We start from the raw sequence: 144,179 nt of genomic DNA on the forward strand, positions 1-144,179 counted from the left end.
TTTTCGTATAACTCCCAAAACATTTATATCAATTCTATTAAATTTTTAAAGACTGCAAATGAGATATCAACACAATGTCAAAACTGGAGTCTTCGGACAATCCCTCCCACCACGGCTGTATAGAAACCAAGAGATAAAAAAAATCACATTTCTGTGAAATGTATCTGGAAAGTGTTGATATATCGATGCCCAGTTGACAGAGAAGCAGTGCAACCTGCGCTCACTCGCTCCCATGAACACAGCAATGGAAACATCCACTCACCCAGCCCTTGGCACAGGACACTTGCCGAAGGGAGGTCTGTTACTTCCAAAGACAGGATGAGGCCTCAGAACACCTGGAAGCAGGAGAAGGAAAAGCAGGGAATGGATACCAGTGCATGGTCTGAGCCCTGTTGATGGAGCAGTAAAGGTGAAACTCTCTTTAACTTGGACGCACACTCTCAAGCGGACAGGAGACATGGGATTGAAGGTGATGCGCTGAGTGTTAGAAGAGTGCACAGCAGATGCTTGGCTGACAGAACTCAAAGAATCCAGTGCAAAATATCCCCACAGTTGATTCTGAGACCAAGCTCCGAGCTGCCAAATTTGAGGTAGCAGAGGCAGCGTTCAGGGAGGGATAGGGCTACGGATGGTGGCACACGCTGAGTCTCAGGGATCTGGAGTGCGTTGTGGGATGTGGTGGGTCCTATCAAGAGAGCAAACCGACCTGGGACCACAATGAGCAAGCAACCACCCTGGCGCGCGCAGTTGAAATTATCGATATTTCCCATGGCCACACCCAGTGCATCTGCAGGACCAGAGACCAATTTGGCATTTTGCCAATAGAGCATGTGTGGGGCTGAATCAGAGATATTGTGCATCGGGTCTGAGTGATCCAGGGGGCCTTGGGTTTGAATTCAGAATGAAAAGCCTTAGGATCTGCTACATTCATAACCTGGGCTGTGATTATGGTTTGGTTTGAGGCACAGGATGTGCAACAGCTCTGTGGTTGCCTTCGAGCACCCGTGCCACAAGGATGAGAGGACAAGGAAGTGTGGTCCAAGACCACAGCGTGAGAAGAGGAAGGATTTCCTTCAGTTTATCTCTCAAAAGCGGATGCTACATTTTGGATGGCACCGGCACGGTTCGGCAGCGAGGACACCAAGTTCGGGCTGCGGGATCATTCCAGCAGGCCCTGATGTGTGACATCCATAGATATGCTTCCACTGGTGTTTCTGTAGACAGAGAAGCTCTTGGAAGAACTGGTTTCAGTGGGACATTCCTGTGGCACTACAAAGCACAAGCGCACTCACACTCTGCTCTTCTGGAAACACTCCAAAATAACAGAGAGTAGAATGCAGAGCTGAGAACCTTTAGAAGCTCCATTTCCACCAGAGGAAGTGTCCTGTGCTCTTTCAGATTTGTGAGAGAAGCGTAATCAAAGTGAGATTATCTAAATCGAAATAGTATGGGGTGTTCATCACAACAAAGGCAACACCAGCAATTGGAGATAGACCAGACAGCACACACAGGAACAGGACATGGCATCCATGTCTAGTAAAATTTGTCCTCACAGAAATCCCATGCAATTGTGTAGAGCCAAGAGTCTAAAGTTTTCACTTAACCAAGTCCTAGAAGTCTACATTAGATACCTGAAATTACCTGACCAGTAGAGATGAAGAAATACAGTAAAAGGAAAAGGAAGTACCATTTTTAGTTCCAAAGAGATTGAAGGCCCTAAAGATAAGCTTTCAGACAACTAGACTGCAAAACGCTCTCCAGAGCAAGTATTGAAAATGGAGGTGAGGGAAACACTGAAGAACAACAGTGTCTCAGAATCACAAAAGGCAGAATACCAGAAAAGGGGAAGAGAAAGCCTAAAGACGAGCCAAATAATCTCAGAAAACTCAGTGGATGAGAAAATATCAGGGCTAACATTCCGTCCTAAGCAGACGAGATATTGCAGAGGGACGCGTGAATGACTTTGAAGACAGGGGAACAGAAATCCCTCGGTCAGAAGCACACATAGGAAAGCAAGTGCAAACCAATGAAAACATTGCTGTTGAATCCTCGTTGAAGACAAGGCATGAAAGACTAAAATTCGAAAGAGTCCCAGATGGAAAAGCAAGAGATAAAGAAACAAACAATGTTTGAAAAGTTATGTGTAGAAAAATCAGACTGAAACTTGCTGAAAGCCAAGATAGAATCATCTAGGCGAATTCAGGAAGTACACAGCGTCCAAAAGAGGTGGAATCCCAATAGACTTAGCAGCAGCTGTATGATCCAAATCAACAAAGTTCATGAGCATCCCAGTGATTTAAAATGCGCCTGGAGGAAAGCAACATAGTCACAAGAGAACCTCCAGAGGGGTTTCAGCTGCTATCTCAGCAGCAATATTGCAGGACAGGGAGGAGTGCCAGGACATAGACCATAGCTTGAATGGCAAAATGCTGCCATCTAGGGTAGCCTATGCCACATGACCACCATTTCTAATAACAGCAGAGCTAGAGAATGCCACAGACCTGCAAATCTTCAAAGAATTCAGCAGTTCGAAACTTATCCTAAAAGAAAGGTTGAGAATTCTCCCCTGAAGGGATAAGCAGCAAGATGAAATGGAAAGAAGAAAACCCTTATTGGAAATGCAAGAAGAGCATGAGTGGAAAAGAAGAAACAAGAAGAAAGCAAGGAGGACATCAAAACCCTAAAGATGGGAGAGGGAAGCAGGAAATCATAGGGGATTGGAAGCACTATCTTAAGGGAGTCAGCTTATATGACTCTCTGTTGGAAGCAAACGGAGAGATGCATGGCCTGACGTGTTTGCAAAGCAAACGAGAAGCAGACCAAGAAAGAATCAAACAAACAAACAACACAAAAACGGTAGGGTAACATGAATATTCAAAAGAAATTACTCAAGGTGATGTCAAGGATCATTCAGTACGCATCGACCCAGTATCGCGGCTTGAATGTACTCAGCACACCTGTATTCGGAAATCAGAGGCGTGCATTTATATTCGTAAATATTGATTCATATGAGCATATCGGGACCTAACCCAAATGCCGATTTGGAATCCAATGGATTCCTAGTCCGTGATATAGACTTGCAAGTCTTCCAACAGGATGAATGAATGCCATATTCTACACTACGTCGAGAAGAAATGACACAAGCCTATAACAAGTAAAAGTAGCTCTGCAAAATTGTACTAAGATCAAAAGAGACAGGCAGTAAAGTGCACATTGGGGATTGTATCATTCCTAGGAATTTCAGCCCCCTTGAAACAAATGGATAGATATCCCGTGAATGCGGGTGTTTCAGCAGAAATCAACCGACGGCTATGTATTGCGGGTGTGCCCATATTACAGGAACAATAGTTTCCCTTAGTGGGTCTCTGTGTACTGTGAACTGTTAGAAAGTTTAAAGACGTGTGAAACATTCAACTGAAAATGGACACACTTCCCTCCGTTGCTACAGTGCATACAGATCTGAACAAAAGGAAAGAGGGAAGAACAAAGGCCCATGGGACGCTAGTGGGTAGAATCACTTTTACCTTAGGAACCTCTCGTCGGATGCAGCCCCTCCCCCAACACTGACAAGATGCAGCAGCCATTGGGGATGGCAGTTAGCGGTTGGATTCCAGGTGGAATGTTGGTGTGTACCGCGAGGCTTGTTGTGGCTGGTGGATCCTAGGTAACCGGGCAGAGTTCTGTGGGTGGATCAGTGCGATGGAGGGCTGCCGCCCTCTGTGGAGCTTGGCTTAGGTCTTTGGTCCGGGAAGCTGTGTCAGTTCGAGATACTGCTGCTGCCCAAAGACCTGAGTTCACGGGTCAGTTTCCAGAACCTGAAAGGGCAGACAGTGGAAGATCTGCCTGTCTTCAGCTTACTGGAGAGGCTCCGAGGTCCTTTCAGACTTGCCCAGTCCTGTTGAAGTCGACTTTATGGGAGACACGAAGAGAAGCTGGCCGAAAATATGGCTGCACGGATTGAGGAGAGATGCGAACACATTGATGAGAGATGTTCTGCTACAATAGAGAATACTGGCCTGGAGACAGCTGTAGAGGATAGCAGGCTCGAAAGGCATTCATGAGACATATTGAACCTCGCTGATACTAGCAGAAACATACGGAGGGCCACCGTGGACTGGAGGAAGTTCCTCAATTCTCTGCTCCAAGAACGGGTCCAAGATCCCTGACGTCTAAAGAGAAGAGATGGCAGAGATGATAAAAACGCTCATGTTCTTGAAAGAGGTCAGATAATCCACACGACCCAAGGGGCAATTCCAAGCCATTCAGATCAAAGTGCACCAAGCCCAGGTAAGCCTTTTCCCAGGTTTGGGCCTAGCTATCAAGCACTTGCTCTTCCCTCCCCTCCACTCAGGCATCCATTTGGAGGGATCAGTACCTGAGCTGCAATGAAGCCAGTAAGAGAAGAGCAAGCCCCTCCTAGAATCAGAGTTCCTCTAGCTTCATCCTCTGTGAACAACAGGGAACCCCATAAAGGTCAAATACTCTCGTATGAAATAGATAGGAATTGAATACTTAGCTCCCACAAAGAAACGATGGCCTTCCGCTAGATTCAGCAAATGCTGGGTTGATGTCTTCTCTGGGGTGAAGGGAGTGTGGTAAGTGAGGGGAATCTTTGACTGAACTTGTATCTGTATTAGGCCTCCGTTTTTCAAGACAGTCTAGGTAAATATTAGAAGTCAGATAGTGAACGGAACTGTAAAAGTCGCCAATGACATGAAAGACACAGCTTATGTGGACCGTCTTTCAATTGAGTCAAGCCCCCGGGGGCAATCTATCATGGGGGTGCAGACTTGGTTGCATTCAAGTGCTTTAGCCAACATGATCGGATGATTAAGCGTTCTCATCACTGATAGAAGAACACCTGGTTCTCAGTAGCCTAGCATAGCTGCAGCAGGGTTCTCATAGCTATAATGCCTCTAGGTTCTTTGGATTCAAAGCTAAATGTATATATTTAGTTCGTTTCCTCTTGTATTTTCCTTGAGAGGGATGTTACACCTTGAAATGCCAACATTGACCAGTAGGTGTCATCGGGAGTAAAGGGCACCCCATGCACAAGTGAATCCAAGCTTGGGGGTTATTTCATGTTTCCATTAGTTATTTCATGGTTCCTGTTGGTTTCGGAGGCTTCAACAGTAAAGAGTTGACATGACCCCTTTAACAGTTCGGACTGCTAGTTTGCATTCTATCTGTCTATGTTTTCCTTAGAGCTGACAAAATGTTACCGAAATTGACAAGTCTGGCTTCTAGGTCGATTTAGTATGTTTCAGAAACTAACTTCATTTTCGTATAACTCCCAAAACATTTATATCAATTCTATTAAATTTTTAAAGACTGCAAATGAGATATCAACACAATGTCAAAACAGGAGTCTTCGGACAATCCCTCCCACCACGGCTCTATAGAAACCAAGAGATAAAAAAAAATCACATTTCTGTGAAATGTATCTGGAAAGTGTTGATTCATCGATGCCCAGTTGACAGAGAAGCAGTGCAACCTGCGCTCACTCGCTCCCATGAACACAGCAATGGAAACATCCACTCACCCAGCCCTTGGCACAGGACACTTGCCGAAGAGAGGTCTGTTACTTCCAAAGACACGATGAGGCCTCAGAACACATGGAAGCAGGAGAAGGAAAAGCAGGGAATGGATACCAGTGCATGGTCTGAGCCCTGTTGATGGAGCAGTAAAGGTGAAACTCTCTTTAACTTGGACGCACACTCTCAAGCGGACAGGAGACATGGGATTGAAGGTGATGCGCTGAGTGTTAGAAGAGTGCACAGCAGATGCTTGGCTGACAGAACTCAAAGAATCCAGTGCAAAATATCCCCACAGTTGATTCTGAGACCAAGCTCCGAGCTGCCAAATTTGAGGTAGCAGAGGCAGCGTTCAGGGAGGGATAGGGCTACGGATGGTGGCACACGCTGAGTCTCAGGGATCTGGAGTGCGTTGTGGGATGTGGTGGGTCCTATCAAGAGAGCAAACCGACCTGGGACCCCAATGAGCAAGCAACCACCCTGGAGCGCGCAGTTGAAATTATCGATATGTCCCATGGCCACACCCAGTGCATCTGCAGGACCAGAGACCAATTTGGCATTTTGCCAATAGAGCATGTGTGGGGCTGAATCAGAGATATTGTGCATCGGGTCTGAGGGATCCAGGGGGCCTTGGGTTTGAATTCAGAATGTAAAGCCTTAGGATCTGCTACATTCATAACCTGGGCTGTGATTATGGTTTGGTTTGAGGCACAGGATGTGCAACAGCTCTGTGGTTGCCTTCGTGCACCCGTGCCACAACGATGAGAAGACAAGGAAGTGTGGTCCAAGACCACAGCGTGAGAAGAGGAAGGATTTCCTTCAGTTTATCTCTCAAAAGCGGATGCTACATTTTGGATGGCACCGGCACGGTTCGGCAGCGAGGACACCAGGTTTGGGCAGCGGGATCATTCCAGCAGGCCCTGATGTGTGACATCCATAGATATGCTTCCACTGGTGTTTCTGTAGACAGAGAAGCTCTTGGAAGAACTGGTTTCAGTGGGACATTCCCGTGGCACTACAAAGCACAAGCGCACTCACACTCTGCTCTTCTGGAAACACTCCAAAATAACAGAGAGTAGAATGCAGAGCTGAGAATCTTTAGAAGCTCCATTTCCACCAGAGGAAGTGTCCTGTGCTCTTTCAGATTTGTGAGAGAAGCGTAATCATAATGAGATTATCTAAATCGAAATAGTATGGGGTGTTCATCACAACAAAGGCAACACCAGCAATTGGAGATAGACCAGACAGCACACACATGAACAGGACATGGCATCAATGTCTAGGAAAATTTGTCCTCACAGAAATCCCATGCAATTGTGTAGAGCCAAGAGTCTAAAGTTTTCACTTAACCAAGCCCTAGAAGTCTACATTAGATACCTGAAATTACCTGACCAGTAGAGATGAAGAAATACAGTAAAAGGAAAAGGAAGTACCATTTTCAGTTCCAAAGAGATTGAAGGCCCTAAAGATAAGCTTTCAGACAACTAGACTGCAAAACGCTCTCCAGAGCAAGGATTGAAAATGGAGGTGAGGGAAACACTGAAGAACAACAGTGTCTCAGAATCACAAAAGGCAGAATACCAGAAAAGGGGAAGAGAAAGCCTAAAGACGAGCCAAATAATCTCAGAAAACTCAGTGGATGAGAAAATATCAGGGCTAACATTCCGTCCTAAGCAGACGAGATATTGCAGAGGGACGCGTGAATGACTTTGAAGACAGGGGAACAGAAATCCCTCGGTCAGAAGCACACATAGGAAAGCAAGTGCAAACCAATGAAAACATTGCTGTTGAATCCTCGTTGAAGACAAGGCATGAAAGACTAAAATTCGAAAGAGTCCCAGATGGAAAAGCAAGAGATAAAGAAACAAACAATGTTTGAAAAGTTATGTGTAGAAAAATCAGACTGAAACTTGCTGAAAGCCAAGATAGAATCATCTAGGCGAATTCAGGAAGTACACAGCGTCCGAAAGAGGTGGAATCCCAATAGACTTAGCAGCAGCTGTATGATCCAAATCAACAAAGTTCATGAGCATCCCAGTGATTTAAAATGCGCCTGGAGGAAAGCAACATAGTCACAAGAGAACCTCCAGAGGGGTTTCAGCTGCTATCTCAGCAGCAATATTGCAGGACAGGGAGGAGTGCCAGGACATAGACCATAGCTTGAATGGCAAAATGCTGCCATCTAGGGTAGCCTATGCCACATGACTAACATTTCTAATAACAGCAGAGCTAGAGAATGCCACAGACCTGCAAATCTTCAAAGAATTCAGCAGTTCGAAACTTATCCTAAAAGAAAGGTTGAGAATTCTCCCCTGAAGGGATAAGCAGCAAGATGAAATGGAAAGAAGTAAACCCTTATTGGAAATGCAAGAAGAGCATGAGTGGAAAAGAAGAAACAAAAAGAAAGCAAGGAGGACATCAAAACCCTAAAGATGGGAGAGGGAAGCAGGAAATCATAGGGGATTGGAAGCACTATCTTAAGGGAGTCAGCTTATATGACTATCTGTTGGAAGCAAACAGAGAGATGCATGGCCTGACGTGTTTGCTAAGAAAACGAGAAGCAGACAAAGAAAGAATCAAACAAACAAACAACACAAAAAGTGTAGGGTAACATGAATATTCAAAAGAAATTACTCAAGGTGATGTCAATTATCATTCAGTACGCATCGACCCAGTATCGCGGCTTGAATGTACTCAGCACACCTGTATTCGGAAATCAGAGGCGTGCATTTATATTCGTAAATATTGATTCATATGAGCATATCGTGACCTAACCCAAATGCCGATTTGGAATCCAATGGATTCCTAGTCCGTGATATAGACTTGCATGTCTTCCAACAGGATGAATGAATGCCATATTCTACTCTACGTCGAGAAGAAATGGCACAAGCCTATAACAAGGTAAAGTAGCTCCGCAAAAGTGTACTAAGATCAAAAGAGACAGGCAGTAAAGTGCACATTGGGGATTGTATCAGTCCTAGGAATTTCAGCCCCCTTGAAACAAATGGATAGATGTCCCGTGAATGCGGGTGTTTCAGCAGAAATCAACCGACGGCTATGTATTGCGGGTGTGCCCATATTACAGGAACAATAGTTTCCCTTAGTGGGTCTCTGTGTACTGTGAACTGTTAGAAAGTTTAAAGACCTATGAAACATTCAACTGAAAATGGACACACTTCCCTCCGTTGCTACAGTGCATACAGATCTGAACAAAAGGAAAGAGGGAAGAACAAAGGCCCATGGGACGCTAGTGGGTAGAATCACTTTTACCTTAGGAACCTCTCGTCGGATGCAGCCCCTCCCCCAACACTGACAAGATGCAGCAGCCATTGGGGATGGCAGTTAGCGGTTGGATTCCAGGTGGAATGTTGGTGTGTACCGCGAGGCTTGTTGTGGCTGGTGGATCCTAGGTAACCGGGCAGAGTTCTGTGGGTGGATCCGTGCGATGGAGGGCTGCCGCCCTCTGTGGAGCTTGGCTTAGGTCTTTGGTCCGGGAAGCTGTGTCAGTTCGAGATACTGCTGCTGCCCAAAGACCTGAGTTCACGGGTCAGTTTCCAGAACCTGAAAGGGCAGACAGTGGAAGATCTGCCTGTCTTCAGCTTACTGGAGAGGCTCCGAGGTCCTTTCAGACTTGCCCAGTCCTGTTGAAGTCGACTTTATGGGAGACACGAAGAGAAGCTGGCCGAAAATATGGCTGCACGGATTGAGGAGAGATGCGAACACATTGATGAGAGATGTTCTGCTACAATAGAGAATACTGGCCTGGAGACAGCTGTAGAGGATAGCAGGCTCGAAAGGCATTCATGAGACATATTGAACCTCGCTGATACTAGCAGAAACATACGGAGGGCCACCGTGGACTGGAGGAAGTTCCTCAATTCTCTGCTCCAAGAACGGGTCCAAGATCCCTGACGTCTAAAGAGAAGAGATGGCAGAGATGATAAAAACGCTCATGTTCTTGAAAGAGGTCAGATAATCCACACGACCCAAGGGGCAATTCCAAGCCATTCAGATCAAAGTGCACCAAGCCCAGGTAAGCCTTTTCCCAGGTTTGGGCCTAGCTATCAAGCACTTGCTCTTCCCTCCCCTCCACTCAGGCATCCATTTGGAGGGATCAGTACCTGAGCTGCAATGAAGCCAGTAAGAGAAGAGCAAGCCCCTCCTAGAATCAGAGTTCCTCTAGCTTCATCCTCTGTGAACAACAGGGAACCCCATAAAGGTCAAATACTCTCGTATGAAATAGATAGGAATTGAATACTTAGCTCCCACAAAGAAACGATGGCCTTCCGCTAGATTCAGCAAATGCTGGGTTGATGTCTTCTCTGGGGTGAAGGGAGTGTGGTAAGTGAGGGGAATCTTTGACTGAACTTGTATCTGTATTAGGCCTCCGTTTTTCAAGACAGTCTAGGTAAATATTAGAAGTCAGATAGTGAACGGAACTGTAAAAGTCGCCAATGACATGAAAGACACAGCTTATGTGGACCGTCTTTCAATTGAGTCAAGCCCCCGGGGGCAATCTATCATGGGGGTGCAGACTTGGTTGCATTCAAGTGCTTTAGCCAACATGATCGGATGATTAAGCGTTCTCATCACTGATAGAAGAACACCTGGTTCTCAGTAGCCTAGCATAGCTGCAGCAGGGTTCTCATAGCTATAATGCCTCTAGGTTCTTTGGATTCAAAGCTAAATGTATATATTTAGTTCGTTTCCTCTTGTATTTTCCTTGAGAGGGATGTTACACCTTGAAATGCCAACATTGACCAGTAGGTGTCATCGGGAGTAAAGGGCACCCCATGCACAAGTGAATCCAAGCTTGGGGGTTATTTCATGTTTCCATTAGTTATTTCATGGTTCCTGTTGGTTTCGGAGGCTTCAACAGTAAAGAGTTGACATGACCCCTTTAACAGTTCGGACTGCTAGTTTGCATTCTATCTGTCTATGTTTTCCTTAGAGCTGACAAAATGTTACCGAAATTGACAAGTCTGGCTTCTAGGTCGATTTAGTATGTTTCAGAAACTAACTTCATTTTCGTATAACTCCCAAAACATTTATATCAATTCTATTAAATTTTTAAAGACTGCAAATGAGATATCAACACAATGTCAAAACAGGAGTCTTCGGACAATCCCTCCCACCACGGCTCTATAGAAACCAAGAGATAAAAAAAAATCACATTTCTGTGAAATGTATCTGGAAAGTGTTGATTCATCGATGCCCAGTTGACAGAGAAGCAGTGCAACCTGCGCTCACTCGCTCCCATGAACACAGCAATGGAAACATCCACTCACCCAGCCCTTGGCACAGGACACTTGCCGAAGAGAGGTCTGTTACTTCCAAAGACACGATGAGGCCTCAGAACACATGGAAGCAGGAGAAGGAAAAGCAGGGAATGGATACCAGTGCATGGTCTGAGCCCTGTTGATGGAGCAGTAAAGGTGAAACTCTCTTTAACTTGGACGCACACTCTCAAGCGGACAGGAGACATGGGATTGAAGGTGATGCGCTGAGTGTTAGAAGAGTGCACAGCAGATGCTTGGCTGACAGAACTCAAAGAATCCAGTGCAAAATATCCCCACAGTTGATTCTGAGACCAAGCTCCGAGCTGCCAAATTTGAGGTAGCAGAGGCAGCGTTCAGGGAGGGATAGGGCTACGGATGGTGGCACACGCTGAGTCTCAGGGATCTGGAGTGCGTTGTGGGATGTGGTGGGTCCTATCAAGAGAGCAAACCGACCTGGGACCCCAATGAGCAAGCAACCACCCTGGAGCGCGCAGTTGAAATTATCGATATGTCCCATGGCCACACCCAGTGCATCTGCAGGACCAGAGACCAATTTGGCATTTTGCCAATAGAGCATGTGTGGGGCTGAATCAGAGATATTGTGCATCGGGTCTGAGGGATCCAGGGGGCCTTGGGTTTGAATTCAGAATGTAAAGCCTTAGGATCTGCTACATTCATAACCTGGGCTGTGATTATGGTTTGGTTTGAGGCACAGGATGTGCAACAGCTCTGTGGTTGCCTTCGTGCACCCGTGCCACAACGATGAGAAGACAAGGAAGTGTGGTCCAAGACCACAGCGTGAGAAGAGGAAGGATTTCCTTCAGTTTATCTCTCAAAAGCGGATGCTACATTTTGGATGGCACCGGCACGGTTCGGCAGCGAGGACACCAGGTTTGGGCAGCGGGATCATTCCAGCAGGCCCTGATGTGTGACATCCATAGATATGCTTCCACTGGTGTTTCTGTAGACAGAGAAGCTCTTGGAAGAACTGGTTTCAGTGGGACATTCCCGTGGCACTACAAAGCACAAGCGCACTCACACTCTGCTCTTCTGGAAACACTCCAAAATAACAGAGAGTAGAATGCAGAGCTGAGAATCTTTAGAAGCTCCATTTCCACCAGAGGAAGTGTCCTGTGCTCTTTCAGATTTGTGAGAGAAGCGTAATCATAATGAGATTATCTAAATCGAAATAGTATGGGGTGTTCATCACAACAAAGGCAACACCAGCAATTGGAGATAGACCAGACAGCACACACATGAACAGGACATGGCATCAATGTCTAGGAAAATTTGTCCTCACAGAAATCCCATGCAATTGTGTAGAGCCAAGAGTCTAAAGTTTTCACTTAACCAAGCCCTAGAAGTCTACATTAGATACCTGAAATTACCTGACCAGTAGAGATGAAGAAATACAGTAAAAGGAAAAGGAAGTACCATTTTCAGTTCCAAAGAGATTGAAGGCCCTAAAGATAAGCTTTCAGACAACTAGACTGCAAAACGCTCTCCAGAGCAAGGATTGAAAATGGAGGTGAGGGAAACACTGAAGAACAACAGTGTCTCAGAATCACAAAAGGCAGAATACCAGAAAAGGGGAAGAGAAAGCCTAAAGACGAGCCAAATAATCTCAGAAAACTCAGTGGATGAGAAAATATCAGGGCTAACATTCCGTCCTAAGCAGACGAGATATTGCAGAGGGACGCGTGAATGACTTTGAAGACAGGGGAACAGAAATCCCTCGGTCAGAAGCACACATAGGAAAGCAAGTGCAAACCAATGAAAACATTGCTGTTGAATCCTCGTTGAAGACAAGGCATGAAAGACTAAAATTCGAAAGAGTCCCAGATGGAAAAGCAAGAGATAAAGAAACAAACAATGTTTGAAAAGTTATGTGTAGAAAAATCAGACTGAAACTTGCTGAAAGCCAAGATAGAATCATCTAGGCGAATTCAGGAAGTACACAGCGTCCGAAAGAGGTGGAATCCCAATAGACTTAGCAGCAGCTGTATGATCCAAATCAACAAAGTTCATGAGCATCCCAGTGATTTAAAATGCGCCTGGAGGAAAGCAACATAGTCACAAGAGAACCTCCAGAGGGGTTTCAGCTGCTATCTCAGCAGCAATATTGCAGGACAGGGAGGAGTGCCAGGACATAGACCATAGCTTGAATGGCAAAATGCTGCCATCTAGGGTAGCCTATGCCACATGACTAACATTTCTAATAACAGCAGAGCTAGAGAATGCCACAGACCTGCAAATCTTCAAAGAATTCAGCAGTTCGAAACTTATCCTAAAAGAAAGGTTGAGAATTCTCCCCTGAAGGGATAAGCAGCAAGATGAAATGGAAAGAAGTAAACCCTTATTGGAAATGCAAGAAGAGCATGAGTGGAAAAGAAGAAACAAAAAGAAAGCAAGGAGGACATCAAAACCCTAAAGATGGGAGAGGGAAGCAGGAAATCATAGGGGATTGGAAGCACTATCTTAAGGGAGTCAGCTTATATGACTATCTGTTGGAAGCAAACAGAGAGATGCATGGCCTGACGTGTTTGCTAAGAAAACGAGAAGCAGACAAAGAAAGAATCAAACAAACAAACAACACAAAAAGTGTAGGGTAACATGAATATTCAAAAGAAATTACTCAAGGTGATGTCAATTATCATTCAGTACGCATCGACCCAGTATCGCGGCTTGAATGTACTCAGCACACCTGTATTCGGAAATCAGAGGCGTGCATTTATATTCGTAAATATTGATTCATATGAGCATATCGTGACCTAACCCAAATGCCGATTTGGAATCCAATGGATTCCTAGTCCGTGATATAGACTTGCATGTCTTCCAACAGGATGAATGAATGCCATATTCTACTCTACGTCGAGAAGAAATGGCACAAGCCTATAACAAGGTAAAGTAGCTCCGCAAAAGTGTACTAAGATCAAAAGAGACAGGCAGTAAAGTGCACATTGGGGATTGTATCAGTCCTAGGAATTTCAGCCCCCTTGAAACAAATGGATAGATGTCCCGTGAATGCGGGTGTTTCAGCAGAAATCAACCGACGGCTATGTATTGCGGGTGTGCCCATATTACAGGAACAATAGTTTCCCTTAGTGGGTCTCTGTGTACTGTGAACTGTTAGAAAGTTTAAAGACCTATGAAACATTCAACTGAAAATGGACACACTTCCCTCCGTTGCTACAGTGCATACAGATCTGAACAAAAGGAAAGAGGGAAGAACAAAGGCCCATGGGACGCTAGTGGGTAGAATCACTTTTACCTTAGGAACCTCTCGTCGGATGCAGCCCCTCCCCCAACACTGACAAGATGCAGCAGCCATTGGGGATGGCAGTTAGCGGTTGGATTCCAGGTGGAATGTTGGTGTGTACCGCGAGGCTTGTTGTGGCTGGTGGATCCTAGGTAACCGGGCAGAGTTCTGTGGGTGGATCCGTGCGATGGAGGGCTGCCGCCCTCTGTGGAGCTTGGCTTAGGTCTTTGGTCCGGGAAGCTGTGTCAGTTCGAGATACTGCTGCTGCCCAAAGACCTGAGTTCACGGGTCAGTTTCCAGAACCTGAAAGGGCAGACAGTGGAAGATCTGCCTGTCTTCAGCTTACTGGAGAGGCTCCGAGGTCCTTTCAGACTTGCCCAGTCCTGTTGAAGTCGACTTTATGGGAGACACGAAGAGAAGCTGGCCGAAAATATGGCTGCACGGATTGAGGAGAGATGCGAACACATTGATGAGAGATGTTCTGCTACAATAGAGAATACTGGCCTGGAGACAGCTGTAGAGGATAGCAGGCTCGAAAGGCATTCATGAGACATATTGAACCTCGCTGATACTAGCAGAAACATACGGAGGGCCACCGTGGACTGGAGGAAGTTCCTCAATTCTCTGCTCCAAGAACGGGTCCAAGATCCCTGACGTCTAAAGAGAAGAGATGGCAGAGATGATAAAAACGCTCATGTTCTTGAAAGAGGTCAGATAATCCACACGACCCAAGGGGCAATTCCAAGCCATTCAGATCAAAGTGCACCAAGCCCAGGTAAGCCTTTTCCCAGGTTTGGGCCTAGCTATCAAGCACTTGCTCTTCCCTCCCCTCCACTCAGGCATCCATTTGGAGGGATCAGTACCTGAGCTGCAATGAAGCCAGTAAGAGAAGAGCAAGCCCCTCCTAGAATCAGAGTTCCTCTAGCTTCATCCTCTGTGAACAACAGGGAACCCCATAAAGGTCAAATACTCTCGTATGAAATAGATAGGAATTGAATACTTAGCTCCCACAAAGAAACGATGGCCTTCCGCTAGATTCAGCAAATGCTGGGTTGATGTCTTCTCTGGGGTGAAGGGAGTGTGGTAAGTGAGGGGAATCTTTGACTGAACTTGTATCTGTATTAGGCCTCCGTTTTTCAAGACAGTCTAGGTAAATATTAGAAGTCAGATAGTGAACGGAACTGTAAAATTCGCCAATGACATGAAAGACACAGCTTATGTGGACCGTCTTTCAATTGAGTCAAGCCCCCGGGGGCAATCTATCATGGGGTTGCAGACTTGGTTGCATTCAAGTGCTTTACCCCACATGATCGGATGATTAAGCGTTCTCATCACTGATAGAAGAACACCTGGTTCTCAGTAGCCTAGCATAGCTGCAGCAGGGTTCTCATAGCTATAATGCCTCTAGGTTCTTTGGATTCAAAGCTAAATGTATATATTTAGTTCGTTTCCTCTTGTATTTTCCTTGAGAGGGATGTTACACCTTGAAATGCCAACATTGACCAGTAGGTGTCATCGGGAGTAAAGGGCACCCCATGCACAAGTGAATCCAAGCTTGGGGGTTATTTCATGTTTCCGTTAGTTATTTCATGGTTCCTGTTGGTTTCGGAGGCTTCAACAGTAAAGAGTTGACATGACCCCTTTAACAGTTCGGACTGCTAGTTTGCATTCTATCTGCCTATGTTTTCCTTAGAGCTGACAAAATGTTACCGAAATTGACAAGTCTGGCTTCTAGGTCGATTTAGTATGTTTCAGAAACTAACTTCATTTTCGTATAACTCCCAAAACATTTATATCAATTCTATTAAATTTTTAAAGACTGCAAATGAGATATCAACACAATGTCAAAACTGGAGTCTTCGGACAATCCCTCCCACCACGGCTGTATAGAAACCAAGAGATAAAAAAAAATCACATTTCTGTGAAATGTATCTGGAAAGTGTTGATTCATCGATGCCCAGTTGACAGAGAAGCAGTGCAACCTGCGCTCACTCGCTCCCATGAACACAGCAATGGAAACATCCACTCACCCAGCCCTTGGCACAGGACACTTGCCGAAGAGAGGTCTGTTACTTCCAAAGACAGGATGAGGCCTCAGAACACATGGAAGCAGGAGAAGGAAAAGCAGGGAATGGATACCAGTGCATGGTCTGAGCCCTGTTGATGGAGCAGTAAAGGTGAAACTCTCTTTAACTTGGACGCACACTCTCAAGCGGACAGGAGACATGGGATTGAAGGTGATGCGCTGAGTGTTAGAAGAGTGCACAGCAGATGCTTGGCTGACAGAACTCAAAGAATCCAGTGCAAAATATCCCCACAGTTGATTCTGAGACCAAGCTCCGAGCTGCCAAATTTGAGGTAGCAGAGGCAGCGTTCAGGGAGGTATAGGGCTACGGATGGTGGCACACGCTGAGTCTCAGGGATCTGGAGTGCGTTGTGGGATGTGGTGGGTCCTATCAAGAGAGCAAACCGACCTGGGACCCCAATGAGCAAGCAACCACCCTGGAGCGCGCAGTTGAAATTATCGATATGTCCCATGGCCACACCCAGTGCATCTGCAGGACCAGAGACCAATTTGGCATTTTGCCAATAGAGCATGTGTGGGGCTGAATCAGAGATATTGTGCATCGGGTCTGAGGGATCCAGGGGGCCTTGGGTTTGAATTCAGAATGAAAAGCCTTAGGATCTACTACATTCAGAACCTGGGCTGTGATTATGGTTTGGTTTGAGGCACAGGATGTGCAACAGCTCTGTGGTTGCCTTCGTGCACCCGTGCCACAAGGATGAGAGGACAAGGAACTGTGGTCCAAGACCACAGCGTGAGAAGAGGAAGGATTTCCTTCAGTTTATCTCTCAAAAGCGGATGCTACATTTTGGATGGCACCGGCACGGTTCGGCAGCGAGGACACCAAGTTTGGGCAGCGGGATCATTCCAGCAGGCCCTGATGTGTGACATCCATAGATATGCTTCCACTGGTGTTTCTGTAGACAGAGAAGCTCTTGGAAGAACTGGTTTCAGTGGGACATTCCCGTGGCACTACAAAGCACAAGCGCACTCACACTCTGCTCTTCTGGAAACACTCCAAAATAACAGAGAGTAGAATGCAGAGCTGAGAATCTTTAGAAGCTCCATTTCCACCAGAGGAAGTGTCCTGTGCTCTTTCAGATTTGTGAGAGAAGCGTAATCATAATGAGATTATCTAAATCGAAATAGTATGGGGTGTTCATCACAACAAAGGCAACACCAGCAATTGGAGATAGACCAGACAGCACACACATGAACAGGACATGGCATCAATGTCTAGGAAAATTTGTCCTCACAGAAATCCCATGCAATTGTGTAGAGCCAAGTGTCTAAAGTTTTCACTTAACCAAGCCCTAGAAGTCTACATTAGATACCTGAAATTACCTGACCAGTAGAGATGAAGAAATACAGTAAAAGGAAAAGGAAGTACCATTTTCAGTTCCAAAGAGATTGAAGGCCCTAAAGATAAGCTTTCAGACAACTAGACTGCAAAACGCTCTCCAGAGCAAGGATTGAAAATGGAGGTGAGGGAAACACTGAAGAACAACAGTGTCTCAGAATCACAAAAGGCAGAATACCAGAAAAGGGGAAGAGAAAGCCTAAAGACGAGCCAAATAATCTCAGAAAACTCAGTGGATGAGAAAATATCAGGGCTAACATTCCGTCCTAAGCAGACGAGATATTGCAGAGGGACGCGTGAATGACTTTGAAGACAGGGGAACAGAAATCCCTCGGTCAGAAGCACACATAGGAAAGCAAGTGCAAACCAATGAAAACATTGCTGTTGAATCCTCGTTGAAGACAAGGCATGAAAGACTAAAATTCGAAAGAGTCCCAGATGGAAAAGCAAGAGATAAAGAAACAAACAATGTTTGAAAAGTTATGTGTAGAAAAATCAGACTGAAACTTGCTGAAAGCCAAGATAGAATCATCTAGGCGAATTCAGGAAGTACACAGCGTCCAAAAGAGGTGGAATCCCAATAGACTTAGCAGCAGCTGTATGATCCAAATCAACAAAGTTCATGAGCATCCCAGTGATTTAAAATGCGCCTGGAGGAAAGCAACATAGTCACAAGAGAACCTCCAGAGGGGTTTCAGCTGCTATCTCAGCAGCAATATTGCAGGACAGGGAGGAGTGCCAGGACATAGACCATAGCTTGAATGGCAAAATGCTGCCATCTAGGGTAGCCTATGCCACATGACCACCATTTCTAATAACAGCAGAGCTAGAGAATGCCACAGACCTGCAAATCTTCAAAGAATTCAGCAGTTCGAAACTTATCCTAAAAGAAAGGTTGAGAATTCTCCCCTGAAGGGATAAGCAGCAAGATGAAATGGAAAGAAGAAAACCCTTATTGGAAATGCAAGAAGAGCATGAGTGGAAAAGAAGAAACAAAAAGAAAGCAAGGAGGACATCAAAACCCTAAAGATGGGAGAGGGAAGCAGGAAATCATAGGGGATTGGAAGCACTATCTTAAGGGAGTCAGCTTATATGACTATCTGTTGGAAGCAAACAGAGAGATGCATGGCCTGACGTGTTTGCTAAGAAAACGAGAAGCAGACAAAGAAAGAATCAAACAAACAAACAACACAAAAAGTGTAGGGTAACATGAATATTCAAAAGAAATTACTCAAGGTGATGTCAATTATCATTCAGTACGCATCGACCCAGTATCGCGGCTTGAATGTACTCAGCACACCTGTATTCGGAAATCAGAGGCGTGCATTTATATTCGTAAATATTGATTCATATGAGCATATCGTGACCTAACCCAAATGCCGATTTGGAATCCAATGGATTCCTAGTCCGTGATATAGACTTGCAAGTCTTCCAACAGGATGAATGAATGCCATATTCTACTCTACGTCGAGAAGAAATGGCACAAGCCTATAACAAGGAAAAGTAGCTCCGCAAAAGTGTACTAAGATCAAAAGCGACAGGCAGTAAAGTGCACTTTGGGGATTGTATCAGTCCTAGGAATTTCAGCCCCCTTGAAACAAATGGATAGATGTCCCGTGAATGCGGGTGTTTCAGCAGAAATCAACCGACGGCTATGTATTGCGGTTGTGCCCATATTACAGGAACAATAGTTTCCCTTAGTGGTTCTCTGTGTACTGTGAACTGTTAGAAAGTTTAAAGACGTGTGAAACATTCAACTGAAAATGGACACACTTCCCTCCGTTGCTACAGTGCATACAGATCTGAACAAAAGGAAAGAGGGAAGAACAAAGGCCCATGGGACGCTAGTGGGTAGAATCACTTTTACCTTAGGAACCTCTCGTCGGATGCAGCCCCTCCCCCAACACTGACAAGATGCAGCAGCCATTGGGGATGGCAGTTAGCGGTTGGATTCCAGGTGGAATGTTGGTGTGTACCGCGAGGCTTGTTGTGGCTGGTGGATCCTAGGTAACCGGGCAGAGTTCTGTGGGTGGATCCGTGCGATGGAGGGCTGCCGCCCTCTGTGGAGCTTGGCTTAGGTCTTTGGTCCGGGAAGCTGTGTCAGTTCGAGATACTGCTGCTGCCCAAAGACCTGAGTTCACGGGTCAGTTTCCAGAACCTGAAAGGGCAGACAGTGGAAGATCTGCCTGTCTTCAGCTTACTGGAGAGGCTCCGAGGTCCTTTCAGACTTGCCCAGTCCTGTTGAAGTCGACTTTATGGGAGACACGAAGAGAAGCTGGCCGAAAATATGGCTGCACGGATTGAGGAGAGATGCGAACACATTGATGAGAGATGTTCTGCTACAATAGAGAATACTGGCCTGGAGACAGCTGTAGAGGATAGCAGGCTCGAAAGGCATTCATGAGACATATTGAACCTCGCTGATACTAGCAGAAACATACGGAGGGCCACCGTGGACTGGAGGAAGTTCCTCAATTCTCTGCTCCAAGAACGGGTCCAAGATCCCTGACGTCTAAAGAGAAGAGATGGCAGAGATGATAAAAACGCTCATGTTCTTGAAAGAGGTCAGATAATCCACACGACCCAAGGGGCAATTCCAAGCCATTCAGATCAAAGTGCACCAAGCCCAGGTAAGCCTTTTCCCAGGTTTGGGCCTAGCTATCAAGCACTTGCTCTTCCCTCCCCTCCACTCAGGCATCCATTTGGAGGGATCAGTACCTGAGCTGCAATGAAGCCAGTAAGAGAAGAGCAAGCACCTCCTAGAATCAGAGTTCCTCTAGCTTCATCCTCTGTGAACAACAGGGAACCCCATAAAGGTCAAATACTCTCGTATGAAATAGATAGGAATTGAATACTTAGCTCCCACAAAGAAACGATGGCCTTCCGCTAGATTCAGCAAATGCTGGGTTGATGTCTTCTCTGGGGTGAAGGGAGTGTGGTAAGTGAGGGGAATCTTTGACTGAACTTGTATCTGTATTAGGCCTCCGTTTTTCAAGACAGTCTAGGTAAATATTAGAAGTCAGATAGTGAACGGAACTGTAAAAGTCGCCAATGACATGAAAGACACAGCTTATGTGGACCGTCTTTCAATTGAGTCAAGCCCCCGGGGGCAATCTATCATGGGGGTGCAGACTTGGTTGCATTCAAGTGCTTTACCCCACATGATCGGATGATTAAGCGTTCTCATCACTGATAGAAGAACACCTGGTTCTCAGTAGCCTAGCATAGCTGCAGCAGGGTTCTCATAGCTATAATGCCTCTAGGTTCTTTGGATTCAAAGCTAAATGTATATATTTAGTTCGTTTCCTCTTGTATTTTCCTTGAGAGGGATGTTACACCTTGAAATGCCAACATTGACCAGTAGGTGTCATCGGGAGTAAAGGGCACCCCATGCACAAGTGAATCCAAGCTTGGGGGTTATTTCATGTTTCCGTTAGTTATTTCATGGTTCCTGTTGGTTTCGGAGGCTTCAACAGTAAAGAGTTGACATGACCCCTTTAACAGTTCGGACTGCTAGTTTGCATTCTATCTGTCTATGTTTTCCTTAGAGCTGACAAAATGTTACCGAAATTGACAAGTCTGGCTTCTAGGTCGATTTAGTATGTTTCAGAAACTAACTTCATTTTCGTATAACTCCCAAAACATTTATATCAATTCTATTAAATTTTTAAAGACTGCAAATGAGATATCAACACAATGTCAAAACTGGAGTCTTCGGACAATCCCTCCCACCACGGCTGTATAGAAACCAAGAGATAAAAAAAAATCACATTTCTGTGAAATGTATCTGGAAAGTGTTGATTCATCGATGCCCAGTTGACAGAGAAGCAGTGCAAACTGCGCTCACTCGCTCCCATGAACACAGCAATGGAAACATCCACTCACCCAGCCCTTGGCACAGGACACTTGCCGAAGAGAGGTCTGTTACTTCCAAAGACAGGATGAGGCCTCAGAACACATGGAAGCAGGAGAAGGAAAAGCAGGGAATGGATACCAGTGCATGGTCTGAGCCCTGTTGATGGAGCAGTAAAGGTGAAACTCTCTTTAACTTGGACGCACACTCTCAAGCGGACAGGAGACATGGGATTGAAGGTGATGCGCTGAGTGTTAGAAGAGTGCACAGCAGATGCTTGGCTGACAGAACTCAAAGAATCCAGTGCAAAATATCCCCACAGTTGATTCTGAGACCAAGCTCCGAGCTGCCAAATTTGAGGTAGCAGAGGCAGCGTTCAGGGAGGGATAGGGCTACGGATGATGGCACACGCTGAGTCTCAGGGATCTGGAGTGCGTTGTGGGATGTGGTGGGTCCTATCAAGAGAGCAAACCGACCTGGGACCCCAATGAGCAAGCAACAACCCTGGAGCGCGCAGTTGAAATTATCGATATGTCCCATGGCCACACCCAGTGCATCTGCAGGACCAGAGACCAATTTGGCATTTTGCCAATAGAGCATGTGTGGGGCTGAATCAGAGATATTGTGCATCGGGTCTGAGGGATCCAGGGGGCCTTGGGTTTGAATTCAGAATGAAAAGCCTTAGGATCTGCTACATTCAGAACCTGGGCTGTGATTATGGTTTGGTTTGAGGCACAGGATGTGCAACAGCTCTGTGGTTGCCTTCGTGCACCCGTGCCACAAGGATGAGAGGACAAGGAAGTGTGGTCCAAGACCACAGCGTGAGAAGAGGAAGGATTTCCTTCAGTTTATCTCTCAAAAGCGGATGCTACATTTTGGATGGCACCGGCACGGTTCGGCAGCGAGGACACCAAGTTTGGGCAGCGGGATCATTCCAGCAGGCCCTGATGTGTGACATCCATAGATATGCTTCCACTGGTGTTTCTGTAGACAGAGAAGCTCTTGGAAGAACTGGTTTCAGTGGGACATTCCCGTGGCACTACAAAGCACAAGCGCACTCACACTCTGCTCTTCTGGAAACACTCCAAAATAACAGAGAGTAGAATGCAGAGCTGAGAATCTTTAGAAGCTCCATTTCCACCAGAGGAAGTGTCCTGTGCTCTTTCAGATTTGTGAGAGAAGCGTAATCAAAATGAGATTATCTAAATCGAAATAGTATGGGGTGTTCATCACAACAAAGGCAACACCAGCAATTGGAGATAGACCAGACAGCACACACATGAACAGGACATGGCATCAATGTCTAGGAAAATTTGTCCTCACAGAAATCCCATGCAATTGTGTAGAGCCAAGTGTCTAAAGTTTTCACTTAACCAAGCCCTAGAAGTCTACATTAGATACCTGAAATTACCTGACCAGTAGAGATGAAGAAATACAGTAAAAGGAAAAGGAAGTACCATTTTCAGTTCCAAAGAGATTGAAGGCCCTAAAGATAAGCTTTCAGACAACTAGACTGCAAAACGCTCTCCAGAGCAAGGATTGAAAATGGAGGTGAGGGAAACACTGAAGAACAACAGTGTCTCAGAATCACAAAAGGCAGAATACCAGAAAAGGGGAAGAGAAAGCCTAAAGACGAGCCAAATAATCTCAGAAAACTCAGTGGATGAGAAAATATCAGGGCTAACATTCCGTCCTAAGCAGACGAGATATTGCAGAGGGACGCGTGAATGACTTTGAAGACAGGGGAACAGAAATCCCTCGGTCAGAAGCACACATAGGAAAGCAAGTGCAAACCAATGAAAACATTGCTGTTGAATCCTCGTTGAAGACAAGGCATGAAAGACTAAAATTCGAAAGAGTCCCAGATGGAAAAGCAAGAGATAAAGAAACAAACAATGTTTGAAAAGTTATGTGTAGAAAAATCAGACTGAAACTTGCTGAAAGCCAAGATAGAATCATCTAGGCGAATTCAGGAAGTACACAGCGTCCAAAAGAGGTGGAATCCCAATAGACTTAGCAGCAGCTGTATGATCCAAATCAACAAAGTTCATGAGCATCCCAGTGATTTAAAATGCGCCTGGAGGAAAGCAACATAGTCACAAGAGAACCTCCAGAGGGGTTTCAGCTGCTATCTCAGCAGCAATATTGCAGGACAGGGAGGAGTGCCAGGACATAGACCATAGCTTGAATGGCAAAATGCTGCCATCTAGGGTAGCCTATGCCACATGACCACCATTTCTAATAACAGCAGAGCTAGAGAATGCCACAGACCTGCAAATCTTCAAAGAATTCAGCAGTTCGAAACTTATCCTAAAAGAAAGGTTGAGAATTCTCCCCTGAAGGGATAAGCAGCAAGATGAAATGGAAAGAAGAAAACCCTTATTGGAAATGCAAGAAGAGCATGAGTGGAAAAGAAGAAACAAAAAGAAAGCAAGGAGGACATCAAAACCCTAAAGATGGGAGAGGGAAGCAGGAAATCATAGGGGATTGGAAGCACTATCTTAAGGGAGTCAGCTTATATGACTATCTGTTGGAAGCAAACAGAGAGATGCATGGCCTGACGTGTTTGCTAAGAAAACGAGAAGCAGACAAAGAAAGAATCAAACAAACAAACAACACAAAAAGTGTAGGGTAACATGAATATTCAAAAGAAATTACTCAAGGTGATGTCAATTATCATTCAGTACGCATCGACCCAGTATCGCGGCTTGAATGTACTCAGCACACCTGTATTCGGAAATCAGAGGCGTGCATTTATATTCGTAAATATTGATTCATATGAGCATATCGTGACCTAACCCAAATGCCGATTTGGAATCCAATGGATTCCTAGTCCGTGATATAGACTTGCAAGTCTTCCAACAGGATGAATGAATGCCATATTCTACTCTACGTCGAGAAGAAATGGCACAAGCCTATAACAAGGAAAAGTAGCTCCGCAAAAGTGTACTAAGATCAAAAGCGACAGGCAGTAAAGTGCACTTTGGGGATTGTATCAGTCCTAGGAATTTCAGCCCCCTTGAAACAAATGGATAGATGTCCCGTGAATGCGGGTGTTTCAGCAGAAATCAACCGACGGCTATGTATTGCGGTTGTGCCCATATTACAGGAACAATAGTTTCCCTTAGTGGTTCTCTGTGTACTGTGAACTGTTAGAAAGTTTAAAGACGTGTGAAACATTCAACTGAAAATGGACACACTTCCCTCCGTTGCTACAGTGCATACAGATCTGAACAAAAGGAAAGAGGGAAGAACAAAGGCCCATGGGACGCTAGTGGGTAGAATCACTTTTACCTTAGGAACCTCTCGTCGGATGCAGCCCCTCCCCCAACACTGACAAGATGCAGCAGCCATTGGGGATGGCAGTTAGCGGTTGGATTCCAGGTGGAATGTTGGTGTGTACCGCGAGGCTTGTTGTGGCTGGTGGATCCTAGGTAACCGGGCAGAGTTCTGTGGGTGGATCCGTGCGATGGAGGGCTGCCGCCCTCTGTGGAGCTTGGCTTAGGTCTTTGGTCCGGGAAGCTGTGTCAGTTCGAGATACTGCTGCTGCCCAAAGACCTGAGTTCACGGGTCAGTTTCCAGAACCTGAAAGGGCAGACAGTGGAAGATCTGCCTGTCTTCAGCTTACTGGAGAGGCTCCGAGGTCCTTTCAGACTTGCCCAGTCCTGTTGAAGTCGACTTTATGGGAGACACGAAGAGAAGCTGGCCGAAAATATGGCTGCACGGATTGAGGAGAGATGCGAACACATTGATGAGAGATGTTCTGCTACAATAGAGAATACTGGCCTGGAGACAGCTGTAGAGGATAGCAGGCTCGAAAGGCATTCATGAGACATATTGAACCTCGCTGATACTAGCAGAAACATACGGAGGGCCACCGTGGACTGGAGGAAGTTCCTCAATTCTCTGCTCCAAGAACGGGTCCAAGATCCCTGACGTCTAAAGAGAAGAGATGGCAGAGATGATAAAAACGCTCATGTTCTTGAAAGAGGTCAGATAATCCACACGACCCAAGGGGCAATTCCAAGCCATTCAGATCAAAGTGCACCAAGCCCAGGTAAGCCTTTTCCCAGGTTTGGGCCTAGCTATCAAGCACTTGCTCTTCCCTCCCCTCCACTCAGGCATCCATTTGGAGGGATCAGTACCTGAGCTGCAATGAAGCCAGTAAGAGAAGAGCAAGCACCTCCTAGAATCAGAGTTCCTCTAGCTTCATCCTCTGTGAACAACAGGGAACCCCATAAAGGTCAAATACTCTCGTATGAAATAGATAGGAATTGAATACTTAGCTCCCACAAAGAAACGATGGCCTTCCGCTAGATTCAGCAAATGCTGGGTTGATGTCTTCTCTGGGGTGAAGGGAGTGTGGTAAGTGAGGGGAATCTTTGACTGAACTTGTATCTGTATTAGGCCTCCGTTTTTCAAGACAGTCTAGGTAAATATTAGAAGTCAGATAGTGAACGGAACTGTAAAAGTCGCCAATGACATGAAAGACACAGCTTATGTGGACCGTCTTTCAATTGAGTCAAGCCCCCGGGGGCAATCTATCATGGGGGTGCAGACTTGGTTGCATTCAAGTGCTTTACCCCACATGATCGGATGATTAAGCGTTCTCATCACTGATAGAAGAACACCTGGTTCTCAGTAGCCTAGCATAGCTGCAGCAGGGTTCTCATAGCTATAATGCCTCTAGGTTCTTTGGATTCAAAGCTAAATGTATATATTTAGTTCGTTTCCTCTTGTATTTTCCTTGAGAGGGATGTTACACCTTGAAATGCCAACATTGACCAGTAGGTGTCATCGGGAGTAAAGGGCACCCCATGCACAAGTGAATCCAAGCTTGGGGGTTATTTCATGTTTCCGTTAGTTATTTCATGGTTCCTGTTGGTTTCGGAGGCTTCAACAGTAAAGAGTTGACATGACCCCTTTAACAGTTCGGACTGCTAGTTTGCATTCTATCTGTCTATGTTTTCCTTAGAGCTGACAAAATGTTACCGAAATTGACAAGTCTGGCTTCTAGGTCGATTTAGTATGTTTCAGAAACTAACTTCATTTTCGTATAACTCCCAAAACATTTATATCAATTCTATTAAATTTTTAAAGACTGCAAATGAGATATCAACACAATGTCAAAACTGGAGTCTTCGGACAATCCCTCCCACCACGGCTGTATAGAAACCAAGAGATAAAAAAAAATCACATTTCTGTGAAATGTATCTGGAAAGTGTTGATTCATCGATGCCCAGTTGACAGAGAAGCAGTGCAAACTGCGCTCACTCGCTCCCATGAACACAGCAATGGAAACATCCACTCACCCAGCCCTTGGCACAGGACACTTGCCGAAGAGAGGTCTGTTACTTCCAAAGACAGGATGAGGCCTCAGAACACATGGAAGCAGGAGAAGGAAAAGCAGGGAATGGATACCAGTGCATGGTCTGAGCCCTGTTGATGGAGCAGTAAAGGTGAAACTCTCTTTAACTTGGACGCACACTCTCAAGCGGACAGGAGACATGGGATTGAAGGTGATGCGCTGAGTGTTAGAAGAGTGCACAGCAGATGCTTGGCTGACAGAACTCAAAGAATCCAGTGCAAAATATCCCCACAGTTGATTCTGAGACCAAGCTCCGAGCTGCCAAATTTGAGGTAGCAGAGGCAGCGTTCAGGGAGGGATAGGGCTACGGATGATGGCACACGCTGAGTCTCAGGGATCTGGAGTGCGTTGTGGGATGTGGTGGGTCCTATCAAGAGAGCAAACCGACCTGGGACCCCAATGAGCAAGCAACAACCCTGGAGCGCGCAGTTGAAATTATCGATATGTCCCATGGCCACACCCAGTGCATCTGCAGGACCAGAGACCAATTTGGCATTTTGCCAATAGAGCATGTGTGGGGCTGAATCAGAGATATTGTGCATCGGGTCTGAGGGATCCAGGGGGCCTTGGGTTTGAATTCAGAATGAAAAGCCTTAGGATCTGCTACATTCAGAACCTGGGCTGTGATTATGGTTTGGTTTGAGGCACAGGATGTGCAACAGCTCTGTGGTTGCCTTCGTGCACCCGTGCCACAAGGATGAGAGGACAAGGAACTGTGGTCCAAGACCACAGCGTGAGAAGAGGAAGGATTTCCTTCAGTTTATCTCTCAAAAGCGGATGCTACATTTTGGATGGCACCGGCACGGTTCGGCAGCGAGGACACCAAGTTTGGGCAGCGGGATCATTCCAGCAGGCCCTGATGTGTGACATCCATAGATATGCTTCCACTGGTGTTTCTGTAGACAGAGAAGCTCTTGGAAGAACTGGTTTCAGTGGGACATTCCCGTGGCACTACAAAGCACAAGCGCACTCACACTCTGCTCTTCTGGAAACACTCCAAAATAACAGAGAGTAGAATGCAGAGCTGAGAATCTTTAGAAGCTCCATTTCCACCAGAGGAAGTGTCCTGTGCTCTTTCAGATTTGTGAGAGAAGCGTAATCAAAATGAGATTATCTAAATCGAAATAGTATGGGGTGTTCATCACAACAAAGGCAACACCAGCAATTGGAGATAGACCAGACAGCACACACATGAACAGGACATGGCATCAATGTCTAGGAAAATTTGTCCTCACAGAAATCCCATGCAATTGTGTAGAGCCAAGAGTCTAAAGTTTTCACTTAACCAAGCCCTAGAAGTCTACATTAGATACCTGAAATTACCTGACCAGTAGAGATGAAGAAATACAGTAAAAGGAAAAGGAAGTACCATTTTCAGTTCCAAAGAGATTGAAGGCCCTAAAGATAAGCTTTCAGACAACTAGACTGCAAAACGCTCTCCAGAGCAAGGATTGAAAATGGAGGTGAGGGAAACACTGAAGAACAACAGTGTCTCAGAATCACATAAGGCAGAATACCAGAATAGGGGAAGAGAAAGCCTAAAGACGAGCCAAATAATCTCAGAAAACTCAGTGGATGAGAAAATATCAGGGCTAACATTCCGTCCTAAGCAGACGAGATATTGCAGAGGGACGCGTGAATGACTTTGAAGACAGGGGAACAGAAATCCCTCGGTCAGAAGCACACATAGGAAAGCAAGTGCAAACCAATGAAAACATTGCTGTTGAATCCTGGTTGAAGACAAGGCATGAAAGACTAAAATTCGAAAGAGTCCCAGATGGAAAAGCAAGAGATAAAGAAACAAACAATGTTTGAAAAGTTATGTGTAGAAAAATCAGACTGAAACTTGCTGAAAGCCAAGATAGAATCATCTAGGCGAATTCAGGAAGTACACAGCGTCCAAAAGAGGTGGAATCCCAATAGACTTAGCAGCAGCTGTATGATCCAAATCAACAAAGTTCATGAGCATCCCAGTGATTTAAAATGCGCCTGGAGGAAAGCAACATAGTCACAAGAGAACCTCCAGAGGGGTTTCAGCTGCTATCTCAGCAGCAATATTGCAGGACAGGGAGGAGTGCCAGGACATAGACCATAGCTTGAATGGCAAAATGCTGCCATCTTGGGTAGCCTATGCCACATGACTAACATTTCTAATAACAGCAGAGCTAGAGAATGCCACAGACCTGCAAATCTTCAAAGAATTCAGCAGTTCGAAACTTATCCTAAAAGAAAGGTTGAGAATTCTCCCCTGAAGGGATAAGCAGCAAGATGAAATGGAAAGAAGAAAACCCTTATTGGAAATGCAAGAAGAGCATGAGTGGAAAAGAAGAAACAAAAAGAAAGCAAGGAGGACATCAAAACCCTAAAGATGGGAGAGGGAAGCAGGAAATCATAGGGGATTGGAAGCACTATCTTAAGGGAGTCAGCTTATATGACTATCTGTTGGAAGCAAACAGAGAGATGCATGGCCTGACGTGTTTGCTAAGAAAACGAGAAGCAGACAAAGAAAGAATCAAACAAACAAACAACACAAAAAGTGTAGGGTAACATGAATATTCAAAAGAAATTACTCAAGGTGATGTCAATTATCATTCAGTACGCATCGACCCAGTATCGCGGCTTGAATGTACTCAGCACACCTGTATTCGGAAATCAGAGGCGTGCATTTATATTCGTAAATATTGATTCATATGAGCATATCGTGACCTAACCCAAATGCCGATTTGGAATCCAATGGATTCCTAGTCCGTGATATAGACTTGCAAGTCTTCCAACAGGATGAATGAATGCCATATTCTACTCTACGTCGAGAAGAAATGGCACAAGCCTATAACAAGGAAAAGTAGCTCCGCAAAAGTGTACTAAGATCAAAAGAGACAGGCAGTAAAGTGCACATTGGGGATTGTATCAGTCCTAGGAATTTCAGCCCCCTTGAAACAAATGGATAGATGTCCCGTGAATGCGGGTGTTTCAGCAGAAATCAACCGACGGCTATGTATTGCGGGTGTGCCCATATTACAGGAACAATAGTTTCCCTTAGTGGGTCTCTGTGTACTGTGAACTGTTAGAAAGTTTAAAGACGTGTGAAACATTCAACTGAAAATGGACACACTTCCCTCCGTTGCTACAGTGCATACAGATCTGAACAAAAGGAAAGAGGGAAGAACAAAGGCCCATGGGACGCTAGTGGGTAGAATCACTTTTACCTTAGGAACCTCTCGTCGGATGCAGCCCCTCCCCCAACACTGACAAGATGCAGCAGCCATTGGGGATGGCAGTTAGCGGTTGGATTCCAGGTGGAATGTTGGTGTGTACCGCGAGGCTTGTTGTGGCTGGTGGATCCTAGGTAACCGGGCAGAGTTCTGTGGGTGGATCCGTGCGATGGAGGGCTGCCGCCCTCTGTGGAGCTTGGCTTAGGTCTTTGGTCCGGGAAGCTGTGTCAGTTCGAGATACTGCTGCTGCCCAAAGACCTGAGTTCACGGGTCAGTTTCCAGAACCTGAAAGGGCAGACAGTGGAAGATCTGCCTGTCTTCAGCTTACTGGAGAGGCTCCGAGGTCCTTTCAGACTTGCCCAGTCCTGTTGAAGTCGACTTTATGGGAGACACGAAGAGAAGCTGGCCGAAAATATGGCTGCACGGATTGAGGAGAGATGCGAACACATTGATGAGAGATGTTCTGCTACAATAGAGAATACTGGCCTGGAGACAGCTGTAGAGGATAGCAGGCTCGAAAGGCATTCATGAGACATATTGAACCTCGCTGATACTAGCAGAAACATACGGAGGGCCACCGTGGACTGGAGGAAGTTCCTCAATTCTCTGTTCCAAGAACGGGTCCAAGATCCCTGACGTCTAAAGAGAAGAGATGGCAGAGATGATAAAAACGCTCATGTTCTTGAAAGAGGTCAGATAATCCACACGACCCAAGGGGCAATTCCAAGCCATTCAGATCAAAGTGCACCAAGCCCAGGTAAGCCTTTTCCCAGGTTTGGGCCTAGCTATCAAGCACTTGCTCTTCCCTCCCCTCCACTCAGGCATCCATTTGGAGGGATCAGTACCTGAGCTGCAATGAAGCCAGTAAGAGAAGAGCAAGCCCCTCCTAGAATCAGAGTTCCTCTAGCTTCATCCTCTGTGAACAACAGGGAACCCCATAAAGGTCAAATACTCTCGTATGAAATAGATAGGAATTGAATACTTAGCTCCCACAAAGAAACGATGGCCTTCCGCTAGATTCAGCAAATGCTGGGTTGATGTCTTCTCTGGGGTGAAGGGAGTGTGGTAAGTGAGGGGAATCTTTGACTGAACTTGAATCTGTATTAGGCCTCCGTTTTTCAAGACAGTCTAGGTAAATATTAGAAGTCAGATAGTGAACGGAACTGTAAAAGTCGCCAATGACATGAAAGACACAGCTTATGTGGACCGTCTTTCAATTGAGTCAAGCCCCCGGGGGCAATCTATCATGGGGGTGCAGACTTGGTTGCATTCAAGTGCTTTAGCCAACATGATCGGATGATTAAGCATTCTCATCACTGATAGAAGAACACCTGGTTCTCAGTAGCCTAGCATAGCTGCAGCAGGGTTCTCATAGCTATAATGCCTCTAGGTTCTTTGGATTCAAAGCTAAATGTATATATTTAGTTCGTTTCCTCTTGTATTTTCCTTGAGAGGGATGTTACACCTTGAAATGCCAACATTGACCAGTAGGTGTCATCGGGAGTAAAGGGCACCCCATGCACAAGTGAATCCAAGCTTGGGGGTTATTTCATGTTTCCGTTAGTTATTTCATGGTTCCTGTTGGTTTCGGAGGCTTCAACAGTAAAGAGTTGACATGACCCCTTTAACAGTTCGGACTGCTACTTTGCATTCTATCTGTCTATGTTTTCCTTAGAGCTGACAAAATGTTACCGAAATTGACAAGTCTGGCTTCTAGGTCGATTTAGTATGTTTCAGAAACTAACTTCATTTTCGTATAACTCCCAAAACATTTATATCAATTCTATTAAATTTTTAAAGACTGCAAATGAGATATCAACACAATGTCAAAACTGGAGTCTTCGGACAATCCCTCCCACCACGGCTGTATAGAAACCAAGAGATAAAAAAAAATCACATTTCTGTGAAATGTATCTGGAAAGTGTTGATTCATCGATGCCCAGTTGACAGAGAAGCAGTGCAACCTGCGCTCACTCGCTCCCATGAACACAGCAATGGAAACATCCACTCACCCAGCCCTTGGCACAGGACACTTGCCGAAGGGAGGTCTGTTACTTCCAAAGACAGGATGAGGCCTCAGAACACCTGGAAGCAGGAGAAGGAAAAGCAGGGAATGGATACCAGTGCATGGTCTGAGCCCTGTTGATGGAGCAGTAAAGGTGAAACTCTCTTTAACTTGGACGCACACTCTCAAGCGGACAGGAGACATGGGATTGAAGGTGATGCGCTGAGTGTTAGAAGAGTGCACAGCAGATGCTTGGCTGACAGAACTCAAAGAATCCAGTGCAAAATATCCCCACAGTTGATTCTGAGACCAAGCTCCGAGCTGCCAAATTTGAGGTAGCAGAGGCAGCGTTCAGGGAGGGATAGGGCTACGGATGGTGGCACACGCTGAGTCTCAGGGATCTGGAGTGCGTTGTGGGATGTGGTGGGTCCTATCAAGAGAGCAAACCGACCTGGGACCCCAATGAGCAAGCAACCACCCTGGAGCGCGCAGTTGAAATTATCGATATGTCCCATGGCCACACCCAGTGCATCTGCAGGACCAGAGACCAATTTGGCATTTTGCCAATAGAGCATGTGTGGGGCTGAATCAGAGATATTGTGCATCGGGTCTGAGGGATCCAGGGGGCCTTGGGTTTGAATTCAGAATGAAAAGCCTTAGGATCTGCTACATTCATAACCTGGGCTGTGATTATGGTTTGGTTTGAGGCACAGGATGTGCAACAGCTCTGTGGTTGACTTCGTGCACCCGTGCCACAAGGATGAGAGGACAAGGAAGTGTGGTTCAAGACCACAGCGTGAGAAGAGGAAGGATATCCTTCAGTTTATCTCTCAAAAGCGGATGCTACATTTTGGATGGCACCGGCACGGTTCGGCAGCGAGGACACCAAGTTCGGGCTGCGGGATCATTCCAGCAGGCCCTGATGTGTGACATCCATAGATATGCTTCCACTGGTGTTTCTGTAGACAGAGAAGCACTTGGAAGAACTGGTTTCAGTGGGACATTCCCGTGGCACTACAAAGCACAAGCGCACTCACACTCTGCTCTTCTGGAAACACTCCAAAATAACAGAGAGTAGAATGCAGAGCTGAGAACCTTTAGAAGCTCCATTTCCACCAGAGGAAGTGTCCTGTGCTCTTTCATATTTGTGAGATAAACGTAATCAAAGTGAGGTTATCTAAATCGAAATAGTATGGGGTGTTCATCACAACAAAGGCAACACCAGCAATTGGAGATAGACCAGACAGCACACACAGGAAAAGGACATGGCATCAATGTCTAGGAAAATTTGTCCTCACAGAAATCCCATGCAATTGTGTAGAGCCAAGAGTCTAAAGTTTTCACTTAACCAAGCCCTAGAAGTCTACATTAGATACCTGAAATTACCTGACCAGTAGAGATGAAGAAATACAGTAAAAGGAAAAGGAAGTACCATTTTCAGTTCCAAAGAGATTGAAGGCCCTAAAGATAAGCTTTCAGACAACTAGACTGCAAAACGCTCTCCAGAGCAAGTATTGAAAATGGAGGTGAGGGAAACACTGAAGAACAACAGTGTCTCAGAATCACAAAAGGCAGAATACCAGAAAAGGGGAACAGAAAGCCTAAAGACGAGCCAAATAATATCAGAAAACTCAGTGGATGAGAAAATATCAGGGCTAACATTCCGTCCTAAGCAGACGAGATATTGCAGAGGGACGCGTGAATGACTTTGAAGACAGGGGAACAGAAATCCCTCGGTCAGAAGCACACATAGAAAAGCAAGTGCAAACCAATGAAAACATTGCTGTTGAATCCTCGTTGAAGACAAGGCATGAAAGACTAAAATTCGAAAGAGTCCCAGATGGAAAAGCAAGAGATAAAGAAACAAACAATGTTTGAAAAGTTATGTGTAGAAAAATCAGACTGAAACTTGCTGAAAGCCAAGATAGAATCATCTAGGCGAATTCAGGAAGTACACAGCGTCCAAAAGAGGTGGAATCCCAATAGACTTAGCAGCAGCTGTATGATCCAAATCAACAAAGTTCATGAGCATCCCAGTGATTTAAAATGCGCCTGGAGGAAAGCAACATAGTCACAAGAGAACCTCCAGAGGGGTTTCAGCTGCTATCTCAGCAGCAATATTGCAGGACAGGGAGGAGTGCCAGGACATAGACCATAGCTTGAATGGCAAAATGCTGCCATCTAGGGTAGCCTATGCCACATGTCTAACATTTCTAATAACAGCAGAGCTAGAGAATGCCACAGACCTGCAAATCTTAAAAGAATTCAGCAGTTCGAAACTTATCCTAAAGAAAGGTTGAAAATTCTCCCCTAATAGGATAAGCAGCAAGATGAAATGGAAAGAAGAAAACCCTTATTGGAAATGCAAGAAGAGCATGAGTGGAAAAGAAGAAACAAGAAGAAAGCAAGGAGGACATCAAAACCCTAAAGATGGGAGAGGGAAGCAGGAAATCATAGGGGATTGGAAGCACTATCTTAAGGGAGTCAGCTTATATGACTCTCTGTTGGAAGCAAACGGAGAGATGCATGGCCTGACGTGTTTGCAAAGCAAACGAGAAGCAGACCAAGAAAGAATCAAACAAACAAACAACACAAAAAGGGTAGGGTAACATGAATATTCAAAAGAAATTACTCAAGGTGATGTCAAGGATCATTCAGTACGCATCGACCCAGTATCGCGGCTTGAATGTACTCAGCACACCTGTATTCGGAAATCAGAGGCGTGCATTTATATTCGTAAATATTGATTCATATGAGCATATCGGGACCTAACCCAAATGCCGATTTGGAATCCAATGGATTCCTAGTCCGTGATATAGACTTGCAAGTCTTCCAACAGGATGAATGAATGTCATATTCAACACTACGTCGAGAAAAAATGGCACAAGCCTATAACAAGGAAAAGTAGCTCCGCTAAAGTGTACCAAGATCAAAAGAGACAGGCAGTAAAGTGCACATTGGGGATTGTATCATTCCTAGGAATTTCAGCCCCCTTGAAACAAATGGATAGATATCCCGTGAATGCAGGTGTTTCAGCAGAAATCAACCGACGGCTATGTATTGCGGGTGTGCCCATATTACAGGAACAATAGTTTCCCTTAGTGGGTCTCTGTGTACTGTGAACTCTTAGAAAGTTTAAAGACGTGTGAAATATTCAACTGAAAATGGACACACTTCCCTCCGTTGCTACAGTGCATACAGATCTGAACAAAAGGAAAGAGGGAAGAACAAAGGCCCATGGGACGATTGTGGGTAGAATCACATTTACCTTAGGAACCTCTCGTCGGATGCAGCCCCTCCCCCAACACTGACAAGATGCAGCAGCCATTGGGGATGGCAGTTAGCGGTTGGATTCCAGGTGGAATGTTGGTGTGTACCGCGAGGCTTGTTGTGGCTGGTGGATCCTAGGTAACCGGGCAGAGTTCTGTGGGTGGATCAGTGCGATGGAGGGGCTGCCGCCCTCTGTGGAGCTTGGCTTAGGTCTTTGGTCCGGGAAGCTGTGTCAGTTCGAGATACTGCTGCTGCCCAAAGACCTGAGTTCACGGGTCAGTTTCCAGAACCTGAAAGGGCAGACAGTGGAAGATCTGCCTGTCTTCAGCTTACTGGAGAGGCTCCGAGGTCCTTTCAGACTTGCCCAGTCCTGTTGAAGTCGACTTTATGGGAGACATGAAGAGAAGCTGGCCGAAAACATGGCTGCACGGTTTGAGGAGAGATGCGAACACATTGATGAGAGATGTTCTGCTACAATAGAGAATACTGGCCTGGAGACAGCTGTAGAGGATAGCAGGCTCGAAAGGCATTCATGAGACATATTGAACCTCGCTGATACTAGCAGAAACATACGGAGGGCCACCGTGGACTGGAGGAAGTTCCTCAATTCTCTGCTCCAAGAACGGGTCCAAGATCCCTGACGTCTAAAGAGAAGAGATGGCAGAGATGATCAAAACGCTCATGTTCTTGAAAGAGGTCAGATAATCCACACGACCCAAGGGGCAATTCCAAGCCATTCAGATCAAAGTGCACCAAGCCCAGGTAAGCCTTTTCCCAGGTTTGGGCCTAGCTATCAAGCACTTGCTCTTCCCTCCCCTCCACTCAGGCATCCATTTGGAGGGATCAGTACCTGAGCTGCAATGAAGCCAGTAAGAGAAGAGCAAGCCCCTCCTAGAATCAGAGTTCCTCTAGCTTCATCCTCTGTGAACAACAGGGAACCCCATAAAGGTCAAATACTCTCGTATGAAATAGATAGGAATTGAATACTTAGCTCCCACAAAGAAACGATGGCCTTCCGCTAGATTCAGCAAATGCTGGGTTGATGTCTTCTCTGGGGTGAAGGGAGTGTGGTAAGTGAGGGGAATCTTTGACTGAACTTGAATCTGTATTAGGCCTCCGTTTTTCAAGACAGTCTAGGTAAATATTAGAAGTCAGATAGTGAACGGAACTGTAAAAGTCGCCAATGACATGAAAGACACAGCTTATGTGGACCGTCTTTCAATTGAGTCAAGCCCCCGGGGGCAATCTATCATGGGGGTGCAGACTTGGTTGCATTCAAGTGCTTTAGCCAACATGATCGGATGATTAAGCATTCTCATCACTGATAGAAGAACACCTGGTTCTCAGTAGCCTAGCATAGCTGCAGCAGGGTTCTCATAGCTATAATGCCTCTAGGTTCTTTGGATTCAAAGCTAAATGTATATATTTAGTTCGTTTCCTCTTGTATTTTCCTTGAGAGGGATGTTACACCTTGAAATGCCAACATTGACCAGTAGGTGTCATCGGGAGTAAAGGGCACCCCATGCACAAGTGAATCCAAGCTTGGGTGTTATTTCATGTTTCCGTTAGTTATTTCATGGTTCCTGTTGGTTTCGGAGGCTTCAACAGTAAAGAGTTGACATGACCCCTTTAACAGTTCGGACTGCTACTTTGCATTCTATCTGTCTATGTTTTCCTTAGAGCTGACAAAATGTTACCGAAATTGACAAGTCTGGCTTCTAGGTCGATTTAGTATGTTTCAGAAACTAACTTCATTTTCGTATAACTCCCAAAACATTTATATCAATTCTATTAAATTTTTAAAGACTGCAAATGAGATATCAACACAATGTCAAAACTGGAGTCTTCGGACAATCCCTCCCACCACGGCTGTATAGAAACCAAGAGATAAAAAAAAATCACATTTCTGTGAAATGTATCTGGAAAGTGTTGATTCATCGATGCCCAGTTGACAGAGAAGCAGTGCAACCTGCGCTCACTCGCTCCCATGAACACAGCAATGGAAACATCCACTCACCCAGCCCTTGGCACAGGACACTTGCCGAAGGGAGGTCTGTTACTTCCAAAGACAGGATGAGGCCTCAGAACACCTGGAAGCAGGAGAAGGAAAAGCAGGGAATGGATACCAGTGCATGGTCTGAGCCCTGTTGATGGAGCAGTAAAGGTGAAACTCTCTTTAACTTGGACGCACACTCTCAAGCGGACAGGAGACATGGGATTGAAGGTGATGCGCTGAGTGTTAGAAGAGTGCACAGCAGATGCTTGGCTGACAGAACTCAAAGAATCCAGTGCAAAATATCCCCACAGTTGATTCTGAGACCAAGCTCCGAGCTGCCAAATTTGAGGTAGCAGAGGCAGCGTTCAGGGAGGGATAGGGCTACGGATGGTGGCACACGCTGAGTCTCAGGGATCTGGAGTGCGTTGTGGGATGTGGTGGGTCCTATCAAGCGAGCAAACCGACCTGGGACCCCAATGAGCAAGCAACCACCCTGGCGCGCGCAGTTGAAATTATCGATATGTCCCATGGCCACACCCAGTGCATCTGCAGGACCAGAGACCAATTTGGCATTTTGCCAATAGAGCATGTGTGGGGCTGAATCAGAGATATTGTGCATCGGGTCTGAGGGATCCAGGGGGCCTTGGGTTTGAATTCAGAATGAAAAGCCTTAGGATCTGCTACATTCATAACCTGGGCTGTGATTATGGTTTGGTTTGAGGCACAGGATGTGCAACAGCTCTGTGGTTGCCTTCGTGCACCCGTGCCACAAGGATGAGAGGACAAGGAAGTGTGGTCCAAGACCACAGCGTGAGAAGAGGAAGGATTTCCTTCAGTTTATCTCTCAAAAGCGGATGCTACATTTTGGATGGCACCGGCACGGTTCGGCAGCGAGGACAACAAGTTCGGGCTGCGGGATCATTCCAGCAGGCCCTGATGTGTGACATCCATAGATATGCTTCCACTGGTGTTTCTGTAGACAGAGAAGCTCTTGGAAGAACTGGTTTCAGTGGGACATTCCCGTGGCACTACAAAGCACAAGCGCACTCACACTCTGCCCTTCTGGAAACACTCCAAAATAACAGAGAGTAGAATGCAGAGCTGAGAACCTTTAGAAGCTCCATTTTCACCAGAGGAAGTGTCCTGTGCTCTTTCAGATTTGTGAGATAAACGTAATCAAAATGAGGTTATCTAAATCAAAATAGTATGGGGTGTTCATCACAACAAAGGCAACACCAGCAATTGGAGATTGACCAGACAGCACACACAGGAACAGGACATGGCATCAATGTCTAGGAAAATTTGTCCTCACAGAAATCCAATCCAATTGTGTAGAGCCAAGAGTCTAAAGTTTTCACTTAACCAAGCCCTAGAAGTCTACATTAGATACCTGAAATTACCTGACCAGTAGAGATGAAGAAATACAGTAAAAGGAAAAGGAAGTACCATTTTCAGTTCCAAAGAGATTGAAGGCCCTAAAGATAAGCTTTCAGACAACTAGACTGCAAAACGCTCTCCAGAGCAAGGATTGAAAATGGAGGTGAGGGAAACACTGAAGAACAACAGTGTCTCAGAATCACAAAAGGCAGAATATCAGAAAAGGGGAAGAGAAAGCCTAAAGACGAGCCAAATATTATCAGAAAACTCAGTGGATGAGAAATTATCAGGGCTAACATTCCGTCCTAAGCAGACGAGATATTGCAGAGGGACGCGTGAATGACTTTGAAGACAGGGGAACAGAAATCCCTCGGTCAGAAGCACACATAGGAAAGCAAGTGCAAACCAATGAAAACATTGCTGTTGAATCCTGGTTGAAGACAAGGCATGAAAGACTAAAATTCGAAAGAGTCCCAGATGGAAAAGCAAGAGATAAAGAAACAAACAATGTTTGAAAAGTTATGTGTAGAAAAATCAGACTGAAACTTGCGGAAAGCCAAGATAGAATCATCTAGGCGAATTCAGGAAGTACACAGCGTCCAAAAGAGGTGGAATCCCAATAGACTTAGCAGCAGCTGTATGATCCAAATCAACAAAGTTCATGAGCATCCCAGTGATTTAAAATGCGCCTGGAGGAAAGCAACATAGTCACAAGAGAACCTCCAGAGGGGTTTCAGCTGCTATCTCAGCAGCAATATTGCAGGACAGGGAGGAGTGCCAGGACATAGACCATAGCTTGAATGGCAAAATGTTGCCATCTAGGGTAGCCTATGCCACATGACCACCATTTCTAATAACAGCAGAGCTAGAGAATGCCACAGACCTGCAAATCTTCAAAGAATTCAGCAGTTCGAAACTTATCCTAAAAGAAAGGTTGAGAATTCTCCCCTGAAGGGATAAGCAGCAAGATGAAATGGAAAGAAGAAAACCCTTATTGGAAATGCAAGAAGAGCATGAGTGGAAAAGAAGAAACAAGAAGAAAGCAAGGAGGACATCAAAACACTAAAGATGGGAGAGGGAAGCAGGAAATCATAGGGGATTGGAAGCACTATCTTAAGGGAGTCAGCTTATATGACTCTCCGTTGGAAGCAAACGGAGAGATGCATGGCCTGACGTGTTTGCAAAGCAAACGAGAAGCAGACCAAGAAAGAATCAAACAAACAAACAACACAAATAGGGTAGGGTAACATGAATATTCAAAAGAAATTACTCAAGGTGATGTCAGGGATCATTCAGTACGCATCGACCCAGTATCGCGGCTTGAATGTACTCAGCACACCTGTATTCGGAAATCAGAGGCGTGCATTTATATTCGTAAATATTGATTCATATGAGCATATCGGGACCTAACCCAAATGCCGATTTGGAATCCAATGGATTCCTAGTCCGTGATATAGACTTGCAAGTCTTCCAACAGGATGAATGAATGCCATATTCTACACTACGTCGAGAAAAAATGGCACAAGCCTATAACAAGGAAAAGTAGCTCCGCAAAAGTGTACTAAGATCAAAAGAGACAGGCAGTAAAGTGCACATTGGGGATTGTATCATTCCTAGGAATTTCAGCCCCCTTGAAACAAATGGATAGATGTCCCGTGAATGCGGGTGTTTCAGCAGAAATCAACCGACGGCTATGTATTGCGGGTGTGCCCATATTACAGGAACAATAGTTTCCCTAAGTGGGTCTCTGTGTACTGTGAACTGTTAGAAAGTTTAAAGACGTGTGAAGCATTCAACTGAAATTGGACACACTTCCCTCCGTTGCTACAGTGCACACAGATCTGAACAAAACAAAAGAGGGAAGAACAAAGGCCCATGGGACGCTAGTGGGTAGAATCACTTTTACCTTAGGAACCTCTCGTCGGATGCAGCCCCTCCCCCAACACTGACAAGATGCAGCAGCCATTGGGGATGGCAGTTAGCGGTTGGATTCCAGGTGGAATGTTGGTGTGTACCGCGAGGCTTGTTGTGGCTGGTGGATCCTAGGTCACCGGGCAGAGTTCTGTGGGTGGATCAGTGCGATGGAGGGGCTGCCGCCCTCTGTGGAGCTTGGCTTAGGTCTTTGTTCCGGGAAGCTGTGTCAGTTCGAGATACTGCTGCTGCCCAAAGACCTGAGTTCACGGGTCAGTTTCCAGAACCTGAAAGGGCAGACAGTGGAAGATCTGCCTGTCTTCAGCTTACTGGAGAGGCTCCGAGGTCCTTTCAGACTTGCCCAGTCCTGTTGAAGTCGACTTTATGGGAGACACGAAGAGAAGCTGGCCGAAAACATGGCTGCACGGATTGAGGAGAGATGCGAACACATTGATGAGAGATGTTCTGCTACAATAGAGAATACTGGCCTGGAGACAGCTGTAGAGGATAGCAGGCTCGAAAGGCATTCATGAGACATATTGAACCTCGCTGATACTAGCAGAAACATACGGAGGGCCACCGTGGACTGGAGGAAGTTCCTCAATTCTCTGCTCCAAGAACGGGTCCAAGATCCCTGACGTCTAAAGAGAAGAGATGGCAGAGATGATCAAAACGCTCATGTTCTTGAAAGAGGTCAGATAATCCACACGACCCAAGGGGCAATTCCAAGCCATTCAGATCAAAGTGCACCAAGCCCAGGTAAGCCTTTTCCCAGGTTTGGGCCTAGCTATCAAGCACTTGCTCTTCCCTCCCCTCCACTCAGGCATCCATTTTGAGGGATCAGTACCTGAGCTGCAATGAAGCCCGTAAGAGAAGAGCAAGCCCCTCCTAGAATCAGAGTTCCTCTAGCTTCATCCTCTGTGAACAACAGGGAACCCCATAAAGGTCAAATACTCTCGTATGAAATAGATAGGAATTGAATACTTAGCTCCCACAAAGAAACGATGGCCTTCCGCTAGATTCAGCAAATGCTGGGTTTATGTCTTCTCTGGGGTGAAGGGAGTGTGGTAAGTGAGGGGAATCTTTGACTGAACTTGAATCTGTATTAGGCCTCCGTTTTTCAAGACAGTCTAGGTAAATATTAGAAGTCAGATAGTGAACGGAACTGTAAAAGTCGCCAATGACATGAAAGACACAGCTTATGTGGACCGTCTTTCAATTGAGTCAAGCCCCCGGGGGCAATCTATCATGGGGGTGCAGACTTGGTTGCATTCAAGTGCTTTAGCCAACGTGATCGGATGATTAAGCGTTCTCATCACTGATAGAAGAACACCTGGTTCTCAGTAGCCTAGCATAGCTGCAGCAGGGTTCTCATAGCTATAATGCCTCTAGGTTCTTTGGATTCAAAGCTAAATGTATATATTTAGTTCGTTTCCTCTTGTATTTTCCTTGAGAGGGATGTTACACCTTGAAATGCCAACATTGACCAGTAGGTGTCATCGGGAGTAAAGGGCACCACATGCACAAGGGAATCCAAGCTTGGGGGTTATTTCATGTTTCCATTAGTTATTTCATGGTTCCTGTTGGTTTCGGAGGCTTCAAGAGTAAAGAGTTGACATGACCCCTTTAACAGTTCGGACTGCTACTTTGCATTCTATCTGTCTATGTTTTCCTTAGAGCTGACAAAATGTTACCGAAATTGACAAGTCTGGCTTCTAGGTCGATTTAGTATGTTTCAGAAACTAACTTCATTTTCGTATAACTCCCAAAACATTTATATCAATTCTATTAAATTTTTAAAGACTGCAAATGAGATATCAACACAATGTCAAAACTGGAGTCTTCGGACAATCCCTCCCACCACGGCTGTATAGAAACAAAGAGATAAAAAAAAATCACATTTCTGTGAAATGTATCTGGAAAGTGTTGATTCATCGATGCCCAGTTGACAGAGAAGCAGTGCAACCTGCGCTCACTCGCTCCCATGAACACAGCAATGGAAACATCCACTCACCCAGCCCTTGGCACAGGACACTTGCCGAAGGGAGGTCTGTTACTTCCAAAGACAGGATGAGGCCACAGAACACCTGGAAGCAGGAGAAGGAAAAGCAGGGAATGGATACCAGTGCATGGTCTGAGCCCTGTTGATGGAGCAGTAAAGGTGAAACTCTCTTTAACTTGGACGCACACTCTCAAGCAGACAGGAGACATGGGATTGAAGGTGATGCGCTGAGTGTTAGAAGAGTGCACAGCAGATGCTTGGCTGACAGAACTCAAAGAATCCAGTGCAAAATATCCCCACAGTTGATTCTGAGACCAAGCTCCGAGCTGCCAAATTTGAGGTAGCAGAGGCAGCGTTCAGGGAGGGATAGGGCTACGGATGGTGGCACACGCTGAGTCTCAGGGATCTGGAGTGCGTTGTGGGATGTGGTGGGTCCTATCAAGAGAGCAAACCGACCTGGGACCCCAATGAGCAAGCAACCACCCTGGCGCGCGCAGTTGAAATTATCGATATGTCCCATGGCCACACCCAGTGCATCTGCAGGACCAGAGACCAATTTGGCATTTTGCCAATAGAGCATGTGTGGGGCTGAATCGGAGATATTGTGCATCGGGTCTGAGGGATCCAGGGGGCCTTGGGTTTGAATTCAGAATGAAAAGCCTTAGGATCTGCTACATTCATAACCTGGGCTGTGATTATGGTTTGATTTGAGGCTCAGGATGTGCAACAGCTCTGTGGTTGCCTTCGTGCACCCGTGCCACAAGGATGAGAGGACAAGGAATTGTGGTTCAAGACCACAGCGTGAGAAGAGGAAGGATTTCCTTCAGTTTATCTCTCAAAAGCGGATGCTACATTTTGGATGGCACCGGCACAGTTCGGCAGCGAGGACACCAAGTTCGGGCTGCGGGATCATTCCAGCAGGCCCTGATGTGTGACATCCATAGATATGCTTCCACTGGTGTTTCTGTAGACAGAGAAGCTCTTGGAAGAACTGGTTTCAGTGGGACATTCCCGTGGCACTACAAAGCACAAGCGCACTCACACTCTGCTCTTCTGGAAACACTCCAAAATAACAGAGAGTAGAATGCAGAGCTGAGAACCTTTAGAAGCTCCATTTCCACCAGAGGAAGTGTCCTGTGCTCTTTCAGATTTGTGAGATAAGCGTAATCAAAGTGAGATTATCTAAATCGAAATAGTATGGGGTGTTCATCACAACAAAGGCAACACCAGCAATTGGAGATAGACCAGACAGCACACACAGGAACAGAACATGGCATCAATGTCTAGGAGAAATTGTCCTCACAGAAATCCCATGGAATTGCGTAGACACAAGTGTCTAAAATTTTCACTTAACAAAGCCCTAGAAGACTACATTAGATACCTGATATTACGTGATCAGTAGATTTGAAGTAGTACAGTAAAAGAAACAATAAGTACCATTTTCAGTTCCAAAGATATTGAAGGCCCAAAAGATAAGCTTTCAAACAACTAGACTGCAAAACGCTATCCAGACCAAGTGTTGAAAATGGAGGTCAGGAAATCACTGAAAAACATCAGAGTCTCAGAATCACATAAGGCATAATACCAGAAAATGGGGAAGATAATATCTGAAGACGAGCCAAAGTATATCAGAATACTCAATTGATGTGAATATATCAGGGCTAAAATTCAGTCCTTAGCAGACTAGATAATGCAGAGGGACGCGTGAATGACTGTGAAGACAGGGGAACAGAAATCCCTCGGTCAGAAGCAGACATAGGAAAGCAAGTGCAAACCAATGGAAATATTTGTGTTGAATCCTGGGTTAATACAGGGCATGAAAGACTAGAATTCATTAGAGTCCCAGATGGAAAAGCAAGAGATAAAGAAACAAAAAATGTCTGAGAACTTATCTGTAGGATTATCAGACTGAAACTTGCTGAAAGCCAAGAAAGAGTCATCTATGCAAATTCAGGAAGTACACAGCGTCCAAAGAAGGTGGAATCCCTATAGACCTACCAGCAGCGGTATGATTCAAATCAACAAAGTTCACGAATATCCCATTGATTTAAAATTCACCTGGAGGAAACAACATAGTCACAATGGAACCTCCAGAGAGGTTTCAGCTGATACCTCGGCAGCAATATTGCAGGACAGGGAGGAGTGCCAGGACATAATTCACATCCTGAATGGGAAAATGCTGCCATCTAGGGTAGCCTATGACACATGACCGCCATTTCTAATAACGGCAAAACTAGAGAATTCCACAGACCGGCACATCTTAAAAGAATTCAGCAGTTCAAATCTTATCCTACAAAAATGGTTGAGAAATCTACCCTGAATAAAAAATCAGCAAGGTGAAGTGGAAAGAAGAGACCTTTATTGGAAATGCAAGAAGAGCATGAGTAGCAAAGAAGAAACAAGAAGAATGCAAGGAGGACATCAAAACCCTAAAGTTGGGAGAGGTAAGCAGGAAATCATTGGTGATTGGAAGCACTATCTTAAGTGAATCAGCTTATATGACTCTCTGAAGCGAACCGAGAAATTCATGGCCTGATGTTTTTGCAAAACTAACGGTATGCAGGCCAACAAAGATTCAAACAAACAAACAAACAAGCACCAACTGTGTATGGTTGGCTGACATATACCAAAGGAACCATGATTATTCAAAAGAAAATACTCAAGGTGATGTCAAGGATCATTCAACACGCATCGACCCAGTATAGCGGCTTGCATGTACTCAACACACTTGTATTTGGAAATCAGAGGCGTGCATTCATATTCGTAAATATTGATTCTTAAGAGCATATCGTGACCTAACCCAAATGCCAATTTGGAAGAAAATATAGTCCTAGTCCGTGATATAGACTTGCATGTCTTCCAACAGGATGAATGAATGCCATATTCTTCCCTATGTAGAGAAGAAATGGCATAAGCCTATAACAAAAACAATTAGCTCTGCAATAGTGTACTAAGGGCAAAAAAGACAGACAGTAAAGTGCACATTGGGGTTGGTTTCATTTCTTGGAATTTCAGCCCCCATGAACCAAATGGATCCATGTCCTGAGAGTGCGGGTGTTTCAGCAGAAATCAACCGACGGATATGTGTTCCGGGTGTACGGATAATATAGGAACATAAGTTTCCTTTATTGGGTCTCTGTGTGCTGTGAACTGTTAGAAAGTTTAAAGACGTGTGAAACCATTAACTGAAAATGGACACACTTCCCTCAGTTGGTACTGTGCATACAGATCTGGACCAAAGAAAGAGGGAAGAAGAAAGGCCCATGGGATGCTAGTGGGTAGAATCACATTTACCTTAGGAACCTCTCGTCGGATGCAGCCCCTCCCCCAACACTGACAAGATGCAGCAGCCATTGGGGATGGCAGTTATCTGTTGGATTCCAGGTGGAATATTGTTGTGTACCGCGAGGCTTGTTGTGGCTGGTGGATCCTAGGTAACCTGGCAGAGTTCTGTGGGTGGATCAGTGTGATGGAGGGTCTGCCTCCCTCTGTGGAGCTTGGCTTAAGTCTTTGGTCCGGGAAGCTGTGTAAGTTCGAGATACTGTTGCTGCCCTATGGCCTGTGTTCACGGGTCAGTTTCAGAAACTTTAAGAGCAAACAGTGGAAGAAATGCCTGTCATCTGCTCACTGGTGATTCTCCGAGGTACTTTCAGAATTGCCCAATCCTTTAGAATTTGACTTTATAGGAGACACGAAGTGAATCTGGCAGAAAAGATATCTGCATTGATTGAGGAGAGATGCTATCTCATTGATGAGATTTGTTTTGCTACAATGAATAATACTGGCATGGAAACAGCTGTAGAGAATACCAAGCTTGGAAGACATTCATGGACATATTGAGCCTCGTTGATACTGTCATTAACATGTGGAATGTGAACGTGCACTTGAGGAAGGTACTTAATTCTCTGCTCCAAGTACATGTCCAAGATTTCTTCCATCCAAAACATAAGAGAAGATAGAAATGATAGAAGCTCTCATGTTCTTCGAAGATGTCTTGAAATTCCAAACGTTCCACGGGGCATTTACAAACCACTCAGACGACCAAGCACCAAGCCCTGCTAAGCCTTTTCCCAGGGTTGTTCCTTGCTCTCAAGCACTTGCTTTTCCCTCCCCTTCACTCAGTTATACATTTCAGAGAATCAGCCCTTGAACTGCATTGAAGCCAGTAGGAGCACAGGAAGACCCTCCTAGATTCAGAGTTCCTCCACCTTCACATTCTGTGCACAACAGTGAACTCCTCCATGGTCAACTACTCTGGACTAAAATAGGTTGGTTTGAATTCTTAGCTCACACTGTGAAATGATGACCTTCCCCCAGGTTCAGATCATGCTGGGGTTATATCTACTTTGGTGTGAACGGTGTTTTGTAAGTGAGTGGATTCTTTGCCTGAATTTGAATATTTATTTATCCTCAGTTTTTCAAAACAGTATTTGTAACTATTATAATTCTGTTATTGAAATGAAGTGTAATTGTTGGCATAGATATGTAGTGACACTTTTTTTGTGGACCATTTTTCCCTTCAGGCATGTACCGGGTGCAAATATGTGGTTGCCATATTTGTCAGGTTTAATTGTGTTTCTCAACATAATTGGATGATTAAACATTCTCATCTTTCATAGAAGAGCACATGATTCTCAATAGCCTAGCAAAACTTTTGCAGTGTTCTCGTATCTATAATGTCTCTAAGTGCTATTGAAACCAAGCCTATATAAAAATACATTGTTTGGATTTCTTTGTGCTTTCCTAAATAGTAATGTTGCCCCTTGAATCGCCAACATTGACCAGTATGTGCCATTATTAGGAAAGGGCACCACATGAACAATGGAAACCCATGGTTGTGGTTGTTAATGATTCTAAGAATTATTTCATTTTTTTTCTTAGTGTTGGAAGCACCAAGAGAAAAGTGTTGACCTGCCTCCTTCATGACTTTTGGCTGCTAATTTATATTTTCTGTGTATTTTTCTTATTTGGGTATTTCAAGCTGATACCTAAATATGGCAACTCTGTCTTGTAGTTAGATTTAGTATATTTCTAAAATTATCTTTATTTTGATACACTTCCCATAGTATGTAATTCAATTCTGTTAACTATTTGAAAGTCTGCAATGGAGGTATGTACACATTGTCAGACTTGGAATCTTCGAAAACATCCTTCCACAATTGATATAGAGAAAAATATCTAAACAAGGATCAAGTGTCTGTGAGTTATGTCTAAATTGTGTTAATTTATCTATGCCAAACTGGCAGAGTACCAGTGCAAGCTTCGCTCACTCTCTCCCATATATACAGCAAGATAAACATCCACTCTCCCGGCCCTTGGCTCAGGATCCCTGCTGAATAATGGCCAAACATCTCTTACTTCAAAAGTCAGAAAGAATTCTCACATAACCTGGAAAGAGTAGAAGGCAAAGTAGAGAATGGAAATCAGTACAGGTCCTGACCTTTGGTGAAGGAGCAGTAAAGGGGAAACTGTTTTACTGGGATGCACACTCTAAAGTGGACAGGTCATTTAAGATGGAAGACGATGCGCTGAGGGTTAAAAGAGTGCATAGTGGACGTTTGATTGACATAACTGAAAGCAATAATCACAAAATTTCTCTGCAATTGATTCCCAGACCAATACTCCATCTGCCAATTTTGAGTTAGGAGTGCCTGTGGAATCTGTGTGTTAGGGGTGTGGCTGATGTCACAAATTTATTCCCAGGGGTTTGGAGATTGTTTTGGGCTGTGGTTGGTACTATCTAGAGAACAGATCTGCCTGGGTCCTCTCTTAATATTAAATCTGCTGGCATATGTGTTGTGGATTAGCTTAGTAACCCAGGGACTTTGTCACAGTCTTTTCACATCCACAGTATAATTGCTCATTTTCTCCATAAAGGAGAAATGGTCTCAATCAGAGCCATCTTTATCTGGTTTCTAGAATCCAGGGCAATTTAGTGTTGAAATAAGATTCTATAGCCAAAAGATCTGCAACTTTCATAGGCAGGATTGAAATTTCTTATTGTCCAGTGCAGAGGTTTTTGAAATGCTCCAGGCTTGCCTTTGAGTTCCCATGCCTTATTGACAAAAGTTCTTGGAGCAGAGATCTGATGAAAAATAGGAGAATTTGAAGCCTTTCCATCAACCTTGCCTACCACATGCTAATGCAACTATAGTTGTGGTGCTGACCCAGTACTACACTAAGGACCCAATTGTGGCACTGCAGGATTGTTTCAGCAGGTTCTAATGCGTGACATCATTAGATTTGTTTCCACTTTTATTTTTGTTTGCAGAGAACCTGAGGGAACCCACTATAAAATTTTGACTTTTCCGTGGCAACAGTGAGGACGAATGCACTTTCATGAGTGTGTATTGGAACAATTCCCTCTCCACATATCCAGCCTGCAGCCCAGAAACCATTTGGAAACCTCTATTCCAGCAAAAATTAGTAGTCCCAGCACTGTCAGAGCTATGATAAACATTTAACCAAAATGACACTCTGCTAACTTTACTAGAATAGGTTATATTCACCACAACAAAAACCGCAGTAGCAATCATAGATATAACAGGCAACAGACACAGAAGGAATGCATGGCATCATTACATACCAAAAACAATCCTCACAGCATTAAAACTAAATGTGCACAGAAATGATTTCACTTTCAAAAGCTGTTCAAGTCTATAATAGATAACTGATAATCCTTAACCCATAGCGATAGAGAGATATAATAAAGTTAAAAGAACTATTCCAAATTTTCAAAAAACAGGAGTCTCCTGAAAGAACATCCAATGTATTAGACCCCCAAAATTTAATAGAACATGACTTGAAAAGGGAGGACATAAAAACATTGAAGGAAATCTTGAGTCTATGAATACAAATGCAGGCTAGTATAAATGGAAAGAGAAACACTTTAGATGAGCCAAATATAATCAGAAAACTCAATGGTGAGAATAGCTAAGCTAAAGACAGTCCAAATCGGACTAGATAATGCACAGGAACAAATAAATGACTTAGAAAACAGGATAACCGCAATCACTCAGTCAGAACACGACATAGAAAAGCTAGTGAAAACCAATGCAAGCAATGCAAATGAAATCTGGGATAAGAGAAAACATACCAGTGTATGACTCATAGGGATCCCACATGGAAAAGAATAAAGACAAATGGTTTGAAAAGGTATTTGAAGAAATCAGACTGAAATTTTCTTAAACCAAATATAGAACCGGCTATCTCAACACAACAAGCACAGAGCGTCCAAGCATAACGAACCCCAGTAGGCCTACAACAATATATATTCTAATTTAAATGGCAAAAATTGATAATAAGGAAATGATTCTAATTGCACCAAAATAGAAACAAGTGTATTGCAAGAGAACTTTTTAATGTCTTCAGCTGATTTCTCAACAGATAGATTGGTATTTTTTTCTTCCCTCTTTCCTTTTGTGTTGATCTCTATTCCAAGAACTGATGAAAGGCAGATTCCTTCAGTCTAAACAAGATGAATGGGCAGATTCTAAAAGTGTTCAAGTTCTTGGAAGAGGTCATCAGAATCAACACATCTCAAGGGGCTTTTTCAGACAATACAAGAGACCATGCACCAAGCCCTGTTTATCCTTTTCCCAGGAGTGGGCCAATGTATTAAGACTTGCTGTTCCTTCACACTAAACCAGCCATGCAGGTATACCCTCAGTCTGCTACTGCAGGAGAATTAGATCCAGGTCCAATTTTACCAATACTGTAGGGAGAACCTGAGCCTGCTACTGCAGGAGACACAGCACTGTGTCCCATTTCACCAATCTTTCAAGGAGACCCTAGCCTACTCCTGCAGGAGACTGAGAGCCGAATCACATTCCACCAGCTGCATAGGAAGACCATCATGCCTTCACTTGCAATGGATCCAGTAATGTGTCCAATTACACTAGCCTTGTAGGGAGACCTTGAGCCTGTTTCTGCAGGAGAAACAGATCTCTGTCATTTTCCACCATCCCTCCAGGAAGATGCAGGGCCTCCTCCTGCAGGAGACTCAGGAATTGGTCCAATTTCACCAGTCCTGCAGGAAGACTCTGAGCCAATTCCTGCAGGAGACCCAGGACTGGGTCCCATTCCATCAATCATGCACTAAGACCTTGAAGTGGGTCCAATTCCACTAGCCTTGCTGGGTGACCCACAAGCCTGATCCTGCAGGAAAATTAGAGATATGTCATATTCCAGAAGCCCTGCAGGAAGACTGAAAGCCTGCTTCTGCAGGAGACCCAGGAATAGGTCCAAATACGCCAGCCTTGCTGGGAGAGCACAAACCTTATCCTGCAGGTGATACACAGTGAGGTACAATTCCAACAGCCCTGCAGGGATATCCTGAGGCCACTTCGGCAGGAAACACATGACTGGGTCACATTCCAATACCCCAGAAGGGAGACCGTGTGCCTGCTACTCCAGGAAACCCAGAACTTAGTCCCATTCCACCAAACCTGCAGTCAAACACTAAGACTGTATCTGCAGAAAACACAGTGCGGGTCACATAACACCAGCCCTGTAGTGAGACTACAAACCTGCTCCTGGGGGAGACCAAGCCATTCACAGAGAATATGAGCCAGCTCCTGCAGAAGAACAAGAGTTGTGTGACATTCTACCAGCTCTGCAGGTAATCCATAGGCTTGCTCCTGCAGGAGACAGACATCCCAGTCCAATTCCATCAGCCTCTCCAGGGAGAACCCCAGCCTCCTCCTGCAGGAGAGCCAGAACTAGATCCCATTCCACCAACCCTGCATGGAAACACTGAGCTTGCTCCTGCAGCATACCCACAGCCAAGTCATATTCAACAAACCCTCCAGGGAGACACTGAGCCTGCAATTGTAAGAGACCCAGGACTGGGACCAATTCCAACAGCTCTCCAGGGAATCCCTCACCTGCTCCCATAGGAGACTAAAAGCCATCAGTTCTGGTGGGGTCCCTGAGCCTGCATCTGCAAAAGAACCACAGGGTGGAGTCACATTCCACCAGCCCTGCAAAGAGAACAGAACCTGCTACTGCAGGAGACACAGGACTAGGTCCCATCCCACCAACCTTGCAGGGATACCCTGAGCCTTGGACCAAGGAATGGGACAAATTCTGCTAACCTTCTAGGGAGACCATGAGCTTCTCCTGCAAGAGAACCAGAGATGGGTCATATTACAGTATTCTTCCAGGAAGACCCAAGGCCTGCTCCTGCAGGAGATGCAAGAACAGGCCCAATTCCACCAGCCTGAAGGCAGAGTCCAAATCTGTTCTGGCAGGTGACCTAGAGAAGGGGCCCATTCCACCAGCCCTGCAGGGAGACTCTGAGCCTACTACTACAGGAGACCCAGGAATGGGTCCCACTAAACCAACCCTGAAGGGAGACACAGAATCTACACTTGCAGGAACCACAGAGCCAGGACACATTTAATCAGCCCTGTAGTGATCCCTGAGCTGGGACCAATTACACTATCCTTGCAAGGAGACTCTGTGCCTACTCCTGAAGCAGAACCAGTGATGGGTCATGTTCCAACAGCCCTGCAGGAAGACCTGGAGCTGCTTCTGCAGAAGACTCAGGACAGGGTCTGATTCCACCATCCCAGCAGTGAGAAAACTAGCCTGCTCCTGCAAGTGACCAAGGTCTGAGTCATATTCAACTAGCCATGCAGGAAGGACATAAGCCTGCTGTTGCAGGAAACTCAGAACCATGTGCCATTCCAGCAACACTGCAAGGAGACTCCAATCTGGTAGGAGAAAAGGAAAAAAGAAGGAAGAAAATGCAAAATGGCTTGGGGTTGGTCCTTTGAAGAGGGAGCAGCAAAGGAGGGATAGTGCTGGTTGACTGGGTCTCCCTCTTTCCAACGGAGAGGTCAGCAGGATGGACAGGGAACCTCTGAGGCCCAGATGTGTACAGAACCACCCTTGACTGACAGAATTAAGTTAAATGGGCACAAAGTGTGACAACAACCCCCAAACCTAGAAGTGAATCAGGGATGGGAAGGGACAGGCTGCTGGATCCAGGCAGACTCTGGATGACTGTACATAGGTAACCCTGGGGGACTGCAGTGTGCTGTGGACATCTGCTTGGATTGTATACAGGTCAGAACAGCCTGGGCCTCCCATAAAATAAGAAAAAAAATAAAGCAAAGCAATATTGCTGGCTTGCCTGGGGGAAGGGGTGTTTCGTCCTTTGTTTCTGCTGACTCATGGCAACATAACTGGTGATTTCTCAGAATAAGAGAGATGAGGCTCAGCCACAGCCATCATACCCACCCAGGCAGACATGGGGTTGAAACCTGAATATGTACCTGGCAGTTCTGCAACCTCATAGGTGGGACTGAGACTTGTTTACATCCCCAGACATATAGGAAGTTTCTGTCCTGGTGCCTCTACGAACCCACACCTCTAAGACAAGTGAACAAGGAGCAAAGATCTGGCAAAGAGCAGGGACTAGGGCTGGTGTGGCCATTTGCCTCAAGCCCACCCACAGAGTGTGGAACAGATGTGGAGTGGGGAGTTGCACTGAATATGGGAGCAACCAACCCAACTATTGTGGAGGACTGCTGCACCTGGACACGGCATTGGGAAGGGGCACAACCTGCCCACCTACCATGTAGGAGTGCAGCACCAAGATGCAGCACTGGGAGGAGATGTGACATGTCTACCTACAGGCACTGGGAGCAGCACAGACCAAGGGTGTGACCAGAGGGTCTCTGGAAACAACGAGCTGAGTTCATGAAGCAAGGCAAGGGCAGGAGCTGTGACAACCACAAAACAAAGAGGAGTCCCCATTCAATAGCCAGGGTAGGCTCTGGTTAACAGGTTAATGGCCACATCATTAACCAAAGGGATAACAGACAAAAGGCACAGAAGTAAGACTTGGTAACCACACATATTTAAGAAGGACCTCTTGATAAAATTACTAAGGGCACACAATCTCCACGGGAACATACTCTTTTCTTTTTCTGTTCCATTTTCTTTTACTTTTTAAATGTTACTTCTTAAATAATTTTTATATTTCTATTTTTAATCCCTTTTAAAATTTTCTTTTAAAATAGTTTTATTATTATCTTTCAATTTGTCTAATTTCATTTTTATCCTTGTTTTTTTCTTCTGTTGTGATTATACTCTGTTGTCAAATATTTTTTCTTCCTTTAATATTTTAAAAATTCATCCCAACTCAATTGTTATCTTGTTTCAATATGTTCTTCTGTTATTGATTATACTGCTTTTAAAACTAATTTCTTTGTGCTTAGTTTTATTTCTGCATCCATTTTATATAAATAAGTAAACTCTTAAAAGACCACAGTAGATAATTGATACTCCATAAGCCATAGTGCCAGAGAGATATAAGCAAGATAAAAAAGCAGAGCAACCTGTCTCAATTAAAAGAACAAGATAAACCCCCTGAAAGAACAATCAATGAAATAGACATTGATAGTCTACTAGATGATTTCAAAAAAGGAGTGATCAAAGTACTGAAGAAACTAAAAGAGATTGTGTATAGAGACAGAGAATATGTCAAATAACGAAATTGAAACTCTAAAGAGGAGCCAGTGAAAATTGGAAAACTCATTTGCTGAGATGAGAGTTGAGGTAAAGGATGTAAAATGTAGGCTGGATAATTGAGAGGAATGAATATGTGACTTAGAAGACAGGACAACAAAACAGCTGAGAGACAACAAATAAAAACCAATGAAAGCAATATAAGGGACCTATGGAATAACATAAAGCATGCCAACCTACTCATAATGGGGGTCTCAGAAGGAGAAGAAAGAACAAAGGAGATTGAAAAGATATTTGAAGGAATCACGACTGAAAACTTCCCAAACCTAAAGAAGGAATCAGATATCCAAGTACAGGAAACACAGAGCGTCCCAAACAAGGAGGACCCAAACAGACCCACACCAAGACATATTACAATCAGGATGACCAGGGTTGAGAATGGGAAATGATTCTAAAGGCAGCAAGAGAAAAACAAAGAATGAGATACAAGGGAACCCCCATAAGACTTTCAGCTGATTTCTCTACAAAAACAGTAAAGGCCAGAAGGGAGAAGCAAGGTATATTCAAAGTCCTGAATGAAAAAATGATGCAGCCTAGGATACTTTATCCAGCAAGGGTATCCTTTAGAATAGAAGGAGAGATAAAGAACTTCACAGACAAGCAAAAAATAAAAGAAGTTAGCAACACTAAACCTATGCTAAAGGAAATATTGAAAGACCTACTCTAAATAGAAAAGAAGCAGGATGCTACAAAAAGGAGAAAACCATAATTGGAAAGGTGATTGCTACAATGAATTACAACAGAATAACCATGAAATCATAAAAGAGGGCATCTAAATCATTAAGGGTGGGAGAGGCGAGCAAGAAAATATACAGGTTTCTCTCTCTCTCTCTTTCTCTCTGTCTCTCTCTCTTTTTTGTTCTTGGTAGGATGGGTTTGAGCTTATATTAATATCTGTTTAAAACAAACAGATATAGTAATGGGTTAATATATGTACAAAGTAGGTTAACCACAAGCCAAAAAGTTACAATAGAGTCACAAAACTAAAAAGACACCAAGATAATAAAAAGGAAAATTATCAAACCACAAAAAGGAAAAGTAAGGAACAAAGAGGAAATACAAAATGAACTACAAAACAAAGTTCAAAGTGTAATAAACACATTTCTATCAATAATTAATATAAATGTCAGTGGACTAAATGCTTTAATCAAAGGACATAGAGTGCAGAGTGGATAATAAAGCAAGTATCTACAATACGCTGTATAGAAGAGACCCACGTTAGGGAGAAGGACACACATAGATTGAAAGTGAGAGGATTGAAAATGATATTCCACACAAATGGAAATGACAAGAAAGCAGGAATATCAACAGTGATTTCAAATAAAATAGACTTTAAAACAAAGATTATAAAGAAAGATTAAGAAGGACAATTTATAATGATTACAGGAGTCATAGATGAAGATATTTCACTCATTAACATATATGAACACAACATAGGAGCACCTAAATACATAACAGATAACAAGAAAATACTAACAGATAAAAAGGGAAAATTTGATCGGAACACAATCACAGTAGAAGACTTTAACAATCCATTAACATCACTGGACAGATATTCCATACATAAAATTAATAAGACAACATAGAAATTAAATGATACAATAGAACAATTTGTCTTGGGTAATATTTTCAGAACATTATATTTCCCTAAAATAGAACATACATTCTTCTCAAGTGCACATACCACATTTTCTAGGATAGATCATATACTTTGTCACAAAAGAAGTATTAACAATTTGAAGAAGATAGAAAATATTTGAAGCAACTTTTTCTGACCACAATACCATGAAACTAGAAATGAACTACAGAAAAATAAAGGAGAAATAAATGACAGTATGGAGGTTAAACAACATACTACTTTAAAAAAAAATGGGTGGATGATGAAATCAAAGAAGAAATAAAAAACACATTCAGACAAATGATGATGAAAACACAACCATACAGAACCTATGGGATCCAGAAAAGGCAGTGCTTAGAGGGAAGTTTATAGCGAGAGAATCAGGTCTACCTCAAAAACGAGGAACAACTGCAATAAACAATCAAACTTACCACCTAAAAGAATTAGAAAAAGAAGAGCAAAAATAACAAAAGTAAGCAGAAGGAAGGAAATAATAAAGATCAGGGAGGAAATAAATAAAATAGAGATATAAGGAACATTTGAAAAAATCAAGCCAAGAGATGGTTTCTTGAAAGAGTAAACACAATTGACAAAATTATGTTCTATGCTGGAAATTGACACAACAATGCAAACTGACTATAACTCAATAAAATAAAAATTAAAAAAATAAATATATTAACAAAAGAAAAAAGAAAAGGTAGTTTCTACTCACCAGACTGGAGGAGGGGACTGCAACCCATGCGGGGTCACACCCCATGGGAAAGCCTGGGGTCAGGATCGGAGGAGCAGGGTGCTGTGGACATGATCTGTCACAGGGTTTCTGCAGGAGGGGAGTGTGAGGCATGTGAGCAGGCTGAGGACTGGCCATTTGAGTAAGTTCATGGGCTCTGTGGTGGAGGGGCTCCCCCAAGTTTCTGGACTTGACTCTGGGTGAGTTGGGCAGGTGGACAGTGGCTCAGTGTGAGTCCAAGTCCAGTGGAGGAGGTAGTGAGTTAGATCTAGAAGGACTCCTTCTGGGGTGGGAGGGCCCACAAGGGAGGCAGGAGGCCAAGTCCAGGTGACTGAGAACAGGGTGTGTCCTGCACAGGGCTGCAGGGCAGATGAAAGCATCCAGTCTACAGAAGGTGGAAACACGGTCCATACAAGGGCTCAGCTCAGATGTCACCTCCTCAGAGGAGCCTTCTCTGCCTGCACAGTCTACAGGGACAGCCTCCTCCAAGCACATCTCCCCAGCAGACACCTGCTCCATTTCCTGCATAGCATTCAGGACACGGGCCCCTGCTCCGTACCCAGCCATGGTTCCGCTGCCCTGAGGAAAAGCCCTCACAGGAGCCATAAAGCCCTACACGACCTGGGCCCCACCTCTCTGTCTCCTCTGGCACCACTGTCTCCACCTGGCCCTCTTCTCCTCCACTCCTGCACTCCTGACTTCCCCCAGCCTTATGTGCTCTCCAGAGCACAGGTCCCTCCTAACATGCTGTGTGTGCTCACTGTGTCTAATCCACTGCATGCCTCCCACCCAGGTCAGTAACCAGCACACAGTAGGGCTCAGTAAGTAGAGTATGAATGACTCTTACCATGACTGCTGGGAAGGCTTTTGTCTGTGGCCTACAGTGATCACACACCCGTCACACAATCTCTGAGGTCCTACTGTGTTGGGTGGGTTCCAGATACCGGGCACAGCAGGTAGTGAAGCAGTCAGGTCTCCATCCTCATGCAGCAGACAGCCTGGTGGGGGACACAGAGAAAATTAAGTAAAATATACACAATGTCCGGAGGTGATATGTTCCATGGAGAAAAATAAGGTCAGGGAGGACATTTGAGCAGATTCCTGGAGGTGTTTAAGAAGCAGGGGGAGAGAGAGCCTGGCTGAAAGAGCAGCCATCCCAAAGGCCCTAAGGGCAAAGTGGGATGTATGTGGAGGGTCTTAGTTATCCGTGTGAGTTCTTAGTCCTGCCTTGAGTATGTATGTTGCTTTCATTTGTAAACCTTGATTTCACCTTTATAGCAAATTAACCTGCATCATCAGTCTGCATAATTTAGTCAACTCTGTTTCAGGTGTTGTGGGCACAATGGCAGGCTAATTACTTGGGTTGGCAAAGAATTACCAGCGTCTGAGAAGGGTTTAGTAAAGTTCAATAGGGACACTGCTATAGGCAACATCAGGCCACACAGGCAAGAGGTGCCTACACGAGAGCCAATGTTGAGTGTGTGGGATCTGTTATTGGGGGGGTGCTGTGCACACAAGGAGGAGGGGGCTGCATGATCAATTCATGCACAGGTACCTTGTTGGTTGTGAGATCTGTCAGGGGCTTCTCTGAACAAAAGGCTTTACCAATTTAATAAGGGAAGGATGTGAGTTCTCTCTTCCTGGGGCAATGAGGTTTCATAGGGTAAACACACAGCAAGAGAAGATGTTTTATAGCTTGTGGAAATGCAGGTGTGCAAAGGGTCCTGCAGTGGGGAGTGGGAGGTAAGGGGCCACTGGGCTCTAGGCACACAGAGAGCCCATGGGTGAGGGTGTATGACTCTGAAGAGTGCCTGCTGGCTTCACACCAGGGACTTTATGTGGAAAGAGGAGAATCTAGGTTATCGGCACGTGTCTACTCAGTGACCTCCCTAAGCCTAACTCTGTCAGGCACCAGGTGGCTATGAAGTGAACATGAAGGTCCCCACCCTGAGGACCCCAATGAATGAACATCTTGATATCCTCAAGCCCCTACCCCTGCACCACCGCCCCACCATATCTGGGTCTCAGGCTTTGACCCTGACATCAGTGGCATCTTCGTTCCCTACATCCAGCTCCTCTGGACATCTCTGTGATGAGCTGTTCCATGTCAGCAAGCCCCAAACTGAGCTCTGCCTTTACCCCATGTTTACTTCCTTCCTGTGAAGCCCCTCGTGAAGGAGCCACCACTAGCAGGATCCTACAGCTCTGAGGCTCTGCCTTCCCCACCCCTCCGATGTCTCCCAGCCCATGATCCCCTATGGAGGTCCCTATTATCCTCTCCCTCCCACTTCATTCTTGGGATGCACACCAAATCCCTCTTCACAATCTCCCACAAGACAGGTCCAGGTCCACTTGGGGACACTGAGGTGACACAGGCGGATGTTGCTGGGAATGAAGAGCAGGATACTTTAGCAGAGGAGAGGAAAGGGCTTTAAATCCAACAGAACACACGCTAAAGTGGTGGCAAGACACCCATAAAGGGTGAGGCAGGCATCACACTGCAGCCCCGCCCTCTGCTCCCCCAGGGTGCCCTGTGTTTCCTGCTTTGGCCTAGGGGACTCCCCCCTCACTCTCTGTTAGAGGGGTGCCCATCCATTCATTCACACCCTCATTAACCATGTACATGGGTCCTGCTCAATGCCAGGCCTCAGCTAGATGACAGCCCATCCTTGGGGACACAGCTCAGATCTTACCTCCTCCATGAAGCAGTTCTGGATTCCCACCCCCCCTGAAGCTCCTCTGGCCTCAATTGAGACCACTAGGGCTGTGACCACACTCTGATTACATCCCAAGTCTGTGATCTCTGTGAAAGCCCTGGGCCCAATGTAGAAAGAGACTCAGAAAAATGGGGCCAAAACGGGCTAAGAAAAATGTTACTAGTTCTCTGTTACAGAGAAGGGCACTGAGCAGAGAGAGGGCAGTGTCCAACCAAAGCCACAGAGGAGGGTCTCAGTGAGCCCTCCCATGGCCCTGTTACTAGTTCTCTGTTACAGATGAGGACACTGAGCCACAGAGAGGGAACAGAGCCCTGCTATAGCCTTGGCCCCACGACCTGTGTCCTTTATGACTAGCTCCATGCTGCCAGCAGGGGTGTGGGCCTGGAATGGACGTTGAAAGCAGCCTGACCCCCAGGCCCCCTTCATACACAAAGTCAGTCTCAGGAACACCCCTCAAGACCTACCCTATACCCCTGGGATTGGGACCTGATTGCTGTTCCTGGAAGCTGTCTGGGTTTCCCTGTGAATTGCCCCAGGAGGTGCTTGGGACAGCCACAGGGCCCCTGAGGCTTCCTGTCCCCAGCTGAGCAGCTCTGGTCCCCTTGACTGTCCCTGGCCCAGGCCTGATTACACAACGTTTTGGCCGGGTAGCCAGCTGTGGAGATGAGGAAATGGGGGCAACATGCAGATACACGCAGAGGTTCAGGTATTCACTCAACAATCACTGATTCAGGCTTTGCAGTGTGGCTGGCCTGGGCCCAGGCCTGGGTGTCCAGTAGTGAATACAGTCAACCCCTTGAGCCTTCTGGGAAAGCAGTCCTCAGAGAAACGGGCCCTCAGTGCAACCACCCTGCTCCCCATGAACAATCACACTGAGATGAGGCTGCGGCCATGGGTCCCAGTGGAGGATGAAGGGAGGAGGAAAACCCAGAATGGGCACTTACCATGAGCCTGGACACTGGAACCAGATGACCTGGGCTCTGTAATCTGGGGTGGTCACCTCAGCTGTTCTCTCTGCGCCTCAGTTACTTCTGCAGAAATGGGTGATAATGCCTGTCCCTGCCCCACAGATTTTCATGAGGAGTCAGTAAGCTTCTCTAAGGTGTGTAGGACAGTGCCTGGCTATGGGTCAGGATCCTGCTCACCTCACAAGAGTCTGTCCCACTTTAAAGATGATAAAGTCAAATCTAAGGGGGTTATGAGACCAGCCTGGGCTAGCCCCCTTCTCATGGTCTGCTGTCCATGTCTCCTGCTTTTACATCATACCTCTGCCCCCATATCCACCCAGCAAAGTAGGTGCTGAGAATCTGAGCAAATCAGAGTATGAATGGAGGCACACCCTCTCCCCATCTTGGGCACCTGGTGTGGTGGGCAGGTTGGGGATATCGGGCTCCTCCAGACTGTCCAGGAGGCCCAGCATGTCGGTCACCTCATTTCCACTCAACACGGAGTAGGTGTGTGGCCAAGGGCCAGAGGGCGCTGGAGTAACCCAGGGTGGGTGGATGCTAGGTAGGTGTGGGAGGCACAGAGTGGCCCCTGGAAGACAGTGTCCAGGCAGCCAAGGGGCAATGAATGAGGGTCCCCAAAAGGGGCAGAGGACAGAGTCCAGCCTGGACACCACCCCCTGCTGGACCCTGATCTGGGGTGAGAATTGGGACAAGCCAGTGCCCCTCTGGGACTCTACATCCAGCAAAGAGGTGAGGAAAAGTTAAGGAGACCGTGCTCCCTGTGTGAGGGCGCTGCTTCCAGGATCCTGGAGGTTCCATAGACCCTTGTGAAGTGGCTGCTGTTTGCAGCCCCATGTGGGCAGAAGAACTGAGGCAGGGAGGACAGAGTGACTCAGGACAGAGCTAGGATTCATCCAGGAGTGTGTGCTGAGCCTCTTGCTAAGAGCAGCCTCTGGGCATTATGGACTCAGGAAGTGTCTTGTCGTCCCTCTTAAGGCTCCTGGCATGTTAGGCAGGAAAGGTCCCAGTGCCCATACCTGGGCCTCTCTGGGTGATTCTGACATGTGGGATCATGATGGTCCTGAGAAAGGAGAGAGAATGTGGGCTGGGCGTCAGGTCTGCATCAGACCCTAATGATGCCCCTAATGTTGTGTGACTTGGAAACTCCCTGACCTCTCTGTGCCTGGCTTTCCAGCCCTGACTCAGAGGACTGCTGTGATTGGCACACAGTAGGACCTCAATCAGAGGAAAAAGCCAGCCCTTCCCCAGGAACCTCTCCTCTTACATTCCCAAAGCTAAGCCCATGTTCCACACATCACCAGAGCTGAAACTTGACAAACAGGGCAAGTGAAATCCAGCAACTCCTCCCTCCTGCCTGAGGCCCTTCCCTCCTCAGTGACAGTGGCTCTGAGCAGGTCTCTGCATCCCAGAAGTCTGAACTGAGCCTTGTGACCTGGAGGAGTCCCTGTTCCACACAACTTTGTTTCCAGGTCCTTCCAACAAGACACAAGATCACCTGGTCAGTGTCTTAGCTACAAGGTCCTCCCTTTGCAAATTGCCCCATCACACCCGGGCTAGATGATGTGAGTTCCAGAGCACATGACCATCCAAATGATGACTTCAGGGAAACATCCCTGCCCACACTGCACTCTTCAGAGCCCACCTTCTAAACTAAGGGGTAGTGACCCACGGTTGTGCACACTTTTATCAGAACACAGCCCTCACCCACCCACCATTGGAAACACGTGAGAAGCAGAGATTCCCAAGTGCCTGGACCCCTGTCATCCAGAAAGCAGAGGGTAGGATAACAGACAGAAGGGGAGAAAGTACTTTCAGACTATATATCTGATAAGGGGTTAACACCCAAAACATATAAAAAACTCTTACAATTCAACAGCAAAAAACAAGCAATCTGATTTAAAAAGTGGGCAGAGGAACTGAATAGACATTTTTCCAAAGAAGGCACACAGATGTCTATCAGGTACATGAAAAGGTGCTCAACATCACTCACCATCAGGGAAATGCAAATCAAAACCACAATGAGATACCCCCCTCACCTGTCAGGGTGGGTGTCATCAAAATACAAGAGATAACAAGTGATGGTGGTGGTGTGAAGTAAAGGGAAACTTGTGCAATGTTGGTGGGAATGTAAATTGGTGCTATCACTCGGGAAAAGAGTAAGAAGTCTCCCCCAAAATTTAAAATTAGAACTTCCATATGATCCAGCAAGTCCACTGCAGGAAATATATCCAAAGGAAATGAAATCACTATGTCAATGAGACAACTGCACCCTCATGTTCACTGTATCATTATTTACAATAACCAAGATATGTAAACAACCTAAGTGTCCATCAGCAGATGAATGGGTACAGAAAACGTGATGCATATATATGTATATAAAATGGAATCTTATTCAGACATTAAAAAAGTGAAATACTGCCATTTGTGACAACTTGGGTGGACCTTCAGGGTATTATGCTAAGTGAAATAAATAAGACAGAAAGACAAATACCTATGATCACATTTATATGTGGAATCTACAAAATAAACCGAAACACATAGAAACAGAGATCAGGTTGGTGGTTGCCAGAGGTGAGTCAGGGGGTGATTGAAATTCGGGAAGATAATCAAAATGTACAAACTTCCAGTTAGAAGATAAACAAGTCCTGGGGACATAATGTACTGCAAGGTGACTGTAGTTAACAGCACTGCGTTGTGCATTTGTTAGTTAAGAGAGTACCTCTTAAAATTTCTCATCACAAGGAAAATAGTGTGTCACTATGGGTGATGACAGACGTCAAGTAAAGTTAATGAACGGATCATTTCACAATATGCACATGTAACAAGTCATTATGCTGCACACCTAAAGCCAACAAAGTTATGTGAAAATTGTATCTCAGGAATACTTATGTCAGGAAGCGGGGGTGCGAGCCTGGACTACCTAGTGCAGGAGCTGCCTTTGCCCTCCAACAGCAGAGGGTGGTAGTTGTGACAGAGACTGTAGGTCCCTCAAAGCCTAGAATGTTTACTGTCTGGACCTTCACAGGGAACGAGTGCAGACCCTGCCCTGGAAGACAGTGGTCATGGCAGCAACAAAGGCCTGCCTGTATGCAGGCTCAGCCCAGACAGCTCCTGTGCTCTGCTGTCACCGCATTTACTTCCCTCCACACCCTCAGAGGGAGAGGCTTCAAAGTTCTCACTTTACACGTGAGAAAACTGAGGCTGATTTGCTCTGAATTATTGACAAAGTGGTGGGGGAAGCTTTGAATTCCAGTGTTCTGATTTCAAAGCCACATCTCAGTCCTGATTTTTAGAAGTTGGAGGTCCAGGCACTGGGGACCCTCCACCTTCCTCACTTGTAGTCGTACTCCAGGGCTGCCACTCCCAAGGCGTCTGGGTGAACACATTTAATCCGCTTACTCTGCACCAGCTGAGCCCTTGGCTGCCAGTCTGTTGTCACTGCCTGAAACCAGCTGAGGTTTTACAAGTGAACCATCACCCCCTGCCAGCCCACCTGCCCTGCCATGTGGAGAAGACCCCTCCTAGCCTGGACATTCTAAACCCTTAGCTCGCACATTTGCACAACTGCATCAAAAGGACCCTACTCCCTGTGTGGAGATATCGACAAGGGGAAGGGAGGGGAGTTTGGGGTGGCCGCTTACTGTGAAGGTGACACATGACAGGGACATGTTCATGTCCATAATGGCACTCAATTTGAAGCTTAGAACATGGTCACAGCGAGGGGTAAAAGCTGAGAGACTACAAGGCTGCCTAGAAAGGGGCTTGACTATTGAATTGTAAATGTGTAATTTAATTTAAAAATTAGCCCCCTGGGTGATAAGAATTTGCCCCTAAGGCCAGAATTGGCCACCTGACCCCTGGGAACCCCTCAATTCCAGGATGTAATCATCTGAGCATGGAGGGGGCTTAAATTGGAGTGCTGTCCTCTCAGTCATGGTGCACCTGCCCACGTGTGCACCCATGATCTGCAGTGCTCACACATCAAGGAGGTCCAGGTCATAAGGAAGGGATGACAGACTGTGAGGTCACACGTGTGCCCCTGCAGGGGTGAATGTTGTATAGAGAAGAGCCTCCCACTCTCACCTCCAGGAGGGGTGATGGAGGGAACAGGACTCCTGAGTCCAGAGGCTTAGCAAGCATCCTGGCTGAGGGTGGGGAGGCTGTCCACTCCGAAGTCATAGGTCAGATGGTAGATTGGGGTCCCACCCCCACATCTCACCAGTGAGAACGTCTAGTCTGTTTTCTCTGTAAACTGGAACCCAGTCACCCTCACCCTCAGAACTGGGGGCAGCCTGTGTAAATTACTACACAAAGCCCTGGGCTGTTTCAGGTGCCCGGGGGTGTCCAGCCCCCCTAGGCCCGGCAGGTGGGAGAGGAGAGTTGTGGGTTAGCAGGTGTGACAGCAGAGCTGAGACTTGGCTGAGTGCATGCACTCTAATATCCAGGAACTGGGAGCTACCAGTAGCAAATCTGTTCACTGAGGCCATGTGTACTCTCCCTTGTCATTTATAATCCCCTGTTTGAACAGAGGCCTCTGGAGTCTATTTGCCACATTGTTGCCTGTCACCTCACTGTTGCAGTTCCAGGGTCTCCATTTAGCCAGCTTGAAGGAATAGTCAAACTTTTTCTTAAAACCAGTGACAGAAAACCAAAGTGGCTTTAAGAAGCAAACAGGGCAGGAGAGAATGACTTACCTAACTGAGACATCCACAGGGAGATAGCTTCAGGCAGGTCTGTACCTGGTGCTCAGTGACATCAACAAAAGTCATCCTTCCCCAACTCTGGGCTCTGCCACTGGTGTCATCTTCACATGGCTCTGCCTTTATAAAGCAAGATAGTCACCAACTGCCACAGGCTGACATCACCACCCCTCAACTCCCAACTGAAATAGAACTTCTCTGCTCCCAGGATTCCAGCAACTAGGCCTGACCTCCGTGGAGCCTGATTGGGCTGGTGCCCAGCCTTGAGCCAATCACAGTGGCCAGGGAGGATGGAAAATGCTGATCGGCCAGATCAAGGCCATGTGACCATCCTCTTCAGGAAACCTGTGAGCTGTTCACCTGTTTCCAGCTTGGGAGAGTGTGATGTCTCCCAGAGGATTCTGCTTCTAGCACAACCTGCTGGTGGCACAATGAGCTGGAATGAGCCTGTCTGCTTGGTGACAAGTGACAGGTCACTTAGTGGTTCCTTGCTCCGGGGAGGGAGGCATGTCCACACAGTATTGGGGCTTCAGAGCCAGAATGTAGTAGAAAAGCCTCCTGGTCTCCCAAAAGGTGGGAAAGTGAGCAGTGACACTGGAAAGGCACTCCTCTCTGTGGCCCTTGGCTTTCTCCTTGTTACAGTGGAGAGTGCAGTGCTGCCCCTGACAGCCCACTTCCCTGCTTGGAGGCCTTTGCAACAGGTGGAGAGTGCTTGGAAAAGCCCATTTATTCTGAGGAACTGTTATTGCTCCTGGTGGGATTATTATTTTCATGTCACTTGTGAGGTGGGCCCTGAGGGGTCCCTGATCTGGGGGCACAGACACCCACACAAACTTGGCCCAGTATTGCTGTTCATTCAACAATGTCTTACCAAGCACCTACTGTGTGCCAGATTCCCAGGGTAGAGCAGTGATGTTGACAGCACAGGTCCCTGCCTCACCTCATCTCTGCATCCCAGGTGGGGTCACCAGAGTGGGAGTTCAGGAAGCAGAGGACGTGGCCGAAGCCTTGTGGGAACCCCTGGGTTTTTCTCTGTGCTGAGGGCACTAGCAGCACACCGATTGTGGGACTCAGTACCCGCAGGACCCAGCATTGATGGGTAAAGGAGAGGGGCATTTCTACAAGCCCATCCTCACTAACCCCAGGCTCTGGAGGGCAGCTCCAGTCTGCTCAAACCCAGGGGGCATCTTCCTCCATCCTGATCACCCTCTGGTATTACTCCCCGCTCAGATGCAATTTTCCCTGTGGTAGCTACACTCAGAATATGTGTTTGTTTCTCTCCCATGTGGTTAAGTGGACTTCAGATGCATGATAGCGATGGAGTGGCTAAGCCTCTGGGCAGATTGCTGGGTGACCCGTGGAACTTGCTGCACATGGTGAGCTCCCTTCTGTCAACAAATGGGCCAGGCCCCACCACTGTTCTGTCTGTTCTACCTCACTTAACCTGCACAGACACTCTGTGCGGGACATCCTGTTATCCCCCATCTCTGCTAACCGTGGGTGGACAAAGCTTGGGTTTGAGAAAGTTGCCCAGGTCACATGGTTGACAAGTGCGGAGCTGGGGATTTGCACCCTGGTCCCAGGAGTCTGGATCATGGAAAGGGCTGGGTGGGGCAGCTTATTGCAAAGGGAAGTCCTGCCCAAGCCCCTCCCATGAGAGCCCACCCAACAGCACAACTCGGAGAGTCAGCATTTCCTGGACCAGATGGACAGAACCTCAAAACTTCTTTGCAGATAGTTTCCATGTTCTTTTGCAAGCACAGAAAGGCCGCAGACCAGGGAAGGATAAGGCCAAGAGTGTTTTCACTGGGGAGAGTGAAGGACAAGTGTGAAGACACACAGCACTCCCAGCAGCCATCTCGGCAGAGCCTGACACTGGGTGAGCAGCTACCGTGACTACCTACCATAACCCTGTGAGGTTCATGCCTGTACAACTCTGCCTGTGAGAAGAGCAAAGTGAAGCTCAGAGAGGTGTGGGGACATTCCAAAAAGAAACAGATAAGGTGGGATCATCACCACCATGCTGTGCAGGTGTCACACTGTCACACTGCTCATGCATGGCCTGCTGGGAGTAGTGAAGGCCTGATAGGAGCACAGGAACACTGTGGTGAAGGTGACGTTTCTACCTGGGACAGCTGGTACCGGGGACTCTAGCTGGTTCTTCATTGTGCCTGCTTTGAGTGTCAGCGTGTTGCAGCCTCATGTAGGGGAAGGGCTTTCTCCTTTCCACACCGGTGCAAAAGGAAGAGCATGTACACACTGGCATCACCATAGACCACCGGCAGGATCAGGATCTGGAGCTCAGAGCAGAAACTGCCAACACCTCAGGAACTGGTGCAAGAGGAGGACCTGAGTGCCCCCTGAAATATTTCTAGTTTTAAAAACATACTTCATTAGGGGGAAGTGATAAACAGTTGATCCCTTCAAAATATTCTGTTATCCAAGGAACAATAGCACCTCAGCATTGTAAGAGGTTTAACTCAGTCATCAATAACCATCACTATAGGTATGAGAAAACAGAGTGTTAGGAGTTACAAAAGGGTCTCAAGATCATGCAGGTCTGAACTGAGAACCATCCAAAGCATGTGCTGCATGATAGCCTCTCTAAGCTACCTGAGGCTTGGTCTGCTCCTGACACAGGGAAGATGGTTCTGAGAAAACCACACTCCTCAGGGGACCCCAGGGAGTTGACAGAGTTGAGTCTGGGTTCCTGGTCATCTTCTAAGTCTGGAATTTTGAGATTCTTCTGCACCTGTCCTTCCTCCAGAACAGAATCTGATTCAGGCGGGATTCCAAGGACTGAGGCATGTGCCAGGCAAGAGAGCAGGCATGGCTGGATGAGAGCATCACCAGTGCCATTAAAAAAGAGGCCAGGGCACTGAGATTTCCATTGATTTAGCATCATGGCTGGGAGGGGTCATGTGTTCTACAGTGAGTTCCGAGTATCCTGCACCGCCCTCGAGGACCTGCAGGGGGCGAACGAAGCCAGCGTGCCTTAGGTGGCGGTGCGCATGCGCAGTCCGCGTCAGCAGCCAGCGTCTTCCCTGGGGGCGGAGCTTGCTTTCCTCAGGGCTGAGAGGGCGGCGCCAAGGAGGCTCCGGGACACCGCTGCCTGCGTGTCTGCGGGAGGATGCTCCCCGCTCTCTGTCTGAAGTTACGCCGGTTTCCCACGACCTGAGCCCGCTTCCTGCCGGGGTGTGTGTGGACCTGACCGAGCTGGGGCCCCGGCCAGCAGGGCAGGAGGGGACGGGTGCGCTGGCGGGCCCGCTTCGACTATTCTCCTCGCCCGCCGGGAGCGGGTGAGTGCCCGTGTCCATCGGGGCCGCTGGGGTGTCCGCGCCCCTGGTCCTCACCGCCCGGGTCCCCCCTTCCCCCGTGTGATCGTAGGTGTGTACACCGCGGGTCAGGAGCGGGGATGCGGGTGTGAGTGTCCGTGTCCATCCGGGCCGCGGGGGTGTCCGCGCCCCTGGTCCTCACCGCCCGGGTCCCCCCTTTCTCCGTGTGAACGGAGGTGTGTACACCAAGGGTCAGGAGCGGGGACGCGGGTGTAATGGGAAAGGGGCTGAGAAAGTACTGAGAGTTAAAGAGAAGTGTGTAAAATTACATTATGTTAATTTTTATATTTTAAGTGTGTCAAAGTCAGAGTTTATCATGCTTTTACTTTCTTGTCTTTAAAGGAATGCAATCATTTAGTTTATACTTAAAATATGCTTCTCAGCTTATCTCATTTTCAAGTCAAAATACTGCCACGGTTGACATTTTCTCATAATACAGTGACAATCTTAAACATGTGTGAATATAAACTCATTGAAAAAATCTTGCAGTATTCCATGGTGAGTTGTCTTCTTAAAAATAATATCCAGGCCATTGCTAAATTATTACAAAAATATAAATTTTTTGAAGCACTTTTAGAAGTTCCACACACAGTGGTATTTTTAAAACACCAACCACTGCATAGTGCTTAAGATCATTTAAGATGAAATATATTCAGACCTAAAACTTTAGAATACTCAAAAGGCAGGGTAATGGCTGCTTTTTCATTGCAAATACACTTTTTTCTTCATAAGTGCAAAATACGAAGGTATTCAGCTAAATTTTGTATATCTTAATTCAAAAGGTGAAATTAGAATATAATCTCATTTTTTATTTTAAGGCTATTTCCCATAAAAATTGGTATTTTTATCTGTAGGACCTTAATTGTCTATTCATTTGTTTTTTTCTTTTCGTTTATTTTCTTTAACAGAGAGTGCATTCTTGTGTCTTGTTAGAGTTTTTAATTCTCCTAACTTATTCCAAGACTTTCTGACACTGATAGTAAATAATGGGAAAGGCCTTATAGTAACTGCATCTTTTCATGTAGTCAGGATTTTTTTTTTTTTGGATAACTTTTTTTTACAATTTCCACTTGGTTCACAATATTATCCCATTATGACAACTCAATAAAAAATTGTAATCTGTTTACACCAAGACACTTATGTCAGCACAGTGCTTTTGCTGATATGATTTTACATTAGATTATAATATAATATTTGATTTGATTTACATATAGACTAATACCTATTTTATATATTTACACACATATATGAATATCTGCTAAATGTCATTAATTTGCATGGGGTGGTAGCTGATAACATGTGATCTTTCTGACCATTGGCTATTCTTATGTGTGTCTAACGTACTTCTTAGAACAGATACTAGAACATCACACCTCTCATTATACAGTATTTTAAAGGTTATATTTTATTTTATTTATTTTTAAACATTTTTTATTGAGTAATAGTCATTTTACAATGTTATGACAAATTCCAGTGTAGAGCACAATTTTTCAGTTATACATGAACGTACATATATTCATTGTCACTTTTTTTTTTTGCTGTGAGTTACCACAAGATCTTGCATATATTTAAGATTCCACACATGAGTGATCTCACATGGTATTTCTCTTTCTCTTTCTGTACTGCTCCACCATGAATAACATTCTTCAGGAGCATCCATATCTCTGCAAATGGCGTTATGTAGTCAGTTTTTGTGGCTGAATAGTATCCCATCATATAAATATCCTACATCTTTATCCAGTCATCTGTTGATGGACATTTTAGGCTGTTTCCATGCCTTAGCTGTTGTAAATAGTGTAGAAAAATCAGCTGAAAACCTTATGGGGGTTCCCTTGTAACTCACTCTTTGTTTTTCTCTTGCTACCTTTAGGATCATTTCTTTATCCTTGAATCTGGCTATCTTGATTAGGATATGCCTTGGTGTGGGTCTGTTTCGGTTCTTCCTGCTTGGGACCCTCTGAGCCTCCTGTGCTTGGATATGATTCCTTCTTTAGGTTTGGGAAATTTTCAGTCATGAGTCCTTCCCATACCTTTTCAATCCGCTTTGTTCTTTTTCCCCTTCTGGAACTCCTATTATGCATACATTGGCACAGTTTATATTACCCCATAGGTCCCGTATATTGTTTTGTTTTTCATTTGTTTTTCTCTCAGCTGTTCTGATTGGGTGCTTTCTGTTGTCCTGTCTTCTAGGTCACTTATTTATTCTTCTGTATTTTCTTGTCTGCTTTGCACAGCCTTTAGGTCAGCTCTCATCTCAGCCAATGAGTTTACTAATTCTACCTAGTTCTTCTTTATAGTTTCTATTTCATTTTTGATACATTTTATATACCTAAACACTATTTCTTTTAGTTCCTTCAGTACTTTGATCACTCTTTTTTGAAATCTTGATTTAATAGACCATCAATGTCTATTTCTTTGTTCATGCTTTCAGGGGATTTCTCTTGATCTTTTCATTGGGAGTGGTTTCTCTGCTTCTTCACATTGCTCATATCTCTCTGGCACCGTGGCTTAAGGAGTAGCAGTTACCTACTTATCCTGGAGATGGTGTGCCCTTAATGATTTTATCGAGAGGACTTTGTGTCTTTGCCCTGCTTCATGAACTCAGCTTGCTGTTTCATAGGCCTTCTGTTGGCACCCTCATCTGTGCTGCTCTCAGTGGCTGTTGGCCAGCAGATTGTGCCCCCTCCTAACATTAGGTCAGGAGCTGAACTCTTATCCAGTGGGTGGGCAGGTCACTCCCCCTCCTGATGCCACAGTCAGATGCTGTGCTTAGGGGGAAGCAGGTGGGCAGATCACACCCTGTCCCAGCACTGTGGTCAGGTGCTGTGTTCCTGCCAGGAAGGTGGGTGGCTGCCCACCTGCCCTCTCCTGGTGCTGGTCGCTCCGCTGCTCTGTGCAGCTGCCTGCTCTGCCTCGGGTAGGCGGTCTGTAGGTGGGCTCAGGGAAGACCACGGAACAGCCCCGCCTACGCTCTGTGCCAAATCTGAGCTCCTTGTTTCCCTTGGCGGCACAAGTTCTCTGAGGTGTCAGGGTAGAAAAATCCTCTCTGCCTCAGGCTATAAACAAGTCTCAGTCCTGCCTAAAAGGTTGTGGGGCCCCCACGTGCAGATTCAGGTCTCAGCCCTGCCCCCGCCCTGGCAATATGCACAGGAGGAGATGGTAGCTGTGGCTGAGCCCTGCCTCTCTTCTTGCGAGATGTGCCAGTAATGGCACAGGTCTGAGGAGACAAAGGCTTCAGCACCCCTCCCCCTAGGGCACATGCCTGCTTATAGTTTTGTTTACCTTCTGAGTTAAAATTTACCTGACAATGAAATGTATAAATTAGCCTTTTGAGGTTCATCCTTGTATCGGTAGTTGATTCTTTTTTATTGTTGAATTGTATTCCATTGTTTGAATATACTATCATTTGTTTTATCCATTCTCCTACTGATAAATACTTAGGCTTTGGATATCTTTTTTTGCAAGCAAACATTTTTTTTTAAAAATGCAAATATAATATACATGCTTACATGTGAACATATCTTAAGTATACAGCTCAGTGATTTTTCACAAAGTAAACACATCTATGTAACCTTCATCCAGTCAAGAAACAGAACATTGCTGTTCCACTTTGGGTTTCTTCCCAGATACTATGGCACCCCTTTGATGGATTCACCATCCTAAATTCAGCCACCATGGATTGGTTTTTTTGCTTTTGAAATTTTTAGTCCCGTACATTCCACTCAACATTATGTAAGATTCATCCACTAGTGTTTTCTGTAAACTAGTATATTTATTTTTATTGCTTTAAAGTATACAACTTGTATGCATGTGCCACCACTTATGGTTATGTATTTATTGTTGACAGGTGTTTGGGTCATTTTCTATTTGGGGCTATAACAAATAGTGATTATGAGAATTTTCTGGATGTCCTTTTGTGCTCTGATGTAGAAGCTTCTGAAGGGTACACAGGGAGTGTGTGTTTGTATGTATGTATATGTGTGTGTGTGTGCATATATACACACACACACATATACATATATAACTTTCATTCAAAAAGCCTACTTTCAAATTATTTGTAAGAATTTATATTCCCACTGGCCATGTGTAAGAGTCCCCATTGCATGTTACCCTCACCAATGCTTCATATCACTTAACAACTAACTATTCTAGTGGATGTCTAATGGTGTTCCAAGTGTGGTTTTAGTACGTATTTTTATTATTACTAAAGAGCTCAGCCACTTTTCATAGCTTATTTGGATTTTTCTTTTTGTGTGTGAAGCACCTGTTCAATTTTTTTGCACATTTTAATATTGAGGTTTTGCCTTTTTCTCCACTGGTTTTTGTTCTCTATATGCCCTAGATACAAGTCTTTTGGTGGATATAGATATAGCAAATATATTTTCGCACCATGTGGCTTTTCACTTTCTTAATGGTATCTCTTGATAAAAATAATTCTTAATTTTACTGAAGTCCAACTTAAAACTCTTCTTTTATGTTTAGTGCTGTGTCCTGTTTAAGAACTCTTTGCCGCTTCAAAGTCATTAAAATATCTCCTACACTATTTTCCAGATGCTTTATTTTGGTGGGGGATTAGGTTATTTATTTTAATGGAGGTACTGGGAGTTGAACCCAAGACCTTATGCATGCTAAGCACACATTCCACTTGAGCTTTACCCTCCCCCAGATGCTTTGCTTTTTGTTTCAAATTTATTAGATTTATAATCTATCTAAAATTACTGTTCATGTATGGTACAGGGTTTAATTCAATACTGTTCCATTGGTCTATATGTCTAACTTTAGGAAGTTATCACATAGACTTAATATTGTTTTATAATAAGTTCTTTAACATTGTTCTTTAATATCAGCTTGGCTATTGTTGGCTCTTCAAGCTTCTCTATGTATTTAGAATCAGCTTGTCAAGTTCTACAAAGAAACAGTAACAACAATTAAGTTTTGGGGATTTTGATGTGCACATATAAATCTTTGAATCAGTTGAAGGGGAACTGACATCTTTAAAATGTTGAACCCTCCAATCCATAAATTTGGATTACCTCCCCTATACTTATTTTTATCACTGCTGTTACAAATTATCACAAATTTTGCAGCTTAAAGCAACACAAACTTATTATTTTATGATTCTGTAGGTCAAGTCAGGAACAGGTATCACTTGGCTAAAAATCAAGATGTCAGCAGGGCTGTATGCCCTTCTGTAAGTCAAAGGAAGAATATATTTCCTTGTCTTTTCCGGCTTCTAGTGTTCACCCACATTTCTTTACCCATGACCCTTCCTCTATCTTCAAAGCTAACAGCTTTACAGCTTTCTAATCCTTCTTCCAAAGTCATATCTTTCTGACCACATCTGGGAAAGATTTTCAATTTTTAATGACTCCTGTTGTTAGACTAGGCCCATGTAGATAATCCAGGCTAATCTCCCTGTCTCAGAGTCCTTAACCTGATACATCTGCAAAATACCCTTTGCCATGTAAAATAACATATTCACAGATTTCAGGATTAGAACATGGATATAGGTAGGGGTCAGTGTGGTGCACTATTCTGTTTATCAAACTGTTTAACATTTGATACTTTCTGACAAACGTATAAGATAGAAGATCCTGGTCATGTTTAGAATGCTTCCTCTGCAAAATATTGGGCACTGAGTTTATTTGAAAGGACTGAAAATAATATTACCACAGGAATGGTTTCCTAATTCTACTGACATTTACTTACTTTATACTTAAATACCCAAAATGGTCAGCCAGGAGTGGGATCTTGGCAAATAAAATAAAAGTATAATTCAAGCTTTTATCACTGAATTTATTAGCTAATTCTATTTTAGAAACAGACAGAAAATAAAACAATTTAGAGTAAGCCTGCTTGCTTATATATTAAGTGAAAATAAAGTTTTAAAAGCATGTCTGAATATGGGATAAAGTGAGCATCATAAAATGTAATGTTAATATTTAGTACCTGGAAATCTCAAACTCCCAATTTATAAACAAGTTCATACTGTATAGCACAGGGAACTATATCCAATAAAGTTTTGTAGTAACTTATGGTGAAAAAGAGTATGAAAATGAATATATGTATGTTCATGTATGACTGAAGCATTGTGCTGCACACCAGAAATTGACACAAAATTGAAAACTGACTACATATATATATATATATATATATATATATATATATTTGAAAGGACTGAAAGGACTATATATACCAAGAAAAAAATTAGATTGCTAACCAATAAAAAATCTGTCAGTAATATAATGCTAGAAACACTGAGACACAAAAGAAAATTTCAGGCATACATCTGTTTATAGAGTCATAGAAAAAATAATGCCTATGCAAGTCCCTGATAAGCATGAGAAAATAGGAAAGGCAATATAAAAGTTCAAAATGCTTTGCTATGTAAGAGCTGCAACATGACTCAGACACAAACTTCAGTGGTCAAAATATCTATATAATTAATGATAACTTAAAGTAATTGAGGGCATCATTTTAAATGAGATAAAAATAGCTGCTCAATTTTCATATTACTAACCAAGTCATTTCTGTTTATAGTAGGTTTATATTATTTTTATATGTATTTATATTTTATAAAGACATATCAACTTAGATCCTGGCAGATAATTGACAGTGGAGCAACTGATTGATTTAAATGGGCATCACAGGCTTATCAGATTTCATATGCTTTAAATATACATTAGATATTAGCTGTCAGGAAGAGTTCAATTTTCATTTATTCTAACATAGCTGTGCCACAGGCAGGTTACTCTGTATTCACAATGGAGGATCATGATAGATATGAAGATATCAAGCCTTATTGATCTTCATAGGGGTGCTTTTATAAGAAAAGGAGAATAAAATAAAAAAAAATCTAAAATACTACTTTTTTTATAGTGTTCTAACAGTTATATCTTTTATTTTTTAACTGAGTTATAGTCCATTTACAATGTTGTGTCAATTTCTGGTGTACAGCACAATTTTTCAGTCCTTTATGAATATACGTATATTTGTTTTCATATTTTTTCACCATGAGCTACTACAAATTCTTGAATATATTTCCCTGTGCTATACAGTATAAGCTTGTTTATCTATTCTATATATACCTGTCAGTATTTACAAATCTTGAACTTCCAGTCTGTCCCTACTCACACCCCTCCCCCCTGTAAAATACTATTAAATCAACATATATTTTTGAAGAATTATGAAAAATGGGAAACTATAAGTTGTTTCTTTAAATTGGAGCAAAGAGAACTACTTTAACTGGAAAAATACTTAAAATCTGGCAAGTTTTATGATTTCATGTTCACCCCTGACAGCTTTTCTTTCCTCCTTTCTCCTTCAATCTTTATTGGACCTTCTAAAGAATTAAATTACAAAAAAGAAAAAAAGAAAGAAAGAAAGAAAATTAAGAAACAGCTCTGCATCTAAAATAACCTCCTAACTGGAAAGATGGTATACTTTGTGAAAAATTTACAGCTGCCAACTTATGATCTATGTCTCTGTCCACACTGCCTTACTTGTTAGGGAGGGTCTTAAAAAAAAAGTAAAGAAAAATAGCAAATTATAATGGCTTTTACATTTTAAATGCTTTTCTATGTGTCTACAATCTGCTCTATCATGAGTTATTAAGATAAACATTATCAGCTATACTCTACTTTCCTATCAGGCACATTGTGACTCTAAGAAGCACGCACGCTCTAACTTACCATCTGCTGGTGGTGTACAGGTTAATGCAGTTCTTTTGGCAATATATGGTTTTGTAGTCTAGTTGTCTAACTACTACATAATGGAAAAGATGTAGAACTACTGGTACCACTGCCCTCGGTCTCTGTCATTTACCTTAAACATATCTGGAAAAGTAGATTCAAAAACTCATTGGCAAGAACATTTTTCACACTCCAGATCTGATATTCTTCTAGAGTTAAGATGGCCATTCTGAAAGAGAAACAATATTTAAGAATATCTTAAATCTTCATTTTCTTATATTATTTGAATTAAACTTGTTTTACTAAACTTGCAATGGTCATTTGTCTGAAAGAAAACTAATGATTTAATGTAGATGCTGTGTATTCATCCGAAAGTAGGCCAGCAAGAATAAGTTCAAAAGTAACCAAACTCTGAAGTAGTCACTCATAACGTGGGCAATTTATCACCAAAAATCTTCCTCCAGTAAGACCTGGGAAATAACTCACAGTATCTTCTGGTTCAAGGTGAAGTTTACTAACAGAACCCACAAAAGGTTCTGGGTAGAGAAAAAGGACTATTTACTAACTTTGAAAGCATTTTTCCAAACTCTTTGGATTATGCCCTTTGACCCTAACAATTTTCTAAGATCTTTAAAACATCTGGCAATATTATTAGACTTCTTAAGAGATTTAAAAGAACTAAATATATATAATAAATGAGTATCTATATTAACATTTCCTCAAAATAAAATGTAACATTACTTTCACAAGTTGAGTAAAGCAGTATTTTTTTTTTTTGGTGTCAAAGTGTACCAAAAATTACATTTATATACAGTAGACAATATTTCTTGGCAGGCAAAAATATAACCAAATGCTTCTTACTTCATGTTTTGAACAATCACCTTAACAATCCTAGATGAATAATAATGTTCTTAGCGTTTATTACTTAATTATATTTTTATTATCTAATGATTTATTATTTAAAGATATTTAATAATATTTACTATTAATGATATTCATGTATTCATTCAATATATATTACCATTTATTACAAGAAAAGATTTTAAAGCACTGTGATGGTAATTAATGGCTTTCATGATGCAACTTCCATTGAAGTATATTAACACCAATGTAATGGTACAAAATAATGGGTAATATTGTCACCGTCTAGTCACCAGTGAATATGGGTAATAGGTTTGGTTGAAAGGTCCAAAATCTATTCTAAATTTTTACCATTTCATTATTATGGTTACACGGAGATGGAGCAGCTAAATGATCTTTTTTTTTAATGTTCAAAAGTACAGCCATAAGAAGAAACTCGGTCTTATATAAAAATAGACAGCAATGATAACCTCCATACTTATCAAACACCCAGAAGAAAGGCGATGGAAATTGTATCTCTACATAAGGTATTTCCTAATAGAAACTTTCCTGTGTTTCTGTTTTCATATATACCAAATAGAAATGGCTACCTTAGTTTTGGGCAGAAAAGTAAATGAAGACGGTTATCTGAATTGCCAAACAAAGATCAAGCCCTGAAAAATTCATTTCTATTATTTATTTCTATTGAGTGTCAGTTAATAAGACTATGATGATTTCTTCTGGATTTGTGATTGAAAAAAATGTTACTTATTTTTCTAAGCCTGTGTAAGGCCACTATGGTCTACATCCTACCATTTGCAACTTGGTACATGTCAACATTTGAATAGAAAGGGTCAAATTAACTCATATGTGTCTCACATATATGGATTATCTTCAGTTTCACAGGGATACATAGACATTAAGGCAAACCTATTATAATATCTTTAATAAATATTTTGAAACTAAAAAAATTCAAGGCTTTATTCTTTGTAAAGTACATGCTTGTTTCTGCTATTATACACTTATTCTGGCTGCTATTAAAGAACTTAGGACAGACCCTCACCAATATTATTGAAAAAAAAATTTAAAAACTATATACACCACCCAGATTGAGATGAAAAATAATTTCCATCATCCCAGATATCCTATGCTCCTTCTCAGTTAACTCACCCATCTCCAAAATCACTATTGTAACACTTATTAACATTAGTTCTGTCTCTGTTCTAGAACTTCATATAAATTAAATTGTACAATGTGTTCTTTTATTGTGGCTTCTTTTGCTCAATATAAGTTTTGTCTTACCATAATGTATTAAACTGGGAGAAGTAAAGATTATAAACTACAGATGGCAAGGGCTGTCTCTACTTAATTTTTACAAAATGCCTAGCTTATAAAATATAATGTTTTTATGTAAATAACACTTAATGGAGTTGTTTAAAGGTCGAATGGGCTTTCCTTAGGGACAACTTGGAGTTATTGTAACCACAGGTCCAAATAAGCATTTAGCAGGGATGATGCAGAAGAGATTCAAGTATGTATATGTAACGTATGTATACCAATTCAGAATATAATGTATTTTTAGAAAAGAATAAATTAGTCTCTGCTAGACTCACCTTTGTGGTGTCATGTGCATTCTATGTGTCTCTACAATGTTGGATAGATCCACAAGTAATTCCTTTAAAACCAGAAACCCAAATCAGTAGTTAGGAAAGAGAAGGTATCATTTTTATTAGACAGTAGCTGAAGTATAAAATATTTTTTCGGTCAAGTTTTGTTTTTTTTTAATTCCAGAAATAGATTGCTTGTTTACCTTAAAAATTTATGACAATTTTCCAGTGGTTTCATTTTTTTTTTTACATAATACATTCAGTTTATTAAATTTTCTAAGGTAAATTCTCTTCCCAATTTTGCATCTTTGGCTATGAATATTTTGAGTAGCATAATATAGAACCTAGAAGTAGTAAGAAATCTTTTTCTCAACCTCTTTTAAAAAATTCTTCACTCTATGTTCCTGTTGGAAGTTTACATGCAAGAAGATGTATACAATCAGACTTTACCAGGGTATCATCGGTGCAGTTGTCCTTCCAGACCTCTGTGCAACCACGTGTCTCTCAGTTCAACCCTACAGAGAACTCCATCACCATCAACATCAAATACCTTGAAGCAAACTAAAGAAAAGAAACTCTTATGGAGGAAAATTACTTTTATATTCTGAAGTATAATACATTTTATTACAACCTGCCCTAGTGAAATTACTTAGTTCCTCAAACAACTACATTCTGGATTAAGTTCTTATTTGGAGGAGATTGTGTCATTAAAGTCCTTTGAACTTGTAGGAATTCCTGTACACTTCACAAGTCTCTCTCCTTATATAATTAGCCAGCTTAGAGAACTCTATCCTTCATCTAAATCTAAAGTTAAATTTCTTGCAAACTGAAAAAGAAGGGACAAGTTACTATACAATATCTCACAGATTTTGAGAAGGTAATTCAAGCTTTTAAATTAATTTCTAATATTTATAACTGATCACTTCAGAGTTGATTCTTACAATGCTGAAAATATTCCATCTACATTAAGAATCAACAAAAAGCTGGTACAGTCAGCTCCCCGTATCCATTGGTTCTGCATTCACAGGTATAAACAATAGATCAAAAGTATATATGTATATGTATATATATATATATATATAAATTTTCCCAGAAAGTTCTGAAAAGCAAAACTTGAATTTGCTATGCACTGACAACTATTCACATATCATTTACATTGTATTTACAAATAATTACATTGTATTAGGTACTAAAAGTAATCTAGAGATGATTTAAAGTATACAAGAGGATGTGCATAGATTATATGCAAATACTATGCCATTTTACATAAGGACATGAGCATCCATGGACTTGGTATCTGAGGGGGTCTCAGAACCAATCCTCAGCAGATAATGAGAGATGACTGTATAAAGATTTTGCCTCTCCAATGTAATTAATGTGCACCCAATATTTTTGCCTAAGAACAATTTCAATTCTTCAATGAAGTTTATATACAACAAGCTAAAAATCCAAAATATCAGCACTTTGCTAATTAACATCAATATCAGCAAAATTGCTAGTTAGTCTATTTGGTTAACTTCCACTAGTCCACTGGCAAAAAAATAAATTAAAAAAAAATTTAAGACAACAACCTCAATTGAGAAACAAAGACTTCAGCCTCTTTAATACCAGAACTTTAATGTGAACAAATAATCTATCACAAAGCCAGGTTAGAGTAATGGTATACTATCAGGGAAGATAAAAGAAATCTAAATTTTTAAGATTAAATAATTATCTACTTCACACACCCATGTAATAATTATGCTATTAAGTTAACTGAGTGCATCACAGTACAACATTACTAAAGAATATTGAACTATTAAGTATCATACCCAAAATATGCAGTATTTGTGAAGCTGTATTTTAGAAAGATGCAGAGATAATGACCCTAGTGAATATGTAAGAATTAGGTTCCAATTAAATGTAAACTGCTGCATTTTCCCAAACAAATATGGTTAAGATTTAGGAATGTAATATGCTTATAAATTATGCCATAATATTTTAGATAGGTTTAAAAGATAAATTTAGTATTTAATAAACTTGTTTTATCATAAATTTAATTTTGCTAATAAAATATCAATATACACAGTGATAGAAAATAAGTTGAAATTCAAGTTAAGCAAGACAAATTTTCTATATAGACTACCAGAAAATATTTTCTATATGCTTAACATTTTCAAACACATCATGACTGATGTAGTTCATTTATCATGAATTGTACATTTATCTGGAAAATCAACCATTATTAATAACAAAGATCTTAAATTACTCCACAGTAAAAAAGAATAGATGATTGAACCTTTACACTGACGTCAGTAAAACCTTAGCAAGAGATTGCTATTTGCAAAAGGGATGAAAATTCAAGCCTTAATCAGATGATTTTTTACATGAATGGATGCTAATTTTTTTCTCTGTATAGCTTCCAAATTTTGTGATGTTTAACACACTTACATTTCTGTCTTTCAGCCAGAGGTCCTCTGCAACAAGCTGATAGCCCACAGGATATCTCCTTAAAATCTATGTGGCTGTCATGATTTTCACCAAAAGCATTAAATAAACCTGTAAAATAGGAACACAGACAGAATAAATCACAGCCAACAAACTTTCTGTTAATAATGACATGCCTATGAAAGGAGGCATGACTCGCATAAACTGATTTAGTTTTTAAAAGTTATCAGTAGTTTCCACTGTCTTAGGAAGTTTTTCCCCCACCCCCTGGCATAATTATAACCAACATTTAACTTCCTAGAAGAAAATACTATCATTTAGTGTTTGGTTTTGTCTGCATACCTGTCTCTATCTTATATTAATTCCAAAAGTCAAAAGTGATTGTAGAATGTAAAAAATAAAAATGTATTTTAAAAATTTAACTGGAAAAATGTCAGAGACCACAATTATCCTAATTTGGAAAGACTAAGAAGAAAAAGGAAAAAAGAAGAAGAAAAGTTGAACTCTATCAAAGATATACTGTGTTGTTATTAATGAGATTCATACAGCTCCTTCATGAAGCAAAGAAAACTAACACACTATATTATAAGAGACAGAAATTCTGTACTGCAGTCTTCATTGTACCACTTAATCTGTATAACTAAATATATTAAATTTCAGAAATAAAGGGCAATTTATAATCTAATCCTTTGGTTTTTAAACTTTTCCTAAAAAATAAATGGAATCATTTTATTTTCAAATGAAATGATTTCTCAATCTCTAATTATAAAAAGGTAAAAACATAACTGCACTGCTGAAGTGGAAACCCTGTCTGTTCTAGCTCCCCTAACAAATAAATATTTCTAAAACACACTAGAAACCTGAAGAATACAGACTGTCTATTTCAAGAATCTAATTCTGTGCCCTCAAAGAGCAGAAAATTGAAGCTAAGAAGTAGTTAAATGACTTGCTAAAAGTAAGAAATTTTTTTTAAAAAGGTCTGAATCAGAAGAAGAACCCAAGCTTTCAGATTTCAAATACAGTTTTTGTGATTATCACCCACAACTGCTCCTTGTAAACCTCATTTAAAATATATATAGTAGTGAAAAGTTTAGAGCTAAGTGGGGACCTTAGAGATGGTCTAGTGGTTTCTTAATTTTTTAAGGGTGGGGGAAGTATACAGCAGTGGAACCTTCTTCTATATAAAAGAAATACAATAGACACTCCTCAGCTGAGGAAGAGGTGGGGTCATGTGTGGAAGCTAGAGCTTTGCCTATTCAGTGTCCACCACCCTGACCCTGCACCAGATGCTGAGGCACCACACTGGAGCACACTTTCATAATGATTGTCTTGGTCAAACTGATTTTATATATGAGAATATTCAAGTGCAGAAAGGTAAACCGACTTACACAAGGCTCCAAAGGTGGAACAAGGCTCAGGTGTTTAGCAAAGAACATTTGTAGAAAATAGAAGGATTCCCACCTTCACTCAGAGATGGACGAATTGGTGGTGAAGCCAATGGGCCAAATGTCTCTAAATCAAATCATCCAGTTTGGGATTGAGCCCTCAGCAACCAATAGCATTTCTCCAGATGAATGATGTCTGATTCTTCCACTGACAATCAAATCAAACAAGATTATAAAATCTCACTCTTCTCTTCTGGACAATTAATTAGTTCATCCTGATAATGTAACTTCTAAATACACATTTTAATTTCCCAGTTAAACTGTTAAAAAACTACCTAAAACAAAAACTCTGAAAGTCAAATATATTGTATCTAAAGTGGCATGAAAATTAAATTCAAATTAATGTAAAAGAGGCTTTAGAATGGGAAAAAAGTTTGCAATTTCCCATTAAGCAGGCTGTTTAATTCCAACATGTAAAATAATAAACTAAGATACTTATTTTTTGCTTCCCACACTTTTATCTGTATACCCTTTGGTGATTTTAATCTCTATCTTGGATTTGAAAATTCTTGATCATAGTCTCTCCTGGCTACACAGGTAACACACTAATAGCAGAAACTATGTTTGATTTATCCTGTCACTATGGTAACCACTTACACATTTAATACTTATTAAATAAATGTACAAAGGGGATAGACCTAAGCTTCTCCTTCTTGGCCCTAAAATTCTTACTACCCCTCCTATAAAGGCAGGAGCCTCCTCTGTAGGACAGAGAGTAAATGTATCTCATGAGAAGGATTCCCCAACAAGGGCTGTCTTTTCAGCGTGCTTTTAGATGTTTTTATGGGACATTTCAATAAAAGGATCAAGGACCTAAGCTTCCCAGTATGGTGGGCGTTGTGATGGGCATGGGAGGATGCTCACTTGGTAGGATGATATGTTAAAGACACTAACAGTGAAAAGGACAGGGCAAGATGAAGGGCGATTGGGAAACAGGACCACAGAGATGTGACATCTACTTCCCACTGTCATCTAAGTGATACCTACTTGAAAGAAACATTTCTACAGTTAAATTCTATAATGGGGGTTATTTAAATGAAGCACACATATACTCAATGAGTAGATCACATAATTTTTAGAGATTCAGAGTGCAGTAGCATTTTCAGAGTAGTTTTTACATCAATAACTAGTATTTATAAATTCCTGTGTACTAAATAAGTATGTGGAATTATTTCCATTTTGCTTTTAGACTTACTACAGCTTAACGTATTCACTGCACTGATACAGAGTAATTTTTCTAATGAATAAAAATGATAATGTACAACCTTGTTAAAGATTCTTTAATTTCACCATCACCAGATTTATGAACATTTAGGCCTATGTGTCAGGCCCTGTTTCTTACCAGCTTTTTCACCAACACCTTACATTGAGGTTATATTGCATTACCCAGAGGTCAGGAAATGTTCTTTCACACATCCACATCTTTATTAGGTCCTGTGTCCTCTGAGGAGAAACATTCTCCCCGCTTTCACATCCTTCCATTTTACAGCCTAACCACTAATCCTTCTCTAAACACCTTCTAATGCTTTCCAACCTACCAGCTACCCTAGGATTTTAACTTCTCTCTTCTGCAACTGTCCTCCACTGTATATAGTATCCAATATTCAAGTGAAGTATGAGTCCTCATTTACAGGTCTGTGGCCTCTCTAGATTACAAAGTATTTGGATTCAGTAACCTTGTCCTTTTATCACTTTTGCTGCTAGAGTTCCTTTCATAGGACCTGATACATAGTAACCACACAATAAATACTTCCTGAATGAATAAATGAATGAATGAATGAATAGCCAAGGCAATCTTCACAGCCAAGGCTTCCCCAACCCAGCTCAGTATTCTTTCTGTTATATCAAAGAGACTCTGCCCCATGAAACAATAGACCCTGCACATTTTAACAAATGTATACAATTATTAGGAACTATTATTAGAACAGAGACTAGCACTACTGTTCTCATAGTTATGTCACATAAGTAGTGTATTAAAGCTCGTTCTGATTTCTTGTTTATACAAATCAGCTATGTCTGTCACCAGTTTAAATATTAGTAATTTAGAAAACAAAAGTTATTGATTTATCTACTCATCAGAAATCATTACAACAGATCTATTTACATACCTCTTCTGTCAGTTTATATACCAACTGGAAAAGAAGGGGTGTACAGTCAACTCTGAGAGTATAATTGCCTGCAAAATAAATCTGAGAGAATTTTAATACCTCCAAATGGACTACAAACCTGTATTTAATTCTAACTTTATTTTCTAATTATAAACAATATATAACAGATTTCAAATTCAAGGCATCATTCCTGGAGAATTAAAAATAGGGTGGACCTTACAGATTATTATATTCAGTGAAGTATGTCAGACAGAGAAAGGTAAATATCACATTCTATCACTTATATGTGGAATGTAAACAAACAAAAAAAGATACAAATGAACTTATTTACAAACCAGAAATAGACTCATGACATAGAAAAGAAACTATGGTTACCCAAGGGGAAAGGGGGAAGGGAAGAGATATGTTAGGAGTTCAGGATTAACAGATATACACTATTATATATGAAACAGATAACCAACAAGGACCTACTGTATAGTACAGGGAATTATATTCAGTATCTTATAATAACCTATAATGGAAAAGAATCTAAAAACAATGTATATGTATATGTATATGTATGCATATGTATATGTATATGTATATAACTGAGTAACTTTGCTGTACACGTGAAACTAATATTACAAATCAAATGTACTTCAGTAAAAAGAAATAAATAAAATTTTAGAATAGACAGATAGGTAGGGAGATAAATAGACAGGCAGACAGTCTGGCTAAAACTAAAACACAAGGTGGAAATAACTCTTCAGGAGCCAGAGAGGCTGCAGCACACACTCAGGATAGGAGACTGCAGAGGTGGACTCTGCTGCTAAGGCTGCAGCTCCTGCAGTAAAAGTAAGGGTCATTGCTCATTACGGCAGCAGTACCTAGGGGTCTTTGGCAAAGGAAGTGGTAAGGCCATAATGTTCATGTTTTTATTCATTTATTCAATTCAATATGAAGACTTTAGACTAGAGCATGTCAGTAACTAACATGTGTCCTGTGACACTTACCTAGAAATAACCATAATACGATGAAAGCCTACAGATGCACATGCCACATGTCAGGGTCAAAAGGAAGTTTGTAGTGGGTGCTTATTTCAGAGTTGTTCCAATACATACAGGAACTATTTCTGTATGAAATATTTTAGCCCAACTTTTAAAAATAGCTCCACAGGAAGAATGTCAAAAGTACTAAAGTTTTAAGTAGTAATCCAAGATAGGCAAATGGTAAATATACTAAAGAAATTAGGATCAATAGCTTAGTTATGAATCATATTGATTCATTTGAATCATAATAATGTTCTCTCTGGTAAAATGGAGAAATGGAGGTATTATTGAGGCATCTCATAGAAAGAGGATAATCCTAGTTTATGAGTTGGAGTTGATAGACTTAAATACTGGTATACTATTTAATGACAATCTGAAATAAAATTTACCTTCTGTGTATGAGTCTGCATTGATATATGCAACCTCTCTCTCCTGGAGTGTTTTCACATTCTCCTGTAGTTGAAGCAAAGCAGTCACTTAACTCACAGCATTTACAATTTTGGAAATACAAGCAAAACAAATTAATTCAGTAAAAGAGTGGTTTGCAGATACCATTATAAATCAAACACCTATGCTTTTGACCATAATTTTAAGAAAATGCTATTAACTGGTTGATAATATTAATGCAATTAAAACAAGAAAGAAAAATATTAGTGATGCTGTAGCCGCTGTTCATAGCAACAGCAGGGAGACCCAGAGGAAAACTGCCCCTGATCCCCTGCACCATAATATGAAGGGGGAAGGCTCGGAGATGCTCAGCCTCACCCTGGATCTACTGGAAGAGGACTGCTCAAAGTAAGGCCTGGAAAACTGTATTTTTAAAAGGTGTCTCTGGAAATCCTTACAGACATTAAAGTATGAGATCCCTTGATGTTGGGGATCCAAGTAACTTTACCATATTAAAAGTGAGGTTGTACTGAACACTGGAATTTGACACAACACTGTAAAATGATTATGAATCAATAAAAATGTAAAAAAAAAAAAAAGTGAGGAAGTTGGAAATTTGATTTATCAAGAATTTTTTGAAAGAGAAGATATTGATGAAAAAGAAAAATACAGGAGGGGAGGATAGAGAAAAAAACTCGAGGGAGAGAAGAGTGGCTATTAGGACAAAGACAAGACATTTCTCACACATACATGCACACACGCACACACATTCTAGAAAAATACAGCAGAAGAAGACTAATGCCATCACACAACATGGGAATATGCAGAGAGAACTCTTTTCTTCTCTCTGTTTCTCTCTCTCTCTCTAGCTTGCTACCTTATAAAAGCAGTTACAGTAAAAACATTTAAAGCTGTGAGTGGTCATCCCACAAATGAGAATTCTCACCTCTGCACTTGACCACATGGGATAGATGACAGCTGATTCTGTGGCAGAGTTTCCATTATGACAGAGCTACAGTAGAAATAAAAAAGATTCCTTAATTATATGTAAAGGTAAATGTGCTGCTGAATATGATCAAGAAGCTAGTAGAAAATGGGAAACAATATTCAAATTGTCTTTTAACTCACATGAATTTAAATTAATGCAAGGCATATTATCTTGTATCTTGGATTTATTTTATCTGTATTTTAAGCTGCTTAAATTATAAAAAGACACATGTATTTCTATATACATGTGTTCACAAGAAATTACATATTTCTAAAAGTAAATGACCTTAATGAATAAGCTCTGATTCATCTAAATAAGTGTATTATGAAATGCATGTTCATAACAACAACATAATAATAAGACTTTGCCATATAAATGGAATCAAATGTGATACAAGTAAATGTGATTTTATTCCCATACTTATTTGATTCATATTATTATTTTAAAGTATGCAGAAATGAGTCAGAAGGAAAGCATTTTAAAAACCATTCACAATAATAAGAAAGATATGACATTCTTTAAATCAATTCTATAAAATTTGGACTCATAAATGAACAAAACAGAGGATAGTCACAGGAAAGTGCTTTTTGGTGCGCCTGCCTTTAAAAAAATACACAAGCCTACCTTGAACATGTAAGAACTTAGAGTTACTGGACAGAGAGCATAAGGGAAGAAGATGAAAGAAGGGGGTCTATGAGAGACACTTTAAAATAAAGCATTAAGAGCCAGTGACAAATGAAAATTAATCATAATTGAATTAAAAATAAATCCTTGAAATTTTAGAGTAATTCAATTTACAAAATCATTGTATTACACTTCCCAACCAGGCACTTTTGTAAATGGTAAAATATACCTATGGTTACAATTTAGTGTTGAATCCATAAAGGAGAGACTATAATCAGAGTATAGTCATCTAAAAAGAGCATGTTGTTTTCCTGGATAGAAGAAATCCAAGGAAACTGTAAAAACTTGAAAATTAATGCCAAGGATCTAAATCAGATTTTCAATAGGCTAATTCACTTGTCAGAAGTAGTTTCCTAGGTTTGACTATTTTCTGAGCTTACAGATTTTACTTACTTATCACAAAACCAATATAAATAGAAACTAAAATATTTTAAAAATAATGAAAAAATTGGTTTGTGCTTAGTAATTAAGAGGTTGTTCTGTTTTGCCAAACTGATGTAAAAGCAAAAACAAACTCTATTTCTTAAATTTTCTTGTTTTTATCCAATTTAAAACAGTATCAGGTAATGGAACACATCTGTGATTACCCTGAGATACATGTTGACCAAGAAGATATGTTTACTGTCTTAGTTACCTCAGCCCATTTGTGGAACCCAGAAGTCCAAATTTTTCTGCATCCCAGCTGGCAAAAATGGCAGTTCTTCTCAGTCTCCAGCTTGAAATCATTGTTAACATACATGGTTAGGTACATCTGCCTAAAAACAAAGGAAAATTCACTGAAGTCACTTTCTGTCATCACTTGCCATGGAAACATTATTTACCTCTACTAATCAGTTTTCCAAAATTCTGGACAACTTCTTATAAATCAGCAGTTCCACTGGTTAGGTCAATACCTCCAAATACCCAGAAGTCCTGATGATCTCCCAGAATAACACATCTGTCTGGAAAGGAAGGCATTCAAAAGAATGACAACTTAGAATGTATTATAAAGTGCAGTAATTTATGTTTTTAAATTAAACTTCCTCCTGCTTGAGTTTCCTCCATAGAAAACCATCAAGGTACTGTCTCCTTTTAGAATTTACCTTTTTTTCCCCACATATAATTATATCACATCAACCAGGAAAAAAATATTAAGAGTTGATTAAGATTTACCTTCTCTTACTCCTGTAATCTTTGTAAAAACAAAATGTTTTAAGACATTTTAAAAAATTCACCAACTCACCAAGTTTCACAGATCCTCAGGTAGTTCTGATTACATCATAAATGCTTGTGACTTTCTTGAAGTTATGAACATGCATTTTAACCTTCCTAGAATTTCACAAAGGGAACAAATTACTTCACATAGAGCATTATGTCTAACAGGTTCCTTCCAATGTTTTATTATAAGTCTCAGAAGTACAGAAAACTGTTTAATAAGATGATAAATTCCCATATGCCCACCACCTAAATTCAATCATTGTTAATACTGTTGAACTATTTGCAAGCGAGTTGTGCAAATCATGACAGTTGTCTCCTATGTATTTAAGAATGCACCTTACGGTGAAATCAAATAAAAAAATCACTATTTTATATTTTTCCTCCCTCATAGCTCTATTGTTGGTATTTATTTAAACTCCAAAATTATTACTCAACATGAAAAAGAATCTTGTTCTTAGCAATTTTTTTTTAAAAAAAAATGTGTATTTGTCCATTTAGAGCTCAAATCAATTAAGGGATATAAGCCCCAGGTGCTTTTTTTGGTATTTTGACCAGGGAAGATTTCTGTTTCTGACTTTTCTCTTAAACTGTTACTGAAGCTACATGCTCTGTTTTCCTTGTGTCTGTATGTATCTGTTTATAAATCACATTTTTCATTGTGTACCTCTAGAGGGTATTAATACATGAGATAATAAAGTCTCCTATGTTAAAGGAACTCTGTTCTAATTGAGTTAAATAAACACTTTTTAAAAATTCTTATAAAATAAAACTGAACTTCTAATACCTTAAGAGTTCTGAAATTTTAAAACAAGCTTCTTACAGAACTTATAAAATACTTGCAGAATCCAAATTCAAATTGCTAAGGCAAATCATTAATCAACAAGGCTCATTCAACCATTTTAGTTTAATAAAAAACAGCTATCTCCTCTCTGATTCATCAGTGTGAAGTTTCCCTTTCCCTCTACATTTCAAGCCAGTCAAACTAAAGTTCTGATCATGCCATGCTCTTTTCCAGCCCTGCACAAGCTGTCCTCTGCAGCTGGCGTTTACTGCCTGTCTTGATTCCGTGGAAAACTTACTGTTTGTGTAAAATTAAGCTCAATGAGCACATGTTCTGTGGTCATGCCTCCTTAATACCAGAACTGTCTGGGGTTAGTAACAGTAACGACTATGATGGTAAGCGCACTGGGCCATGTAGCAGTTACGCGTTCACCACTGTGACCACTTAACCCTCCCCCGCAGAAGTGACCGGTGAACTTCGCTCCTTTCCCCCTTCTCTCCTACTCCTTCCCTTAAGTTAACCTAGTATTTTGCATGTACAGTGTTTTGACAGTTATCTGAAACACTGTTTTAAACCGTCAGTTGAAAAAGGAAGACAAAATGTTACACCTGGCCCAGAGGAGGAGAGGGGTGGGGAGTGGCTCAGAGGAAGCCGAACAGGACGCGCGGCCCCCGATCACAACACAGCCCTGTTCCTTCCCGAGTTTCGCAGCCGGGAAAGCAGAGGCGTGGGGCCCGGACTGCTTCGGGGCCTTCGTGGGAGGCCGAGGGAGGGACGGAGACCCGCGCAGGGCTGGGGAGGGGCCCGCAGGGACTCACCGTCTGTGCAGCGGCTCCTGACCCACAGCTGGGCGGGCGGCGGTGGCGGTTGAGGCGGCGGTGCCGGCTGAAGGGGCTGAGGCGGCAGCAGTGGAGGTACCGGCTAAGGGGGCCGAGGCGGCGGCGGCGGCGGCTGCGGTGCCGGCTGAGGGGGCTGGGGGGTCGGCGGCTGCGGTGACGGCTGAGGGGGGTGGGCGGGCGGCGGTGGCGGTAGAGGCTGCGGTGCCGGCTGAAGGGGCTGAGGCGGCATCGGCGGCGTTACCTGCTGAGGCGGCTGTTCCGGCTGAGGGGGCCGAGGCGGCGGCGGCTGCGGTGCCGGCTGAAGGGGCTGAGGCGGCATCGGCGGCGGTACCGGCTGAGGGGGCCGAGGCGGCGGCGGCTGCGGTGCCGGCTGAGGGGGCTGGGAGGGCGGCGATGGCGGTTGAGTCTGCGATGCCGGCTGAAGGGGCTGAGGCGGCATCGGCGGCGTTACCGACTGAGGCGTCTGTTCCGGCTGAGGGGGCCGAGGCGGCGGCGGCTGCGGTGCCGGCTGAAGGGGCTGAGGCGGCGGCAGCTGCAGTGCCGGCTGAAGGGGCTGAAGCGGCGGCGGTTGCGGTGCCGGCTGAGGGGGCTGGGAGGGCGGCGGTGCCGGCTGAGGGGGCCGAGGCGGCGGCGGCTGCGGTGCCGGCTGAGGGGGCTGGGGGGTCGGCGGGTGCGGTGCCGGCTGAGGCGGCTGAGGCGGCAGCAGTGGAGGTACCGGCTGAGGGGGCCGAGGCGGCGGCGGCTGCGGTGCCGGCTGAGGGGGCTGGGAGGGCGGCGATGGCGGTTGAGTCTGCGATGCCGGCTGAAGGGGCTGAGGCGGCATCGGCGGCGGTACCGGCTGAAGCGGCGGCGGCTGCGGTGCCAGCTGAGGGGGCTGGGAGGGCGGCGATGGCGGTTGAGGATGCGATGCCGGCTGAAGGGGCTGAGACGGCGTCGGCGGCCGTGCCTGCTGAGGCGGCATCGGCGCCGGTACCGGCTGAAGCGGTGGCGGCTGCGGTGCCGGCTGAGGGGGCTGGGCGGGCGGCGGTGGCGGTAGAGTCTGCGATGCCGGCTGAAGGGGCCGAGGCGGCGGCGGCTGCGGTGCCGGCTGAAGGGGCCGAGGCGGCGGCGGCGGCGGTACCGGCTGAAGCAGCGGCGGCTGCGGTGCCAGCTGAGGGGGCTGGGCGGGCGGCGGTGGCGGTAGAGGCTGCGGTGCTGGCTGAAGGGGCTGAAGCGGCGGCGGTTGCGGTGCCGGCTGAGTGGGCTGGGAGGGCGGCGATGGCGGTTGAGGCTGCGATGCCGGCTGAAGGGGCTGAGACGGCGTCGGCGGCCGTGCCTGCTGAGGCGTCATCGGCGCCGGTACCGGCTGAAGCGGTGGCGGCTGCGGTGCCGGGTGAGGGGGCTGAAGGTTCGGCGGCTGCGGTGCCGGCTGAGGGGGCTGGGCGGGCGGCGGTGGCGGTAGAGGCTGCGATGCCGGCTGAAGGGGCCGAGGCGGCGGCGGCTGCGGTGCCGGCTGAAGGGGCCGAGGTGGCGGCGGCGGCGGTACCGGCTGAAGCAGCGGCGGCTGCGGTGCCAGCTGAGGGAGCTGGGCGGTCGGCGGTGGCGGTAGAGGCTGCAGTGCCGGCTGAAGGGGCTGAGGCGGCATCGGCGGCATTACCTGCTGAGGCGGCTGTTCCGGCTGAGGGGGCCGAGGCGGCGGCGGCTGCAGTGCCGGCTGAGGGGGCTGAGGCGGCATCGGCGGCGGTACCGGCTGAAGCGGCGGCGGCTGCGGTGCCAGCTGAGGGGGCTGGGCGGGCGGCGGTGCCGGTAGAGGCTGCGGTGCCGGATGAAGGGGCTGAGGCGGCATCGGCGGCGTTACCGGCTGAGGCGGCTGTTCCGGCTGAGGGGGCCTAGGCGGCGGCGGCTGCGATGCCGGCTGAAGGGGCTGAGACGGCGTCGGCTGCCGTGCCTGCTGAGGCGGCATCGGCGCCGGTATCGGCTGAAGGAGCTGAAGCGGCGGCGGCTGCGATGCCGGCTTAGGGGGCTGAGGCGGCGGCGGCGGCTGCTGGAAGGACTTGAGGGACTCGAAGGCCTTCACCATCTTTTCCAGGGTCGCCATGGCGGCCTCCCGCCACGCGGGGACAGCCCCCGGGGTCGCCGATCCGACCGGCGTCTCTGGTCATCAGCGGTGGCAGTGAACGGGGCTCGGGGCCGCCAGCAGTTGCGGACCCCAAGCGCGCGGCCATCTTGGAACCGTCCCGACAGTCCCCGCGGCCCTGCGTCCTGCCACGCTCCGCCGGTGGGGCGGGGCCGGGCCGCGGGATTGACAGCCAGAGGCAGCGGCCTCCGCCAATGGCTGCCTCGCTCGCCCCTTGGGCTCAAAGAGCCGCCACGGCTGCTGGAGTTACTGCCGTTCTTCCCGGCGATGGACGTGGGGTACTGCACGGGGATCGGGAGGGCGGTTCGGGGGCGGGGTTGCAAGGCACGGCGAGGAGGGTGGGGAGGGCGGGTGACTTGTGATTGAGGGTCTCTCTTGGCGAGGGGCGTCCCCGGATGACGCATAGCATGTGGCAGGGAGGCCGGGCAGTGGGCTGGGAGCCCCAGACCCCTGCGGGGCGCTTGCCCACCCCGCGGCGCGGGCGGAGGGCCGGCTCGCCGGACAGCCTGCTATAATATGTTGACTGTTACATATTTGGCCTTACCCTTGTTAGTAGCCTCAAATCACTCCTTGTTCACCTTCAGGATCATTATCATAGATATACTTCTGACAATCCTCGTACTTAACTATGTTCCCTCATGCTACAGGGGCATGCACATGCTATTCTCACTCTTAGAAATAATCTTTTACAGATCAATCCCCTACTCCCCTCAAGGGATTTGCCTATCTAATTCCAATCACTCTCATTGCTCAGCTAATTTGTGAATTCATAAAGCCCATTACATTAACATAATTCCTTAACACCATGTAATTCTCCTTTATCACAATTATTAAAGTATACTTTATAATAACATAAAAACTCTTCCATGCATGAAGGTTGATATTCAACAATTAAGTTCACTGTATGAAGTTGTAAGTACATATACTGTATATTATGAAAAATGTTAAGGAATTACATACTATAGTTAAATTCATTCATATTTTTTCATAGAAATATGGAAATATTTATTCCAAGTTGGATCATCACTATATGTGTGTGTGTATATATGTATATATCTTTCATCCTTCATTCACATTATAAGTTCTGATAAAATATTGCCAACAATTAACTTTTATACCAAGGAAGGAAAGAGGAAGGAAGGAAAGAAGGAAATGGAGGGGTTTTAGAACTCTTGAGATTGAGACATATTAGATAAAAACTCAGATCTGTACATTTGTATATGATAATTATTTTCCTGAAATTATATAAAAACGCATAAAGAAAACTGAAAGCTAAATATAAAATTATTTACAACCCAAATTTGAGGTTAATTTATATCTTCAAATGATATGCATTTTTTTAAATTTAATACTACACTGTTCCATTGCTATAATCAAATTCATAAACAGAAAACTATATATGATATATAATCCTCTCACCATTTATAACATCTCTGAAAGCATTTTTGAAGTAGAATATTTTATATTTAAAGTTTTTATCATTAGAAAGGCTTTGAATATTTTAACACTATTAGATTTAATTTACTTCATCATATTATTTTTTCCAATACATGTGAAATAATATCTTATATGGTTTTGATTCATTCTTTAAGTAGTTTGTTAATATTGTGTAATAAGTGAATTCATGGAATATTGTTATAGAGTTAGACATTTTTATTTGAAGATGTCATCTTTTGTAGTATAATAATAAGGCCATTATTGTAGGAATGTGAAGGAGTTAGACATTGCTTTTAGTAAAATCATCACTCTAACGGGCATATTGGCAATAGCAGCATGCGGTTAAGATCATGTCACTTTTTTGTAAATCTTTAACAAATTCTGAAATCACTCTGGTTGCTTGCAAATTTATAAAACACAATTACTTAGTGGAAGAACAAGGCTGTAGTCAGTGCATGACAAAGGAATGCTGCTTAATAAATAAGTGAGAAGAATTAAGTTTAATTCAAGGAAAGCAGCATTCTTAAAATATTTTGAATTGATTCGAGAAACAGATTTTATGATTATTTAGCAGAGCTTATATAGACATTTATGTGTGTGTATGTATCCTTCATCTCTGTATCAATTCAAATAAGATTTTGCCAAAAAAATAAATTTTAGAGCCAAAAATACCAATCAAAAAGAAAGAAAAGAAGAGGGAAGGAAAGCAGGAAGGCAACTTAACATCAAAAAATTTCATCATTATTTAGAGTAAAGATCTATATCAACTAAACATTTGTATTGTGACCTCCACATTCCACTAAAACTTATGCCATTTACCTACAAATATAAGCTTTTATTTGCTTCTACAATAAATAATACATAAATTTAATGAAACTGCAGCTCAAAAGACGGAAATAGCATTAGAAATTCAGTCATCCAGTGCAGTAGCTAAAGCATGGGTATGACCTGACTCTAAGCAATCAGAGAACAACCAAGAAAATGTGCCAAACTGTTGGATATCCAGATTTGTTCCCAGGGCAGGGAAATAGGCATATCAAGATAAGTAAAAGAATATACCATGTTTAAAGCTTAATTATAATGCAAAATAGATATATATCTATATCTATTTCAAAATGTTAAATTTAAAAGTGGACCAGAAAAAAAACAAAAAACAAAATTACTTCTATAGAGAAAACAAAGAATAGCCTTGTCTTCTTCTATTAAAGACTGACTAGCCACCAAATATTATGGAAATAGCTATAAAGCTTTAAGAAAAAATATTATAATTCTATAATTGTGTTACCACTAATGTTGTTATGTTTGTAGTTAAGCCAAAGTAATACCAAGACATTCAAAGAATCAGAAGGAATGGTAACTATATATTTATTCTAAAAAATAAATATAAATACTAAGAAAAGGATACATTTTTTAAAATTTAAGAAGTACGATATGATTATATAAATGCTATGTTAAAGGGTATTGAATCTACAGGTAGACAAAATAAGGATCACGTCTATTTTGAAAATATTTCAAAATAAATGCCAATAAATAAAAGTAATTCTTAAAATGATACTTCCGTCTAACTTGTTTGATTTTGTAAATGCATGTTACTTTATATCAATTTGCATTATTGATTATTATATGGTTAATAACACAGATACAATTAAAAGAAAATTATAAAAAAGTTGAGATAGCAAAAATAACTTTCTTTTCTAATATTTACAAATAAAAGATTTAACAGTGAATTTTTATCAATCATAAGTCTTTATATTTTAAGTATAATATAAAATTATAATGGAGAAAAAAGTAAGCAAAAAATGATTCAAATAAAAATGTTAAGGGGAATAATCGTTTATAACATTTGCCAGCTATCTCTGCTTGGTACTATAACCAATCACAAGCCACTGTAGCCGCTGACCTCCATCACTCCCTAAAAGTTCACAGTGGAGATCAGGAATGGAGCACTTTGTGCTGTGGGGAAACTGACAAAATAGAGCTTCAGATAGATGTTTTCAGGAGAAGATTTTATAAGCCCCAATTCTTGCATCTCCTTATATCTAGAAGAGCACAAAATTCATTAATGGTGACGTCTGCTCCTCATAACTGGCAAAAGAACTCAATGTGTGTTTGATTGCACGTAATCCCCTTCACTAAAATTACATATATAATATTGAATTTCCCCCGCCTCTTCAGAAAAGGTCCTCAGAGCCATCTGAGGTGCTGTCTCCTAGATTATAGTCCTCATTTTGCCCCAAATAAAACTTAATCCACAACTCTCATGTTATACAATTTTATTTTAGTAAACAGCATGTATATTAAAATAGTTCAAAACATTGATGTAACAATTGGTGAAAAGATACCTCTGCCTATATAATTTCAAATTGAAATAAAAAAAAAACTGGGCCACCATGATAATGAATCTGTGTAAGGAGAGACATTTTCAGCATGATGAAAGGAAGATAAATCACTCTAAGCTTAAAACTATGCATCTGGACAAATTAGCAGTTGTGAGAGTAATAACCAAATATACTTCTAGAAATAAAAAGGATGAAAAAAAATTTACACCCAGACATCTTCACAGAGAGAATTTCTGGAGGATGTACTTCAGCCCAGTCTGCTTGATGATCCATGAACTGGTCCAACACAGACGGGAAGGAGACCATAGAAAGAAGCAGAGCCCTGCAGCTTAGTGGGCAGCAGGTTTTATCAGCAAGATAACTTAATTATGAGACTTGTCTTGAGCAGCCACAAGAGTCTCCCTGCAACCCTACCAGAATCTTAAAAGTTTATATAGAAGCCTTAAAATACTGTCCGATGGTCTCGGCAACAAGCACATTACTGTCGCAAGGCTGAGTACTTGGTGGGACTTCTGCAGGGAAGGCAAGCGAAACACATTCCAGTAGTCATGTCCTCTTGATGATCCCTTCAAGACTGATCCCTATCAGGTATAAGTAGTGGGGAAAAAGAAGAAAAGGAAAACAGAGTTAATGACTTCTTGGATATGTAAAACATTTTAAAATTTCTGTGCAAAATTTATAATTAAAATAATGAGTATATTTTTAATGATAGCATTCTGGAAGTCTCTATATCAAAGATTAAATTTAGTTAATTATGGGCTTGTGAGTAATATTTTTTCTGTTCCTATATTTCATAATCTATATTATTCACTAAAGATTTTTAATAATTTAATTACAAAGTTAAAATCATTTCAAATGTATAAATAAAGAGATATTAGAATGGTTATTTTAATAGAAAAATTACAGTGTGAAGCATTAAAAACAATGTAACAACATCAGTAAAGCTGAGTAATTATATTTCTTATGGTTTTCACAAATAAAATGTTACTTTGTTATTAATAATTATATTTACAGTCTTTGAAAACAATCAGGGATTCTCAATATAGAATGTCTAATGTTCATAAAGCAAAATTGTGTGCATAATTTGATTCTAGGACAAAAATATACATATATATAATATACACACACATAATACCCAGGAATTACATACAAAAAAGAATGTTTAATTCTTTATTTGTTACATTACAGTAAGATTTGATTATATTTTTTATTTGCATTTCTAAATTATGAAACATTTGATACATACAGGTTATGATTATAAAATATTTATCCATTACTCTACCACCCAAACTGAGAAATAAAACATGACATTTCCAATATATTTACCCTTGCTCATTTATGTTGCTTAAAACTAAAACTGATATAACTACATTTTATAGTAATAGGTATTTCTTTCTGGTGTTTCTTTTTCTATATTTTTATTTTCAATAATTTTTGCAGCATGTTTAAGTGTTCCTCTTGCAAATATCCTAGAGATTCCCCCCAAATATCTGAGAATTTATGCATTTTAATGTCTTTTAATAGGGAAATTGACTTAATTTAGGCTTATCCATATGTATTATTGACTAATTTATTTATGACTTTATTTTGTTTTCCACATATAACTTTGTTCATTAATTTTCTTTTTTTTGAGTGACTTTCTTTTGTTTTTCCTTCAGATGCGTTTTTCAGGCATTAAACGCCTCATTCATTATACCACTGAAGATAATTTCATTTATTTCATACTTGTATAATATTTTGGCCTTTTCTAGATTTTAAAATTCAGGATGACTTTTCTACAAAACATACATTTCAAGAAGCTGTCTTCTAATCCAGTTTTGCCAATATTATATAAAAAACAACCTGTTTATTGTTATTTTCTGATAGTTATTTTTCTATCCTACACAAGGATAGTTAAATTTTTTCTAATTATATATTTTTATATATATTTTCTACTTTATATCAAGAAAATAGTCATGTTAACTGTTTTTTATATTATAAGTTCATTATGGTATTTTGCTCCATCTTTGGAAATTAGTTTCTGCTATTTAAAGGATTATCTAGTCCATATTTTGACTTTGTTCACTTTACTTTTTGATATACCATCAAAGGCATGATCAATGAAAGGAATAATTTCTAAGCTGAACTTTAAAAAAAATTACAATTTGTTTTCTTTGCAAAAGACATTGTCAAAAGAATGATAAGACGCCACAGATTGGGAGGATGCATATTCAAAAGATATATCTGATAAAAGGCTATTAGCCAAAATATACAAAGAATTCTAAAAAGCTCAACAATAGAACATTAAACAACCTGATTTAAAAAATGAGCAAATTACCTGAGCAGATACCTCACCAAGGATGATGACAGATAACAAACATACGAAAATATGTTCAGCATTGTATGCCATTAGGAAACTACAAATTAAAACAAGAAGATACTACTACATACCTATTAGACTAACCAAATGTAGAACACTGACAACACCAAACATCCTGCCAAGATGTAGAGCAACAGGAACTCTTACTTATTGCTGATGGAAATACAAAATGATTAAAACAGTTTGGAAAGTAGTTTGGCAGTTTCTTACAAAACTAAATGTGCTCTTACCATAAAATCCTTCAAGTCTACTCTTTACAGTTTACCTAAAGGAGCTGAAAACTATGTCCACATGAGAACCTACACAAGGATATTTACATCAGATTTGTTTGTAATTATCAAAACATGGAAGCAACAAAAATATCCTTCAGTAGGAGAATGGATAAACCATAGAACAATCAGACAATGGATTATTATTCAGTGCTGAAAATAAATGAGCTATTAAGCCATAAAAAGATAATATAGATCCTTAAATGTATAATGATAAGTGAAAGAAGCCAATCTACAAAGGCTATGTATTATATGATTCCAACCTCATGATATTCTGGAAAAAACAATACTATGGAGATAATAAAAAGATGAAAAGTTGCTAAGTGTTATGAGAAAGGGAAGATTGATTAGGTAAAGCATAGAGGATTTTTAGGGCAGTGAAACAATTGTGTCTGGTACTGTAACAGTGGATAAATACCATTGTACACTTGTCCAGACACATAGAGTATTCAACACCAAGAGTGAGTCCAAAGGTAATTATGAGTGATTATAATGTGCCAATGTAGATAAGTATATATTTATATATGCTGCTGGGTCCTATAGATCCCAGGACATGGGCTTTCTCTGGGAAGAATGATTGTTGCATCAGGGTCTTGGTCCTCTCACATATGTAGATATAGGGTAGACTGACAAAAAAAGAATGTCTGGATACTGAGAAACTCAAAATTAAAGTGAGAAGATTTACAATAATAAAAACCAACTAATCCCTTGAAGATTTCTAGATTAATTAGACAAAAAAGAACAGGGAGGACTTTCTTATAGAGTTTCCAACCTTTGTCTAACAATTTGTACACCTCACAGAATATATATTTTTAAATGTACATATAAAAATGACAAAAAATAACTATATAGTAAGTCAGAAAGGAAGTGTCCACAAATTTCATGATGCTAAAGTTGTACTATTTTCATAAAAATAAGTAAGATAAAATTTAAACAACAAAAATGGCTAATTGTCTGGCTAACTGAAATTTATCAACCTTCTTTTTGAAATTAACTAAAACATGTACTTTATTATTAAAGCCCTTAATGTGCTTTTATTTTATCCTATTTACCTCTCTTTCTTCACTATGGAGTATCCTGAGATTTAAAAATTCATTCTCCTGCTTTTCTTTATAATTTCTTGAACACACTTATATATCAATAAAATGATATCATTTAGTTTAAGTTGCCATTTATATTTATTAAATGTTATATTGTTGTTCAATTTCCCCTGAAACATTCTCTTTACTGCAATTTTTATATTTAGAATTATTAATTTTTATAAAACTGAAATTTTTAGAATGCAACTTAAAAATTACTCCATTAATCCATTTTCCAAAAAGTGGATGTTTGAGTTATTTATGATGTTTGATTACTATAAGCAATGATGTTATAAACATACTTGTATATTTATCTTGGTGCACACTGAACACAGGCAGAAGGTTGAAGGTAACTTAGGAAAGAAATTGCTAGAGTTTGTGTGTTGAAACCTTTAATTTATAAGGATATTATAATTTTCTGAAGTTAATGTAATAGAGGAGAAAAAATCTGACTCTATATTAGATCTGTTCCTTTAGCTTTGACCACTGTGCCCTGTTTCCTAGGCTTGGTCTTGCTAGCTTTGCACTCACATAAAGATAACAAGCTGTAGAATAGAGAATAACATTTGTTTTTTGGAGGTTTACAGGGACACCATGAACTGCCCCTCATGGACAGCTGCAAGAACAAAGAATTTCTACAGCAAGATGTTTGCAACAACCTACCATACACCTTCCCTTGTTTTTTATTTGTTTGTTGTTGTTGTTTGTTTTTGTTTTTGTTTTGTATAAAAGAAGCCTGTATTGTGACTGGACCTGGATGGTTCTCCAAGACATTATTCAGCCATCCTCTCGGTCTGCCAGCTTTCCAAATAAAGTCGCTATTCCTTGCCCCAACACCACATCTCTTGTACTTAAAGTTTAAAGTTTAAACTTAAAGTTTCAAGTTTGGGTAAGTGTTTTTCTAACTTTTCTGCTAAGTGTTACTGCCTAATATTTATGGCTGGAATTTACACTCACCTAAATTTCTTCAAGAATAACTTGACTATCATTGGCTGTGTCTTTTTCCATATAAATTTTAGAGTAAGTTTGTTGAGTACCATTCAAACCTCTGCCAGCATTTAATCATAGAGATTAAATCTGTGAATCACTTTGGTAAGATTTTATATGGTTAAAATATAGGCTTTCCATATTCATGAAGAAGCTATATTTCTCCATTTACTTTTGTATCTTTAATGCATTTCCACACAGTCATATATTTTTTCTGATGGCTCACAAGACATTTACTTGGTGAATTCCTTTTCTTCATATTTTCTGTGGTTAAAATTGTATCTGTTTATTGTATTTCTAACATTTTGTTTCTAGGCATAGAAATACACCTGATATTTAGTCCCTGAAAACTACTCTTTTATATTTATTTTTTTAAACATAAACAGTTTAGATTATTTCTTTCAGATTCTAGTAAATAATACATTTGATTCTGTTTCTTACTAAGTTCTTATGTACCTCCCTTACAATGATGAATGGAAGAGGTCATAGAGGATATTGTTATCTTGTTTCTAATATTGAATTTAATGTTTTTACCTTTTTTGTATTAATCACAATAGTTTACTTTGGGTGTTTTTTTTTCCAGATATTCTTTGTCAGAATAAAGAAGTTCTTTCATTTCTTGTTTTCTAAGAGCTTTTTATCAGGAATAGTATTGGACTTTAATCACGTACTTTCTCTGCATCTTCTGAAATGATCAATTGCTTTTCCCCTTGTAGTTTTGTAATCTATTAATGTGCCATAATACATTAATTTATTGTATACAGGCAAACTAATTTGCATTGTTGGAATAATCCCATTTATTTTTACAGGTCAATTTTGTCTACAGATTCATATTTTTCTACTGTATTTACTTATTTTTGTTCTGTTATTTTGTGTGATAGTAAATATGAGACAGTTTACGCTTTAAGAATTAAATATGCAATGCTGAATCTCACTTTTTTCATAAGGGGTACCTGAGCTCAAACTATTTAAATTGTGAGTTATGAACAAGTAACATTTAGTCAACCTGTGATGAAAGATTCATGGTGAAAAAACGCCCACTATAAAACTATGTAAAGTGAACGCTAGGTCCTTGCTTCACCTAATCCACATAACTGGATATTTACATTTGCTTTTCTCACAGGAGGGTACATCCTTCTTTTAATTTTATATTTATATATAATATGCTGGAAGGAGCATATTCTTGTCAGAGATTTTATAGTTACTAAAAATTTAATCTAATTTTAAGGGGGTCGATGTCAAAGTGTACCAAATAACTACTTCCAGAGATTTGAGGTGTGACCATAATCACTGAAAATACACAGTTAATTTATGCCAAATGACTTTCTATTATTAATGTACATATGTACATGAAAAGGTTGTTTTAGTAAATTTAGTACATTATACAAGGACTAACAATACAAAGGTCCCTAAACATTTAAATTTTCATTAGTAATATATTTATGTGTGATCATTGTTTTAATCACGTAATACTATTTATTGCTCATACATGATATACCAAAATCATGAAAGACATAGCTCTAAGGACTAGAGGTGTATAATATAAAATAAGAGTGTGCTTTATTTTAAGGAGTTAACAGTTACATATTAATGGCTTTAAGTCTAGCATATATTTCTTTCTCTTAGTGGCCTTGAATTTTTATATTTACATTGCCTATTTGTCATTTTTTGAGCCAACTCAGATCAAACACAAACACAACTCTAAAAAATTACCTAAACACACTGACACAACTTTTTTTTTAAATCAAGAAGCAACTCCATCACTGTCTTCCATGTTTATGTAAACTGGTTAACTACACAGGGAGCTTACAGGGCCTTCTGAGGAGAATAATTTGCCTATACTTTGATGATCACTTAAGAAATTGTCATGGATACATTTGGTAGAATATAATCATTCATATTATTACATTTATACCATTGATGTTTTCACTGTTTCTGCCTTTGTTGCTTGGTTCTTAAATTATAGTTAAATAATGATGAAGCCTCTGTTTCCTTAAAACAGGGAACACATATTTATACTCCTGTAAATATTTTTAAATAGAAGATCTAAAAAGAAAAACATATCTGATATTGCAATCACTGTAAAACACAGATTCATTTGTGTCTGTCAGCTATGGGTCTGCAACAAAACATCCCATAACTTAGAGGCTGATAAAGATAAATATTCTTATGCACTGACTAATTGTTCAGCTGGGGTTCTAACTCAAACTGCTGACCCACTAGGCCAGCTCTGCTGAGACCTCTGATGCCTTCACTTTTGTTTAGTTCTAGGACATGGGTTCAGTTCAGGTCTAATCTTAAGTGCCTTTGATTTGTTTGAAACCAATCAGCCTACTCAGCATGTCTTCATGGTAGAGGTAGAGTACAAGAGAGAAAGCCCAGTGCATAGGCACATTTCAAGCCTTGGCTTGCATCACATCATATCTGCTGATAGCCTAAGGGCCAAAGCAGGTTACAAGTTCAAGCCCAAAAGTAGGAGAAGATAAATACTCCTCATGTGGAAATATAATGGCAAAGGATATTCTAATATGCACCATAACCTTCCCTGACCTCCACTCAAAAGTTCCCCACTGAAAATTAGAAGCTTAATTGTAATGGTTAGTAATTTTAAAAAAGATCTTTTTTAGAAAAAGGACTCTATATTAACACTTTCTATATCACTGACATTTAAGACAGTGCTGGTCACGTATTAGGCACTCTCTAAATGTTTACTGGCTAGCTGGCTGGGTGACCTGGTGTCAGACACATAGACATGTTATCAATATAATAATGTCCAACTAAAAGAAAGTTACATTATTGTACCAAGAACTGGATTGTCTTGCCCACGCAGTTTTTAAAAAATATGCATATAAAATACAATATACAGTATAATTCACTCAATTCACAATATGAAACACAACAATGAAGGTAATATTCCCACTGGATATTCCCCGTTGACATTCTCTGATGTATTAACTCTCCTGGAAGGAGTTGCATTAATTATTAGATATTTAATTAGATTTTCACTAATGGTGTAAACACAATATGAAAATTGACTTTGATTTGCATTGTCATTTAGATTCATTAATCAACTGAGAGATATGAACAATCATGGCAGGAGACTGAAACTTCAGCATTGAGGGGTTTTTAAAATATGCTTGGCATCATTAGATGAACATATAGTCTCGATTACAGAATGTGAAATTCCATTAAATTACCCCATATGAGTCAATGCCCAGAGGACCATTTTTGATCAGGGTAGAATAACTCATTCTCTAGGACCTTAGGATGGAAAATTTTATATTTTAATGAAAAGTAACATCATGAATACTCTTTATTCCTTCACTGTAAAAGGCAGGAACTGTTATTCCCCTTCAGTAAGTATAACAGTTGCTTGAAAGAATAAACAAACTTTGAATTTAAAAACTAGAAAAATTCTTTGTTTTTGTTTTTGTGATTTAGATTCCACGTATGAGCGATCTCATATGGTATTTTTCTTTCTCTTTCTGGCATACTTCACTAAGAATGACATTCTCCAGGAGCATCTTTGTTGCTGCAAATGGCATTATGTTGTCAGTTTTTATGGCTGAATAGAATTCCATTGTATAAATATACCACATCTTCTTTATCCAGTCACCTGTTGATGGACATTTAGGCTGTTTCCATGTTTTGTCTTTTGTAAATAGTGCTGCTATGAACATTGGGGTGCAGATGTCATCCTGAAGTAGATTTCCTTCTGGATACAAGCCCAGAAGTGGGATTCCTGGGTCATATGGTAAGTCTATTCCTAGTCTTTTGAGGAATCTCCACACTGTTTTCCATAGTGGCTGCACCAAACAGGACAGAAGTAGACTCACAGACAGAGAATACAGACTTGTGGTTACCAGGGGGGTGGAGGGTGGGAAGGGTAGACTGGGATTTTAAAATTGTAGAATAGATAAACAAGATTACACTCTATAGCACATGGAAATATACACAAAATGTTATGATAACTCACAGAGAAAAAAATGTGACAATGAGTGTGTATATGTCCATTTTTGACTGAAAAATTGTGCTGAACACTGGAATTTGACACAACATTGTAAAATGATTATAAATCAATAAAAATGTTAAAAAAAGAAAATAAAAAAATAAAAAATAATAAAAAACTAGAAAAATTCTGTACTTTTTACTTATTTTGCCAGTGTTTTTCTTTATAATTATTAGTAGTAAAAAATCACAAAGTCACTTGGGATCTATTGTCCACCCCCTTTTTTTTTAGTATTGGCTAAATGAGCTAACCCTGCAAAATACACATTATCTTTGCCCACAACAGGCATGTGTGTGTGTGCCCCCACATACAGAACACAATATATCCACACACCCTCCTTACTACTATTTATTGTAGTATAAAATCTCCTAAGTTTAGGACCAAAGTCATTGTTTTGAACTCTATGTCTCTGATGAAAACACAGAAATGAATCCTTCACTGCCTCTCCTATGAAACAGTCATTGTCAAACACTTGCACTGCTCTGTAACTACTGACTACATGTCTTTCACTATCTTAATAAGACCACATACTCCCAACATCAGGCACTGTGGTTTGAACCTCAGTCTATATACCGTGTACATAACAAGGCCTAGCCCAGATTTGTTTAAAATCTGTTTTCTGCAATAGGGCCATAGGTTTGATTGGGATAGTCTCTTGCAAATTCTCCTTTGATTTTTGTTTAAAATGAATTTCTAATTCCTCAGTTGTCTTAGTTATGATAAGGTTTGCAAACCCAAATGAATTTGGAACACACCATAATCAACATTTGTATGAATGAATCATAGAAATATGTGCACAATTGGTAAAATATATACCACAGTGGTTGGTGTAAGTAGTCAGTTGTATTACAAAAAACAATAATAAAATAAAACAGGCACATGAATAGTTCAGTAAATTATACAAAAAGTTTATTTATGATCTATATAATTTTTCTTTCTTTGGGTAATTTTCTATTTTATCTATCAAATGATAGGATTAAGAAAGATAATTTTGAAATTTCTCTTCATTTCCAAGAAAAATATAGTAGAACTTTAGAAATCTATATATTAATGGCATTTGCATTTATTTATACACAGTTCCTATGTGTTTCTGGCTAGAAGTAGAAATTACTGGCTTAAATGTGTGCTGGTTTCCACTGTTCACTAGCTAAAATTGAAGTAAATAACTATTAAAAATAATAACTATTTAAAATTCAAAGTACTGAATTTTCTTCCAACTAATTTTATCAGAGCAGCAGTTACATAAGATTCAAATCTATATTTATATTTTTCTTGGTAGTACATGAACTTCAGAATTCCATGTAATAGAATATGTAAGCTATCCACCTCTTTGTATGTGTCATGAATATTAAATTATTAATATATTATCTTAGAAGTTAAAAGTAAGGATTTAGTTAACAAATGATTATTGAATTTTTTATGTAAATTTTGTGTCCTGCACTGTAAAAATTTGAAATCTACAATCATAGACTATAGAACAAGCAGATATACACAAGACAAGTTAAGCCCACACTGTTTCAAGAGGCTTCTATTTTTAAAATGTATTAAATATTTATTATCACAGATTGATGTGTTTAGGCAAATCGTTTTAAAATATGTTGTCACAATTACTTTGGAAACAACAATAATTTTTATCACTATCCTAATTTTCAGTGTATATTCACATGTGATTCCAACAACTATGACACTGAGTTGCTGAAGCAAAATCAAACATTTTAGAAATAAAGAAATTAAAGTATAGGAAAATTAATTGACTTGCAGCAATTTTTTGCACTGTCATCTTGGCTAAGCTAGAAAAGTTTACAAGAATCCCCTATCCTGTATGATACTTTGTTAACTGGCCCAAATAAGAAATTCTTTTTACAAATTTTGGAAGGGGAAAATAAAGCAGCTCATCTGAAATCTGTTATTTTAGAGGTACGAGTAACAAACAAACAGATACATGTGGATTCTAGCTAGTTCTTGCTGTCTTTCTCTCCACACCCACATCATCTTCCCAAATGAAAATCTTGCTGACCAAGAGCCACTGAGACCCAACAGATTATTGGAGACAGCAGCTTTCCCTAATCTTTTCCACCTTTGCAGACCCACTTGGGCAGCCCAAACTGCTTTATTTCAAAGGGTTGGATATCGTCTTTTCTCTGATCCTCCAATTCTCCCTTTTAGAAATTTATGACCCCAGCAATACACACAATTTGGGGAAGTGCTATCACATATCTAACCCTTTTTTACATAATACTCATATTTTTTTTCATTTTCAGATTGAATATGACTGAGACATAACTTTGATGAGATCACACTGTTATTAAATGTCAGTATTGAAAATCAAATATTTCTTACTATATCTCAAACTTGAAAGAAAAAATATTTCCAAAAAAAAAAAAAAAGAGGATTTGTTAGGGTATGTATTTACTCAAAAAGAATTTGGGAGCAAGAATAAGGGGTTTCAAGAGAGAAAGAAGTGAGAAAAAAGGAGATAATCTAGCAGGAGAGAATAATTCATGCTTAAGAATGTTTTCATGGTACCCAATGCTAACTGCCAGGTGGCTGGTTATATCAGAAAATACTGGTATAAGTGATAACATGGAAAACTTTCAAAGTTTCATGCTCTTAAATTTCATTGAGGATAAAAATGTCCTGATTTTGTATATAGGCTAGGTATACTCATGTGTGTGTGTGTGTGTGTGTGTGTGTGTGTATGTATGTGTGTGTGTGTGTACACACACACACATATATATATATCTCCAAATTTCAGTGGATTAAACAACAAAGATTTAGAATTTACTCAAGCAAAGTCTGTATCCAGATAAGAAGCGAGATGAACTGTTCCAAAACCAGAAACTCAGTGATTCAGAACAAGGAAATTACCGCCATCTTGAAGCAACACCATATGGAGCTTACTGCCTCCTCATGGGCATCTCAGAAAAAGAGGCACCTGCAGAGCCATTGCTGGGTTTTCCATGCTTTGTGCCAAAACTTATACATGTAAATTTGACTCATGGCCATTGGACAAAGCTAATTACATGACCTCAATTATCTTCAAGTGGATAAATAATATAGTCTTCTTGTGCACAGAAAGGATACTAATGAACACTGATAATAATTTTTCCATAAAGCTTAATATTTGAAATATTTGACTTTGGCATAGGGCTTTATGGTATTGGGTATATTATCTGTTAAATTATCTGTTCCTCAATTTTCTCACTAATAAAATGGAAGGCAGTAATATTCCACTATTAGAACAATTAGGGAATCAAATGCAGGCATATAGCACTCAATAATATTAAACATTATCAAAATCATCATTATCATCATCATCATTCTCTATATCTCTAGTCTTTGACAACATGTATCACTGAGGCTGATAGATTTTGACAAAAAAATAAAATATTAGAGTTGAAAAGAATTTTAGAAATTACATACTCTGGTCCTGTCCTTTCATTTATGAGAAAAGAGATGTCCATCAGTTAAGTGACCTTCCTGGGCCCAAATCTCCTTAACAGCAAAATTGAAAAAAGATGTCTAAGTCCAGTGTCCTTTTTTCTCAAGATAGGGAAATTAGAACTTTCTATCAAGCATAGACTGAAGATATCCAACTCTTTTGTATATTGCTAAATCTGTTCCATGTTACCTTTGCCCATTTTACTCCATCGATTAATTGACATTTTGTAATTAATTAAAATCTTCCCAAAGGTGCAAGCTTAATGACTTTATAAGCATGGCAGAAATATGTTGATATAGTAAAGTGCTTATTGCCTGAGCAAATGCATTTTACAATTTCTAAGAACTAGTCACCCAAGGAAATTTTGCTTACTGTGCTAAAAATTAGGGATATTCATGGGGGGAAATGAACAAGAAAAAATTAAAAAGAGAAACTGTTAATAGATAAGTTTACTTAAAATATTTCATTATTGAAAGAAAGTAGTATTTGACTTATAATGATACAAATGATTTTTTATTCTCCCATTTCCATCAAAACAGAAAAAAAGATGCTATTAGAATTGTATGGATCAATAAAGCCTTACAGAACACAAAATAAAGAATATAACTAACATTCTTGCCATTATGAACTTTCTTTGGGGAAGAAATTTGTACCATCTGGAAATATATGAATAAGACAGAAAAGGCCAGGTGACAAAAACACATAAAATTGCTTAATAAATGGATAAAACTTAAAATGCTAAATGCCAAAATGTCAAAATTCCACTTCAAGTTTAGAAATGCTATTTTAAAAGACATTCCAAAGCATTTTACCACTTTTCTATGAAATCAAAAATTCCCTTTTAATCACCTACAGATGCACAAGAACCTCATTTAGACTCACAAAAAGACCAACCAAGAAATATGTTTGCTATATCCATGGCATGTTGCTGACACAAAAGAGAAAAAAAGAGAGTGATGACTTTGTGTGTGTGTGTGTGTGTGTGTATGCATGTGTTTGGGGAGGGGAAGGAGGTTTGAAGGTGAAGTAGACAGGGAAAAAGAGGCTTTGATTATGGTGTTTTAAACTTGAGATAATAAAAACTCTGATGTAAATTTATTTAAATCTGCAATGTTTCATCATTACAAAGAATGGAAATCAAAATGCATTAAGATTAAAGAAACCTAGATGCTAAAAATAGATAGATGTTTTGCATAAATGAACTGCATCTAAAAACTGTTATTCTCATTAATGTGTATTAAGAAACACAATTTCAATTTATTTGTCAATTATTCCTGAGTTAAATAAAAAATAAAATTAAAAAGTCACAATACACTCTGTTATATCTTTCAGAACAGAATGGGTCTTTAAACAGAACAACTTTCAAGCAATGAATTGGGGGAAGTACATAAGGCAGAAGTCAGAAATGCTAGGTAGGAAAGTACTGTAGTTGACCAGGAGAGAATGTAAAGTGTTATAAAAAGCTGGATTTATTGAAGAATTTTTAAGGAGATAGAATTGATGGGCTTATGTACTATTTAAAATTAGGACATGAAGTTGACAAATATAGATTGACCTTCATTCAAGATTCTTGCTGGAGTAACTGAGTCAAAGGAGTGACTTACAACAATAGAGAGAGTGGGGAAGAGACAAGAAGATAGGGAAATTCACCAAGTGTAGTGAATTCAGTTTAAGATATGTTGGGTAATCTGTGCCTGATTTTAGAAGGCATATGCAATTTCGGTATATAAATGAGTACTAGTTTAAACCACAGATTTTGATATTATTCTAAAACTGTATATAAAGGACGATCCTCAAGAAGACCAGCATTTTAGGCATTATAGGGGATGGTAAATTCAAATTTTTTAGAGACTCTTAAAGAATCATAATAAAGATGAAAAAGCCTGGAAAGAATAGTGGATTTGATAAAGAAAAGAAAAGGCTATATATTAACCGATGAGGCCTGCAAAATACCACAAACTAAGTGGCTTAAGCAGCAATTTATTGATTAGGATACTAAAAGTCTGAGATCTAGGTTTTAGTGGGGCTGATTCCTTCTAGGGTTTCTCCCCTAGTTTCTGGTGGTTTTCTGGCAGTCCTGAGAATTCCTTGGTGTGAAGAAGCATTGCCCCAATCTCTACCTTCATTTTCACGTGGCATTGTCCCTGTGTCAATGTGTATTCATGCTCTAATATTCCCTTATCACAGGGACTCCGGTCATATTAGGTTAGAGGCCCACACTAGTCCAGCATGATTTCATCTTCACTAATCACACCTTCAACAGCTCTATTCCATATAAGGTCACATTCTGAGGCAGCCAAATTTTAGACTTCACATACAAATTATACAGGGACACAGTTCATTCTATAACAAAATTCTTGCTCAGTTGTAGAGTGCATGCTCAGTATACACAGGATCCTGGATTCAATTCCCAGTATCTTCATTTAAAGACACAAACAAACAAATGATAAATAGATAGATAGATAAACAAATAAATAAATACCTCCCCCATCAAAACAAAATTTAAAAAATATGATCACAAGGAAAGTCATTTTTTCTAACCAATTTCAATTGGTGGTATAGGCTGATGTTGAAAATCATTTACTTAGTTTAAAACATAAACTAGAGACAATAAATTTAAACTCATTTAAAAAGGCACTTGGATTTGAAGTGAAGGCCAAATATAAAGACACGGTTAGAAGAGGGAGATTGATCTTGAATTAAATATGAGAAAAAGATAGATGTTCATTTTTTTATTTAATTTGGCCTACCTTGAAATTTCTTTTGAGAAAGTATTCTGTGGAGATAGACCTGGGCTGCCTGGATCTATTTCTGGAAGTAGCATGGTCTAGCAGAATGAGTAAGAAATTTTGAGTCACAAGATTCACTGTGTGGTTCTGGATCTGAAATCTAAACTGTGCAACTTTGAACATGTTTACTGACCTCTCTCGGACTCACTTCTCTTCAATTGTAGATAATAGCATTCCTGTACCAGAGTGTTATGAAAATTAAATATTATAATGTTGTCTAAATGCACTTTTATCAAAATATTATATGTGTATAATTTTTTTATATTGTCAGCATCATTTTATACTGTCTAGCTATAAAGCTTTTATAAACATTTAGAAAATGCAGAATTTGACTTCCTATGATTACCAGAGCATAAGAAGGATTGTTAGAAACATAACCATCTTTCCAAAATAGTACAACTTTTTGTCTTAAAATACTAAAGGAATGTATTACTATAAAAATGTGTTGTATTGTGGCAATGGCAGAAACAAATCTTAAGAAAACTTTGTGAACATCACTCAAGACACAGAATTTGCAAACCAAATGGGCAGCAAAACAGAAATATTTTTGAATTTAATAAAATAGTACAATTGCATTCTGGTGCATGGACATCAACCCACAGGAAATATTAATAGCTATTATACTCACATTTATAATTCAATAAAATGTAATTTTATATTCTTTTTAAAATCAGAAAACACTAATAAGATGGATTGATTAAATTAGATGTGAGTAATGACTATGATGCCATTGAGAAAATGGTAAACCACAATGTTGTTTCAATCACAAAAGCCCTCGGTGTTTGCTTCCCCAAAATAAAGCAGATAGTGCCCTTTAAAGATTGATATGAAAATTTTGAAATTGTGAATTTTCTCATCTTAAAGTGCTCTTTTCTATACAGTGAATTAAAAAGTGTTAAATTTATATTCTATTTACCTGTAACATCAGGTTGTCTGACAGACTATAAGACTGCATAATTTATCCAAAAGTTTAATTGAATTAAACTAAATATCTAAGGAGATATAGTATATATATATCTATATATATTATAATATTATATATATGTATATGTATATAAAAATACTAAAAAGTAGCTTATTTTTTGGGGGGTGCACATTGTAAGAGGAGTAGAAATCTATCGTGTCATATTCCAGAGCATTCTGTGCCCACCATCCCCTCCAGCCATCCACAGGTAGTGTGATTGCCCTGATCACCTACTCCAATTACCCCGCAAGCAAGCTTCATGTAAGGAGCATGACCTCAGTGTTTCACATACAAAAGGGAAACTTAAATCTTCTTAGTGCGGTACTTAGACATTTACACTGAATCTGTCATTCTAGCCAGTGGCAGAAATCTCCAGTTGAGTATGCTATGGAGTTTCCTATTGAAACACTCATCTTCACCCAGCATCTTCATGATGTGTACATGTTAGTGATCAAAATGCTCAAGTACACTTCTACAAGAAAGTACATGTATTGAGGAACACATAAAAAAAGAAGTACCCTAAACTCATTTGCCTTATTGATTGAGTATATTTACATGTTGTCTCTTTCCCGAAACAAGTGGAAACATTTCTTCTTCTACTTTCCCTTTGAATGCAAATTACTAAGGATTTATCTCCTGGAAAATGGGAAGAATGTATTACTCACCTCTACAGTAAAGTGTATAGTATAATACATTATAGTATAATATAATATGTAGCATATATGTTATAGCATGTATAACATAACATATTCTATATGTGGCATGTGTATGTGTGGTAAAGCTGTTCATGCTGGTTGTTGAAATACTTGTCATATTCTCATTGTACTATGGGTGCCTGGGGGTCTGTAACACATCACAATTTTATGTATATTTTGTTCTCTCCTAAAGTAATTATCAGGACTAACACAGATCTTCATATGCATTAAGTCCGATCAAAATTTACTCAATGAATAGTATCATCCAAATATATTTAAAATAAAATACAACTACCTGTCCCATGCTCTAAGCTTAAACTTAAAGGAACCAAAAATAATTATAACAATCTCATAACATCCTGAAGGCCTTCAGTGTCGAGGACTGAGAAGTGTCTAAAGTTTCTTTAGAACACAGTTCATCTCTTTCACAATAGATCAATTTTGCTTTTGGCATCTGATAGTTTCTCCTCTGAATGAGCAGCTGACTTACTGAGAGCAAGTGACGTTAGAGCAGAAGAAGGCAGGACACAAATGCTTACTCTTGATTCTGAAACTCACTTTTCTTTTCTGTGAGACAAGGGTTGAGAGTCATAAAACTACAGGCTTATAAGAGGATTTACACTGATTCTTCGTTAAAGGAGTTGTGGGCCAGACTGCCAGTTTTCTATCATTCAATGTCTGCTGCTCCTTTCCTGGGTAGAAATGATAGTTGTTCTTATCTGGGAACATTTCCCAGCATGACTTGTAGCTAGATTTAGTGACTAAATTGTAGTCAGCCACATATAAAAGTAAGTGTTACTTGTTCTTTGAGTACAATTTTAAAGGGTTTCAATGCCCTTCTTCATCCTTCTTCTTTTCAGCTGCCCCGGATACATATGCGCTGGCTTGAGGACCAGCATATTGAAAGAACTTGAAAATGGAATCCCACCTCCACCCTACTGCCCTCCTTAACAGAAAAGCAACAGGACTGGTTCCTGACATTGTGCCCTGTGGAGCTGTCATTACAGCTTAATCATTCCACTCACCAGAGAACTCGACATATCACATCACATGTCTTAAGACTATTTAGGATGATGGCACACATTCCAAGCCAACTTTATGATTTCCTTATTGGTGATCTCCTACTATTGAAAAGTAAAATGTCCTCCCAAAGTTTGTTTTCTGACGTTGGTTAAGTGTCCACTATCAGATTGCCATTCTCCCCTCTCTTTTCTCATGTTCTCCTCTGAATGGATAGCCATCCCTTTGTCATCATTTTGTCTAGTTTTCTAATATCCTAACCATTCTCTTAATTTGCAGTTCCATCTCCTGTATACAAGGAACATTATTCTGGAAGACACTTCCCTGAAACATGAGTTTCAACAGAAACTTGGGGGCAAGGGTTCTGCCCATACAGTGAGAACAAGCAATTATAACCTTAAGAGAGCATGGGAATTCTGATGTCACTACTCCATGATTCTTTATTTTCAGTCAATAAATAACATGTACCTCTAATGATGGCTGTATGGTCAGGCAACTCAAGATGGCTGCTCTCTATACATCTCCTGCTTGACTGGTGCCTGCTTCACCTACACACAACTCACATGACTGATCTTCCTTCATATTTGCCCCAGGCCCCAGCTAATGACTGTTCTAGATTTAGAGCAGAACTCACCACTATGCTTATCATAGGGGTGGTAAGAGCCATGACCCTCTGCTGATTACCCTGGTAACCAATGAGCCAACCTGACATCAACTCCCCTATAACTGGTAACCTTTCCTTCCCCACCACAAGCAAAGACTGCCATCATGTCCTGCCCTCCAGCTCCCACACATGGCAGGATTTTGCTCCAGGACTTTGCTTCAGATGTGCAAGATCACCCTAATCATTAAACTATTGATTATCTCTGTTGCTGACTCTGGGCTTTTTCTCAGGTCTTGAAGCTGGGCAAGTACAGGGCTTGTAGACCTGCAGGGTGCAGTCCAGTGCTGACATAGCTAATTAATATCCTCACATAAAACACTTTGTTTTTATAAACATAATGTAACTAGTAGCCAAATTGGGTTCAAAAGAATAGAAATACATGGAGATCAGAAGCAACCTTAGCTCTAGGGTCCCTCAGTGGGATATCATGTTACAGCACAAGGCTTGTGGGGAGAAATGAATAGCAGGCACAGCTTTTTCCATCTCTTATCTAATTCTCAATAGTTCCTTCCGCTATTGGACCAACCTGGGATGTGTCTATGTCCATCCAAATACTATCCCTTTCTGAAACTCTTATGAAAATTTCAGTGCAAAGTCATGTTAATTATGATGTTTCACTCATGATGCCACTTAAACATATCATCATCTTGCATTGTTTCAAAATATTGAAAGTATGTAATTACTCTAATTATTTATGTTGCCTTATTTTAGTTGTAATGGCTATATGTTTTTCCAGGTTTATTTTCTTCAATTGTAAAACTGTCTGCTCAAGCAAAGTAGATCTACCCTGTGTTTCACAATGATACCCTGTACACTTTGCCTTCCCAAAATGTTACTTTAAATATTCTATTTGAAGAGTTTTCTCTCTCTTCTCACTCTGTGTGAATAGTGTTCATCCTTCAAAAAGCAGTCAATGCCGGTGACTCCAAAAGTGTCATTCCTCTCACAAAAGAGTATCTGACCTTGTGACTATGCTTATTCTCAGAAAAAAACATGAATTTGCATAATTTGTTTGAAAGTTTCTATATACAGGTATATCTTATTTTATTGTGCTTCACTTAACGGTACTTTGCAGATATTGAGTTTTTTCCTTACAAGTTGAAAGTTTGTGGCAACCTGGTCTCTGGAAGTCTATCACTGCCATTTTTCCACATTGTATCTCTCTGTCACACTTTGGTAATTTTACCAGTATTTCAAACTATTTCATTGTTATTATATTTGTTATGGTGACCTGTGGTCTTTGATGTTACTACTGTAATTGTTTCAGGGTGCCATGAACCCCACCCACATGAGATGAAAACCAGATTCACAGATGATGTGTGTGTTCTGACTGCTCCATTGACTTGACTGTTCCCCCCTCTCTCTTTCTTTTCTTGGGCCTCACTATTCCCTGAGACACAATAATATTTAAATTAGATGAGTTGATAAACCTACAGTGGCCTCTAAGTGTTCAAGTGAAAGAGGAATCAATCAATGTTTCACTATCAATTATTATTTATTGTTATTTTAAGAAATTGCCAGACATCTCAACTTTCAGCAACTGCTAGCCTGATCTGCCAGCATCGAGGCAAGACACTCCACCAGTAAAAAAATTATGACTCACTGAAGTCTCAGATGATGCCTAACAGATTTTAAAGTATTTTAATTAAGATATGTGTATTGCTTTTTAGATATAATACTATTGCAAGCTAAATAGACTACAGTGTAGTATAACATAAATTTTATATGCACTTGGAAACCAAAAAAATTATGTGGCTCATTTTACTGTGATATGTGCTTTATTGTAATTTTCTGGAATTGAACATGCAATATCTTTGAGATATTCCTGTATACCTTTTTCTATCATGTATCTAATTATGTCCCTATGAATCTAGTTTCATATCTACCTGTATATCACTTAGTTTGTAAATGCTAAGAAAGTTAATACAATTTTAGGTACCACTTCACACCTACCAGGATAGCTATCATTAAAAAAAAAAAGACAAGCAATAACAGGAAAGAATGTGAAGTAATTGGAAACACCATACATTGCTTTGAGTCGGGGGGATGTAAAATAGTGAAGCCAATTTATAAGGCAGCTGGTTCTTCAAAAAGTTAAAGAAAGAATTATCATATGATCCAGCAACTCCACTGTTATGCCCAAGAAAATTTTAAAAATACGTTCAAAAATTTGTACACAAATATTCACAGCATCAATATGCATGATAGCCCCAAAATGAAAACAAGCCAAAGTCTATCAATAAGAAATTGGGTAAATAAAATGTGGTATATCCATACAATACAACATTATTTGGACATAAAAAGAATGAAGTTCTGATTATGCTAAGTGAAAGGAGTCATACACAAAAAGCCATATATTGGATTCCATTTATATGAAATGTTTGGAATAAGTAGGACAATAGAGAGAGAAAGTAGGTCAGTGACGGTCAGGGGCAATAACCAATTGATATATGGTTAAATAGAGGACTGACTAAATTATAAATAATAAGATAAAGGGGTACTTTGAAAAAATCCAATCCAATTTTCCTCTTTTTGTTTATTATTTTTGTTGGCCTTCTTTATCCCTTTTAAATTTTTTAGTTTCTTTCTTTCTTTCTTTCTTTCTTTCTTTCTTTCTTTCTTTCTTTCTTTCTTTCTTTCTTTCTTTCTTTCTTTCTTTCTTTCTTTCTATTTTCTTTCTTTCTTTCCTTCTTTCTTTCTTTCTTTCTTTCTTTCTTTCTTTCTTTCTTTCTTTCTTTCTTTCTTTCTTTCAACTGAAGTAAAGTCAGTTTACAAAGTTGTGTCAATTTTTGGTGAACAGCATAATGTTTGTGTCATATATGTATTCATACATATATTTGTTTTCATATTACTTTTCATTTTAGGTTGCTACAAAATACTGAATATACTTCCCTGTGCTATAGAGAAGAAGCTTGTTGCTTATCTATTATATATATAATAGTACATATATCTACAAACTCCTAATTTATTCATTCCCACCTCCTTTCACCCTAGTATCCATAAGTTTACTTTCTATGTCTGTGAGTCTTTTTCTGCTTTGTAAAGAAGTTCATTTGTGTCTTTATTTTTAATTTGTTTTAGATTCCACATATGAGTGATATCACATATAATTTTTTTTTTCTTTCTGGCTTACTTCACTTAGAATGATAACCTCCAGGTCCATCCATATTGCTGCAAATGACATTCTTTTATTCTTTTTATGGCTGAGTGGTTTTCCATTGTATAAATATTCCACAGTTTCTTTATCCAGCCATCTGTCAATGGACACTTAGGCTTCTTCCATGTCTTGGCTACCTGTATATATTGCTGCTATGAACACTGGGGTGCATGTATCTTTTTGAATTAGAGTTATCTCCAGATATATGCCCAGGAGTGGGATTGCTGGATAATATTGTAACTTTATTTTTAGTTTTTGTTAAGGAATCTCCATATTGTTTTCCGTAATAGCTGTACCAATCTACATTCTCACCAGCAGTGTGTGAGGGCTCCCTTTTCTCCACACTCTCTCTTGCGTTTATCATTCATGGACTTTTTAATGATTGCTTTTGGTAGTGTGACCATTTTAACAATATTAATTCCTCCAATCCAAGAACATGGGATATCTTTTTATTTCTTTGAGTTATCTTTAATCCCCTTAATTAATGTTTTCTAGTTCTCCTGATAAAAATCATTCCCCTCCTTGGTCAGATTTATTCCTAAGAATTTTTTTTATTTGGATGAGATTTTAAAAGAGATTGTTTCTTTATTTTCCTTTTCTGATATTTCATTGTTAGTGTGAAGAAATGCAACTGACTTGTCTATGTTAATCTTGTATCCTGCTACCTTGCCAAATATTTTATCAGCTTTATTAGTTTTAGTGTAGAGCCTTTAAGGTTTTCTATATATTGTATCATGTAATCCACTTTTAGTGACAATTTTACTTCTTCTCTTTGAATTTAGATTCCTTTTATTTCTTTTTCTTGTCTAATTGCTCTGGCCAGTACTTCCACTACTCTGTTGAATAAAAGTGATGAGAATGGGCATCTTTGTCTTGTTCCAGATTTTAGAGGGAAGGTTTTCACCTTTTCACTGTTGAGTATTATGCTGGCTGTGGGTTTGTTATAAATAGCTTTCATTATGTTGAGATATGTTCCTTCTATGCCCACTTAGGTAAGAATTTTTATCATAAACGATTTTTGAATTTTATCAAATGCTTTTTCTGCATATATTGAGATGATCATGTGATTTTTGTCCTTTCCTTCGTTGATTTGGTGTATCACATTGTTTGATTTGTGTATATTGAACCATCCCGGTGAAGAATCCAACTTGATCATTGTGTATGATCTTTTTATGTGTCATTGGAGTCTGCTAATATTTTGTGAGGGATTTTTGCATCTATGTTCATCAATGATATTGGCCTATAATTTTCTTTTTTGGTAGTATATTTACGTGGTTTTGATATTGGGTGATGGTGTCTTTGTAGAATGAGTTTGGTAGTATTCCCTCCTCTTCAATCTTTTGGAAGAGTTTGAGAAGGATCAACAGGAGTTCTTCTTTGTATGTTTGGTAGAATTCCCCAGTGAAACCAAATGTAAATTATCTTTGCATTCTTCATAGGATGTGTTAGAGCCTTTATGACTACCACTCTAAAGCAAATAGATATACTAATGGGCTAACATAATTAAAAAACTGGGTAACCACAAATCGAAAACAGGGTACACAGACCTACGGTTGATGCCAAACACATCCCCAATGTGCACCAAATCTCCACTCATTTGTCTTAGAGGCACAGTTCTACAAAGGCACCAGGAGACCAAATCCACCACCTCTGCCTGGGACTAAAATGACAGTCTTGCCTGTGATGTTGCAGGGCCCCTGAGTAATGGTTCATGTTTCAGCCCCTCCTCTGCCCAGAAGACGAGCACCAGCAGTTGTAACGCTCCAGAGCATGCTGAGAAGATGGTTGTGACTGAACCCCGCCTCTCTTCTCACAAGAATGCTCATCAACATTGGTGCAGAGCAACACCCTGTGCACTAGTAGAGATGGCAGCTATGAAGGTTGCAATGCACCCCTCATCCCACATGCAATGGTGCTTTCTATGGAGGGACCCAGATTGATTTGCACTCTCTTCTAGCCACAGCCCGCACCACACTCCAGGCTCCTGAGGCTGCCTGTGTGCAGTCAACCCCAGTCCTCTCCCCAGGCTCATCCGTGTAAGCCTGAGTTCCAGCAGCCCAGCCCAACCTGTCCCCACTGGCATGCATCTTAGGCTAGGATTCAAAGTGACTCTCACTGCTGGTTTCTCTTAGTTCTTTCTGCTAAGCAGCTGTTGCTGCCTCCTCTGAACCTCTGAAGCTCCTGTTCTGTCCCTGTGGATCTCCTTGCTGGAGAGGGAGCTTCCCAGGGTGAGGGCACTATTCTTTCTATGCTGCTCTCTTTCTGTGAAGAATATCATGCACCAATTTCCTTTTTCTTTCTTTTTTTTCCTCTACCTGGTTTTGTGGGGCTTTCCTTGTATTTCCAAAGTAAGAGAAATTATGTCAAATTTCAGGAGTTATTCTGTGTGAATTGTTCTGTATTTGTATATAATTTTTGGTGTGTTCATGGGACAGGGTGGGCCATGTGTCCTTCTACTCTTGTCATCTTGTCAATCCCTTTTCTGGTTTCTAATTGCCATATATTTTCTTAACAAATAACACCAACTGTAAGTGCATAGCAGTTATATGACTGTCCACTGCTGAGCTCCCTAAAGAGTCTTAAAGAATGTGAATGGATCTACACTTAAAAGTGCAAGTTTTCAATCTTTGATCTCAATTTTTCAAAGGCATTCCTTGCAGTTGCAGTCAGTGCTTGGCTGTGTGGCTGAAATGCATGAATTCAGTCGGTGAGTTTATTGACGTTGAACAGCAGGAACTTGTAAATACAGACAGTTGAAATTGTCAGTTTACTGATAAACCCTTGCATGGGTAAGCAGTTGAAAGTCCCCTGCAGTCAGCCTTGCAGAGCAATCTCTAGTAAAATGGTAGAATTTCTTAACTTTTTCTCCCCGTTTTCTGCCCTAAAGAAGTCAAATACAATTCCTTGGTTTGACCCATTTTAATTATTCACAAGAAGTACCATGCACAAAATTTTGCAAATGTTGATTTAAGATTAATATAAAATAAGGAGAAACAAAATATGAGGTCAAGCTATGGCCAAAGGTGCTATTTTAAATACCAACATCTAAAATATAATATGGAAATATCCTATCTTTTGTTTCTAAAGTTATTAAATGGAAATAATTCACCTTATCCCACAGGAAAACCACATAACATTCAGATATGAAGATACAAATATGTCTAATTCCTTTTTAAGACTCAAATAAGCTGAATCATCTATAGAAGCAAGTACTGATATTGCCAAGTACTGCACTTCTTTCCATTAAGGCTTTTTAAAATATGCTCATGACAGGTAGCTGAAGTATATTTTAAGTTAGTGTGTTATTATTTCTTTCTAATTTGTTGGTAGAGATTTCATATCCTTTCACTCATATCAATTTTTATTTAACATGCAAAATCATTGCAGGGGAATGAGCAAACTGCATAAATGATGGTCATTTATTTAGATGGCCAAACTCCCTTAGCCAAGCACTTCCCTTTAGCATAGTTTAATTTAGTATAGTTTAATTTTGTACTGAGAAACAAAGCTGACCTTATGCTTGTGTTTCAGAATTTGCATTTATGCAAGTTTAGTAAAACAGGAATAATTCTATTTGTATTATATTATCACAACCTTTCAAAAGTGTATCTCAAAAAAGTAACTATTTTTATTATTAAGAGATATCCCAACAAGACGTCATAAAAATGACATCGAGAACAGACTGTGAAATAAATATTTTAAGGAACAATTAGGCCCTTTGTCCCATTCAATTTCTTGCTGATTAATTTTAACTACCATTAATTGAATTTATCTTCAGCATGCTGAGTAAAAAATACCTTAAAATCAAATGTTTTGTATAGGAAATATTTTTTCTATTTCTACTGTTACAATGGTGAAATAAAGAGACATTACAACCTGAGTTTTTGCTGGTGATTATCATAGTTACAGGAAAGTGGGTAAATGATAAAAATAAATAGTAGTAAATATTTGTTTAATCAGTCTATGTTTAAGTAACTTTTGTTGTCCAGATATAATAAAAAGTCAATAGTTTAAAGTCCTGTTTCTTCCTTCATTATTTATGTGTTCACAGGAAGTTTATTTAATATTCTTAAACCTTGATGTTTTCACCTTGGGAAAAAAAAGCTAAAATAAATTCTGGGGACAATAGAGCCAGTGTTGGAGAATTAAGGAAATAATTTATTTTAGGGCCTGACATGTAACAGTTTGACTACAAATCGTTCCTTCCTTCCCTTCTTTTTCTCTTTAACTCCCTCTCATCTTCCTCTCTCCCTCTCTTCCCTACTTTCTTCTTATTCCTTCCTGAATTTAATAATCAGACTTACTAGCTAGCAGGACCATTTTACTACCTCTGTAGATCCAGTCATCCACAATTATAGCCATCTTATTCCACATTATATTAGTGTGATAAGCACACATATAGATTACTTTTATCAAATATGCAACTTATAGTTTTGATTTTAAGTTAATTAGCTATTTAATTCAGATTGTCCATCATTTCTTAGAAGTCACTGAGTATTCTTTCCAACACTTAAATGAGATATGTAACCAATGGAATTTTTTCAACAGAATAGTGAAATTGAATTTTAACAGTGACATGCAATAGTTTTGTGGATATTTATTGGTAGAATTTTGTAAGATCTCTTCTGTAATGTATACAGTATTTACATTTTTCCACCTGTCAAAGAACTCCAGGATTTGATAAGAGAGATTCTAATGGATCATGTGTTAAACTGCATTGGTTGCTTGATCCTTATAAAAGCATGTTTAATCATTGCTGTTTTTGGTAGTGGCTTTACCAAAAATTCTGACAAATTTAATTGTGATAGTTAACAAATAATTGATAGATTATGTGTTATCATATAACATAGAATGAATAATTGAATACAAAAAATTCAACATGACTACTTCTACTCTATTGAAGTGTTCATATTGACAACTACCATCTCCTTGCACAATAGTTGCATTTAGTTAAATGTCTTGAAAAACATTATTTGGAAAACTCAAGGTCGTCGGGAGCCAGAAACTTTAATGTGCAATTCATTTTCACAATTTATGGTTCTAAGAGAGTTGCTCCAAGTCAAGATGAGGGAATCTGTTAATCAAAATTGGCAGAGAGGTACAGAGAGGATTGCTTCCAGGTAGTTTTCTTTTTTCAAAGACACACAGGCATTGTGTGAACAAGACATTTCTGTTGTATTTGTTTTGAATTAAGATTTTATTGATGATTTCTGATCAAAATAATTTATACATTTTAAACTTGCACTGAATGAAGGGAAAATCTGCACAAGATGGATTGGTTAGATTGAACTTTGTATTCTCTTTTGACAAGTGTGTGTCCCTATACTTTTGCATATAGATCAAGAACAATATTTCAAAGCATTCTCGCCAACAGCAAGCAGATCTCCAATTTAGAGTGTCTTGTCTTGCTTTTAATTTGCGTTTAGAGTGTACCTTATTCTAGTTGGGAAGTTGTAGTCTCACTTCTGTATGTGGAATAGTGAAGCTGTTTATATATCTGAACTTGTTATATGTTGGTATCATTGTGTCTGTTGGGGACTGGGAAATAAATAAGCTTAATAAATTGATTCAATATTGAGTGTGTTTGAATTTAATGAAACCTAAATTGTACTGATTAATTCTCAACACTATAATTACAGGTTAATTTCAGATCACTGAATTGTTTTACTTATATCAGGGCATCACAGATAGGTTAGAATGATATTTTGGAATATTTTGGATACAGTTATTTTGGTTTTCACACTAATTAAAAGTTTTACCTCCATCTCTGCCAAGGACAAAGGGACAAGAATACAGTTTTTTAGAAAATGATACATTTGTAGACCATTTGATGTTTCCATAGAACTGCATAAGCATTTGCTTATAAGAAGGAATTATGCTACTCTTTTTACTGTACAGATTAAAGACAAGTCAGGAGAGAAAATATTAATACAGACAATGAGAGGGCAAAAGCAATATGATTTGTTAATTACTACAGGAATGTAAAATAAAGGTGAAAATGTACATCAGTGAAGGTTAAACTAAATCTTGAATTGTGAAACAAGCTATAACCATGTAATTAAGCTGAACTATTTACAATTGTTCAAATGCTTTAAATTTTTTTAATCTCAAATCTTTACTCAGAATGTTCTTGCCTGTTTCCTATTAGCATGTTATTTATTTTGAAGATTTTTCAGAAATGCTCCGTATTATCCTACTGTAACTCTCCTCTGAACTACCCTCAGTAGAGTTAAATGTTTCTTCCATTGTGCTCCCTAAGTAGATAGTACATACCTTTATCATATAACTATTCAGATACTTGTTTATCTCTTCAGCTTGACCTTAATCCCCTAGAAGTCAAAGCTTTTTCTATTTTTTCCATATCTCCATTTCCTAGTGCATGCTCCCAGATTTTATTCCTCTACTCAAACCTTACTATTGAATCTATACTGGAAGTATCTTCTCAAGACACTCTTTGGGGAACCTGTTTTTATGACTTATACTATCAGCTCAAGACATCTCTCATTATACCTCTAACTTCAATCTGATCACCTCCTCTGAAGTTTGACCTATACTCAGCTTTCCGTCTGACATCTCTGCTTTAGTGCCAGAAAAGGTGTCTCTAACACATTTTGCAAACTCATCTCATTCCTTCCATAAACTATGTCCCCTGTTTTGCTGCTTAAGCTCAGGTTTAGGGGTCATCCTTGATACTTCTGTATTCCTTAGTCCTCACATAAAAAATATTACCAATTCCTGATTAGTACATTTCCAAAAAACACCTTCTTGATCTTCAACATCATGACCACCACCCAGCATCTTCTAATATCTTTCTCTCCTTTTATTCACTGAATTTCAGTTGCACTGGGCTCTGGTGTACTGAAGACTGTGACTTTTACCCATCTCAGTACTTAAATGTGATGATATTCTATCAGAAAAACATGAATTTGAATTCTTGGGCATGGCTATATCCTTCTCTTCACTCAGCTCTCAGGTTGATTTACTTCTTTTAAGGAAAATACTGGGCTACAAATTCTATATAAGAATCTGCTACCCTGATTGTTTTCTTACAGAGAATTTGTCTCTTTCTTAGTGCTTAAAATCTCATTATTTTGTATTCAGGTCTGCCTTTATTATATAATATTCATTTCCCCATTCTAATTTAAAAAACACAAAGATAGTAATCATCTCACCATTATGTACCAAACATGTAGAACAAAGCCAAGCACATAAGAACACCATAAATATTTGTTAAAAAGATGAATGCATAGATTGAGAAAGAATCAAGAGAAACACCATAATCAGAAGGATAGAGGATGCTATAATACAAGCTTCATGGAGGGAAGCATATTTTGTTTTATACATTATATCCCTTTGTCTAAGGATATTCTGATGTGTTATATGTATTCAATATTTGTTGAATAAATGTTAGAATTTAGAAAGCAATGCCTAAAGCAGTTTTGAATGACAGCATCAATGTCAGGATATAGATTCAAGAAAAATAAAATTAAATTCTTCCACATACATGAGACACTTCAGTTTTTACAAAATTTCTGCTAACTATATTCACTGCCTTATCAATCAGTGAATAAAAGGGGTAACAGCAGTTTTTTGTGTCACTGTATAAGATAATGTAATCAAGATAATGAAGAAGCAGAAACAACTTAAAATCAAGGAACACAGTAATAAATGGATTAATTAACAAAATGACTTTCATGGAGAAGAAAAAATAACAAAAAGCACTCATTTTAAATTTTGATCTGTAAGCAACAAAAGCAAAAACAAGAATTTAAAGAAAAAAATTAAGTATGCATTTAATGGTATAAAACTTCTATTAATATTGGTTTTCTGTCACTTCATACAGTAGTTATCCAACTGCAAAACTGCAATAACAGCTTTCACATTTATTTCTTCTTAAAGTCTATGCTTTAGGCTAATTTCTCCTATCCCATTTCTGTTTCTTTTCACTCTTTCCAGAAGGCAATGGAAAAGATTTCTAAATAACTACAGCATTTGCCCAGTTCACAATGGAGGAAAAAATGAACAGCGTAAGGAGCTAAAAATCATCTATAGTCTGAGTTTTAACTTTCAGATGATAAACAATACTCAATCTATTCTAGATTCTATTTTAGAAAGAACGAGAGGAGTAAATATGATATAATTAAATGCCCATCCAAATAAATTTCAGAAATACACACAAATAGATTTTTAAAAAAGTTATCATAAAAGCATAATTTAAATTACAACTTAAAAAAGGCTTAAATTTAATCCAATTAAGCTACACATAACTTAGTATAAAGTTCAGTGTGAGGATCTTATTAAATAAGTGTTTTTTCTAAGTCTTCTCAAAAAGCAAGAACATTATATTTCTTTCCATATGCTTAATGATATTTGTTTTGTAGCGTACTCTGATAGACACTAAAAAAATTCCTTTTATGGGCCCCAAGATTCCTGACATCACAAGGAAATGATTCATTTACAACTTGGGTAACAGATGAGTTTTTTAAGCACTGATTTGGGGCTATTGTTAATAACAAGGTACATGAAAGCTTCTTTATAAAACTAAAATTGTATAATAAGGGAGGTTTTATTATAGTAAATGGTAAATGTATAATGTAAGTTTTTTCATGGAATCCCACACTTGGAATCTGGGCCTATTTTTTTCCCTTTGAATAACAGATTCTTCCCTAAATCATTTGAAATCTGTTCCCTGTAAATTTTAAATAGGATAACATTATTTTGTTATAATAGAGTAGTGTAAATTTAAGCACAACCATTCTGTTTCAATTATAGAAGTGTCATTGGGATTTCATTACACAATTTGAAAGACTGACAGCAAAAACCACCTGCATGTTCCTGATCTGGTAAGGAAGGCCTGGCTCCTCTAGACCAGGGTTTCTGGACTTTGGCATTATTGCCATTTTGGATGGGATTGTGCTTGTGTGTGTGTCTGTGGTGGGGGGGAGTGAGGAGGAATGCTGACTTGTACATTTTATGACATTTAGCTGCATCTTATATGAAATCGCAATAGCATTTCACTCCTAGTATGACAATCAAAAATCTTTCCAGATCTTACCAAATGTCCCAGGAGAGAATTACTCAAGGTGGAGACCTACTGCTTAAAAAAAAAAAAAAAAAACTCTGAGCAACCCACCTAGCCACTTAAAAGCATAATCCTTCAGCCTCTCTTCCTTGGAAACCTGGTGGAATCAGTGCTGCAGCTGTCACCCATTCCCTACGAAAATCACTGCCTTTGTCTGAAGAAGTAAAGCTGAGATATTGCACTTAAGAGCTCACTACCAAGCAGTGAGCAATCTCCTCTCTACAAACATCATGGACTCAAGTCAGGAGCCCTTTATCCCTTGCCCTCTTCCTCCACCCTCTAAGGTAGATGGAGGTAATAACCAGATGTGCTTTATTCAATCTATGGTTTCTGCTAATAGCCACATTAGAGAAATGAAGCTGCTCTTGTTGGTTTAAAAACTGATCCCCATACATTGAGTGCAAAGAGAGACTGAAGAAAGAGGCAAACCACTCCAGACTGGTATGTGGCAGGTTTAATAAGCATGGGAAGTTACACATGAGGTTTGTCTTGGGTGGCTATGGGACAAATAGACTTCTGGACCTGCCCACCAGAATCTTAAAAGTTTATTTGGAGGCCTTTACTGGATTCAGTCACATGTACTTTCCAGATTGTCTCCATCATACATTGCTTTCTCAAGGCTGTGTCCTTGAAAACAGCTCCAGCTGTGGGAGAGGTGGTCAGAAGGTACATGGCAAGGGCAGAGGAGAGGGTGAGGAGCCTCTGATTGGTGGGTCCAGCTCATGAGTCAGCTGAAGTCACATCCTCTCATTGATGACCTCCAATAGCTCTTTGTTTCTTTTTTGAAGTTCAAAGATCAGTCTTTACCTAAGCTTTTATTAAGGACCTGTGTGTGTTAATAAGCCAGGCCTGTTGACATTTTATATCTATTTAAAAGACCATGGTGATGTGTCCTTCCATAGATTGTGATCACATGTAACCATAGGTCCACAGTTTCTGCTCTGGAGAAAATAATAAATAGGAACAGTGCAGAATCCCACCTTTAGATGAGCAGCTAACTTCAGAGGTGGCTGACAGAGGACAAGGTCAATAAGCAGGCTAGTACACTCTCATCCATCCTCTCTAAGAAAGAAGCAACCTCAGCTCAGGGACTCTAGAATTTCTAACAGGTGAAGAAAGCCACATTCTGGCAGAAGGCATGAATAATGAACTTAATATCTAGATCTCACTTGATATTTTATTTGTCAAGGAAAACTTATCGAAATAATTTTGTCCAATTCCTGTTGATCAGTGTTGTATCAGTTATTTTGTGTTGAATAAAAGAAACACCAGGAAACTTAACAACTTAAAAAGATAACCACTACTTCTGTCAGGTTCTCTAGGTCAAAGCAAGTCATAGACAAGCCCAGATTCACAGAACTGAGAAGCAGATTCCATCTCTTGAATAGGAGGTGCTGTAAAATATGTTAGTCATTTGTTTTGTAATTTTTCTTAGATGTTCTGAATTTCATTAATTTTGCAGTTAAAACAATTAAATGAGGTGTTTTTCAAAGTAAGAAAATATCCTTAATTTTGGCAGAAGCTATGAAATTTATAATATGGATTTGCACAACGTTTATAAATGATTCTATTTGAAGAGCAGGCATAGACAATTGTATTTTATAAAGCACCAAGCCCAGGAATGAGGTACTGCTTCTAGGAAAATTGACTGCAAGCCTTTTTCCTACTTATTTCTTTTTCTTCCTTTGTTCTTTCCAGTCAAATTCTTGATACATGAATGTCTTCAGGTGGTAGAATAGAAGTAATTTTTTAAAATAACATTAAATAAATATTTTACTATATCCTCTTACACAGTTTCCTGTAATATTAATCTATAGGTTTATTCACTTTTAGGGAAAATCATGATTCCATTAATGTGCCCAGGATCTTTTAAAGAGTGTTTTCAGTCCTTATTCAGATAACAGATGCTCCGAGGCTATGTAAACTACATAACTTTCTCTCTGCCAGGCCAACAATTATAAGCACTTTGCTTATGGCTTATTTCTGTAGCTTTTAATATATAAAAATTCTAAATTATATGATTTTATATTTGGTGTCTGTGTATTTGCAAACATACTCTTCACATGGAGATTTTGCTTATAAGCTTAAAAATGACCGAAATATTCATATAAAATTATAGATTTAGGAGCCCTATAAAGTTTGCTATTCTATGATCATATATATATTACATATTTTTCTCTTAAAAAGATAAGATATATTACAAATGTACTCTAAGACTGTAGATCTAAGAATAAAGGCTTATGCCACAAAGAATTAAAGCACAGTAGGAAAAAGGACATGAAGAAGGGATATAAGAAAGATTGAAGCCATTAAGTAAGAAAGGACAGTAGAAAAGAGGATGAGGAGGAGAATGATATAGAGTAGTTTAAAAAATAACAAAAAAAGTATATGTTTTCTTTCCTCTTTTTCATAGTTTTATGTGCTTTTATTGTTTTCAGAGTAAGCCACACAGTAAAGGAAAACCCACATTCTATTGCTGAATACTCAAGCATGCTTTGAAAGTAGCCATGGTTTAAACTGTGTGGGACAGCAGAATAATTCGATGGACTTGAGCTCAGGTCTAGTCCTACCCCGACATTTGCCATCTGAAATGAGCTGGGGAAGCCTCCCTGAAACTCATTTTCTTCAACAGGAAATTGAACATGATAATAGTTCCCTGTTAGTGTCAATGTAAATTTTGAATTTCTTTTTTTAAATGCAATCTTTTCTTGAGGTGAGTAGGGGCCAAGGTAATTTGGTCTGTTTTTTTGGTTTGTTTGTTTAATGGAGGTCCGGGATTGAACATAGGACCTCGTGCATGCTAGGCATGCACTCTACCACTGAACTCTACCCTACCCCTCAAATCTGAATTCTTGAAAAATTAAAATATGTACAGAACAGTGTAATAGTCCAATAAAGGGTAGATATTTTACAAATATACACCAACATATTTTTGAGGAACCACTTTTTATTCTGTTTCTGGTATACAAGAAATTTTTATATTTGAAGTAAATAAAATATATGCAGATACTTGAGAAGTCAACCTCCCAACCTTTACTCAAACTTTAAGCAAATATGTCTAGATTGTTTAAAACTTCAGGGATGTCAAAAAATTTCAGTTGCATCTTGTTTATATTTGTTTTTTGACAAAATCAAGAGTTTAAAAATGTTAGTGTACAGTTGATTCACCAATACTTAAATACTTAAAAAATGCTTTTTTCCTCTGGTTCATCTGGACTGGAACTCAAAGCTTTCACAATTCAGTTCTCACATTGATTCCTTTGGATACATTTCTCTGACTTCTTTAAGTACCTGGTGTCCTATCTCTGTGTCTAGACAACTTTTTCATAAGACACAAGATGTTGGAGTAGTGTGTGTGTGTGTGTGTGTGTGTGTGTGTATGTATGTGTGTGTAAAACCTTTTAGAAATTATCTAATAGATAATATCACTGCCTTAGAGAAAATGCTCCACTGAAGATCAATTGCAATTAGCAGAAAACCTAAGACTTTTTCATGGCCAAATTGAGCCCATATTATTCCTTCACATCCACCCCATAAAACTTGTCATTGTTTCCTTCAATCCCACTAACATTTTCTCCTCTTTTTCTCTCTTTCTCTCTCTCTCCCCCTCTTCCTTCCTTCCTTTCCTTCTTCAATTCTTTAGAAACCTCAAGCCACTATCCTCTTTGGAAATTAAGCCTGACACTCTCTTCTCCCAATATCCTGTTGTGGCTGAGTGTCCATTTGTCACACCCCAGCTTGAACTGTAACTCCCTAAGAGAAGCCATTCAGAATGCTAGCTCTAAAGTAGCCATGAAAACTTCCTCACTCTATACCTCTCCCCCTTATTTCTTCTTTACTTTTTTTTATTTTTTGCATTCTGAAATTACTTTACTTATTTTCTTTCATTTAGAGTGTCTCTCTCCCAGTTAGAATGTAAGTTCTTGGAATGCAAAAATTCCACAGCCCTTTAGTATAGAGAAAATGTGTGATGAATACATAGTATATATATTTGAATGACTAACCTTTTGAATCAATAGATGTATGAATATATAAATAAGGGCTGGAGAGGGGACAAGGAGACACACTCTGACTTACTCCATTCATAATTGTTTCCTAAAGAATGGGTGAGTGATATATCTCCTGGAACATGTCTAAGTCAGCGTTACACTCCTATGTGTGTGTGGGAAGGAAGTTTATTATGACATCACTGAGTGGCTCACTCGAATCTCCTTTTATCCTGAAAATGTTTAGATATATCTGCTGTGCTACACACAGAAAAAGTGATAGAGAAAACTGCCCACCACTTGGTTTACTCCCTTCCAAGTCCATTATATTTTTCAATTTAAATATGAGAGATAATCAATACACTGGTTGCACTCCAGATGTTTTTAAGAAAGTAAACTGTAAATGTGATATGACCTGAGATTGAAAAAAGAAAACTGTGTGCAGAGGGATCAGTGAATTTCAGTGCCATCACTGAGCAGAAGTAGCAAGAAGGATTTTGAAAGCAGGGAATGCAGCTTTTTCCTAGGGGCATTCTAAGCTTTGGGCAGTTTCTGCTTTTTTTCTCTTCCAAAAATATTAAATGATCTTACCAATGTTATTCATCTTTCTTACAGTAATTATATTTTACATATTTACCATGGCTGATTCTACTAGAACCTGAGCTAACCTACCACAAGGAAATCATTCTGAACAGAGACACAGTAAATTACCACAAGGTATGGGTTAAAGCAGTTTCTGAAAAAAGTATCTATTTTACTCAGGAAAGAACTTAAAGGGAAATTGGATTAATTCTATTAAGGAAGCAGAAAATGTTTATTTAGTTATCTGCTTAGACATCAGGCATATAATGTAATTATAGATAGATATGCACGTATATGTATATAAAGTCCTGCTCTTCTTTCTTCAAAAATCCTAGACTTTCTATGAAGTCTTTTCTATTAGCTTCATTACATTCACCCTTTTATTCATTTATCTATAAATAAAGTTGTATTATAAAATTACCAAATGCCAGGCACTAATCTATAGTAGTGAATTCACAGGTCCTTAGCCTCACAGAGTTTACACTGTATTGGAAATTATTAGCTGGCATTTAAGAGCACTCCTGATACTCCAGCAGTCTTAGTTCTTTGGTGGGCATTATGTTAATATCATTTCTCATTCAAAGGACAAGGAGATGAAGTCTCATACCATGCAAATCACTTCTTCAAGATCATCAAGCTAGTAAGCATTAAATATGAGATTTAACCCCATCCAGGTTGCCCATGCCCACGAGTCCAGCTGCCATGCTAACAGACTCACCTTTTTAACACATATTCTTCTAATACATATTATCTATGCTACTCACATGTTTCCTTGATTTTTTAAGTAAACTTAATATTTTAATGGTGAAAATAGAAAACAACACAGAAATTTGGAAAATGGAGAAAATATTCATATTGACACCATGTTATAACTATTATTCTCTAAATATTCTCATGTTTCTATCTGTTAACACTTGGAATCATAGTTCATGAGCAATTTCACCTCTTGTCTTTTCCTTTTTATTATAATGTTTCTATTATGTTACATGCAATTCACATACATTTTATTATAATGTTTCCACAATGCTACACAGAGTTCATAATCATTACTTTTAGAGGCCACTTAAATGTCTATTGAGTTGATATAGCATAATATAATTAATAATCTCATTGGTAGATATTTTACTTCACTGCAGGGAAGAACCACATAAAAAAGGTCTTTAGAATTTCAATTCAAGTTAAATTGAACATGTACAATTGTTTGACATCTTTATGGTAGCTAGCCTTCCAGGTACTGATATGTCTCCAAAAATGCACTTCAACAAACATTTCTTGTAGCCTAACATTCACCACTCCCTGTGATAGGTCTTAAAGATGTCTAATTGGTGGGAAACAGTCTCTAAACTTAAGAAGCTTCTAAATCAGTCACAGATGACAGAAATCCAAAACAGTATGAGCAAGAACATATCAAAATGCAGCAAGTCTAATAATGTGGTGTGATGAAAATGGATGTGATAGAAAGGGCTTTGGAAAAGGTGATATTTACACAGAAATCTGAAAGGGCGGTAGAAATTAGTGGTTTAGGATGAGCCTGCTTAGGCTGCTATAACAAGATACCACATGTTGGGTGGCTTAAACAACAGGCACACTTATTTCCATACCATTCTGGAGGCTGGCAGTCTGATATCTAGTTGCCAAAAGGTTGGTCTCTGGGAGACCTCTCTTTCTGCCTTGTAGATGATGATCTGCTCTCTGTGTCTTCATATGTCCCCTTTTTTGTATGTACATGGAGAGAGACCCGGTATCTTTTTCTCTTTTGATAAAGACAGAAGTCCTGTGGGATTAGGGTCCTACCCTAATGACTTAATTTAACTAATTACCTCATAAATGTCCTATGTATGGCCACAATTACATTGGGGGTTAGGACATCATATGACATCATATGAATTTTAGAAAGACACAATTCAGTCCACAACAAATAAGCAGAAGTGTGGAGATGAGAAATGAGTTAAATCCTGAGGAAGGGAAGGGATAGATAGATAGGTAGGTAAAGTTCATCAATAATACATTTAGAAAATTGTTTTAAAAATTTATGATGGGGAGAGAAGAAACTAGTAAAATAACTGCATACTATCTTAGAGGAGATTAAATTGAAATTTCCAGCAAAATTAACAATCACAGTTTGAACAAGTCGCTTAAAACAAGAAAGGAAATCAATTATTTAACAGCATTTTTAGTTTATAGATTTGCTTCTAGTTAGGGTCAAGAATGAATAATTAATTTAGTTGATTACAAAATCATTCTGAATAATCTGCTCATATTTTTAAAGATAATATGAAAACTATAATCTTAAAATGTGAGAGAAGAGAATATACAGAGAGACAAAAGAAGATTGTTAACAAGAAATATGTACCTCCAACAGAAGCCTCTAAAGAAATTAACTAAACCTTTGTCAGGGCAGGAGACTGGAATAAGATTATAGACTCAGATTCCTCTTTTGACCAATATTTGGACAAACTTGATCAGATTGATAAAGATGGAAAGATGACATCTGCCTTAAACTTATTATCTAATAATGATGTACAAATGTTTTCAAAGGCTGTCTGTATTTCAATATATGAAATCTCTTTCTGTATTATGGGAGTTAGAGTTCAAAAAATCTTCCTTTGTGGACTCACAATATATGTTAATATGACAGCTAAATTTTTTACATATTTTTAGAAAACGAAAGTGATTTATTAAATACAATTTTAAAAATTTGATTTATAAAAGAGCTGGAGGTGGCAACCCACAATAAATTAATCTATTGTGAACTATGAAAATATTAATCAGCTTGATGTAAACATCTGTGGTTCACAGAAATGGCCTGGAATTATTTATCAGTGTCATTTCTCCTTTCTGCCTCACCTAACTCCACTTAATGACAGGGACTCGCATATCTTTGTCATTACATAGGGAATAGAATATGTGCCAAAACATACAGCTCAGGGTTTAAAAGTTAAATTTCATGAATATTTATGAATACACTGTCTAGTATACAAAAATTCTAAAATACCTGAATGATTGAGATTTAGCATTCAACTTGACAGAGTGAGAAAATGTTAGCTTTAAATTTAAAATAAAATAACTACCATTTCTTAATCTGTTAGACTGTACTAACAGCTTTACTGCCCCTATTTAATTTAACTGTTCAAAACATTTTATTTAAAAAATACTGAAGAATGCATGGAAATGCAAATTGATCGTAAGTTACAAAGCCAGAATTTGAAATCGAGTATATCTGATTCAAGATGCCATGTTCATTTTTCTCATCTGCAAAATTGAAAAAACATATACCATGTCCTCCTTAACTCACATTATATTGAGGTTCAAATGTAAGAGTGAAAATATTGTAAATTGTGACATCTAAATAGTTGTACAATTATTTATTTAGCTATGGGTGATGGTTGCTAGTACAAGCTAATAAAACTTAAAACTCATATATATGTGGATAGTTGAGTTAGAATGAAGTTCTTCAGTGGATTAACAGGAATTAGTGAAAACTAGTTTTGTGGTTGTTAAGTTCATCAAATCATTGAAGAAGAAGTGTTTGAAAAGTCCTTTAAATCACATAAAGAAGGTAGATGTTTGATCCAATTCCAAATCAATATCCCTTCCTCCTTTAAAAATATATGTCTAATTCCCAGCTCACTTTACCAATATTTTCCCAAATCTTTCAAACCTCTATGGCATTCTTCTCTGGTGTTTCTATATGAAAAGCTTCCTGGATGTCTGTTTTATATTGTTCTAGTACTTATCCAAATATTCATTTTTAATTAACATTTCCTATCTCTGTTTCCTAAGGCTGTTATGTAACTGTGTCTATGATACCAGAGAGATCACGGACTTTGCTTCTGTAAGTCACAAAACCCTTCAACTAATTATCCTGCAATTAGCAATGCACAATGAAGAAGTAAGTTCTTAATATTTGCTTGTGGTTGACAAGTATCATGACAATGCAATTTTCTGAAAAGTTTACCAGCTCACTGGGAGTGTTTAACAACCTGGGGCCTGACATAATGGACCATATTGCATTCATATCTAACATCATGAGGCCCACTATAATATAAATGATGAAACTAAGCAAATAGATAACTGATAGAGACTTTATGCATGGATTAATGTCTTTGAAAAATGTTTATAAGTGTATTTGTACCTCCAGTATGTCTGAAAAATGTAGGTAATAATCTACCTTCTGGAACAGCACTGAATATATATATATGTATATATGTGTATATAAATATATATATGTATATGTGTATATACGTATGTGTATATATGAATACATTTACTTAGTTTCACATCCACACATCCACAAGCAAACATACAAAATATCCATTATATATATTTGTAAACTTATATAGAGGACTTCCTTTTTTATGTGTGAACTATTCACGTGGTATCTTATTTTTAAAACACAATATGCATATAAGAAAGACTGCATTACACATATCCATATGTAGGAGCCTAAGCGATTGTTGATCTTTTTTTTAAATAGGACTATTATTCCATGATCTCTTATTTCTAAATCCAGAACTCTCTTCCCTACTGTCCTATGAAGGGGAAAGTGGAGTGTGTGTTGGAGAGCAGTAGATGAGAGGCCTTAGTAAATCAAAAAATGAAAACTCATCATTTTGTCCTTAGATATGTGACATACAATTTAACCACATTCATCATAGGAAAAACATTCAGGAAAAATTTTAAGTCCCCTAGTTCCATTTGTTAAAGGTGATATAAGTTGATCTTTTTTATTGCTTTATGTTTTTTTTTTTTTTTGAAAAATGAATTTTCCTCATGGAAGAACTTTGCCCTGCCTTGGAAAACAGCTTGCCATCAAACATGTTCACCAGATATTTACAAGCTTGATGCATTAAAGGGAAGGATGTTTGCATACAAATCTTTTCAAATTTTCTTGGATGTAATGCCAGAAGGGTTTGATTTGTATGAGATTCTACTTGATGGAAAGCAGGGCAGAGCTATCACATGGTTCCCAGTAGGCTTACACCCAACAGCATGAAAACTTGAAAGTCTGCCTGTATTAGCTTATGTGATGACTGCAGAGCTCAATCGCATTTAAGATTTAATATCATTGGCAAGATGCCTCCAGCAGCCACCGAATAATATGGAGTAAAAATGTCTTAATCTCCAAAAGATTGCTGCCTTGTGAAGTAAATTACTCTAGTTACATTAACAAGTTACCTAGGTACAAGGTGAGAATATAAAATCTTAGAACTTAACTCTGGTTCATATATATTCAAAAGGTAGCAGGATAAAAGCAATGGATAGACTAAGAAGAAGCAGGGAGAAATTTGTGATGTTTGGACACCAAAGAAGACTGAAATTTATGAGAAAGAAGTATCAACCTAGTGTAAAAAGTCGGGTCTCCTTTGGCTCTAATAGTAAGTTTGTCATTTATAAGTAGTGTGATCTTGCACAAGTAACTTAAATTCTTTACTTCTGTTTTCTTGATTGTAAAATTAGATTAATAATGAAATCTAGCTCATGGAATTATCAGGGAGGCTTAAAAGGACAAAATATATTAAATTATTAGAACATCTAGACTTTTATACTATAGTTTGATGTTATTATCATTATCAAAGTCACTAAAATTAGGAATTAAAAGTGATCATTTTCTTTACTTTTCTATGTGTAACTTCTATTGTTACCACAATTTCTTTATTTCTTAATGCCTACATTCAGTTCAAGCTCTAAAGAGAAAAGACTAAAATTTTTCTATTATTTTAAATGGTTAATAACATATTCTTTATAATGGAACAAAGTCTCTTATTCTTTACCCTAAAATGACCCACTAAAATTTAAACTGTGAGTTACAGAGAATTTGGTAAATCTAAAAACTCACCGTGCTTTTTATTTTAACAACATTAAATTAAGATGAATGCAAAGATTCTTTAATCCGGAAATAAAGATGAGAGCTGCATCAGTACATATTTGGAGATTGAAGCCAAAAAATTAGTGATTTTGGACATTAGGAAATTTAAATCCTAGGACATTATTTAAGAACGTACAACTGCTAGACTGACACTAAAACACAAACACTGGTGTGGAGGCTACCAATTGTAAAGCTAGTATTCATAAACACTAAGAACTTCTCTCACAATACTTTGATATTTTTTTCCCTAAAGTGTGACCAAGGATAGAGTATTTATCGAGACTTAATTGTGATAAATATCAGGATTATGTGTTTTTCTGAAATCCATCAATGAAACATAATGAAATAATCTATAACCACTGATTTAATATTTCCCCTGTTATTTGATTGTGAATATGGGGGGTGGAGAATAAAATTTAATAAAATTTCAATCACATAGGTGCAATAGCATTCAATCTCAATATCCCAAACGAGTTGTTCAAAACAGATTGTCATATATCAAATCACTGATATGCTCATCCAGGACAATGACCTTAGCATTTGTCATCTTGTCACTCGTAAAAACCCTCAAGACCTTGAGGCAGAAATGTCCATTTTCCTGCCCACAAAGGCTTGTCTCAGATAGGTTGATTTAAATTCTCATGTATTTAGAATCAATTGGAGACTTTTCAATATATCTAAAATTATATAGCAGTTTTGAAAAGAATTTTGCTATCAGAGGAAACACAGCAGTAATGAGATAGAGAAAAAAATAATAAAAAACCCCTTGCATTTACTTGGCATTAGTTTTGGCTATTTAGATTCTTCTTTCAAAGGATGTCCGCGATAATTATTTTTCTTTGTTTTCCTTCGGATTGGCTCTTCATTTGACAATGACTGTGTAAGCTCTATGTTTTGAATATGTGCATGATTGACAACAGCAAAAGGGGAAGAAATGGTCACTTAACTTGAAACTCCACAGGAAAACAGGACACTCATATAAAGATGATTTTAAGAGATGAATATATGTTATTCTGTTTGAAAATCATTGTACTGAGAGAATTTTAATAACATTTTAATTAATGTGTGACGAGAAGAAAGTCTGCATTTATGGTACTTGTACAATATTAGCTTTGATTTTACGTCTTTTAAAAATATATTTTCTACAGTAACATATTTGGTTCATTGACAGTCATTTATATTACTCATTAGATGATAATATATGAATGAAATTGCAGTTAAATGCATAAAACATTGCTACATGAGGCAAAAATTCTAAAACAAATGTATTAAAGCTGTCTCCCATTCTGTCTGACACTCCAGTTGATCTCTGATATTTAGGTTACCATGACAACATGAAATTTGTGTACTACTTAGCATTTAAGAATTTATTTTTAATTTTTATCCTTATTTGATTTTTTAATATATTTAACGATAATTTCTCATAAATTTCTGTTTTATATCAAAATAATAAAACATTTGAGCACCTTAAAATGTTCTAATAAGTTATTATAAATATTATTTTAATAAATTATATAGTTACTGTTTATGAGTTACAACAAATTATATAATTAATAAAAATATATAGGTATTAAGTTTTCTGAGAAATTATTAAAATACTATAATAAAAGACACAAAAAATTATGGCAAAAGTTTTTCCCTTCTTTATTCCTAATAATAAAATTAATCCTAAGAATTTACAGCAGCCCTGATATTTAATAATTTAGTCCATACACACACATGCAGACACACATACACTCACACACTAACACACAAAATTCATATACTGGCCAATGTTAAGGGCTCCTTTTTAAGAAGACAGTGTCATATCTAACACTTGTTTGGTTGTTTTGGTGGTTGAAACTCTCCCAGTAGGGACTTTGCTTTATTTGTAACCCTCTTCCCAAAATGCAATCACAAGGAAATGATTGATTCAACTGTGGCTAAAGAGTTTATGAGTGATTTGTTCACAACTTATTTCTATTTTTCATTTTGTGAAGATCAATGGAAGTCAGCAGTTGTGATACTTAAAAATCTAAAAAGCATTAAGTGCACCACCACATAGTAGGTCCAGAAATGTTCCCATGTGTGTTTATCAACTTTACTTACACAAAATCCTACAGCAAAACTCCAAAAAAGGGCTCCATGTTTTCACCTCCTGCTCCTGGGAAGGCGGTGGGGATACTCAGCCTGAGGGGCAAATCATATTAAAATAAAAGTTAAAGAAATGAAGAACAATCTTATACAAGGCCCAAAATAATATAGACCTTGTTTAGAACTATTACCTATTAAAGGACATGTGAAAAGGAAGAACAACTACAAATAAACAAACACACTTTGACCCAACAGTCTGTCTTTCCTTCCCACTTATCTGTTAAAAACCACAAATAAACTTAATAAGGATATCAGTGTTTTCAGATGGCACCTTAAATTCAGGGAATGACCAATATTCAGCCCAATTGGCTTAGTTTGCTGGAGATTGTCTTCAAAGAGAACATAAGAGAAAATACTTGGTGTTTCAGGGAACATTATTTCTTCCTGATGAAAAGGGAGAGTAGTAAGAAAGATCTCCTCTACACACTCCTTCCTTGCTGCTTTCAGATGTTGTTAACTGAGGATGTGATACTGAAACCCCAGCACCATCTGATGAATGGAGGAGTAGCCAGAATACTCAGCAGAATGCTTGAAAAGGATTCCATCATTCCATCACTGGAGCACGCTCTGTGAGATTCTCTTTTTCTAAAATCTCTATTAAAGGAAAGCATACAAGTGCCTACAGTAGAAGCCAAAATTATTCAGATTTTCTACAACTTGAAGACAACACATCCTCACTGATTCAGATGCCCATTTGGAAATCAGATTCAGGATTACACATATTTGTTGATTTTCTCCATTCTCTTATTCCACTAGAAAGCAGTTTTGGTTAATTTGTGAAACAAGAAAGAATTTGAAGCCATAGGAAATATATAAATTATGATGGCTATAGAATCTGCTTGCCCTCATTTTGTCCATTTGTAATTTTATCTGGTACCCTTCTTTTCTCTATTTTACTTACTTTTACTGCTTCATTTTCATGTGCTTTATGCAATCAATTAACAATTCATATTACCATATTTGGTTGGGCAAGATAAGAAATGATTACCCATGCTAATCCAAATAGCATAACATTCAACTATCAGTGAGTACACATATATAGCATAAAATTTTGTGCCTTATGTTTATTTTTGCAATTATGCTCTGTTTACCATGATATTAAAATTACTTTGATGCCTTCTACTGGTGCCAATTGAGGACAGAAAGAGGACAAAGATAGAACACATTCAGGAAAAAGTCAGAGCATACCACAAAAATGCAATAAATTAGAAAGCTAGAAGGTGAATAGTAACTACTTAATCCAGTTCCATTCATGAGAAAACTAAGATGAGAGACACAAAGCAGTATCAATCCCTTGTGGTAGTATAGTCAAGAAATGAATCCAGGTTCCTATTTACTGACATGGTCCTCTCTTAATTGCAATACATGGCATGCTTTCAAATGGAGCATCTTGGGTGTCACATAATTTTCCCTGTTGATAAGCCAAGGCAAGTTAGCCTTACCTATGTAAAGTATTAAATGAAGGATGGATGCAGAAATGAGCTAACAAAAGAGTGAAACTAAAAGAACAATTTAATTTAATTCAAAACAGTACAGATAGATTTTCTTTTTAATCCTCTCTTCTCCCAATTCCCTGTTTGAATACTTCTTCTGGGCATTATCTTATTTAATTATTATTATTTGTTGATGTCTTCTTGCATCTGTATGTATATTTTTTAACTCTGGCCTTTCTATTCATGTATAGGCCAGGCATTTTTTCTAGGATCTAGGAAGATTGTGTAAATAAACTGACAAATTGCCCCTTCTCATGTATCTTTCACTCTAATGTGAGAAATAAATAATAACAAATAAATATATAACTTAACATTGGGTATTTTCCATGTGCCAGGCCCTGTTTTAAGCCCCTTAGATAAAGTAACATTATCACTATCAAGGTACTATTATTAGCCTCATTTTTAGGGTTATGGAAACCAGAGCACAGAGTGGTAAGGTAAAATTGCTCAAGGTCACATAACTACTAAAAAGTAAAACCCAGAAAATATGGCTCCAAAAAATCTGTACTCTTAACCACTATGCTGTGACAGTTCTCCATGTAAGAAGAGTTCTGAAAACAAATTAGAGTTTAACTTGTTAAGAGAAAATAGAATGAATGTTTGAAAGGTGAGAGAGTTTTTATTTAATGAAATAGAGGCATGCACCCCAATGTTCATAGCAGCAATATATACAACAGACAAGACAAGGAAGCAACCTAAATGTCCATTGATAGATGACTGGATAAAGAAGTTGTGGTATATTTATACAATTGAATGCCACTCACTGATTAAAAAAAAAAGAATAAAACAATACCATTTTCAGCAACATGGGTGGATCTGGAGATTGTCATTCTAAGTGAAGTAAGCCAGAAAGAGAAAGAAAAATACCATATGATATTACTCATATGAGGAATCTAAAAAAAAAAAAGAGAAAAGAAAAGAAAAAGGAAAAAGAGGGCACTAATGGACTCATCTACAAAACAGACACAGATTTTCAGACATAGTAAACAATCTTATGATTACTGGGGGAAATGGTTTAGGAAGGGATAAATTTGGAAGTTTGAGATTTGCATATGGCAACAATTACATATAGAAATAGATTAAAAACAGATTTCTTTTATATAGCACAAGGAACTATATTCAATATTTTGGAATAACCTTTAATGGAAAAGAATATGAAAATGAATATAGGTATGTATATATGTATGACTGGGACATGATGCTGTACACCAGAAACTGATACATTGTAACTGACTATACTTCAATTAAAAAAATGAAATAAAATAAAAAAATAGGAGAGCCTCAATGAGAAGATAAGGGAGTTAGCCAAGTAACTAGATGAGAAATAACTTCAAAGCGGTCTGCAAAGGTAAAGCCTTACTGTGGGATGTGCTTCCTGTGGTCAGGGCATAATCAGGAAAACACCTTGGATGATCTGCAGATGGCGGGTGAGTCAACAGAGCGAAAATTGACCAGATCATGTCAGACTTTTGATTGCAGTATGTTTTTTATGAGTAATGAAAATATTTTGAGGAACTCTGAGCAACTAAGTAGCACATTCAGATGAAAAGGATTAGTTAGCCTGGGAAATAGCATATAGGCACTAAAAGTGAAAGAAGAAGAATCAATAAATATTTGAGCTTTAACAGCAGAGGTGGTGAATGGTGGTCAGTTTTTTTTTTTTTACATTTATATTACAATTTCCTGGACACTGAATATGAGGGGTGGAAATAGCCTAGAGTTGTCTGACTTCAAGTTTTTTGACCTTAGCCCACTGGTAAATGACAGTGCCAGGTACTGTAGTCGGGAAGCCTAGGAGAGAAGCAGATTTGAGGGTAGGGTAAACATGCAATTTGTGAATCTGTAACTTTGAGACACCTGTTTTTCCTACATTGTTTTGTGTGGTAGCCTCTGGTACTTAGCAGAGACCAAATTTTACATTTTATTTAATCTACTGAAGTTAAACTTAAATTTAAAGCTGCTACTCAACTCACTGAAAAATTTTCCTTGTATTTGGATCAACTTAGGTTGTGACTCTACTTTCTGAACTGCAAATTTTATAAAATCCAAATACAGATCAAGTAATTGATGAAAATCTAGTATCTGAATTGGATATCTTTTAAGTGTAAAATACATGCTAGTTTTCAAAAATTTGAGTTGAGTACCCCATAAAATATATTGTCTTCCATTCATTGGAGATATTGAGATTGGAGATACACATTTTGAAAGCATCAGTAAAAACACGATGTTGAAGCTTTGGAACTTAATCATTTGATTCAAGAATGTGGTTAGCAAGGAGTAACATCTTCCCATGGTTTGACAATGTGATCATGGTGAGCACCTGGCTTCTTCAGAGGAGATCTGGTTTGCTTATCTGTGTTCAGGAGTTGGAGGATGGGTGGGGAAGGAAGGGAGAGGAAGGAGAGCTTTTATCCTCTTTGTTTTCATACAATCTTAGAAATATAGCTAGATGCTTAGATTTAGTCCTTTTCACCCACCGTTCTTCAGTACATCTAGACCAATTTTGGCAAGATAAAACTAACCCTCAAATCATTTAGCTAATTTTGAAAAATTTTCCCAGAAAAGTAGTGATTAATTAAGATTAGGACTTAAATACATTTCAATGTATAATACAGCAATGATTCCATTATCCTCAGGGTGACCAGATGCCCAGGTTTTGACAAGCCTGCTCTAGTTAGAAGCTTCTTGTTTGATTTAATTATCAATAGTGTTCCTTTTCATCCTAAACTGTTTCCTGATTCAGATGATATATTATATATTCACCCAAATTATTCTACTGTTTTTCTTTAGTCTGATGAATCAAGGTTTTTTTGTTAGTTTATTTCATCTGGTTTTCTGTTTTTGCCTTTATTTTGTTTTTTGGTTTTGTGCTTTATTTTGTTTAATTTCACATTTTTATTTTATATTACCTAATACCTTTCTTATTGTTTTCTGTTCATCTCCACCACATTACTTTATATCAGGTCAGCATCAATTCTTACTTGGATTATGCAATCAGACTCTTAAATATTGTTCCTGCCTCCTCATCTCATTACTCTAATCCTATCAACACTGCAGGACTGATTTTTCTAAACTACTATAAAGGAAGTAAATGTGAACGATTCAGAATTGCAGAAAATGAGGAGATTAACAAAAGAAAGACAGAACTGGAGGTGAGACCAGCCTCACAATGTGCTGACATTTAAATCTGACCTTGATAAAGAGACAGACATTTCCCCATGGGGGTGAAAAGTGAAAAGAAAAGACAGAGACTCTGATAAGGAAGAAAAGAAGGTAAAAGCAGGAGAAGGTTGTAGACCTTCCTGACATAGGACTGTTCAGTTTATGCTTTCCTGCTACAAAGCTCTTAAACATTTTTTTAATCTATACTCAGAAAACATTTTTTGCAGAATAATGTTTATTTTTTACATAAATGCATACTAAATGCACTATAAAATGTGATAAATCAACAATGTGATTCCAAACAAAGACACACTCAAAAATGAAAAGAGGTTTCTAGTGACAAATTGTCTAGCTTGTACAATGTCACTTGGGGCATCTTTGAGTCACTTGCCGTGTTTTGATGGACCCCAAGCAATTTACATTCCCC

At 40.1% G+C, this 144,179-nt stretch overlaps 1 protein-coding gene and 1 long non-coding RNA gene across 6 annotated transcripts; both read right to left on the reverse strand.

The window, feature by feature from the left end:
* Nucleotides 1–40,742: 40,742 nt before the first annotated feature.
* Nucleotides 40,743–60,313, reverse strand: LOC140693734 (uncharacterized). Its single transcript, XR_012069430.1, has 5 exons — nucleotides 60,039–60,313; nucleotides 57,225–57,375; nucleotides 56,360–56,467; nucleotides 41,060–41,130; nucleotides 40,743–40,909 (listed from the first exon to the last, which is right to left on the reverse strand). It is a non-coding gene; the product is annotated as an uncharacterized lncRNA (long non-coding RNA).
* Nucleotides 60,314–75,886: 15,573 nt separating this feature from the next.
* LOC140693732 (N-acetylated-alpha-linked acidic dipeptidase 2-like) lies at nucleotides 75,887–90,221 on the reverse strand. 5 transcript variants are annotated; one of them, XM_072957423.1, is made up of 12 exons: nucleotides 90,099–90,221; nucleotides 88,525–88,610; nucleotides 88,196–88,243; nucleotides 87,937–88,057; nucleotides 86,577–86,642; nucleotides 85,633–85,696; nucleotides 84,216–84,283; nucleotides 82,124–82,255; nucleotides 80,666–80,773; nucleotides 78,686–78,796; nucleotides 78,242–78,303; nucleotides 75,887–76,017 (listed from the first exon to the last, which is right to left on the reverse strand). In XM_072957423.1, the coding sequence occupies exons 3-8, from the start codon at nucleotides 88,237–88,239 to the stop codon at nucleotides 82,208–82,210; spliced, it is 411 nt and encodes a 136-aa protein (XP_072813524.1). In that variant the 5' UTR covers nucleotides 88,240–88,243; nucleotides 88,525–88,610; nucleotides 90,099–90,221; the 3' UTR covers nucleotides 75,887–76,017; nucleotides 78,242–78,303; nucleotides 78,686–78,796; nucleotides 80,666–80,773; nucleotides 82,124–82,207. The 5 variants fall into 5 exon arrangements, 4 of the variants coding, with proteins under 4 accessions (XP_072813524.1, XP_072813525.1, XP_072813521.1 ...); XM_072957424.1 differs by lacking the exon at nucleotides 88,196–88,243; XM_072957420.1 differs by having other exon boundaries at nucleotides 87,937–88,243.
* Between the last annotated feature and the right edge of the window lie 53,958 nt (nucleotides 90,222–144,179).

The sequence above is a fragment of the Vicugna pacos genome, unplaced genomic scaffold (assembly GCF_048564905.1).
Source record: "Vicugna pacos unplaced genomic scaffold, VicPac4 scaffold_20, whole genome shotgun sequence".
NCBI classification, from domain to species: domain Eukaryota; kingdom Metazoa; phylum Chordata; class Mammalia; order Artiodactyla; family Camelidae; genus Vicugna; species Vicugna pacos.

Bases quoted from the DNA above. Each gene is read 5' to 3' on its own strand.
- LOC140693732 (XM_072957420.1), bottom strand. From the start codon at position 88,116: ATGTTTCCATGGCAAGTGATGACAGAAAGTGACTTCAGTGAATTTTCC. The intron at 85,697-86,576 runs GTGAGAATTCTC...CTTCAACTACAG, and splicing joins CCATGTGGTCAAGTGCAGAG to GAGAATGTGAAAACACTCCA. The intron at 82,256-84,215 runs GTATGTAAATAG...TTTGATTGTCAG, and splicing joins TATATAAACTGACAGAAGAG to TGGAAGAATCAGACATCATT.